Consider the following 144,179-nt stretch of genomic DNA (forward strand, 5'->3'; position numbering starts at 1 on the left):
GGGATTTAGCTCAGTGGTAGAGCTCTTGCCTAGCAAGCGCAAGGCCTTGGGTTCGATCCTCAGCTCAAAAAAAAAAAAAATTCCCAACTGTCTCACCAAATCTGCCAACATGATGATTCAGATGACAGTGAAGTGTGGGACTGACTGCTCTGTGTAGAATAGAAGCCTGAGCAGTTTTCAAGGTAGCTACCTAGTGTGGCAACAGCCTGAGGAGGGGGTTCAGAGAAAGCCCACAACCCACTGGGAGAAAAGCCAAGGAGCCTGCCATCTGCAAAGGGGAACATGTGAAAGCGGCTAACTCCTGTGGTTTTTGGAGTCCAAAGCCTATGGTGTTTGCTGCAGAGAGGCCGCAACTGAAAAATCCCAACTCACTCAGAGGCTTGAGGAAAACCTTAGCTGGAGGGGTAGTGACTCTGGCCTCGTGCAGCTCCAGCCTGTCCTGGTGGCTGCAAAGCCACAGGCAAGAGGGTTTTTTTTTTTGTGAATTCATGCCCAAAAAGTTGGACATCAGATGTAGCACTAATTGGTCTTAATAATAAAAACCCAGAGTCAGGGAGTTGGAGATCTAGCTCAGTGGTAGAGTGCTTGCCTAGCAAGCGCAAGGCCCTGGGTTCGGTCCTCAGCTCTGAAAAACAAAACAAAACAAAACAAAAACAAAAACAAAAAATAAACAAACAACCCGGAGTCAAATATCAGGGTAAATGCTGAAAGATCAGAGAAGTAAACTAGCCATTAGAGAGCCTCTACCAAATCCTCTGACTGACAAGGGTGAGCTCCTGCCTCCTCCCACCTTATATTCCCTCTCCACCCAGCCATATCACTTCCTGCCTCCACCTCCCTAGTGTTGGGATTAAACACATGCACCTCTAAAGTACTGGGATCAAAGGCATGAGATTATGGGCGGTGGTGGCACAAGCCTTTAATCCCAGCACTGGGAGGCAGAGGCAGGTGGATCTCTGTGAGTTCGAAGCCAGCCTGGGCTACAGAGTGAGTTCCAGGATAGGCTCCAAAACTACACAGAGAAACCCTGTCTCAAAAACAAAAAAAAACAAAACAAAACAACAACAACAACAAAAAGGCATGAGATTCCCAAGTGCTGGGATCAAAGGTGTGTGCCACCACTGACTGGCCTCTATGGTTAACTAGTGGCTGGGACTTCATTCTGATCTCCAGACAAGCTCTATCTGTTAGAGCACAAACAAAACTTCATACAACAATCGTCAGTCAGTGACAAGGCCCCACCTATCGGGTGCTCTGCTTTTGCTTGGCTTCTCTGCTGTTAGATAGCACTCTTTCTCCTAACTCTGTGTAGGTAGGAAACAGCAAATGCCTGTGGCAAACATTTTATTATCCTGTTCACAACTCTCTTTCTTTCTTTTTTTCTCTTTCTTTCTTTCTTCTTCTTTTTCTTTTTTTTTTTTTTTTTTTGAGCTGAGGACCAAACCCAGGGCCTTGCACTTGCTAGGCAAGCACTCTACCACTGAGCTAAATCCACAACCTGACAACTCACTTTCTTTAGGCTACTAAGCTCTTAGTAGTTCAATTCTTTAGTGTGTATTTATTTTTCCTATCCCAACTTTTTATTTTATTTTATTTTTTTATTTTGAGACTCAGTGGGTCTCACTAGGTAGCCCTGGTTGTCCTGAAAATCTGTACATAGGTCAAGCTGGCCTGGAACTCACAGAGGTATACCTGCCTATTTCCCAACTACTAGGATGAAGTGTGTGTGATCATGCCCAGCCCAATTTTTGTAATTGCTCTTAATAAAGTCTGTTTCAACTCAATCTACCCAGAGTTACAAGTAGAACTTAAATATATTATTTGTAATTTGTAAATTATTTTGTTTTCATATATAATCTTATCTGCAATTAAAAGATCTGTATCCATTTTTCAAAAAAAGTTATTTTATATGTAAGAGTATTTTGCCTGCATGTGTGTGCACTATGTGCATACTTGGTGTCCAGTGATATTAGGAGTGTGTCAGATCCCCAGGAACTGGAGTTAGGGATGGTCAACCATCATGTGGGTACTACGTACTGAACCTTGGTCCTCTCCAGGTTGGCTCTTAACCACTGAGCCAACTCCCAGCTCCTGGTATCTACATCTTATTTTCTGCAGAGATTTCTTGTCGCAGAGAAAAGTTCAGCTACTTCAGTGGTGGTTTGGTTTGGTTTTGGTGACAGGGTAGAAAGTGCTCCAGCTCCGCAGTTTTCGTCCGACAGGATTCGAAAGCATGCCTTTTGCTTGTCTTTCATCCCCAGTCGTCAAAAGGGTGCTTCTTGCTGGGCGGCGGTGGCGCATGCCTTTAATCCCAGCACTTGGGAGGCAGAGCCAGGTGGATCTCTGTGAGTTCTGTCTCAAAATGCACCCTCGATAAAATGTGCACCAATTTCAAGGTGTCTGGAGCTGTGCTTGCCTTTGTCTTCTCACAGTACTTCATGAGTTTTGGTTCTGAGCACACTGTCCAGATTTTGCACCGTGCATGACATCACACCACACAAAGGCAATGAAAGCTACCTGAAGCACCCAGCTCAGATTCCAGACTATGTTATAAAATTCAGTGCGTTAGCTGGGTGTGGTAGCCCTCACCTTGAATCCCAGTACTTGGGAGGCAGAGGCAGATGGATCTCTGTGAGTTTGAGGCTAGCCTGGGCTACAGAGTGAGTTCCAGGACAGGATCCAAAGCTACACAGAGAAACCCTGTCTCGAAAAGGAAAAAAAAAAAAAAAAAGTTGACGATGCTGTGTCAGTATCACATATTCAACTCAGATTCAGGTAAAAATAGACAGGTGTATTTATCTCATTAGCATGTAAGTGTTTTCATCTTTAATGGTAAAGTTATGTGTACCGAAGAATTAAAATAAATAAATTCTTTATGATTGACTATCACTGGATGCTTGCTTTGTATATCCACTCTTAATTCTTATATACCAGGGTTGTATAAAAATTCCTTGGGCTGCAAGTGAACACTGTCAACAGCTCTATGAGACCCTCAGACAGCAGCAGCCTTGTGTGTCTGGCAGTGACAGATCAACACTGAGTGGCACATCCATTTGCTGGCATCCCTGTCTTCCTTGCAGTTCGATTCCCAGCCTGGTGGCGCCACCGAGGGGGGAAGGGTAGAGGGGTATTAGCAAGGACATGCTGTGATGTTTATTTTTCTCATCTTGTTCAATTTTGATTCTGACATTCTCTACTTTCAAATTATATCAAGCATATGATTTCTGTATACATTTTATTTTTCTCTGAGACAGTTCTGGAATGAGACAGGCTGGCCTCAAACAACTAGTGGTCTTCCTTCTTTCTTGTCTCAGATTACTGAGATTTCAGGTGTGTGTCCTCATGCCTGCCCCTTTTCTGTTTGGCATTATTATGAAATGAAATGCTGGGAGACAGCCAGGCTGCTGACAGTGTTTCCAGCTATCTGCAAGTTCATCTTCATCCTTGAAGAATGTATTATATATTCTATGTTGGAAATCACTCAGGCGTCAGCCAGTACTTTGAAAGTAGACTTTCGGTCTATGTTAGTTTCTGTTGTTGGGAATGAGTCTCCCTTCCTTCCTTCCTTCCTTCCTTCCTTCCTTTCCTTCCTTTCCTTCCTTTCCTTCCTTTTCTCCTCTTTCCTTTCCTTCCTTTCTTCTCTCTCTCTCTCTCTCTCTCTCTCTCTCTCTCTCTCTCTCTCTCTCTCTCGATAGGGTTTCTTTGTATAGCCCTGACTGTCCTGGAACTCACTCATAGACTATGCAGGCCTCGAACTCAAGAGATTTGCCTGCCTCTGCCTCCAGAGTGCTGGGATTAAAGGTGTGCACCACCACCACTTAGTTCAAATTTCTTAAGACTCCTAAGAATATCCACAAGTCTATCTTCTGACCAAAACAACTCTCTAAATTTATTTTTCATATTTTTTGTTTACAGAAGTCTCTTATAGTTTCTTGTGATAGTCCCTGTTGACTGTCTTTTGTTTCTTGATTTACAGCATTTGATAATGCCAACACCTGAAACAAAGAGAAGCTTTTTGATTTGTTCCTGCAGTGGTGAAAAAGTTGTGAGGTCCCCTCTGCCTCTATGATGGAGACACCGTCCACAGAAACTGAGTTCTGTGTAGCTGGCCAGGCTCTAGGCATCCTCCTTCCTATGCCCGGCTCCTTCTCAAATGTACCCATTTCAGTCCTGTTAAAGAGAAAACAGTACACAGTCCTTCCCTGTATCCCCCTAACACCCACATGCTCCGCATTGAAACTCAGCAGTCAATTCTGCATTCTCTTTGCAACTTCATATATCTGAAACTCTCCTGAAGTTATTTTCCAAAAATCCAGCAATCCTCTAACTCTGTCATTACCATAACTGCCCACAGCTCACTCATTCCATACTGTCTTTAGGATTAATTTTAGGTTCCTTGTGTCTTTTCAGATCCTAAACCAAAAGCTTGTTTGACGCTGGGCTCTTCCAGAAACAATATGATCATCACAAGTGATAGTGTGTACAGATGCTGGAGTCATGGGAAATACTTGGAATTCTAACAGGTGGTGATGCTCAGGCAGAACCATAAACTCTGGGCCTTGCACATGGTAGGCAACTGCTTTATCACTGAGCTACCCCCCCAGCTCTAGCTCTAGCAGCGTAAACTTCCCTCACACCTCCTTCACTTTGGCTCAACCTCAGTAACAATCCTAGAATATCAACGATGTTATCAACAGTGTGTTTTTTCTGTACTGTTTCTAAATGTTCCACCTTACATTTATACAACTACCCGTCTTCTTTTCCACTGCAACTCTGACTGTCTTGGTCTCTTCATACTCTATTTGAATACATTATTTGTACTAAAGTTGAGGTATCCATTCTACACCTACCCCCGCCTTTGCAGATAAGAGGTCTGACTATATAAACCAGGTTGGCCTTGAACTCATAGAGTTCAGCCTGCCTCTGCTTCCTGCATGTTGGGATTGAAGGCGTGTGCTATGTCCAGCTATACTGTCACTTTTAATTACTACGATGCCTTCAACTATTCATGAAACCTGTACTCTTTTGTCTTGAGTCTTCTTCCAGGAGACTCAAGACTGCACCACTCTTCCATACTTCTCCATCTCTCTGTCCCACGGAGGCCAACCCGTCATTCTTGCTCATCTTATTACCCTTTGGTTACACACTACCAGAGAACCAAATTCCATTCGACCCTAGCCAAAAGTACTAAAGAAGTAGCATGCTTGCTTTAAACCTATTACTGGGTAATGCTGGTGGAAACTGTAATATTAAATGTCATGCTTTATCATTTAATATATTCCATTGCTTTTTAAGTTTTAGGTCACTAATGGCATAGTTATTTAACATTTATAATAAGTAATAGAGAATCAGTAGTAGAGGTGGATTTTAAATGCAAGTGAGAATGGGACATGCAGACCTACATGCTGGCTTTTATTCATAACTGAGAAGCATATGAGCAGTGACTACTGTATTCACAATGCTGGTGACAGCTCCTAGACATCTGAAAACTGAACACAATTGGTAAATCGTGTTTATAAAACCAACCAAAAGACTTCTGGATTCAGGCATGAAAAAAATGGTCAAACTCAGGACAGGATTTCAAACAGTTAAACAAGCTTTTACCAAAGAAGTGTAAATACAACCTAATCTCGCCTAAAGACAGTCTGAAGCATCTAGAAAGTTACAACTTCTGTCATACTTTAGACCACCTACTGACCCACATGGTAGAAGAAAGTTCCAGCAAATTTTCCTATCTAAACATGTCTTCTAAACTGAAAAGGTGACCTCTAAAAGACCTTTGTTCGTATTACTGGAAAAATACTTTCAAGTGGATCAGGAAACAGATGAAGGAAAATGGCACTGGTCACTCCAGGTATCCAGTTTTGAGCCAACTCCACCTCATCAACCCACACTGTCATTCTATTGAAGACTGTTCCTTAGCAGACATGAAAACGAGACTTTGAGCATGTTCTGAGATTCCTGAAATTCAAGGTCACATTGCATATGACATCAATCCCAGGCTGGGCTGGGCTGAAACCTCTCAGAACTTCCTCAGAAGACTTTCTACTGAGAGATGGCTAAATGCTACTGAAACATAGTTTATAGTCATTTCTGTTCCTCTAGTCCAGACTATGAGTGCCCTGTCAGCACAGCCCATGCTTGTTTATATAACTGTTTTCCCAACCTGTTAGAGCAGCAATAGCGAAGAACCTGTTAAATAATAAGGGGACACTAAATTTATCATAGCCATGCCTGACATCAGGGCAGGTTATTCTAAATGGGCTTCACCTGGAACAGGGACCATCCTTTTAACAAACAAGTTTGACATGGGTCTATAAACCTCTCGTGCTTTCCTGATCTGAAGGACGGCACACAGAATAGATGTGAAGTGGGCACAGTGTTAGAGCCTGGGTTGTTACTGTGTGTGGTGCTTCTATGGAGTGGCTGAACACATCATTCTAGCCAGCTACACAACTGTGGCTGCTGCAAGATGCCGTCACTTCTGAAACAAAACCTGTCTGTCAGTTCCTACAGAAAAGGAACATTTGATGGGTGACTCCCTGTTTTCTGACTTTGGCACTGTTTTCTACTTAAGTAGAAAAACTTAAAACTTTCAAAATTAGAGTAGTAACTTTCTCTGGTCTATTGTTTTTGAATAAAGATTATGAGACAACACACAAAGAAAGACAAACATCATAAAATAACTTTTATACAGGATTAGTAGATCTGTTTACATATAAAAAACAAAGGACCTCATTACAGTTAGATTTCACATAAATTACACAGATTAACTTTTTAAAACTACTATTCAATTCTTTTAAAGTTTCTTTAAAATTTCTCATTTTGAAGGCACAGTGCATGAAATAAAACAAAGAGCACTTAAGATGAATGGGTGTTAGGCATGTCACAGACATAGCTATGGACAGTTTTGGAGCTGGGGAGTATCATTTGGGAAAAAAAGCAGAGAGGTGAAAAGAACATAAAAAATTCCATGTCATACCTCCAAAAAATCTGCAGCACAGAATGTAGCTAGTACATTCATGTTATGCCACTTATAAACATCGTAATTGTCTATATTTACATAATTTTTATCCAATTGCCTCAAAATGAACCTACTTTCAACTTTCAAAATCAACCAGGAGAGTATTCTTGGAGTCAGTGGAACCATTAATGAATTTTTTGCCAAATATAAAAGAGAAGTGGGTGTTGGGAAGGTTTTCTTTAAGAACTAGAAATCCAAATTCAATTGACATTAATCAATACTTATCCTCTCCCTCAAAACCTGCTATAATTAAAATTAACCAGAAACCTAAAGTTATCAACAAGTTGCTATACAGAAAGATCATTGAATATTTAACTAGTAGTGGAATTTTAGTAATAATAAAGGAAAAAAATTGGGGAAAATACTGGGCTGCTACCGTAAAACAAACCTGCCAGAGACCCACACCACAGGACACCATGACAGATTCATAGCCAAGAAGCTTCTAAGAGAGCAGGGATAAAACCTGGCACAAGTGTGAGTGTGACAAGATAATAAACATATTTAATGCTGGGAATAAGTAGAAATCAGTGGATTAGCGAGTCTTGGTTTCTGGTAACCCGGGACTAGCTCAAAAACACAGCAAGTTCAGATATAAGCACTACCTTTTTATTTTTCCACTCATAATCAGTTTTAAATGTAATATTCACTAATTCAGCAAATCTCATTCAGATGAATCACCAAAGATTAACCAATCACACTGAGCCAAAAATACAATGTTTCCTTCCTCGAGGCTGACAGAGTCCCAAAGCCAGTTCCCTTCAGTGAGGACCGAAGTCCTCTTTGCTGGATCAGATCCCATCACCACCCAGAGTTCCACCAGATACACTTGGCAATCTTTGTCAGTGCAAGTGCATCCTCACAGGCAGACACTTTAAACATCACCTACCAATCATGTAGCTTTTATTAAGGAGCAGGGAGGGAAGGCTTATAAACTCATCACCAGGACAAAACACTGCCTGTGAGCAATGGAAAGGCACATCTCAGACTGGGGCAAAGTTCCTAATACTGTGACACTTGGGTCCATGTCTAGAGAAATGGAAAGTCTACAGGAGAAACACTGAAGGAATGCATTCCCCATCCTATATGGCTTCAGTGCCCTCTGCTGCCAAATCGGTCCAACTTTCCATTAGATCCACAAACAAAAGAAGGCAGGGCTAAGAACACAGTCTTAGTCATGGATCGTGTACATTCATGTTCATAGGTAACAGAGGGTGGGGAGGGCTGGCTTTCCAGCTCAATGCATTAGACTTTCATCAAAGACTTGAAACTTAGAGCCGAATTTGGGTTTCATTTCAGGAAAAACTATTCTGTATATTCATCTCTAAAAATTTCACACATACTTGAAAAGGCATGGCCTCCGACCACTGAGATGTACTGCTAAGGACACACTTAATTCCAGAGAACAAGTGGCAAGGTGTTCTTTAGTGAACACCAACGCTAGTAAAGCAAAGGCTGTCACATGAACTTGGTTTCTAGCTGTAATGTCCCAAGCAGGGTCCAGCCACAAGCCCCTTGTTGGTTTTCTGACTTGGCACTTTGAAAAATAAAGCTGAAAAAGAGCAATACACATCATTTAGAAAAACACAAAGTGTTATTAGAAGAAATGAAACCATGTGCCTTTCATTAGTTTTAACTTCTATAAACTGTTCAGTTCATATGGTAAAACAAGGATTCAGATCTGCTGATACCAGCACTGATTCCAGAATGGCTGAACCTAAGCCACCTACCTGACCACACCTAACAAATATCATGATCTCATCATTCTTTCCATGAACCAAGATCTGGATTTCACTCAGCCACTTGGATGCATTTCCAATGTGGCCAAGTGGCCTAGGTGAGCTGAGGTTTTGGGGTAACCGATACATTAATGGTATAAATACAGTTTGGAAAGGTAAGAGCTAGTTTTTGATCCCCTGATTTAGTATAAGTTCAGCAGCAACTTGGCCATTAAAACATTCAAAGATATTAAACTGTTACGTCATTGGTAAGACTCACACTTACAAAAAGCATCATTCTACTGAACAGCATTAAGAGACACAATAAAATGCAAATCTTTCAGGTCTTTGCCTGATTGGCAGTGAAGAGGACACCTTCACACCACTGTCCCATCACACGGCAGTCCTTTAGTTGACTTTTTTTAAATGGAGGGAGCCATATTTAAAATCTTTGAACTGAAATTTTTAACATAATCGCCTGATTAAAAAAAAAAAAAAAAAAGCTGTCAAAGGAATCATTAGGACTTGCAGAGGCCTGCACACACAAGGCCACAGTATTTCCATAACAATGTGCCATCACAGGGTGAAGGCTTGGGCTGGAGCATCAAGTGTAGCCATTATGGATCCAAGTATATTAAGAATATCCAAGGAGGTCTCTTCCACTTCTAGATATTTTCATCAGGAGAATTCAGGACCTTTAGGTGTGGGGTCATCTGGAAATGGGAGGTGCACAGCACAGAAAGGGGCTGATTGAGGAAACATTAAGGAATAGGCATTCCTAGGAGAATGAGTGCTTCACAGATAAAGCAGCAGCACCTGTGGGGTTTCCCAAGTTAAGACAGGCAAGTCCTCGCTTCTGCTCCATCTCCCTCTGACCTCTACTCATGGGGACTCCTGGCGCCTCCACAGCAAAGCCAGTGAGTGTTCCCCTTTAAGATGAGGATATTTAGAGCTTTGATAAACTTACAAGAGAGGTAGTGAAATCCTGCTTAGAGCACAGCCCACCAGTTCTGATCCAGCTTGGAAACAGGTAGAAAGATAAATACGGAAGCCCATTTATTCCATTTTCTAATGTCATATATGTTTAAGAATCATCCAGCCTCCATTACCTGAATAAGAGAAACCCCAGCTATTTGCTAACTGGAGAAGAGAACTCCTCAGTGGATGGAGAAATATCTCGAGTTTTTAAAGCTTTATGTCAGAGTCTGACTGGTGTCCCTGCCTTAATGTTTCTAGATTCTTTTGGCCTTTAAAGTAAAGAGAAACAAAACTAAAGCCACTAGTAAATACCTGATGTACAAAATACAACACTACTAGATGGCTTTATGCTGTCACTATATAAGCTCTGAACAGCCCATCTTAAATTAAAAAGGGAAAACAAAGTGGCTGTCCCATCTTCTGCTGCATAAATAAAAGTCAGATTTTTAGAAAAGGTTAAGAGTACTTTAAGGAAGGGAAGTTCAAAACTGCCTGTGATATTCAGAGAACAGGAGTTTAGCAGGATAACTTCCCGAAGCTCTTTGAAGAAGGAAGGAATCTTTCTTCTTACTACAGTCTCCCAAGAGGAGCTGTCACGTTGCTAGGTGCTTATGGAGGGAGATATGCCAAACGTGTATTTCAGTGTTTGCTAGAATACAGTGTCTCCTCTTCTGTGTCTGTTTCATCTTGGAACTCATGGCTTAGGAGGGACTTCTTGGAGCCAGTGGACATCATGCGAATTTCATCCTCATACTCATCATGATGCTGCCGTAGCCGATGGAAGCCATCTTTGTGTCTGTTAGACTTGATGGAGCAGATGCACCAAATGATGCAAGCAGTTAGGATCAATGCTGACATGGTGGCACCTGTCCGACAAGACCACATGGGGTGTTATGAGTAAGCAACGACCTCTGACAGCACTATAAATAGTATGTCATTTACTGTAATTTCATGCAACTAGGAGCAGTTTGCTTGGTCTGGAGATGTTCTTCTGTGGTAGACTGCTTGCCTGGCAAGCATGAGGCCTGGGCTTCAATCTCTAGGATCTCAACAAAATCCACCCCATTATCCTAGAAGCAGCACACGCACAGTGTGCAAGTTGAAAAATGATAAGCAAACCGTTACACTTCTACTACCTCAAGAGAACTTGTGATTACTTTAGTGTTATTTTCCTAGATCTCCTTCCATTCTTTATTTTCCTGTGCTGGGAATTACTCCCAGGTCCCCAGATTGTTCTCTCTCTCTCTCTCTTTCTTTCTCTTTCTCTCTCTCTTTCTTTCTTTTTTTCTTTCTTCCTTCCTTCCTTCCTTTCTTTCTTTCTTTAACTTAAAAAGTTACATTTTGTTTATTTATATTGTGTGTGTGCACGCATATATATGTGTGTGTACATATGTATGCATATAGAGGTCAGAGGACAGCTTGTAAACATTGGTTCTCTCCACTGTGAGCTTCAGGGAATGAACTCAGGTCATTGGCTTGTGCAGCAAGAGCTTCTACCATCTCACTGGCATTTATTTATTTGTTTGTTTGTTTGTCTGTCTGTTTGTTTAGGCTGGGTCTCACTGTATCTCAGGCTGAGACTTGCTATGTAGTCTTGACTGGTCTCTAACTTGCAGTGATCCTTCTGCCTTAAACTCTCCTTTTATTTTAAACTTGTATATACGGTTACCAAAACAACAGTCTTACAACAACAGAAAAATAATAGTCATGCAATAAAAATTGAGTTCATAATAGCTAATGGCTGGCAAAGCTAGATTTAGCCCATGGCTGAATCTAGTGCCTGTGCCTTTAACCACCAAGTTCTTTGTATTTTGCCAGGTTCATATGAGATTGTTAAGAACCCCACAAGGGGTTCTGTGGCCACATCATGTTCCCAAGATTCACCGGAGAACCCCACCCCTGCAACAGAGCTTGGGCTTTTGCTTTAAGTCCAAGTTGAACAAAGAAATGAATGGAAGATCACTGTGTCAAACAGATGCAGTGGAGTGGAAAACTGCTTTTTTCACGTGTTTCCCCTTAACCTTTCAGTAATTCAAACAATGGCACATTAATCCAGGGGGGAAATGTTTCCTATTTCCTGGACCTTGAAGAACATAAGTTCTAGCAGCCAATGTGATCTTGAACAGAGCAGCGTTTGCTTGTTTAACAATACCCAGTAAGAGCCACTGTGCCGACTATGACTCAAAGGTCTGGGGATGCAGATCAACTCTCTGTTGCCCAGAGCTTTGGTGTTGGTGGGGGACATTAAATGTAGACAGTACAGTGGACAGATATGTATGATATCAGTGATGACTATAATGGAAAAACCATAGGGTAGAGATAATAACAGGGCTACTGTGTTAGCTAGAGCAATGAGGGAAGGTCTCTTGGTGGAGGTGAATTTGAGTATGGGCCTGCATATAGGACAGGAGCTTGGGGAAAACAGGCTTAGATAAAGAGACTCTAGGGAAAAAGCAATCAGCTGGAGGTGTCTGTCAGGGCTAGCCACTCTCAAAGCATAACAGCAGAACTGGTTTCAACTTCAAGTACTAAAAACTGAAAATCCTTACCTGCCACAGTTACCACGAGTTCCCTTGGCAAACCAAATATCCGGTTATCTGTATCAAAGACTATTAGCACAGAACTAGGTGCATCATGATGCACAAAGACCTGCAAGGATAAAGTGTAAGAATCATAAAACAGTCATTATGGCCTGGAGAGATGGCTCTGCAGTGAAGGGAACTGGCTGCTCCTCCAGAGGGCTGGGTTTGGTTCCTAGCATCCACATGGCAGCTCACAACCATCCATAACTCCAGTTCTACAGAATCTAGGACTCCAAACCTTCTTCTGGCCTTCTTTTGGCCTCTGCTGGCAATGCATGTGCCTGGTTCACAAACATATATGCAAGCAAACATCCATAAACATCAATATTAAAATTTAAATTTAAAAAGTCACTTATGGTATACTATAGCCCTGCTTCACTAAATGCTTTTGGGCCTATAAAACAAACCAGGAAGGTAACTGAGTGTCATTTAAACTGTACAAAATGCTATGCAAGTTTTTCTTTTGTTGCAGAGGAACAGAAAACTTTTGGCAACAAAAAGATAATAGATGCTATAATCAAGAGGTGAACATATTTTTCATTTCTTTGTTCCTTTCAAGCTCTCTGACAAGAGTTTCAAAATAAGACACAAATGTTATTAACAATAAATACTTATATAATCTGACTTGGGTTTCTTACCTGTGAATGCTGCTGCTGGTATCCTTCAGCAATGGCATTGATGTTGTGGACACCAGGAGCTAAAAGCACATGGAAATAACCCCCCTCTTTTGTGTGTACTTTTATTCCTTCATTGAGTACAATGACTGCTTTAGAGATCGGTTTACCACTCTTGTCTTTAACCAACCCATGGACTCCTTTGTGGACCTGAAAAAAAAAAAAAAAGAGGTAACATAATTTATGTTTTCACAATGTCAGCAGATATTTTACAGTCAACAGTTTGAGGCTTCATTAAAATCAACCAAACACATGCGCGCGCGCACACACACACACACACACACACACACACACACACACACTCCCTACACAAAATAACAACAAAACCCTTGTAGTTACGAGTGGAGCACATCCTATAATCTTAGCTACTTAGGAGGCAGATGCAGGAAACAGAGTGTAAGGCTACCCTCTTCAAATTAGCAAACCTGTCTAAACAAAGTAGGGGTTTGATGGTGTATTATAGCTCAGTGGTAGAGTGCTTAATGAGCATGCAAAGGATTTTTGGTACTGTAAGATACTGCAAAAATCAAACCAAACCAAACATGACCCTGTCGGCCTGGCTTACCCTTCACCCCACTGACCCTGACCGCATTTGCTCATTAGTCAGTACTTCAGAGCCAGAGGTAAGAGAAAGAACTTGTCTCTGAAAGCCTAAAGCATGAGAAGCCAGTCTTCAAATGCCTTGAATTGTTTCCTTCCATGGTACAGTGACTGCAACTGTATGGTCCTCAGCTGGAAGAGCATGAAGCTCCCAACTACAGCAGATTCAAGATATATGCACGAACAGAATCTATTTTGGCAACAAAAAGACAAACAAAATTCAGCCTGGGGAGATGGATCAGAGGAGGAGAGTGCTTCCCACTCCAGTGTGAAGAGGGCTGGAGTTCAGATCCCCCACAACCCATGTAAAAGGCCAGGTGACAGAGATCCCTGGGTCAAGCTGGCTAGCTAGACTAGCTAGATTAATGAGCTCTGGACACATCAAGACATCCTGTCTCAGTATATACAGTGGAAAGTGAGCTCACCCTCTGGTCTCCATATGTGCATGTACACGTGTATGATGGCCCATGTGTTAACAGCATGCACACATACCCCAATAGCCCCATCCACACACCTTTTCACACACAGAACAAAATCTTTCTACATACGTTTAAAAAATGTTTTAATAAACGTTTTCATTGAACACATTCCTCTGATGAAGCCTAGCATGTCTGAGGCTTTGGGTTTGATCCCTAGTATCAGAGGGAAATGAACAACTCAAAACCAGCTCACCTCCACCAACATGCTAAGGAGAGACCTCTTGTTCTCTGCCCACAAGGCAGGGAGTTGAGCTGCACTAGGGAAGTAGCAGCAGCTTGTGTACACGGTGATTTCTGGGCAATGGCCATAGGTAACACTATAATCCTGAAACATAAAGTTCAGAATCAAATTAATACATGCAAAAATTAACTTTGTAAACAAATGAAATAAAAAGAAATGGGTGACAGAAGCAGCTTTTGTGATGCATCTTACAACAAATGTAAATAAGTCACCATGTATAATAATGGGTCACAGACAGGACAGTGATGATGTCTCAGTCCTTCTCATGTGGCAGTACTTCCCACAGTGCCTCTAAGTGTGGATGATGATTATTGGGGTTTGCTGAACAAGAGTCCACATGGACAGCCAGCTCAGCTCTCATGTCTAGAATCCACTGTTGCTCCCATGGCACTGGAGGTAGAGGACAGCACTTGTACCTGATCCCTGCTGTCTGAACCAGCTGTGACAATGGCCACGGCCACAGTCGAGCACTTAGTCCAGTGCAGGAACCACTTGTGCAGACAGATTTCAAACTTGACTTGCCATCTCTCCCCGTCAACTTGTTCTTTTTCTCATTTACCTAATGATACTAACTTTCTCACATTGTCATGAAACCTTCTCCTTTTTTGTTATAACATTTTTTCTCTTATTTTTTGAGATTACAGTGTAATTATGTCACTTCTCTCTATTCTCCTTCCAAAGCCTTCCATCTATCCCTCTGAGCTCTCTTTCAAATCCATGACCTCTTTTTTCATTGACTGTTGTTACACATATTATGTATATGTATATAGATTTCTAAACATAACCTGCTTAGTCTAGACAATGTTTTTAATATGTGTCTTTCCAGGGCCAACTATTTGGGATTATAACCAATTGGTGTGGTATTTGATAACCAATTGGTATGCTGCTGTTCCTTGGGGAATATTATATTTTATATTCTAAGCATTCCTAAGTTGCCTGCAGTTTTGTTTTGTTTGGTTTGGTTTTTGAGAAAGAGTTTCTCTGTTTAACAGCTCTGGTTGTCCTGGAATTCACGCTGTAGACCAGGCTGGCCTCGAACTCACAGAGATCCACCTTAAAGGTGTGTGCCACCACCACCCAGCATAGTGTCTGTAGTTCTTTGTATAGGGTTGAGGCCCTGTGGTTTTCCTCCACCCATTTTAGCATGTTTACTGTGTTGTTCTTGTTCAGCTCATGTTTAGGCAGTCATGCTGGTGAGGTTTTTATGGGTGTAGCTTCTGACATCACTGGGAGACACAATCTCACGGCAAGCTCCTTGATCGTCTGGCTCTTGAAATCTTGCCCTCTCTTCTGTAATGTTCACTAAGCCTATATGTGTTTGAGTTATTCTTATAGGTTTATATATTGGGATTGGGCTCTGCAGCTCTGCATTTTGATTGGTTGTGGTTTTCTGTAGTGGTCTCCATCTGTTACAAAGAGAGGTTTCCTTGATGAGGGTGAGGACTACACTTACCTGTGGGTGTAAAGACGAGTATTTAGAATGTAGTAAAGGTTTGTACTGGTGTAGTAAAGTGGTATTTGTAGGTTCTCCTCCAAGATCCTTGACTTCACAGGCCCTGAGAAGTTGGCTAGGTTTCTTTTGTTGAATGGGTCTTAAGTCCAACCAGAGAGCTGTTGGTTACTGCCAAGGTATTCATGCCACTACTGCGCCCTTAGGGTTATTGAGCCAGAAACTTCATCTCTGGCTCATTTCACTATCATCCATAATTTCCAAATCCTGTCAACTCTACTTCAATACAATGAAGGGTTTAAACTTTCTCACTTTTACAACTGAATTTAGGTTTCAGTTCTCGGAGAGGGGCGGACAGGTGTCTCTCCCAACAAAGGGCCATTTATCAACAAATTACATTCAGGGACGAGGGAGAGAGCGTGAACAAGGCCTGAGTCAGCTGCACAATGTCTCAAGGACCCTTGAAACGTAACCAAGTATGTCCAAAGATAAAACCTCAGCCAATGAAAAGTGTACAAAAATGTAACTGCTGCTTGCTTGACCAATTATGTTTGAGATGACCTAACCACTCCTGAAATTCCCTGGGCTGTGCTTAAGGGAGCCTGCCTGCTCCTCTCAGGGTCGCTGTCATTGTGTGCAGGTGTCAACCCGGCATTCTGGAATACTACATACTCGTTGTTCTTGCATACTATTTGAGCCAGGGTCTTCCTTCAGAGTCTCCTCGGACCCTACAACCAAAATTTCAACACTTGATTGCTAGTCTGGTATCACTACACCAATCAAAGCTTTCCTTGATGACTACTCCTTTAGACTATTCCAAACCAGTTTCTTCGCAGCCTCCCCTTCCAAAGTATCCACCCTACTATTATGAAATCAATTTCTCCTGAGCACAACTCAGATCATGTCACCATAGCCTTGCTCAAAACCTCCAGTGGCTTTCCATTCCTTACGAAAACACACTAATTCAAAGCTCTAAACGCTTCACTCTTGTCTCTATCTGGTAATGGCTCCTCAGTAAGCTGCTTGCTGGCCCCACTGTATGCCACTAAATCTTTCTGAACATCCTGCTTCACCCTCTGGATTGCAAACATATCTCCATATAAAGGGAAGGCTGTGGCTCTGACTAGGTATAATATTTTCTGTCTTTGAATTTTCATATATGTGGGAAGATACTCTCTTCTAAATCAAACCAATTAATTCTCTAACATCTACTTGTTCAGTAAGTCTTGAAAAATATTTTATTTATCATTAATATGGAAAAATCTTTCCCACACAGTAAATTCTTTAAGAAATCTTTAAAGGATTTATTTTATGTATATTAGTGTTTTGCCTGCATGTACATACATGCACCACATGTATGGAGTGTCCACAGAGGTCAGCAGGCATTGTCCTGGAACTGGATACAGGTGGCTGTGAGCCAGCATGTTCCCAGCATGTGGGTGCTGGGAACTGAACCTAGGTCCTCTGGAAGAATAGTCAGTGTTCTTTACTGATGAACTAGCTCTCCAGGCCCCACATGTAGTAAATTCTTAAAATATAAAGGAATAAAGAAATGGGAATGAAGTCAATTTGGTTCATGTATGCATGAACCAAAGACCAGTTAATCTCTTGTTGTCTAATTGTAAGAGCACAGATAAACTAATTAAATGCTGTCAGAAAGAAGATCTACAGGTTCAACACAACCCCTAAGTAAATCCAAATAGCCTTTTATGTAGAGAAAGAAAAGCCAATCTCAGGTTCAGTTGGAACTGCAAGGATCCTTGAACACCCTAAACAACCCTAAAAGAACAAAGTCAAAGGGCTTCTGAAACCTGGTTTGGAAAGATACCACAAAGCTGGAGCAAACAAGAGGACAGACTGCATGCAGACCCAGGGACAGCATGTCTGGGTAACTCACACATCTGTGTTCAAATGCTTTTGGAAAGGACATCAAGACCATTCAATGAGGAAACACTTGCATTTTTAACAAAAGACAATTAGATCCCTACCCTCCAATAGAACTGAGCTTACACCATATACAAAAGGAACTTGTGTCATATCAAGAACTAAAGCCATAAACTCTGACAAGAAAAACAGAGCCTTAATAACAAACAAATTGTGAGAAAGAAAAAGAATAAGATAAGTAAGATAAATTGGACATCATTAAAAAAAAACCTTTTCCTATCAAAAAGGCATGATCAAGAAAGTAAAAAAGGGCTGGGCAGTGGCTGTGCACACCTTTAATCCCAGCACTCAGGAGGCAGAGGCAGGTAGATCTCTGAGTTCGAGGCCAGCCTAGTCTACAGAGTGACTGAGTTCCAGGACAACCAGGGCTACACAGAGAACCCCTGTCTTAAACAAACAAACAAACAAACAAACAAACAAACAAAACCAGGCTCAGAGAAATGATTTCAGCAAGTAAATGGAGTTGTCACCAAGCCTGACAACCTGAACTCCATCCTAGGACCCACATGGTGGAAGGAGAGAGCCAACACTCAAAAGTTGCTCTCTGCTTCCACAAGTAGCACTTGCTTGCTTCCTTCTCCAGATAAATGTCATTTTTATTAAAGTTAAAAAGGCAGCCTATAGGATGGCAGTTGAAACTATCTATAAGTCATGTACATAATAAGGATTTACCATGTAGACTATATGGAAAACTAACAACTCAGTGAATAAAAATATTTTAACTTTATTTGTATTTCATGTGTATGGGTGCTATTCTGCCTGTATGCATGTCTGTGCATGTGTGTGCAGTACCCAAGAAATCCAGAAGAGGGCATTGAATCCCCTAGGACTGGAGTTACAGATGGTTGTTAGCCACCATGTGAGTACCAGGAACCAAACCTGGGTCCTTTGGAAGAGGTGTTCTTAACCACTAAGTCATCTCTCCAGCCCCCAATTGAATTTTTTTTAAAAGAATTTTTTTATTTATTATGTATACAGAAGAGGGCACCAGATCTCATTACAGATGGTTGTAAGTCACCATGTGGGTGCTGGGAATTGAACTCAGGACCTCTGAAAGAACAGTCGGTGCTCTTAACCTCTGAGCCATCTCTCCAGCTCTCAATTAAAATTTTAAAATTAACATTGTGTGTGCGTCCATCTCACGGTATGTGTGTGGAGGTCAGGAGACAAGTTGGTTCTTGCTTTCTACTATGTACATACTGGGGATTGAACTCAGGCAAGCTTGGCAGAAAGCACCTGTACCCTCCCTACTAGCCTAAACCTGATTGTAAAGTGGACAGAAGATTTGGATAGATACTTCTCCAAGGAAGTCATACAAATGGTCAGCAATCCCATAAAAGGTAGTCCAATATCATTTGCCATCAGAGGATAGGGGAGTTAAAATAACAAGCGTTGCTCAGGATATAGAGAGGATGAAGATGGAATCCTTGAACACTGCTGATAGGATGTAAGATGGCAGAGATGCATGGAAAAGGCTGGTGGTTCTTCCGAACATTAAAAAATGGAATCAAAACAATACCTAACAATGGCATTCCTAGCTTTCTACCTAAACAAAGTGAAAAGTCAGGCTTAAAGATACTATATAACACATAAACTGATAAACACAATATGCTATGTATAATAGAATTATATTTTGTTCTAAAGGTATGTGATATGTGCTATAAAATGGATAAACTTCAAAAATATGTTAATATAAGAAGTTAGACACAAAACGATTACCATGTAAGTCCTCTTATGAGATATTTAGAATGGGCAGATTCCTAGACATAGAAGTGGAGCTTACCAGGGGCTGTGGAAAGGGAGAACAGGGAGTCACTGTGTATGGAACTGGTACAGACGAAGTTTGAAGTAATGAAAAAAATTGCAAGTAGGCTTGGTAGTGGTTGTACAAGACTGTAGATATAACTAATGTTATTAAATTACACAGTTAAGAATGTTTACAATAGAAGATCACTGTCAGGTTAATTTAAGGCTTAAGCACGTCAAAGAAGTCACAAGGCCAATCACTTCCCTGTCTTAGAAAAAGGACCTGCTTTGTCACTCCGTGGCCATCCTCTGAACCGTACCTTCATGCTGCCCAGATGACTGTGCCACTCGGCTCCACGCATTACTCCTCCTGGGATGTTCTCATCTATGAAACCGTTGGGAGAGGTGTGATCAACAAGACCAAAAGACTCTTCTCCCCAAAGCAATCAACCAAAATGAGTAGCACAGGGTAGGGGAATGCCTACCTGACTTATTTGGGCAACTGGGCTGACCCATGTGCATCGATGGATGGTTATTTGCATAAAGAGATGCCAGATGCTTTAAAGTTTCTTTGTTTTCCACTACCAAAAAGAAAAATTTGAAAATCAGTGGAGAAATTGAAAAGATTTTTTTGTTCAAGTTCAGTACTGTGGATTCAAGTTCTCTTCCTCTCTTTCTAGTAAGTTCTGCACCCCACTGAAGTTTACTGAGGAGTTACCATAAATAACAACACTGTTTTGTTTAGTCCAAGATAATCATACTTAGGAGCAAACATCTTCCTCACATTAAAAAAATACTAATGGTGAATTTATACAACATACCACTACACTATGATACAATCTTTTGGCTTATTGTACCTCAGTTATGGACAACTGGGGCCTAATAACAATATCCCTTGTAACTGCATTGAAAATGACTCAGACTGCATATGCTGTGACCTGGTGGAGATTCAACAAGGCGCAGCCCAGTAGGCAAGATGTCATGCATGGGAGGGAGAGCTTAGACTGTTCCCCTGAGTATCTGACACTGTGCCATACTCCTTTTGGTATTCTTAAGATCTACAAACACTGTTTCCTCAAACCTGTCTGTAGACCACACTGAACAGTCAATGCTGTGACTCATAGAGCTTGGCCTTCATCAGGCCTTTCTTCTCCAACCTGCCATACTTCAAGTACAGGATGGACAATTATATTAGGGTGATTATATGAGTAGACAGCAAATCAAATGCTCACTCAAAAACGTTTAGAAGAGATGTTACTTAGTGACCTGGAATTTCCTACAAGGCTTAAATACTACATGTGTGGACTGATACTCAGCATACCTGTCTGGACTGGCTTGTCATAGGGATATGTGACCAGCACAGAACCACCGTCTAAAGCAATGGAAAGGCTGAAATCCTGCTTCTGAATCAAGTTTTCAATGATGGCTTTGGTCTCAGGTTGGGAAGCATTACCTAAAAAAAGAGAAAAGTTAAATATCAAGTTCTAAATTTTAGTGAAAGCATAAAGAAATACTCTATTTGAATTCCATTATAACTCTGGCTTACAAAACTTGTAGGTAATTATCTCTCCATGTGCTGCCTCAAGCAAAAACGACATGTTCTCACAGGGAGGTTATTCTGAGTTGCACATAGTTTGAGATAATGTGTGCACATTAGTATATATAGTAAATATATAACAACATGCAAATATCCTGTGTACATATACATATTCAGAAGGGTAGAGAGAGAGGGCCTTTGCTACCTCTATATATATTGGAACACCCCAATAATCCTAAGTTTCTTTAAAAAAATAAAACACAAAACTTCCATTACTTTTGCAAAGTGAAAGGAAAAAAGTTCAAAGCATTTTCTGGAAGTCTGTATTGATTTATACTTCACACTCATAACCTAGACAAGTACCACTCCGTTCCTCATCTACAAAATGGGGCTGATCAGTCTCCTAGTACAGAAAGTTATCCCCAAAGTCCTTTAACGTCCTCAAATATAGTCCTACTTGTGAAGTCCGTGTCCAGGTCTTTGCCACGGGCATTTGCTTGCCCAGTCTTTGAGGTACACTCTTTCTCCTGTGCGCGCTCTCGCCCATCTGGATTTAGAGAAGGCACAATCACAATTCTAGTCCTGTCAACCAACTAAAATGAAAAAGAAATCAAGAGTCCATTAGCTCTGTGTGGAACTGACATGGACTTCCCCCTCAACAGTCTTTATTGCTCACTTTAAATAGTGTTTTTAAAGGTCAGAACACTAAAAGAAACTAAAATGTAAAATACAATTCCCATTTGCTTCAAATAAATAAAAAAATGAGACAATACTGTATAATTAATATTCCTCATGGCCTCTTGGTGACAAATAGGGGTCACAGAAACACCCCAGGTGGGCAAAATTCAGTTTGCTGGCTACTTTTTACACAGTAAAATAACCAAGCCCATTCATTTCTGTTTAATTACTTTTGTATGTTATAATGATGGAGCTGAGTAGCTACAGGATGTCTGCTCCTACAAAGCTTAAATATATACTATCTGGCCCTCACAGAAAACAATTGTTGATTACTTACTTAATAATAATGGTGGGACTCTTTTCTGGATTAAAAGTGGGAATGTCAAATCTGAAAATATCAATGCCTTTTCAGACAAGGAGAGTTGAAAACAGCATGTCCAAAAACCCAAGCTAGGTTATCTGCCTTGCTATAATTTCTCCTCCAGATGCTCCATAGGCAGTAATACACATGTAACACCTATACATGTGACATGAAATAATTTCTGAGGTGCTTCATCCTACGTATTTCTAAAAGTTAAAAGTGCAACACTTAATCTTGACTGTCATTTTGACTAGATTTAGACTCACTCCAGGAACACACCTCTGGACATGCCTGTGGGGGTATTTTTAGAGAACTTTAGCTGTGGACCCACCTCAGTGTGGCACCATCCTATGGACCAGTGACTCAGACAGAATAAAAAGGAGGAAGCAAGCAGACCACTTCATGTCTGTGCTTCCTGACTTTGGACCTACTGTGACTGGCCACCTCCTGCTCCTGAACACTATAGGCCTTCACCATCATGATGGGCTCTTTTTTTTTTTCTTTTTCTTTTTTTTTTTTTTGGAGACAGGGTTTCTTTGTAGCTTTGGAGTCTGTCCTGGAACTGACTTTGTAGACCAGGCTGGCCTCGAATTCAGAGATCCACCTGCCTCTGCCTCTCGAGTGCTGGGATTACAGGCGTGCGCCATCACCACCCGGCTCCACGGTGGGCTCTTATGCCCTCAAAGCAAGAGGTACAATGAACCCTTTCTTCCTGAAAATTACACGTGACTCTTTAACTCACTGGCTTTTAAATCTCTGTCTTTGGGATATTCTAAGATAATTTACACTTCATCACAGACCTGCTCAATAGAATCTCTGGATCCTGTCACCTTGTTTCTCTTTTGGCAGATTCTACTGTATTCCAGACTGGCTTCAAAAGCTTTGTGATTCTTGTTAAGGTTTTTTTTACCTATGATATGGGCTCTCTCTCTCTCTCTCTCTCTCTCTCTCTCTCTTGATATGGTCTCTTATTACCATAAGACCAGTAGGTACAAGTTTAGCTATATATAAGAACAGCCTGGGCTGGGGTATAACTCAGTGGTAGAGCATTTGCCTAACATGTACAAGGTCCTGAGTTTGATCTGTAGTGTGTAAGTGTACATGCCTAAACCCTAGAGCTTCAGAATTGGAGGTGGGAGTGTTTTGAGTTTGAAGCCAACTTGGGCTATATAGCAAGTTCAAAGCCAACCTTGGCCAGATAGTAAAACTGTCTCAAACAAATAAACAAACAGCCTAAAGCTGTGACACGTTTTGTATGGCAGGAGGAAACGGAAGCATAAGGAGTTATAAAAAATATTGATTCCTTCTGAGGATGAAGCCCAAGCCCTGGTATTTTCAAAGGCTCTGAGGTATTCTAATATGCAGTCAGAGGTTTCTCTTATATTATCTTATTTTAAGAAAGAACAAACAGGTATCTGGGAGACACCTTTGCAACCTGTAAGAAGCTGTTGATGGAATTTCCTTTGCTGGAGATGCTAAAATAATTTTTTTTTTAATTAGGTCTGATCTCACATAGGCACACAAGTTGCTTCTAATCCTGATCAAGATACCAGTTCTTTCCCAGTCTCTTGTGGGAGGGTGGTACAGTATGGCAGTACTGCATGGGCTTTATAGCAAGATGCACTTGGTGTTTGTTTGTTTTTAATTACAAGAAAAAGAACACAAACAAGAGACTTTATATGTTGGTTTAATTACTGCCTTCCAGATGTTTTGTAAATTAACAAATACCTCTACCTTGGTCTCCACTTGTATGGAATAGAGAATCACATCCTTGAAAGGATGAGTACCGAATAACAATATATATAAAGTACTGGGCAACAGTGCTTGACACAGTCAGTATATGTTCAAAAGTCTTAGTTCTTTCCTCTTTCCCTAAATTCAATATAGGCAGTGCTAACGACGGAGTGTTCTTGCCCCTTTCCCTAAGACAACACAAAGCAAGACTTCTTACTCATAGATGCCTAAGCGCCTAGGACAAACTTCTTTTCTTTTCTACAGCCACAGATGGCTAAATTAGATAATGTTGTATTAGATTCCCAATGATGTTATATATTACATGAAAAGGTAAAAAGAATTATATCTTTCTCTCTATTTTTCAACAGAGTGGCTCATCTTTAGGTAATTGAGAACGGCAGTCCCTCAAGTTAGAACACACAGAACTGTGGGCATGGTTAAAAGGAGCCTCAGCTTTGAGGAATACAGGACTGAAGACAAACTTTTAGGACTTTTTCTTCTTTGCCTCTCAACATACACAAAGAAATATACTAGAAAGACACTATGTACAGTGAGGATATTCAAAGATTGTTCTTTTTCTTACAGTAACACAATGTACTAACACTGCTTCTGTGTAATCTAGTAAGAAATTTAAAATTTTTAAATGGTGCCCTGACATCAATGATCCCAGAGCCTTTGTCTTTAAAGTATGGCAAAACAGACTATTCTCTTACTTGGGTAACAACTGGGTTCTTTTTGTAATTCAGGCAAAGAAATTCTGCCAGAGCCAAAAGCAGTTCAGTTCCAACTGGAGCATTTCCATGGATACCAGCAACAAAACGAATCTTTGGTTCTTCAGGTTCTGATATGTTGGGTTTATTGGAGATTTCAAGGGACCAAATGTGACGATACTCAGCACTCTGTCCCAAACTTTTAGAGCCAGAAACAAAAAGTCAGCAAGTAATCAAATGTTATGTTAAACTTAACTTATGGACTTTAAAAACAGAAATAGATGAAGACAACAAAACACAGAACCCTTTAAGTATTTTAAAGAATGAGTCACTGTCAGGAAACCTTAGGAGGAATAGTTTTCCTTGAGCAAAGAAAGTGAAATCCAAGTCCTACATTGCCAGATCCGGAGCCCATGACCCTGCTGGGCAGCCCTGCAGACTCAAGTCCTCATGCCTCACCACATTGCTCTAGCTGGTGTCTGTCTTCTATATGGAGTCACTTCAGTTCTTATTATGGAAATATTTAACTATACTAAATGTAGGTGTATCCTTTTTAAAATCTAAATTAATCTATATGAATAACACAGTTAACACACTTTACAATAAATGCAACACTAGTTTGACAGAAAAAAGCTAAGACCATAAAGACAAAATAAATTATCAAGTTTCCACTTTCACAAGAGTTTTGAGCTCAAGGCTGGCTTTCTTTACTGTGACAGAAGGTTTACCAGGTCAGGAGTAATGTGTTAGCACTAAATTGAAAACCATTAATAGGATAAAAGTCATTGCTTTTTCATGATGCCATTCAATGACACTTAATGTCTGGTGATAGACCACCTAAAAAGTCTGTCCCTAACAATGGCAGATATGCTGTATTTTAAGGCAATATCTAATTTTCAAAAGCACCTTGAATTAGAAACCTTTGAATCAAAAACCCTTGAATTAAAAGGTTTTTTAAAAAATGAGCTAAGTTAGCTAGCAGAATACTGTTCAGTTTGGGTTTTATTTTAAATAGGAGACTAAACTGCAGGTGGTAGTATGGTAGATGACTTTATGCCCAACAAGGCAGAAATGCTCGAAAAAAATCAGTTCAATAAAGGAAGTTAGTTGGTTCTGCCCAATTAAATATTGCTCTACTTCTACACTGTAAATCAGAATTTAAGAAGCAAAAGTTTCTAGCAAAATTCAAAGAACCAATGCAATGAGACAAGTGAAAAAGTAAAAGGCTACATGATGCTCATTAGGTATGCAGAAGGTAGCTTATAAGCCTGGGGCAAAAGGTAAACATCCTCCCCACAGCAAAGCACAGTGAGCAACTCATCTGGACCTCTGGAGTACCTAACAAGGCACAAAGACTAGAATAATGACACAGGGAACCTGAGCAATCGTGGACCTCTGGAGTAACTGTAACAAGGCATGAAGCCTAGAATAATGACACAGGGAACCTGAGCGATCGTGGACCTCTGGAGTAACTGTAACAAGGCATGAAGCCTAGAATAATGACATAGGGAACCTGAGCAATCGTGGACCTCTGGAGTAACTGTAACAAGGCATGAAGCCTAGAATAATGACACAGGGAACCTGAGCAATCGTGGACCTCTGGAGTAACTGTAACAAGGCATGAAGCCTAGAATAATGACACAGGGAACCTGAGCGATCGTGGACCTCTGGAGGGAACCTGAGCAGAGAAGCCCCAGAACGGAAGGAAAAGCTGTCCCAATCACTAGTTTGACATGAGCTAGTACTGTGGCTTTTCCCAGGGTCTCAATCAAACATGTCTTTAAAATGTCAGCTGAGAGACTATGAACAGACCAGAGCAGCGACAGCAGCTAGGCCTCTTTTCTAGTAGAAAAGTCTTAGACATGATCCCTGGCGGATGAGCTCAGAGTTCCAAAATGTGCCCACTGCCCTCAGCAAAATAAGCTAAACAACATTTAGTCAGATATAAATCTGCAGCTGGAACGTGGCAAGTGTGTGAAATCAGTCAGAGGAAGCAGTAGGAAGAGAAACTTTACTTTCAGAAGACTCGGTCTATACAACTCTAACCCTAAGTAAGTCTAAGATCCATTTGGATGTGGCAAAGCATGAATGAACCGCTTAAGGAAAGTGAAAGAAAAACAAAATGATCCTCACGTGGTAAGATTTGTAATGTGTGGGTAGTTCATGACAAGTCCTCTCAGGAACTCGGATAAGTCTTTGTATGAATGGTATCGATAGAGAGCCAGGTCTGAGGACGAGCTTAGCATGAGGCCCTCCAAACCATTCTCAGCAGAAAGGTGTTTAATTAAGGCTTCGAACTCTTTAGTAGTTGGGTCACTGGCATCATCAGTGCTGGCACTAGCCCCCTTTCCTTTCTTCAATTCATTGTTTGCATCTGTCGAAGATCGAACGAGCGTGAAGTTGACCTGAATAGCACCTTCACTCCTGACAGTCACATTCTTGGTAACAGGGTTATACCTGTAATAAAGCAGACAGATCAGACCCATAGTTCCTCAATATCTAAGCACTGGGAAATAGAGATGTGTAGAGAATACATGAATCCAAGGAATAAATGTGATGCAGTTCCCAAAAGAGTAATTTTCAACTTTGAGGTAACTTATTATTAAAAACAAAAATTACCAAAGAACAAACCTAGGTCAAAGTATAATATGAATGTGTTTCTAAGATTTCAATTAGGATTTCATGTTGGGAGTGGTGGCACACAACTTTAATTTCAGCTGAGGGAGGCAGTTCTCTATGTTCGAGGACAACCTGGTGGCTATAGTGGGTTCCAGGACAGCCCCTGCTATGGAGAGAGACCCTGTCTCGAAACTAACAAACAAACATTTAAAAAAAAAAAAAAAAAAAGAGGATTTCAGTGGTTAAGAGCACTCACTCACTGACTACTCTTCCAGAGGACCTGGGTGCAAATCCCAGGACCCACATGGCAGCTCACAATCATCACTAACTCCAGTTCTAAGGGATCCAACACCCTCTTTTGGCTGCTGTGGGCAACAGACATATATGCAGGCAAAATATTCACACATTAAAATTAAAATATAATTTCAAATGAAAGTGTGAGCTTATTAAGATACCCAGTGGCTCCAGGGTCTGAATATACTCAAACAACCTTTAAAGTATGTGGGTGGAAAAGTCTGAGGTAGCAACTTAGGACATTCTCTTCCAAAGATGACTTTGCCTGCTTCTCAGACACACTGGTGCTCTAGTTTCTCTAGTATTTTGCCCAAGCAGAAGGAAACAGAATAACCTTGTAATGCAATAGTATGGGCTTCTGACCCTGTTTGTGAGCCACTAGATATTTAAAGGCTCTGTTCTTTGTGGGGGGCAAAAAGTACTAAATGTCTCCACATATTCAGCTTTCCTCCAATGGATGGTCAAACTAGCTTCACAAATATGTTGGCTAGAAAGGAGAGGGGAAGATTCTGTGAATATAGTGCCTAGTCTCATTAAATCAAGAACAAAGAATACTAGCTGAGTGTAGTGATAAGCCTTAGCACTCTAGGGGGAAAGGCAGGAGGACCAGAAATGCAAGGCCAGCCTCCACTACATAGGATGTTTAAAGCCCAACCTAGACTACACCAGCTCTTGCCTCAAAACAAGAAAAGAGTTGTAAGTGTTCACAATTCTAGGTCACTTGTAAAGGACTATAAAGAAATCAGGTTGTTTGAGTTTTCTACCATAGGCTCATTTTCTTTTTAATAAATAAATCTAGTAGGGGATGCACTTGAGAGGACTAGGAGTTTTGGGGTCAGCCTGAGCTACATGAGACCCTATCTTTCAGATAGAGAGACAGATAAAAAGACAAACAAGCCCTTAAGAGGAAAATGGCCTTACTCAGAGCTTACAATCAGCAGAAAATTTCAATGAAGCAATGATGTAAATGTATCACAGAAAAATGAATGCATGTGAGAGCTTGGACAAGCTATAAAAGGGGACAAATATAGAATTGTGTTCCCTGTGGGCAGCATGAACTAACTCAGCAGAACATGAGTATTTGCCTTTTCCCTGCTTCTTCCAACAAGTACACCCCAGAATTACTACTCACAGAGGGAAATCACAGGGAGAGGGCAGGTGAACAGAGCAGAGGCAGGCACATGACTTCAGAGACTATTTGATGGTGCAGGGCCATAGGCAGCAGGTACTCAGTAGTGAGACCAGCTCTAAAACTTCCACATTAAACTCCACTTTCTGGAAATAACCTTCCAGAAGGGAGCCATGCTTGTCTCATTCCCAAGGCCTGGATCTGAAAGCAGTCACTACTCACCCTCGAGCAGATGCAGTGATCTTGTAAGTCCCTGGGACCAAGAGGCGCCAGTAATCTCCAGCTTTGTAAGTAGTCACTGGGTGATTAATTTCAGCAACACTGAGGGTAGCATTTAATATGCCCCTACCATCTGTGGCATCAAGGACAAATCCTTTGACACCTTGATGAACCTGGAGAAAGAACAAGAATACCAGATTTTGAATGATCATCTAATTACTTTGGGAACACATATCCAAAATAACAGATTGCTAATTTGGGGTTCTGAGTAAAGCTAAATGTAAATATTCATTAAAACATATTTTGCTTCTGAAAGCAGACACCATGTAAAGAACATAACAACACTTTAAATTTTAGGACATTATGACTACTTCAGAATATAGGATGCTGCAAAAGAAAACATGCCAGGCCTGTTTGAAATAGATGGCTTTAAAAAGGATTAAAAAGATAAGGAGATACCACAATCAAATATACTATATCCTGCTTGTAGATATATCTATAAGATTACATGTAGGGCACATAGAAATTTGAATATAGACCAGATATTATGTAATATTAGAGAATTGGTATAATTTTCTTAAGTGAGAAAATAGCATTTAGAGATGCTATACAGGAGAATATTCATATTTTTAGGAAATAGATACCTATGGGCTAGACAGATGGCTCAGCAGTTAAAAGCACTGGTTACTCTTCCAGAGGACCTAGGTTCATGTCCCAGCACCCACATGGCAGCTCACAACTCTCTGTAACTCCAGTTCCAGAGGATCTGATGCCCTCTTCTGGCTTCTACAAGCACCAGACATATATATGCAAAATACCCATACATATAAAATTAAAATAAATAAATGAATAAATAAAAGTAAATAGATGTATAGGTGTTTAAAGGTAAAGTACCCGAACATCTCTAATTTCCACTGAAATAGTTAGCCAGAAACATGCATCTGTATATTTTTTATATAAATAAGGCAGAGCAAAATGTAAAAAAACCTGTTAAACCTAGGTATGGAGTAGTGTGTGTTTACTGCACCAGTCATATGCCTTCTCTATACATGTCAATGCATACATAACACATAGTGGTTTTAGTATTAGTATATAAACTCAGGAAAACTAAAGAAATGTAGTAGCATAACATATTAGGTTATTCTAATGAACCATTCACATATTTCTGAAGACTCTTTACCTGTTAGCCACTGTGCATATTCAAATAAAAGGAAACTGTTACACACTTGTGTATGTTACACATACACATAATTAGTGACAATAAGAAAAATAACCTAACAAATGCTGGTAAGTAGCTAACTCATGTCAGCTCTTCATAAAGACAGGATTAAAAAGTAATCACTAACCATTACAGCAAATGATACCTTGTTTAATCACTTTTTTCCTCTTCCCCAATTAAACTCAACTACACCCATGAATTTTCTAGGTAAATATACAAAACAAACTGGAATATAGAAACAGCAAATATACAAAAAAAAAATTAGAATTAGAAAAGGTATATACTGAGGCTGGAGAGATTGCTCTGTGGTTAAAGAACACTTGCATCAAGCCAGGTGGTGGTGGCGTGTGCCTTTAATCCCAGCACTGGGGAGGCAGAGCCAGGCGGATCTCTGTGAGCTCGAGGCCAGCCTGGACTACCAAGTGAGTTCCAGGAAAAGGCATAAAGCTTCACAGAGAAACCCTGTTTTGAAAAACCAAAAAAAAAAAAAAAAAAAAAAAAAAGAACACTTGCATCTCAGGCAGAGCACTTGGATTTGCTTGCCAGCACCCACAAAGCCTCCATGGACACTGTACACATGTGGTACACATACATATATGCAGACACTCATACACATACAAATGTTTTAAAGACATTCTCTAACTTCACTATAGAAGAGCTACATGTACATAAAGCTCATCTTGGTCTTGGACGGAATCATGTTTGTTCTTGAGTAGTTACCTGTTTCATAAACTGAATTAGAGATCTTCGATTTTGCTCCCAGTACTTTGGCAGTTCATTCTCAAATGGGTATTTTACACAACCTAGTTCGATAGTTACTTCAAAGCAATTTGTCTGTAAATAGTTCCAGTCCTGCATACCACCTAAAGACATGGAATTAAAATACATCACTGGGAATACATTTGAAATAGTTTAGACTCTACAAGGTAAGAATCATTCCTAGTAAAAAGCCAAATTATCTTGTCCCTGCAGTGACTGAAGAACAGTACTAACTCATGGGAGAGCTCTTTGATGCTGTGTTTTCATTAAGAACTCATTGTACTGCACAGCCTTCCCACTAGCACATGAAAGACCTATAATGGTTTGGAGGTAAAAATCTAGACCCTGGTCAGGCTGTAATGCAGTGTGTCTATGCAGAGCTCAAAGAGCACTAAATGCCAAACATTTGAAAAGGTTATTGTAGTGTCCTAAATCATTTGAGCATTTTATAAAAAACAACAGTTCTTTCTCAAAATTGAAGAAGATCATTAGCAAGCAGCACCAACCAGGGGAATAGAAAACCTAAGTTGTAAGGCCTTGATCTTTACCTGGGACGTTATACCAACTAGCTCCATTTGTTATCCCATGAGGAAAATACTCATTAAGGATACTCTTATCCTTGCAAGGTGTTCCTTGAAACATCTGAGAATTTTCCTGAAAAAGAAAAAAAAATGATTACTAGTATTTGTTTGCATCTATATTAAAAAAAAATGCTGGATGGATACAGCAAAAATTTTAAAAGGATACCAAAAGGGGTGTATAGAAGTTTGAGATTTTTCAATGTATAGTATTCTGTCAGTTGAATTTTGACTGTGTGAGTTTATTTTTTTAAATAAAAATCAAGGGCCGCTGAAGTGATTCAGTTGGTAAAGATATTTGCTGCACAAGCCTGGAGACCTGAGTTTGACCCCTGGAATCCACATTGACTACAGAGTTGTCCTCTGACCTGTACACATGCCATGGCAGGCAACCTCTTTCTCCTGCTGCACAACATACATTCACATACAGTAATAAGGAAAAATAATTAAAATGAAGACCTTGGTATGGCAACAGCTGTCTACACAAGACCAAACCAGTCAGTATGGAATGGGGAGACTGGTATTTTTTTTCTTATTTTTATTTATTTCTTGCCATTTCTCCAGCCATTTTCCTTCTTTTAGGACAACACTCCTGGAAACAATTTGTGTCTTGGTGTCTTTAGTATGTGTGCAATCATTTACAGTTCCATGGAGGCACAAATAAATGCTACAGGAATCCAGAGGAGAGAAGAGGGCTTTGACTGGGGAAGAAGTTTCCTGAAGAAATTCAACTACAAGATGGCCAAAGCTGCACCTCCCTCCTTGGCAATAGAAAAGAAGGACAAAAAAAGGTGAAATTTTCCTATCACCTTGAGAATTAGCCATTTAATTTTAAAATATATAAACAAGCTCCTAACAGAAACTTACTATGCCCATTAAAGGCATATGATCCCACCACACTCATATAAAAACCATTATTTTAGATCACTGTAATAACTGTACATATGTTTTTTTTTTTTTTTTTTTTTTTTTTAGTGTGGGTTTTACTAGATAGTCCTGACTGTCCTGGAACTCTCTGTGTAGACCCTGGAGATCCTGCTTCCTCCCAAGTGCTGGGATTAAAGGTGTGCATCCATCACCACACCCAGCCTTACTTTGCTTTCTGGTTTTCTGCTGAAGGTTGCCACCACGATCCGCTATCTTCTAACTCCAACCACATATATCCATGTCTACCTACTCATCAGATTATACTTTGGAAATGTACTGTTCTACTATTGGACCAATATGTACATTACAAACATTCATAAATGTTAAAGGATACTGTAAAGAAGTCGAAATAGATTTCTAGCATTCTTCCTGCATCTTCTCAGGTCATCTAGTATAAACCACACTCTGGACACCACTGTTCTAGGCAGTAACTGCCACCATATTGATTCACACTCAGAGCTGTTAGGAGCCAGTGAAGGTGGTATGTGATACCTGAATGGCTCTAGGAAGTGTATTCTGACCACTGATATTTTACAAGGGCACCAAAACACTTCAACAGGCAAGGAATAATCTTTCAAAGACAGCATGGAGACATTGAATATCCACATGCAAAAGACTGAATCCATAACCCTTCCGTACATCATACCTCCAACTAATTAAAAGAAGATCAAAATCTCAATATAGGAGCTAAAACTTAGGACAGAAAACTAGGAATAAATCCTTGTAACCTTTGTTTACGAGGTATGACACCGAAAGTATTAATGACAGAAGATAAGGAAACTGTATACCATGAGTCCTATTATTCCCTCCCCCTCACTCGTTTCCATAGTTTTCAACTGAAGATGTTGCTTTGCATTCTCAGCATACATCTGGGTTACACTTACTTTCTCTGGGGTGCCAACTTATGACTTTCTTCTGATGACTTCCGTTTGGAGTATAGGGTCTTCTTGTTTATATACGTGACAATTCAGTTCCTAACTTTTAGGAATTTCTCTGTGAATATCTCTCTGTTCATTTTTATATTATGGGGTTCTTTTACATGATTCCTAGCTTATTTGTTATTGTAACCTTTTCTGTCAGTCTAGCAAAGTCCAACACTTGAGTGAGGTGGCTTTATTTGTTCACCCTGCTGGGAAGCGTGAAGTTATGAGGCTTTGGGTTTTAGAAGTACTTTTCTGTCTCATACAACCCTACACTTTCCTCTTTTTCTTGCTCTTAAACGAACTGCCAGAAGGCACCTTTCATTTCTTTCTCCTCCAGAAGCTATGAGTTTTAAGACTCCCCTTTACCCAACCTGTCCTTTGAAAGTGTCTATCCCTTTAGATCATGTTGGAGCCAGGATATGCAAGCCAAATAAAGCTTTTCCTCCATAAGTTGCTTTTGGTCATGGGCCTTATCATAGCTACAGAAACCAAATGAAGACAGTGCTAACTACTGAGGACTAGATATTGAAAAAGCAGGTATGTCAAAAGGATGTGCAAGATCCTTAGGAATATCACTGAAAGATATGACTATAGGGCTAGGCTAGGGAGAAAGATAAACAAAAAAAGTTTAATAGTTTAAGGAAATAAAATTAAGGTAAAGAATTGTTGGGGCAGGCAATGGTGGCACACGCCTCTAATCCAAACACTAGGAAGGCAGAGGCAGGTGGATCTCTGTGAGTTTGAAGATAGCCTGGTCTACAAAGTGAGTTCCAAGACAGCCAGAGCTGTTACACAGAGAAACCCTGTCTCAAAACAACAACAAAAACAAAAAAATATTAAGTCATGGTGAATGAGTACAAAGTATGATGGGAATATGTGAAAAAATCTGATCAGTTAATTTTGATTTTTGATAGATGGTAAAATATACATTCTTCTTACTATATGCATGTCCCCCCAGATATGCCACACTCAAATAAAAGGTAACAATTCTTTAAGGTAAAATCAACAGCTGCATTCTTTTATTAGCAACTCTGAATATGAATCTCACAAGGTCCATTTGCAGAGAGGGAAGGAATATGAAGGTGGGATGATCAAAGGTTGAAATCAGAGAGCAGAGTTGCAGTAATAACCTTTATGATCCATAACCAATAAATCACAATCAGTAGACCAAAATTGGAAACTGCTGTACCTGCTACTCAAATCCCAACATAGTATTTTTTAGAACCATTTTTAAATTAAATTTCTCTCTCTCTCTCTCTCTCTCTCTCTCTCTCTCTCTCTCTCTCTCACTCACACACACACACACACACACACACACAAACACCCCTTGACACTTTTGAGTTTGGTGACAGTGAATACAGTTAAAAATGTCAGTGTAATTCATCATACCAGTGTGAGTGGAGAACAGAGATTGAGGAGTGTCTTCTCCAATCATTCTCTACCCTATTTTTTGAGCTTGGAGTTTGTGGACTCATTGAGACTAGCCAGGGAATCCCAGGAGTCTTCCTGTCTGCCTTCCTCAAGCTGGGGTTATAGATGTGCCTCTGCGCCCCACTTTTTATGTGGGCACCGGGGATCTGAACACAGGTCATCATGCTTGTTACTAACTGTGAAGCTTTCCCAGTCACTATCTTAGTATTTTTAATTGGAAAGGTAATTGTGCTCATTATAGGAAGTTTAGAAAACAGAATCTTCTGTTTACCTGTTTTACATTGTGGTAAAACTTTACCTTAAATGAGTCACTGGTGATTCTGTTTTGTCTTTTGAGCCAAGGACTCATAGCCAACACTGATTTGGAACCTGCTATCTACCCAGGGTGTCTTCTAATTCAATATCCTTCTGCCTCATCATCCACCTCCAAAGGGTTGGGATTCAGGTATCACGATGGCCAACTGGCAGTATTTACACAGGGAGCCAGAGAGTCAAACTGTAGACTTTACAGACCTAAAGGTCTGTGTTACCAGTATTCAACTCTTTTCATCTATTGAGATGGTTACAGGTTTTTCTTCTTTGTTAGTATGGTAATTAGACTGACCTGTTTTCAAATGTTCAAAGAGAAAGCAACCACAGCCTATTTGCAAAGTATGGTTCTGGCAATATGGCAATAAAATTTAACTTATGAAAACAAGGCTTAGTTGTAGAAATGAAACTCATCAATTCTCCTGCTTTAACCTACTTTACTGGGCTTATAAAATAAATATGTATAAAATGAAATAAGCTACTATCATTTGTGTTCCAGGTACTAAGTTAAAAACCATAGATGAATGAACAATTGCAAGAAAAGATATATGGATAAAAGGGTTTACTGCCATGACTCACTGTGTCACACTACAGCTTCCATGATGAGACTGAGCTCTTCCCTTTCTCCCTCCTCCCCCCCCTTCCTTTTCTCTTAAATTTTATTTTATTTTATTTTGGGGGGAAGTTTCAAGGGCAGAGAGTGGATATGAAGGGTCATGGAAATGAATGGGATGGAGAGGTATGTTGTGAAAGACACAAAGAATAAATAGAAGGAGAAAAAAACAAACAAAAAACCACAGATAAAAATACATGGCATGAGTTTAAAAGCTAATGGAGAAAGAGACATTGATGTTCAAAAATGAGATGAGAAATGGGAACAAGAGGAAAAGAAGAAAAAAAAGCAAAGAGCCATAGGTATCTTTAGCTATGAGAGTATCTGACCTGAATGTTTTATTTTTTTATATTTATTATTATTAATATTTTGGGTTTTCTCTGTGTAGCCCTGGTTGTCCCGGAACTCACTCTGTGGCCCAGGCTGTCCTGGAACTCAGAGAGATCCACCTGCCTCTGCCTCCCAAATGATGGCATTAAAGGTGTGCACCATCACCACCCGGCTACGAATGCTTTATTTTAAAGTAGTTTTTATTGAATTAACTTTCTAGCATGAGCTGTTCAAACACAAACCTACCTTGGAATAAGAAAGCGCTATTTGCTGAAACACAGCATCATCTGGTGATTTACTGTATATAGCCATTCCTTGCTCATTATCATCAAAAGGATAGTTAACCACCAAAGAACCTACAAGGGAAACAGGAAAAGGCACCATTAACTGTTCTAAAATAAATCAGTAACGCAAACAAGCTTTTCACAGTACAGTCAGAACTGGGTGGTGCTGATTGTGACCTTGACAGGATCTGGAACCAAGCATCGGCAAGCTTCTTCTACACCTGTGAAGCATTATTTAGACTAGGTTAGACTCTAGGAATACTTTAAGAATTATCTAGATTATGTTCATTATAAAGGAAGACCCACCCAAAAAGCAGCACCATTCTTTGGGCTCTGCTGCAGAGGAAGCTAGCTGAGCTCAAGCACTGACCATTCTCTGTTTCCTAAACGAGAAGATGCCTCAAATGCCTGCTATCAAGACTTCCCTGCCAGGACAGACTGGACCCTGGAACTGTGAGCTGAGATAAACCCCTTCTCCCTTAGGTAGAGTTTGTCAGGGTGCTTGATCACAGCAACAGAAAAGGTAAGACATAAGGGAGAGCCACCAAATTTGTCAAGGCCAATCATCTTCATATAAAAGAAAAATAAAGACTAGGGATGTAGCTCCATGACAGAGGGCTTGTCTAGCCTGCACAAGGGCTTGGCACCAATCCCCAAGCCTATCAAAAAGAAAACCACAAACAACAGCAACAACAAAAACCTCACACTTCCTCTAGTGAAAATCAAAGTGAGCAAGTGGGGAAATAATACCCATGCACAAAATCAAAAGGCTCTCTTAACTAAATAGGTCTCAAAGAACTTGCAATTAAAAAAATATCACACGGTGAAATTAAGCGGGCCCAAAGTCTACCCAGCTCAATGAACTTCTAGAATGGCCATAACAGCCATTCTGAAGCTGTGGAGCTTCACACTGTATTTTAGTGAATGTGTAAAGTACTTGGATGATATCTGAGATTATAAAAACTGAGTAAATTTTGATACTTTTTCAGTAACACATTTTAAAGGCCATGGAATTAAATAAGAACAGACCCTTAAGGTCCAACTAAGACATCCCTTATTTTGGACATGGAATCTAAAACAGGTTAAGCAACTTATGGATAGCAGGGCCAGCCTGATCCACACAGAAAAATTCTAAAACTCTTACAGTCTAATGATTGCACTGGAGTTGTACCATATGGCTCGAGGTGAAGACAGTGATGCTTTCAAGCACAAAGGGCTGCTGACGCCCTCATGCTTTACACTGGAGGAAAATAGTAAAGGGGGTCTGGGGAAAAGCTTTGAGCTACATGTGCCAAAGGACTGATGCTTTAGTTTCCGGCTTGTCATCCTGTCCTCATGTGTCCACTTATGCTTTCTACTGCATCAGCACGCATGTGTGGAAGTCAGAAAGCAATTTACTGGAGTAGGGTCTCACCTTCCACTGTGTGGGTTCAGGGGATGGAATCTGGCATGTGCCCATATCTGCTGGGCCATCTCTTTGGCCTGATACCTCACTCTCATTCACATAACTCTAGCTGGACATTGTGATGTTTTGTTTTGTTTGGAGACAAGTTCTCATGTATCCTAGGCTGCCTTAAACTAGCTATTTAGCAGAGGAGGATCTTGAATTCCTGACCTTCCTGCTTCTTTTTCCTGAGTGCTGGGATTATAGGCATATGCCACCATGCCAGGTTTATGGGGTTCTGTTCATGGATTCCAGGGCTTCATGATGCTAGGCAGGTTACTCTACCAGCTCAGATACAGACCTATGGTATTTTTCCTAATACTGACCTTTTCTGTTCAACTGACTCACTCCTGATGAATCACATTGACATATATAGTCCCAAACCCTCAATGAGAATGAAGTCATTATGCTGCAGTTAAGTAGCTATAGTATTTGTGTGTATATACATACGGAGAGAGAGGGACAGACAGACAGACACAGAGAGAGACAGAGTGCACAGTGGAAGACAGGAGAACATCAAAACCTATACTTATATAAAAGAGTTTATGAGACTTTAGGAGAGAGCAAGACTAAACATTTGGATCTGCTGGTGCTTGGTTTTTATGATGACAAAGTGCATGGTACCTAATTCACAGGATAATGAATAAACATGAAGCCCTTGAAGAACTATTAGAGAAAGGGAAGCAGGTGATAGAGGAAAAAGTAGAGCAAGAAAGGGGGGGGAAGGATGGTGGGAAGGGGGAAGAAGAAGGAGAGGGACGCAGAGATGGCTTAGTGGGAGACAAGCACTTGTGGGTAAATCCACAACCTGAATTAGATCCTCAAATCCAGTGAAAGGAGAGAACTGACTTCTGAAAGTTTGTCCTCTGACTTCCACACACATGCCATGGCATGCACACACACACACACACACACACACACCATACATACACAATAATAAATAGCATTAAAATGAAAGGTGAGAGAACAAAGTGGAATAAAGATGAGAAGAAGCTGAGCTTACTGTTTGCCTGCACTCCCAGCACCATGGAGGCCGAGGCAGGAGGAGGCTCGCTGTGAGAGGCCAACACAGTCTGCACAGTGAGCCCCAGGCCTGCCTGGGTACTTGGTGAGGACCTGTCTAAAATAACAACAACAACAAAAGGAAAGAAAGAAAGTGTGTGGGGAGGGAACAGTCAGCTCACTGACCTAAAGAGCAAGGAGGAAGGTTTTACCTGTCCTCTGTCACAGAAGCAGTGTAGAATACTCACTTGGAGCTAGCCTAGAACTAAAAGCAGATAGAATTTCAGCAGGATTTTCAAATGCTCTCAGCGAGAGCTGCTTAGTCCATACGGAGCTGCCATACCTCCATGCAGATTGGCCGACAGCACAAATGGATAGGCCTTCACCCAGCTCATTACTGCGATGGTCTCTGGCTGAGCAGGATCTGTGATTGGAACAAACTGGTCTGGGAAATTCCGGTTTAGGTCAAAGTTGTTGCTGTTGTTTCTGCCAACTACACTTATTGAGTCTCCTGCAGGACAGAGGATTAAAATTTAAGACATGTTTTATTACATTTTAATGCCACACACACAACTTCAGCCATCTTAAAGTGTAAGCACATCAGGCCCATTGCTACCAATCCCACTCTGAGCAAAATGTGTCTTTGTTTTTTTTACAGTGTATATATATAATTTTTAAATCTCTCTTCTAGATCTTTAAGGCAAAGAGGTAAAATCATTATTCTTGAGCATCTGTGCTCTGCTCATCCTTTGAAAGGAAAAAAAAATCCAAATTACACAAATGATACTAAGGCATTGCTCAAGTGTTAATAATAAACACATAGTAGCATAAGCAACCCCTTGAGTTGGTGGGGACTTCATCACAAAAAACAGACCAACATTAAAGTGGTCACAACTAACTGAGGGCTCTGAGTGGTACCCGGCTCTCCCTCCAGAAGGGTTGGAGGGGTGTGCGTGTGGATCTGTGATGCTGGCAACTGTGAGGAGCAAGAACCTTAAGAATGCTAAGATCAGGCGGAGCCTGTCTGTGAGAGCTGTGTCAGCGCAGTGGGAGCCATCCTCCCGTCTGCACATCCACACTGCGCTCCTGCTCCACTCACAGGACACGCTGCTAGAAGCAGCTGTGGAGAGTAAAGGATCACGCCCCAACAGATGGCTGGACACCCTTCAGGCTGGCTATGGAGAGACTACAGAGAAAGACTAGCTCTGCAAAGCTGTCCTTTTATACAAAAGCTTCCCTTCCTGACACCCCACTTTGTGCCTAGGAAGGCCATTCCCTAACATCGAAGAGCTGGCCAGAGATGACCACAGACAGTTGTCACCTGGCAGACTTCATCTGCCTGACAAAACAACTCTTGCTGCTGTGAACATTCTCTCCTCAACCTTCCATAGCCCATAACCACCTCCCACACTAACTTAGCAGGCATGGAACAGGGATGAGTGTGGGAGCTGCTGGTTTCAAATATTATCTCATTGATTTTCCAAGGATAAAGTATGGTTACAAATATAATAATTTAATAAGAATGGTTAAAATGAAACAATTTATAAAAGTCTTCCATTTTTTAAATAAATAATAGTTAATCTTGCTTGTCAACTTAACTGGATTGAGACACCTACAAGACTAGCAAAGCACACTGTGGGGTGTGCCTTCAAGGGTGTTTTACACACATGGGACAGTATGATGAATAGGACTGGCCCTGAACGTGTGTGGACCGTCCACTAGGCTGGGGGACCCAGAAAGAACAAAACCCATGAGGGAGTAAGCCAGCTAACAGCTGCCAGCTCTGTTCTTCCTGAGCAAGTGCATTCACCGCTGCTGCAGGGACCCATGGATCTGACTCTAGCTTTAAGACTTTCAACAGCGACTCGCATCAGGGACTCCAGGCAGCTGCCAGGGCTTCAGCCTTGGACTGAATCATTGGTTACTTGGTTTAAGGCTTCCAGCTTCTTGTTCTGAACAGCTACCAAGTTCTCTGGTTCTCCAATGTATACGATTATTGTTGAACTACTCAGCTTCTAATCATATAAGTCAATCTGACTAAGTCCTTTTTATGGTTTTACACACACACATACACACACACACTCATCTCTATCAGTTCTGTTCCTCTAGAGAACCTTGATGAAGACAAATAACCACTACAGAAATACAAAACCAAACAAGAACCCCACATCTTGATTAAGGGCTGGAATGAATACCTGTTAGGACCCTGGACACCCACATTAAAAAGCTAGGTACTCAGCTGGGTGGTGGTGGCACACACCTTTAATCCCAGCACTCAGGAGGCAGAGGCAGGTGGATCTCTGTGAGTTCGAGGCCAGCATGGGCTACAGAGTGAGTTCCAGGACAGGCTCCAAAGCTACACTGAGAAACCCTGTCTCAAAAAACCAAAAGAAAAAAAAAAAAAAGAAAAAGAAAAAGCTAGGTACTCAACGTGCATCTGCAACTCCAACGCTAGGGGGCGGGGTTAGGTAGATCCCTGGAGCTCACTGACTAACAAGTTGATCTGAATCAGATTCCAGGTTCTCGAAAATAAGGAGTAGAGCAATTGAATAAGAATCCAACATCAACCTCTGCCTTCACACATGTACTAGTGTACATATACCACACACACATTCTATACATATGCTTCATCAAATAATGAAAAGTCTGCCCTATTTTCTAAGTACATAAAAGCTAAAACCACTCACAAATCATAAACACAAAAAACTTCAATGTCTTCTCTATTCCTGAATAACCATGCTATACAACAGTCAACAGGTGAAGCTTTAATGGTCAGCTCTGCTTTACCTTCCTGGGACTTTTCATACCCATCAGGATTCATGGACGGCATAAGGTGAATTCTAGTGCTGCGAACCAAATCTGTTACTTCAGGGTCTGTTCCAAAGTTCTTGCAAAGGTATTCAATGAGGTTTAATAGTAGTTCTCTTCCAACCACTTCGTTTCCATGCATATTTCCAATATACTTAAATTCTGGTTCCCCTAAAAACAAATAATTACATGGAAGACTTTGTTTCTTCTTCAGTTAACATGAAGTCTGTTTTTTCCCTAATACATAAAAAAAACCATAAGCTAAAATATTAAGTAAACATGTATAGTCAACATCAAGAAAAATCTACATAAACATATTGTAGCTTCCTTACCAGAATATATATCTGAGCAGGCATATGTATATATATGAGAGAGAGAGAGAGATGTCTTTCTAATATGCATACATGTATATCCACATGCCAAACTGAACTCAGCTGAATGAATCCAATCTATGAACACACTAATATCATGCAAATGTAGATTACCAAATCGATTCTCTCTTCTGGGAACAGAATGGCTTTTTGTTATTTTTGACCTTGTGTTCTTAATTGAAGTTACACACTATAGATGGAATTTCTGGACAAAGCACTAGCTTTGACAGGAGCTACTGAAATCATGTGTAAGGCCAGCCATTACCTGGTTCATGGACACCTGGGTTATCAGATATCTCCATCACATACAGTTCTCTTGACTCCACTGATTTTCCCAGTGAGTAAAGACGAGTGATATTAGGATACTCGTTGGCAAATCTTCTCAAGAAGATTTCCATATCAGGGAAATGGTGGTGGTGGAAGTCTTTAGGCTGAATTGGCTGATGAGAGGATGATGTTCCAGAAGGAATATTAGGGACAACCACTGTGCCAGGAGTTGCTACAGCCTCAGTTGAGTCAGGAATTACTGAAGTCACAGTTGGTCGAAGGGAAAAATCCATCTCTGTGGCTGGTCCTTCTTTCACCATTATATTATTAATAGTCAATGGCATATAACTTTAAAAAATTAGAAATGGAGGTGGCATGGAGTTAAGACACACAATGCTTTAGCATTATAAAAACACAGTGACCTTTTTTCATACTCCTGCACTTAATGATCTATCAAAACTCAAAACTAAACTAAGACAACTGTATAATTTAGCCATCTTAGAATGTTATTTTACCGAAAATACTGGATTAAGTCTTTAAGAGTTATTTCTCTCACAAAGCTTCCCAGGTATCAAACACTGGAATGTTTGTCAAAAAAGCTGCTGTGATATTCAAAGGGACATACAAGCTAATTACCCCATGTAACTGCTGCCATGATGTTCAAAGGCAGGCGCTATCCATCTCTGCACTGCCTTGCCAGACTAGCATTCCCACTTCCCTTCCATTACAAAAGCTCAGAATTAAAGATTAGTAATAAAATCCCCATGAAGTGAAAAACCACTGCTTTAATGTATCAGAAAGCTTCGAGGACAGGCCTTCAAACTCCATCTACAGAGCCCTGGGCTGTTTCTCTCAGATTCAGTTAGAGGAATCTCTCGAAAAGCTTTTACAATGGTTCTGCCTCCCACTGTTACAATTATGCTCCACACTGTTGGACTATGTGACAAAACACTCCGTGATAGTACTTTCTCACTACTAAAGGACCAAAAAGCCAGAGAACAAGGAAAAACAGAAGCCACATTTGATGGGTAGCATTTAGATAATCCCTCTGTCTTGCAGCTAAAGAGAGGCTTGGCATATTAATTAAGAGTTTAGTTTAAAACTTTTACCCAGTTGAAACTGCTGTAAGATTGTAAATTCCAGGAATGAGTAATCTATGGAAATCACCAAATCTTCCAGTTGTGATATTGTGATTAATACCAGCCACTGAGATGGTTGCATTCTCTAACCCAGCTCCTGTTACTGAATCTTTAACAAATCCTTTAATTCCAATGTGGACCTAAAAGACAAAAATCAGAACTCAGAGGCAATCAGTTTGGTGCTAGAGTTTCTAAACAGTAAAACTATTATACTAGTTTCCAATTTTTCTTTTTTCTTTTTGGGACAGTCTTATTAATGTAGCTCTGGCTTGCCTGGAACTCTTTATAGAGACCAGGCTGGCCTCAGACTCACAGAGATCCACCTTCATCTGCCTCTGAAGTGCTGGGATTAAAGGTGTGCACTACCATGTCCAGGGGCTAAAGTATTTTTTAAACTCTTGAGGTTGAAACGAAACATAGACCAAGTACTCAAGTAAAAATTCTTTTTATCTTAAAGAATTTGTTTTATTTTGTGTATGTGTGTGTGACCTGCATGTATATGTGTGTACCATGTGTGTGCCTGATGCCCCACGGAGGCCAGAAAAGCATGTTAGATCCTCTGGAACTTGAATTAACTTGAATTACAGTTGGTTGTGAGCTATTGTGTGAGTGCTGGGAACTAAACCTAGATCCTCTGCAAGAATAGCCATTGCTCTTAACCACTGAGCTATCTATCCAGCCACATCACTCAATTCTTAAATTTAAATTATAAAAATCTCCATAGTCCTGAAGTGCTTTTGAAATTCCCTCTCTTTTGAAGCCAAGCTTCTAATTTTCTCAACAAACTAATTTGGAGAGAAATCTGGCATAGTCAATAGTTACATGAGCTTTTCTGATAATTACATTAAACTGATGTCCACAGTTCATATAGTGGTAAATGGTCTCTTGCAATGGATTGTCAAGGTGATAGTATGAATTTGTAGGGTTTTCTTGGTGCCAGGAATTGAACGTAGGGTTTCATTCATGCCAAACTACTCCTGAGCTATACCACAAACCCCCAGGACAAATTGGACAATTATTTTCATTTGTAAAAGTGTTCTAAGACTGCCAAAGGAAGCTTCCAGAGCAGAGCCAGGGTTGGACATGGAGATATAAAAGGTGGATCTTGATGTACTCTAATAGTTTATAAACTAATAATTTCTAGGGATAATCTACAACCTTAAAACACATAAGATAAAGAACACCCTATCTGGATTGTTATTCATGTGCATTCAAATTTCTCTCTCTTATTTAACCCATAATTTCTAAGCCCAACCTTCCAGGCAGCAATGTTTACCTTTTCAATCAATGTGATCAAAGACTCACGATTATTCTCCCATTCTTGTCGAAGCTGAGAAGCAGGTGGATACTTGCAACAAGACAATTCTAATGTGATCTCAAAACAGTTGGCCCACACATAATTGTAATCTTGCATACCACCTGCAATGTGAAGAGAAAACAAGTTTATTTGCAAAAGGAAAGGAATTCTAGTTTTTTTCCTTTGTAATTGAAAGAAGGCTCTTCAATTACATAAACTAAGAAGGAAGGTTTATATACACTGGGAAGGCATTCCTTCCATATATATACACATATGAGAAATACATTTAATTGATATGATGAGTAGCTATGAAAAGTATGATTAAATCAGCTAATAACAACTGTTTCAGTTGCTTACAATGTTAGACCAGTTCTGTTTTGTATTCACAGTATTTCTAGCAGTTGTATAAGGTAGGTATTACTATTTTTCCCATTTTACATATGTGAAAGATCAGGCACAAAAATGTTAATATTTAAAATAGAACGACACAGAGAAGAAAGAGATCACATTATCCTAAAGCTATGAAGGCCATTCCTTGCTAACATGTCATTAAGCATCTACTATTCTAGCTGTATTCCCTTTATCAAGAAGGTGGCAAGAGAAAAAGACTCCATTTAGGGTGGTACAGCTCCACAAATCAGGGAAAATGAACTCTTTAAAAAGGGAGGCAGAACTGGAAGGAGAATGAGTACCCACAGTCAACCGCCTTCCCCACTTCATACCTACACAAGCCCACACACTCCTGCACGAGCGAGTCAACTTATCATGCCTACCACTTGATTTTCTCACATCTTGTTTTAGGAGGATGAAATAAAGAGTGGCAAAGGAGGGTGGCATAACTCCCTATAAGCTCACCTTGCTCCTAAAATGTGGGTAGGCAAATACGCATAGAACCAGAAGCCTCCCACCCTTTTTTGCATGTGAAACAGGCCCTGACTTGAGTCATTTCCACTATCCCTGAGAAAGATACCCCAAAGCCCAAATTTGCTGAGTCAATACCTAGAACTCACCAAAATCCTTCTAGGTACCTGTTCCAGACAAAGAAGGCATCCTCTCTCAACTGTCCCTAGAGATCTTGGCTCTACCCCCTGACAATACAAAATACAAATGTGCATTTTGAGGGTTATCTTTCGCTAACTCTTGGTACATCTTAGACCTGGGTTGGATATCAGATACCCTGCATATCAGATACTTATTTATATTATGACTCATAACCATAACAAAATTAAAATCATGAAATGAAAGAAATAATTTTATGGTTGGGGTCACCACAACATGAGGAACTGCATTAAAGGGCCACAGCATAGGAAGGATGATTGAGAAATACTGTCTTAGATTATAAAACTCATAATAAAAGAAACTGAGCAAAGAACATTAAATAGAATCAGAGTTTTGTAACTCCAACAAAAGCCAGTTAGAAGAAGAAATACAAAGAATGAAACTGGACATATGCAATCTGCTCTCAAGACACATAAAGGAAGCTATCAATACACTCATGCCCATCCATGTTAATCAAATGCTTGTAAACAAGGGTGAGTTTTTAAAATTAATTTTAAGGCTAGCATACAAAGCATAGAGTTTCACATTTATTTTATTTTTAAATTATTTTGAGGTACTAGGGGATGAACCTACATGAATAGATAAGTACACCTCTGCTCAATTAGATCCCCAGCAGAGGCCAAGTCTTTGTTTATAATCTAGAGGTGACAACTATAGCCATAAAAAAGAAATATAAGCATGATTATACAGGTCACATGATGGCTACACAACAATGTGAATATACCTAATGCCAATAAGCTGCACACCTAAAATTATTAAAATGTGCTATGGAATACTCCCTTAGCACATTGTAAAGATTTGTCACTTGAATTGGCTTAATAAAATGCTGACTGGCCAGTAGCCAGGCAAAAAGTATAGGTGGGACAGCCAGCCAAACTGAAAATGCTGGAAGAAAGAAGGGCAGAGTCCAAGGAGCCGCCAGCAGATGCAGAGAAGCAAGATGGGTATGTTATACTGAGAAAGGTACCAAGCCACATGACAGCATAAATAAGAAATATGGGTTAACTTAAGTGTAAACGTTAGCTAGTAACAAGCCTGAGCTAACCATTGAGCATTTATAAATAATCTTAAATCTCCATGTTGATTATTTGGGAGCAGGTAGTCAGGACAGGGAAACAGCTGCCTACAAAAGTGGTTATTTTTATATTATGTACATATTTTGCCATAATTAAAAAAAAAAACAGCAATGGAGAGATTATGGGTCTATGCTGGTAGTTTCAATTTTAGTATTGAGGAGAGACCTAAAAGGCTTCTTGGGAGGTTTTTTGTTGTTGCAGTTTTTCTAGTTAGGTCTCAGAGAAAGATGGGTAACTGAGTCAGAAAAGGAATCTTGCAATATCAGAGGAATCAGTGAAAGTGGAATTATAAACTTCGGGGTAGGGTCTGGCGTATGTTGGTTAAGCAGTAGCTATTGACTAGTAAGCTACAAGATGAACAGGAACATGGGAATCCTGTGAGAGATCAGGCTGGAGAGGGAGCAGGTCTAAAGGACCTGGGGAATAGAGGCTGCACTACAAGACTGTTTTGCTTGTTTTGAACAGAAAAGTGGCATCAGAAATGGAAGGTCTGATGGTCCAGAAAAGAGGAATAGGGAGAGAAAAAGAGGAGAAGAAACACTAGAGAAGAAGGCAGGGAAGATGAACAGCCTATTTTGGCACTTTTAACAATGGTTCAAGTCAACGGTGATTTGACCTAAAGGTGGTGGCAACTGGATGGGAAGGATGTAAGATGAAATACTGACAGAGTCTGCTGAATAGTGGGAGGTGTTGGAGAGAAGAGAATCAGAAAGGACCTCAGGCCTGACAGTTGAACTACAGACAGAGCTTGGCAGAGTGGTTGGAGGGGTGTGACAACAAGTTTGGAGCAGGCTAAACCTGAGTTTGAAGTATCGGCAGGGCACTGAGATAGAAACATCCAGGAAAGCATTTTAAAATTCAAATTTAAGCTTTAGTAATGGAGTACAACTTTCTCAAGAAATGGTGGTCTGAAAGAAAATGGCCCCCAAAGGGAGTGGCACTATTAGGAGGTATGGCCTTGTTGGAGTAGGCGTGGTCTTGTTGGAGGTGTGTCACTGTGGAGGCAGGCTTTGAGGTCTTGTATATGCTCAAGATGCTGCCCAGTCTCTCAGACCACTTCCTGTTGCCTACAAGATTAGGACTCTCAGCTACTTCTCCAGCACCATGTCTGCCTACATGCTGCCATACTCCCTGCCATGATGATAATAGACTGTGCCTCTGAACTGTAAGTGAGCCCTCTCAATTAAATATCTTCTTTTATAAGAGATGCTGTGGTTATGGTGTCTCTTCACAGCAACAGAAACCCTAACTATGACATAGTCATTGAGGCCAGGTGGTGGCACACGCCTTTGATCCCAGAACTTGGGAGGCAGAGCCAGGCAGATCTCTGTGAGTTTGAGGCCTGGTCTACAGAGTGAGTTCTAGGACAGGCATCAAAACTACATGGAGAAACCCTCTCTTGAAAAACCAAAAAATTTTAAAAAAATTTAAAAAAGAGACATAGTCATTGAAGACTAGGAAGTTAACTCACTCATGGCAGGCCTTGTTCTAAGTACAGGGTAATATAGTTATGAAAAGACAAGGTCTACACCAAGATAACTTACATTTTTAGACAAATATGAAAAGTATCAAATAGTGAGGAGTGGTGTACAGAGTTCAAGTATGATGTGACTGTAGTGGGTAGCTATTCTATCTATGACCTTGAAGTGCCACCCCTAGAGATACAACAGGTAACTGTTCTACCTGCCTATGACCTTGAAGTACATGCCCCTGAGGTGTGGCCTCATGGCAACCCTTAGGACCTGAGATGCACATGGGTATCCTCTTTTTGCTCCCTCATGGATGTGGGACTGAGATAGGCGACTGGAACAGCGTTACAGAACCTACGACAATTTTGTTTTGTATAGTGAGTTTTTCTCCCTTAATGAATTCCTTTGCCATTTAAGCAGACTCTGTGGATTTCTCACTATATGTGACAGCCAGAGGCTGGTGACAGTGGATGCTGGGTGACCAGGAAAACACTGTTGTGAGGAGGGCCTTCATGATGGTTAATCTTCATTTGGAATCACATAGTAGACACCCTTTGGGCATGCCTGTGAGGGGCTTTCCAGGGAGGATTAACTGAGGTGGGTAAGACTCACCCTGAACATGAGCAGCAGCAGCTTCACCTCTCACTATTTCCTGACTACAGACAGTGTGACTAGCCCATGCCTTCTCTGCCATCATGGAGTGCATGAGAGAGTCCAAAGAAATCCTCCCTTTAAGTTGCTTCTGTCTATTACTTCATCACATCAACAAGAAAACTAACACACACTACTGAGCCAAAATAGGAAAACAAGATAGAACCAGCTAGGTAAAAGTCACAGAGAAGAGACTTGTCACTTTAGGGAAAGGGAAAAATGGCTGCCGTGGTTCTATACTGACAAAAGAGAAATGGTTCAAAATGAGGTTGAGCAATGTTAGCAATATAGGATTGCACAGAGCTTTGATAATGAGGACAATAAGTTTAGAATTTTATCTTAAGTACAATAGAAACTATTGAAAAGTTATCATCTTGGTCTTATTCTGTTAATATATTCATAAGATAAAATTAGTGCCATAATCATAATTAAGGGCATATTACAATAATGTTAAGTGCTGCCATTGTTTGGATATGGCTTGTCCCCCAGCTCATGTTCTGGAAGCTTAGTCTACAGTGTGGTGAGGTTATAGTGACTGAGCCTTCAAGAGATAAAGTCTCACAAAAAGTAATAAGGTCCCTGGGGCACTGTCCTTGGGAGGGACTAATAGAGTTCTGAAGGAGTCCCAGTCCATTCTCAAAAAGAGTCGTTACAAAGCAGGCCATCATCACCTTGCTCTCCTCTGCATGTGGCTGGTTCTCTTTTTATTTTTCTGCCTTATCACAATCTAGTCTAGAGGACCCTCACCAGAGGCCACTGATGGACCGGTCTGACTGGAGCTTTTGGCCTGTGTTAGTTACTTCTTCATAACAGTGACCACAGTGTCTGAGAACAGTCTAGTGGAGAATCATTTATTTGGCCTCACAGTTTCAAGTTCAGTTCAGGGTTGTGTGGGCTCAGGTGCTTGGACAGAAAGAACATCAGGGCGGTGGGAGTGGCAGAGTGAGCTCTTCACTTCATGGTGATCAGGAAATATTGATAGGGAGTACAAGAAGAGGACAGGGTGAGATGTAGTCCTGAAAGGCATTACCTCAAGGCCTGACCTCCTCCAACAAGACCCTTCCTCCTCCAACAAGACCCTACCTCGCCCAACAAGACCCTATCTCATCTAACAAGACCCCACATCCTCCCACAAGACCCTACCTCCTCTAACAAGACCCTATCTCCTCCAACAACACTCTATCTCCTCCAACAAGACCCAACCTCCTCCAACAAGACTCTACCTTCTCCAACAAGATCCTACCTCAACTAACAAGATCCTACCTCCTCCAACAAGGCCCTACCTCCAATTTCTTACCACCTTCTAATAATGTCACCAGATTACAAATCCATTCATTAGGTTAGAATTCTCCTACTATAATCAATACTGGAAATACATCCCAGATAGACCTAAAAGTGTGCTTTCCTAATCCTTTCCTAGGTATTTCTCAGTCCAAGCAGATTATAATTAAGATTATCCAGCAGAGTCTCTAAAAACATAAGCTAAATAATCCACTTTTCCTTGTTAAGCCTTGGCTATCTTGTAATAGCAATCAATCAGAGAATAACAATATCTGTGTTGCTGTGTGACAGATCTCTAGAACTTCATCTTACAAAACTGAAACTTTGAGCCCAGTGAACAACTCTCTTTTTTCTTCTCTCCTAGGCTCTTGGCAGCTACCATTCTATTTTCTAAGATTTTTTTTTTCAGCTACATCCTTATGACTGGCTTATTTCATTTAACATTACTGATGACAATACAATGGCAACTATGTATAAGAGATTAAATACATTATTATAAAAATAAATATACTACTAGCCAAAGGCTAGCCTGGTTGAAGAAGTAAAACAGAGAATACAAAAATAACAATGTGAGAGCAAAATTAATATGAATTTGTCCTTTGCATAGGTGAAATTTAATAACTATAATTCATTATAAATATGGCCAAAACCACACTTTTAAAAATTATTTATGTATGAGTGCTCTATCTGCATATATCCTTTTATGCCAGAAGAGGGCATCAGATCCCACAACAGATGGTTGTGAGCCACCATGTGGTTGCTGGGAACTGAACTCAGGACCTCTGGAAGAGCAGCCACTGCTCTCAACCACTGTGCCATCTCTCCAGCCCCAACCCACACTTTAATTACAGGAGAGGGCAGTGAAACACACTGTAAGATGACTTTTGGTTAAGAGGAGCACTCATTGCTCTTTCAGTGGACCTAGGTTCAGTTCCCAGCTCACTGGGCTGTAACTCCAGTTCCAAAGGGTCTGACAACCCCTTCTGCCTTCCACAGGCACTGCACAAACTGGGGTGCACTTACATCCAGGCAGGTAAAATACTCATATACATAAAATGAAGTTAAATGAAATCTTTAAAAAATTAAAAGTAAGAGCCAGGTGGTAGTGGCGCACACCTTTAAATCCAGCACTTGGGAAGCAGAGGCAGGAAGATTTCTGTGAGTTCGAAGACAGCCTGGTCTACAGAGCAAGTTCCAGGATAGCCAAGGCTACACACAGAAATCCTGTCTCAAAAAACCAAAAATAAATAAAAGATTAAAAATAAGTAAGTAAGTAAGTAAGTAAGAGGACAGATCTCGACAGCACCACACAGCCTTTGAAAACTGAACTGAGACTGGGGTCACACTCCACCTAAGGCAGGTCAGAACTTACAGTTGAATCTAATGAAGCCATTTCCTGCTAGAACAAGCAAACAACAATTTTACCATAAAAAGTTTAAGAACAAGAAGAAGGAAAGAAGGGAGAGAAGGAAGGAAGGAGGGAGGGCATTTTATGGACAATGATAAGGGGCTTAAGCACTGTTGCTTTGAGAAAGCAAAGAAAGGAAATTGAAGGAACAATGGCCAAACACTTCACAAACTTGACAAAGGTCAAAAAATAAAAATCTATTCTTAAACTTCTAAAAAACAAACACAAAATAATCCCTGAAAGTAGACAGACAGCAACAATGCAGGGAGAATTCTGGAATGATCAGGAAAGATAAGTTTAAATGACTGTGGCTTTCTCAAAAGAAACTACAGAGGCCAGGTGACATGAGGCAAACATTTTAAAGTGCTAAAAAAAGGCCAACAAAACCACCAATAACACCTGGCAACCCATAACCTGGGGTTTTATAGCCAATAAAAAAGATCCTCCAGGAAGAAAGATAGAACAGATAACCATTAAGAGAGAAGCAGAGAACCTACCACAACCAAACTGACCTTAATATAAATTAACCAGAAAGTTCCTCAGATAAAAGAGAAATAACACCTGGATGTAGAGAACAAATAAAAAGCAGTAGCTGTAACTATCTGGGTAACTATAGAAACTATTTTTAGCCAGGTGGAGTGGCATATACTGTAATTCCAGCACTCAGAAGGCCAGTCAGGGACTTCTAGTGACACCCTGTGTTTAAACACCAAGGGCTAGGCCTAGCAGGCACAAGGCCCTGGTTGGGTTCAGTTCCCAGTAGACATACACACAAAAAAAACTAGTTTGCTAAAGCAAACTAGGATGCTGAGGCAGGAGGATCATAAATTTAAAGCCATCCTGAGCTACATAAAAACATTCTATCTCAAAATATAGCTTTACCCCAAGCTCTCAAAACCAGAGGCATAATAGGAAAATTATTAAAATTTAACTCCAAACCTACCAGCCATTATACATTCAATGTAAATGTTACAAACAAAACAGAATAAAAGCAACAGTAACACCTGGCAACCCATAACCTAGGTTCATTCATTTAGTGTTGGAGATCAGATCACTTCATATATACAGCATAGATAAGTTAAAAGTAGAAACAAACAAAAAAAAAACCAAAACAAACAAACAAACAAACAAACAAAAAACCCTGGAAAAATAGATACCATGTAGACACATTTAAAAAGAGATGAAGGGCTTGGGATATTAGGTCACTAGAAGAGTGCTTGATTAGCATGTGCAGGGTCTTAGGATAAATTCCTAGCACCACAGGGATGAGCAGAAGGAGGGGGAGAAAGAAAGGGAGGGGAAGAGAAGAGGGGAGGAAGGGAGGGAGACAGGGGAGAAAGAAAACAAAAGAAATAAGAAAAAAATGAAGTCTGATATATTAACTCAGAGAAATAAAAACTGTGAGGAATAAGATTATATAATGACAAAAGGGCCACTTCACTAAGACATTATAGCCCTAACTGTACAAGTATTCAAAACAGGCCTTCAAAATCCAGGAAAGAAGAACTGGTAAACCCAGGAAGGGTTATAGTTGCAAACTGGCATTCTCTCAGTCATCAACACAAGCAAGGGACAGGGGCAGCAGAGGACAGAGCGCCACAGCACTGGGGACTAACCTGGTCTAAAGGCTCATTACACTGTCCCCACCTAACAGCAGCAGAGCACACATGCTTTTCAAACATGTATAATCGGTCATCAGATACACCACATCCTGGTCATGAAACAAACACAGGTTTAAGGAAGTGAAATCCTGCCCAGTATGTTCTCTGGCCATGATGGAAGTGTAGAAACCAGTAAGAGGTCTAAAAAAAGTATCTTTTTCTTGATTAAAAAAGTCTCATAAAAGTAAAGCACATTTCCCTTAAGAACTGACTGAACTACCTTCAGGAGGTAATTCATGGATTGGGTTACGTACTTTAATCTACATTTTTCTAAAACTGGTGATTTATCAAGCAAATTTATTTCACAAGGCAAAAACAACACAAAAGCTATCCTACCTTTAGAAAATCAAAAAGGTTTTTGTCACCAGCTTCAATTCATAATTTAGAACTTTTCTTCTAAAATTATCTAGAAACAAATGGAGATACTGTCTGACATGAATAATTTAAGAGTTTTTTGTGAGTTACCACAAGTAGGCATCAGTTGACATCTATATTAAATTTAACATTTGTTTTCTGATACTAAATGTCAAAGATCTCATAAGTAATTGTGAGAAACATAAGTAGTTGGCTTGGGTCTGTTGTCTTGATTTTCTTTTGTCAACACAATACTGATCCACACAATGCTAGCTTTCACTGTAACAGGAAGCAACCATTGATGTGTAAATAGATCTGACATTGCCACAGCAGCCACTGCCGAATTCAGTTGAGACATTTACTTATTTTTTTAGGCTAATATGTAATTTGGCTCAACATAAGGGAGAAATGTCAGACTTCACAATAACATCTTATACAGGCAAAGAAAAATTTAATTTGGAGAGTAAAATATTCAGCTATAAGCATACCTCAAGGCAATAAAACACCTTAATAATAGTAGAAGGATCTGCTATTTGTCTTATTAATAGTTGTAAATAAGCAAGCTTCTGTGATCAGTTAATCTCTTAGGGAGCTAGCCAAGCCAATGATCTTCAATTTGTTCACACTAAACTGAAAAAAAAAAAAAAAAAAAAAAAAAGCAACAGCTTACAATTTATGAATTTTTGTGGCACTGATGATCAAATCCACAGAGGGAAGAGGGGGTCAGATACCCTGGAACAGGAGTTATAGACAGGTGTGAGCCACCATGTGGCTGCTGGGAATGAAACTTGGATCTTCTGGAAGAGCAGCCAGTGCTCTTAAACTCTGAGCCGTCTACCAACCCCTTATTGCATTGATTTTCAACTATTTATTTTTGAAACTTAAATTTTTAAAAATTTATGTGGTATATGAGTGTCTGCTTATCTGTATGTGCATCACATGCATGCAAATGCTCACAGAGGACAGAGGAAGGTGTTCAATGCCCTGGAACTGAAGTTATAGGGACTTGAGAGCTGCCATGTGGGTGTTGGGAACCAAACCCAAGTCCTCTGGAAGAGCAGCCAGTCCTCTTAACCACTGAGCCATCTCTCCAGCCTCCAAAGTAATTATTAGAATCTGTCCAGTGCTACAACAAATACCATTATTAATGCTACAGTAGCTAAAGGTTCTGATCAGATTACCTACTCGTACCATTACTCTGTCTCACAACTCCCCTTCATGTGCTTTAAGATACTCATTTCACCTCTATGACAGAACGAGTCCCTGTTATTGATTTTAGCACAGAGATCTGGCTTTAAAGAGGAGAGAGAGACTTCAATACAGTCAACTTTTTATAAGACACTATCAATTTACTCTTCCACCTCAAGCAGAAAGCTAACGGAAAGAATACAGTAAAGTGTCCCTGTTAAAAAACAGCAACTGTCAAGCTGGGCATGGTGGCACCCACCTTTAATCCCAGCACTTGGAGAGGCAGGCAGATTGCTGAGTTCAACCTGGTCTATGTCCTGAGTTCCAGGACGGCCAAGACTACTCAGAGAAACCCTGCCTAGAAAAACCAGCTGGCCAACAACAACAACAACAACAAACCCAACAACAACAAAAAGCCGGAACAACTTTCCCCTCCTCCAAGGCTTAAGGAACATCCCAGAAGAGTGTGCTTGTTTTATTGTACCAGTTGTTGTTACTCCCTTACAGTACCTGTTGGATTTTAAGTTAGGTACTAGAAGAGGCTAACAACTGATAAACAAGTATAACAATATACCACACTGAAGGTCACAGGAATGCACTGTCTCCTCATGTCTTACTGGAACACACTCATTTCTCTCGTGAGGAGTGATGTGACGCCAGACAGTGCTGAGCTACTGTGTGAGCACTGCTTGACTGGAGCACTACAACATTTGAAAAGCCCTGTGAACAGCGAGACTACTGGGCAGGTAGCATACACACAGTGGATATTCTCATCAAAGGGATGAGTCATGTCCCAGGCAAGACACAAGCAGAATGATGTAAGATTCATCGTGCGATGCAGAGCAGTACATAATTTAAAGCTTGTGAATTGCTTATGTCTAAAATTTTCCATTTAAGACTTTCAGATTATGATTGATAGCCAGGAACTGAAGCTTGGGAAAGCATAACTTCAGATAAGGACAGACTTCTTAGTGTTTCAAAAGGCAGTAAGAAATTGCCACAATTTCAATTTCTGTTAATTTCTCTATGTACAATAAATGATAATTCTGCATTCCCCAAGACACTTTTAAAAAGTTCATAAACATGACATTCATTAAAAAGTTTAAGGGGAAACACGGAACCAAAAGAGTGGAAAGTACAAATTGGCGTTAAAAAAAAATCCCCCCAATTTTATTTTATTTTTTATTATTATTTTTTTTTTACTTTTGAGCTGGTAATGGAACCCAGGGCCTTGCGCTTGCTAGGCAAGTGCTCTACCACTGAGCTAAATCCCCAACCCCCCTCCTCCAATTTTAAATCTCTAAATTCAAGTTATCTAATTCCTATCTGAACTTGTTCTTTGTGCCCTGGTAACTTCCGTTTCCTCACCGCTCCCACTAGATATATATTTGCTAATGATTTAATTCTACAGAACAAAACTAATTACACAGTCCTGTCTGCCTGTTCTCGGTTCCCATTGGTCAACACTCTCACATCTCTGAATTGTATTTATCCTTCTAAAATTATTCCCGATCATCTGAATTACACAGAAAAGAGATCATGGACTGAAAACATCTACTTCGTAAACATGAACTCTGAAAACCTGGGACATGAACCTACCAGCATATCTGGCTCTCTCCTGAGCCCATCATCACGTTACAAAGTACACAAGCGTGCTGAGCCTAAAGGTCAGACTATAGACTAGGGTGAACTACAGCTCACAAAAGCAAACTCATAACTCAAGTAGAAGCAACTGTTCTGTTCAAATGTGGTTTCACCTTTTTCTTTCCTTTTACATTAGGTAGCACTCAGACTAAAGCGGAGAAAGAAAAAGGAGACAAATTCAACCAGGTCTTTAATGTACGAGATGAGGTCAGACCAAAAGCACTTTATAAGACACATCTCACTATCAATCGTACTTGTGAAACATGAACAGGCTCAGAATTCATGTCTGAATTGTCAGCATTCCTTCAAGAAAACTTCCGGTATAAAATACTACACATGTTTTCACTCAGGAGGTGAAAAGTTACCCATCTGTTCAACTATGTTCTAGTTGGATTTTGACTCTAATCAATTAAATTATGCTAGGAAACAGTATCAATTCAATTTTCAAAACCGTGGACTGACATATGGCTTTCACATGTCTCACAAGCCTGAGCCTCTTCACTTTGCTCCCACCCATGCTCTAGAAACTGTTTCTTAACAGTTCCATTGGCACATGGGACTGGATCACTAAGTACTACCTCTGCTGCCCCTCTTCTCCCACAGCAAGGTCGGGGTGGGGGTGTCTTTTCTGTGAGTTCTCCTTGACATGTAACCAGTGGCTAGTCTTTTGATTCTTCTCGCACAATTTCGTTTTTTTGTTTGTTTGTTTGTTTTGGTTTGGTTTGGTTTTTCAAGACAGGATTTCCCTGTGTAGCTTTGGAGCCTGTCCTGGAACTCACTCTGTAGACCAGGCTGGCTTCAAACTCACAGAGATCTACCTGCCTCTGCCTCCCGAGTGCTGGGATTAAAGGTGTGAGCCGCCGCCACCGCCACCACCGCCACCGCCACCACCTGGCTCATTCTCGTACAATTTCTTATGCCTCTCAAATTCCCTTTTCCTTTCCTCATATTCTTGTAGATAAAGCCCTTAGCGTCAAGAGATCACATTCCAAATAACAATAAAAACTCTCCCTAGGATCCTTTCCTCTAGACTCTGTCCCTTTCTGCATGTTAAACAAAGGTAACTCTGAAATGGGCAGTACCAACCTTCCTAACACAAGTGCACAAGATTTACATTCATGATTTAGAAAGAAGAAGGTGTTCTGGGAAGGCAGGAGAGTTGAGTTACTGCATGGGAGGCTTTCTAGAGGTGCAGTGACCTGGAAAGGTCCTTATTTGCCCAGGAAGGACAAGGAGTCTGGTGCACAGGAAAGGCAGGAGACGGCTGACTAAGTAGGTTCAGACCTGATCCTACTGAAATGTGAAACCAGCAGGGCCAGAAGAACCCTTTAAGATTGCCTTCATGTGTTGTTTGTTGACTACATAGTTTTAGAAAACAAGTAACACTTCCTAGACCCAGACCCAGACCCAGCTTTCCCAGCCCTACAGCTGTAGCTCATTAGTAAATGGAGGTCAGGAAACTAGCTGTGAAGCAGTTCTCTGCAGGCGCTGGCTCTTCAGGTTGCACTGGTCTGTCTATGCTCTCTAGATCCACTGGTCTGCATGATCTAACTGTTACCGGAACACAATTTAAACTCCCACCATCCTCAAGGACTTATCTTTTGTTGTTGTTGTTGGTGGTGGTGGTGGTTTTTTGAGACAGGGTTTCTACTGGTCTGCATGATCTAACCGTTACCGGAACACAATTTAAACTCCCACCATCCTCAAGGACTTATCTTTTGTTGTTGTTGGTGGTGGTGGTTTTTTGAGACAGAGTTTCTCTTTGTAACAGCTTTTGCTGTCCTGGATCTTGCTCTGTAGACCAGGCTGGCCTGGAACTCACAGAGCTCCTCCTGCCTCTGCCTCCTGAGCACTGGGATTACAGGTGCGCACCACCACTGCCTGGCTAAGGATTCATCTTTTATTAGTATCAAAACTGTGGGTTTTTTTTTTTCAATTATGCATTGCTTATTTAATTCCTTGCTTTAGATCCCAGTTTTCTGGTATATGCCCTATTTAATGAGATACAAAACTCTGTGTTCTTCTCTTCACAGCAGCAAGCTATTTCAAGCAAGTGCACTCCAGTATTTAGAGCACATGCTGCTCAACGTAATAGCCATTTTAGAGGAAGAATGATGTCCACATGATCAAAGGAGCTCACACTTACATAGGGCTGCTGTGGTTATGTGATGTGCTATATGCTCACATTTCATAACTCTGCGAAAATTATAAAAAGAGGGAAGAAGGTTAGATAAATCAACAGAATGTTTCCTTCTTCCAAATAATTGCCAGTTTGAAAAGGTTCAGCTCCATGTTAGCAACGGCTTAAGAAACAAGACAAAACCCCATAAATATAAAGCATTACAGCAGCTGTCCTAACTAGTAACAGTATTCATAGACTTGTGAACACATGAGGCTGGTGGCTATATTTCTGACTAATTTCCTGTCTCCATAATCATTCAAATTATGGAGAAAGCAACCCACAGTAAGTTGTAGCTCAGTCTTCACTATAAATGACTACAAGTGAAGTAAATAAACATGCCAGGACAAAAAGGAAAAAGAAGTTATCACATAAAAATTATAAGGTGTTTTGTTCCTGTTAGAAAAAATTGAGAGTATTTCAGTTCTATGGCAGCAGAGATCAAGAGCAGAGCTGTTTCAAATGCAGGCCATTGCCCATTACTGGATTGTAAGACATGTTACTAACCTTTTAAAATAAAATGAAACAGAACAGACTAGAGGAAATAATACCATATATATGACAATGGTAAATCAGTTATCAGTTCTCTGCAGTGATAGTTATGTTTTTTGCAGCAGAACCAAAGTCCTGCTGTGTGCTACATAAATGCTCTACCATTAAGCTATATCTCTAGCCCTACATTTAAGCATTGTTTCATAAAGGGTTTTTGTTTGTTTGTTGTTGGTTTTTTTTTGAGACAGGGTTTCTTTGTGTAGCCTTGGCTGTCCTGGAACCTGCTCTTTAGTCTAGGCTGGAACTCACAGAGATCCACCTGCCTCTACCTCCCAAGTGCTTGGATTAAATGTGTGCACCACCACCACTGTTTTATTAAGTTTAAAATAAAGGTTTTAACATGTATACCCACAGATGAAATGCATATAAGCAACCAAAAAGGGGACTGGAAAGATACTCAGTGGCTAACAGTAGATATTGCTCTTTGTAAGGACCCCAGTTTGGTTCCCAGCATCCATGCCAGGCAGCTCACAACCACCGATAACACCAGCTCAGGGGACTAGGGGGACTAGACACTCTCTGGCCTCCATGGGCAACAGCGCTTTTGTACATACAAATAGGCGTACACATAATATTTGAAAACTTAAACATATTTCATACTACAAGATATTAGTGAAAATTTAAAAACCACAGTAACCTACCATAAAGCAAACTTATTTTCTCAGGGGAGGAATAATATTTTTATGAATTTTCAGTACAAAGTTCATGTATCTAATATTTTAAACAACTATGTACCCATTTTTTGTGATAACAAGAATTTGTTTATTCAACAATTCACAAAAGATGTACTGTTTGCCTTCTATATATCAGGCATGATTTTAAGTCATGGGAATAGAAAGCCAAATAAAACAGAAGTCTTGCCTTGATGAAGTGGAAACTCTAGCAGAGATAAGTAGTTTCAGTGATTGATGATGCAAAGCTAAGTGCTTAAAAATAGTTCTCCGTCAAACCTCATATTCCTATGAAGTAGATTATATAGTTTTATCTTTATTTTATACATAGGAATTGAGGGTTAAAGAATCCCTTAACATGTTCAAGATCAACTAATCTCTCATACACATGCACACACAGAGCTAGAATGGCTGCCCCACCAGCCCTGAGAACCCTTCTGTCTCTGTCTTCCCACATACCACCACATCCAGCATTTCTACATAAAATCCAGGGGCTCACGTTATCTCCATAGTCCTTAAAGACAGAAAGTCTTTAAAAGGTGACCTAAACTACAGTCCAGTTTCATTAAATATGATTTGGAAAGTACAGACTAAACCATCAGCTAATTTTTATGTCTTTAAACACTCAGATGGCTGAGGCAGGAGGATCAAGTTCAATGCCAGCCTGGGCAATTTAGTGAAAGCCTGTTTCAAAATAAAATTTAGAGGCTAGAGAGGTGGCTAGAGGTGGTCAGGAGCATTTGCTGTTGAGTTCCCAGTACCTACAACTGTCTATAACTCTAGCTCCAGGAGATCCAACTCACTCTTTGGCCTCTTCAGGCACGAGGCATATATGTGGTGCACATATATACAAGCAAGCAAACACGTAAAATAAAAATAAATCTTAAAAAAATACAAAACTTCAAAAGAGGGCTTGGGATATAACTCAGTGGCAAAATGCTGCTAACAAACACTTAAGGGTTCAAAGGAAAAGTGAGAAAAGGTATGCACAAGGCATAGAACTCAGCACGATGCTGTCTAAAAGTGACTTCCTGGCTAGCCATCACCAGGCTTTGGCCGGTGAGTGTGACTATTCACAGGCTATTAGGACAGCCATTCCCTAACTGGATCCGGTGGGCTTGAGAGAAGCAAGGACTGCACATGGGCAGCTAGATATTTGAGTCAGCCTTAGCAAGGAAGGTGAAGGTGGGCAGTGGAAAAACCACTCCCTCCAACACTATCTGCTATCTGAGCCTCCCAGGTAGCAACTGTTTCTGCCCTGTTCTTACTGTGTCCCTAACACATAATGCAAGATATGAAACGTGGCAGGTAGTCAGAACCATTTGCTAAGTGAATAAGTAGACTGTAAGTTATTTCATCTCTTACTTCCTGAATTTCTATGAAGCAAAAAGAACTTGAACTATATCATTATATTCATTTTCAGCTCCAGACATCTACACTTCTTTGAGCAGGAATTCATAAATATATCACATGGAATATTAGCAAAATCATTCCAGGTCATCGGCTTTGAAAATATTCCCATTAACGGGTTTACAACATCTCCCTGCAGTCTTCCATGAGATAAACAAGATGGTTTTGCCCTGTTCAAGCTACTGGAGCCAGCACACCTTTCTCTTTAAGGAGCTGTTGCTCTGGCAGGAAGAGAAGCTAGCTACTGTGGAAACAACACAGCACATCTGACTGTTCAGCTCAAATAAGAATGAAGTGAATGCTCCCAAAACAATGAACAATGGCAGCAACAAAGCTCAGCTTCATCAGATGTAGGAAGAAACAGAAAAATTTAATAACCGGTTTAATCAAATAAACTGTGACTATGTAGCAAAGTACACTTCTTTTCTCTGAAGTCAGAATGGCTATTTATCAAAGTGTATGTTTTAGTATATTTTTCAATCAATTAGGTCAATTAGGAATTATTTTTTAACCTTTTAGATTAGAGTTATTTTTTTTCCCAAAAAGATACGGTAAATTATCTTTTATCCCATTGCACATTAAAGTATGCCCCTTATCAAAAGTTTCAGTGGTTTTCAAATCATGTCTAACTTTAATGAGAGCAAAGTTTACCTTCTAAATATTTCAAGCCTTTTTCTGGATGTTTATTACACATAAAATATGGATAAAAACTATGGGGGGCAGGGAGCAGGAAATTCAGCCCTCAAACTTATGACTCATTTTTCAGGATATGCACATGGATACACAAAGTAAAGAAGTAATTAACCAGGCATGATAGCAGCACACAACTTTGATCCCAGCACTTGGGAGGCAGAGACAGATAGATCTCTGAGAGTTTGAAGCCAGCCTGGGCTACATGGTGAGTTCCAGGACAGGCTTAAATAAAGGTGTGTTAACAGATATGTCATAGGATATTTTATAATGACAATGCTGGTAGGAAGGAAAAGAACACCAAACATCTCACCATGGGTTCAACTGTCCCTTCTGCTTACTATTTGAAGATTTTTTTTTAGATAGTCTGACTGTGTAGCTCATGCTAGCCTCAGACTTGTAATCCTGCTCTCTTGGTCTCTGAGTGCTGGGATTACATGTGTGCCACCATGCCCAGCTTCTTCTGCATGTTGCTTATGTTCGGGTATGATGTATGTCCCTGTATGTATGAAGAGAGGGTGTACACACCCATGGACATGAATGAGGAAGACAGAGGAGAATGTCAAGTACCTTCCTCTCTAGCTCTCCACAGTAGGTCTCTTCCTGAACCTGAAGTTCACCTTTTCAGTTATGTTTCCAGGATCTTCCTGCCTCTGTCTGTCAAGGATAGGTCACAGGCACACTTGGCCATGCAGGGCTTTTATGTGGGCGCTGAGGATTTGAACTCTGGTCCCCTTGCTGAGTCATCTTCCTAGACCCACTTCTGCATATTCTTAATCAAATATTCTATGTCTATGCTTTACTATATCAAAGTATACTGAAGATTTTAAGATAATAGCTACTTTCATGAGTTTTAATTTTGTTAATTTCCCTTTCATGAGTATAGGTATTTTGCCTGCATGTATGTCTGCACACCGTGAGTATCAGGTGCACATGGAGGTCAGAAGAGGACTACACATCCCCTGGAATGGGAGTTAGACAGGTGTGGAAAGTTGTGAGCTGCCACATGGGGACTAGAAATCAAACCTCTGGAGGAGCAAGCAGCAAGTGCTCTTACCTGGTGAGCCATCTCTCTAGCCCCACTTTCATGACTTTTACAGAAAGGCAAACAATTCAAGCTTCTTTAATAACTTTTTCAGAGACAGAGAAGGGGGTGTACATCCACATGTTTGCAGATGGACATGCATACGGGTACATATGATGGTGGGTGTACATGCATGCTTATGTGTGTGAAGACCAGAGATTGACATCGGTGTCCTCTTTAATCACTGACCAGTTTATTTACTGAGGCAGGGTCTCTTGTTGAACCCAATTCAACTAGCCTAGCGAGCCCGAGGGATCCCTTCTATGTCTCTGGAGCTCTGGGCCAAGGTGCCCTTATAGGTTTTTGTGGGTTCTGGATATCTGAACTCCAGTCCTCACATTTGTTCCATAAGCATTTTATCCACTGAGCCATCTACCCAGACCTTTATAATTCTGTTAAAATAATATCCTATGAAAAATAGGAGCCCTCATATATTTCTGCTAGGAAAATAAATGGTATGGCTACTATGGAAAATAGTCTGATGTCCCCTTAAAAACTAAAGAACTAATACATGACCCAGCAATCCCACTCCTAGTCATATACACCAAGAATTGAAAACTAGGATGCATACAATAGTGTTCACTACAGCATTACTCATAATGCTAAGTAGAAATGAGTCAGTGCCATTAAGAGAATGACTAGACAAAACCTATTACATATCTGTGCACACATGCATATATTCTATAGAGATAATATTCTTTAACTATAGAAAGAAATGATGTTCTGGTACATGCTACAGGATGGATGGATTCTGAGAACATTAAGTGAAGCGCACTAGATGCCAAGTACAAATAGTTTATGACTTCAGTCATGTGAAACATCTACAATAGGCAAATTCACAGAGATAGAAGAGATCAGCAGTTCCCTGCCACTAAGGAAAGGGAATAATGGGGATTATTACCGAGTCATTACAGAGTGTCTGCAGTGATGGAGTATTTGAAAATAGACAGTAAAGGTTGTATATAATACTGTGAATGTTGTTACTAACACTGGAGTCTTATACCTAGAAAACTGGCCAGACATCATGGTGTAACCTTGTAACTCAGTGCTTAGAAGGTGAGAGGTGAGACGATACAGCGTTCCAGGCCAGTCTGAGCCACATGAGACCGCCTCAAGCCCAACAACAATAGAAGCTGGGCAGCTTGGACTGACAAGCAGTTCCGTGCTGAAGTACTTGTCTAGGTTGCATGGGCTCCTGGAGTTTGATTCCCAGCACCACAAAAAATAACAAGAAAGCACACCCACATGCATGGAAAACAACCCAAAATGGCAAATTTTCTGAGATTTATATAAGATATTAAAGAGTAAGCAGGAATTCCATGATCACCCTACAACACCAAATGTATCTTTATGTAAAAGATGAGACTGGTGGTCACTGTACTAACTCAACAACTTAGACACATAACTTGACTTTCTATGTCTCCTGACATGTGATATGGTCTCTATAATGATTTTACTGGGAAACTGGAGTTGAATTATAATATGGAAAGTGACAAACCTGAAAACTGAAATGTTCTAGAGGACAGCAACTTGGACTTTTTCCCCTTTTCATTACCATTACATTTATTCCTCTGTGTGTGTGTGTGTGTGTGTGTGTGTGTGTGTGTGTGTAGATATATGCACACAACAGTGAATTTGGTGGAGTTGGTTTTCTCCTTCTACTATGTGGGTCCTAAGGACCTAACCCAAGGTGTTAGGCTTGTTGGCAGAAGCCTTTATCCACTGGGCACTGGGCCAACTTGCTAATCCCAGCCTGGACTCTTTACAAGATCAGATGCAATGGCTGAGCCTTAAGCAGATCTTGGAGGAAAAGGAGCTACAGAGGATGGTTGGAGACAAGAAGGGGAATGAGCTGCAAGCAGCCTGTGGATGAGAGTACTGGGTTACTAGTGATTGATTTCTCAGTCATGGTAATGGTGCATGACAGAACAAAGTCTGTGCTGGTAAAGCAGTGCTGAGGAACTGAGATACTTCGTCAGCAGCCTAGTTCTGGATGGTCTGGCAAAAGATTGCATGTGCGGGCATATGTAGGTGGGGAGGTAAAGCATATGGCAAAAGAGAACAATGGATGAATTTAAATGAAGGATGAATACATGTGTCTGTGGTCATCTTTTAATTTTACTGTAGTTTTGGAAATTTCAAAAATGCAAAGAAATAATATTTTCAAAATTGAAATGCCACACTTTTGTCTTGTATTCAGAATATACAAAAGAAAGCTAAGCCAACAGAGGGCAAATAGAGCAGTTTCAGTGCTTTGCATACCTTCCACATCATACCAGTGTGCACCGTTTGTGATGCCATCTTTGAAAGTCTCGTCTTCCTCTCCCGGACAGTGGGGTTCACCGGTTTTCATTATAGGGTGGTTAGAAGCATAAGCTTTGGCCAAGTATCTAAAGACTTCATCATCGGAGGTTTTGCTATAGATTCCAGTGGTCGTATGCTTGGGAGAATCATCAAAAGGATAGCTTGCTACCACTGAGCCACCATGCAGATTTCCAGAAAGCACAAACCTTTGAAAACACAATCAAATTACATATCACCTTTAAAAGATACAGAAAATACCAAGCATTTAAAAATTCCACATGATATTTCATAAATAAACTCATTTTTTCTTTCTTCATTCTTTTTTTTAAATTTATTCATTCATTCACTCAGTCCTGAAGATGAACCCAAGGCCTTGGCACATGCTAGGCATGTGGTTAACACTGACTCCATCCTCCACAAATGAATACTTATCTTGGGGCTGGCAAGATAACTCAGTGGGTGGCTGCCACCAAGCCTGGAGCCCTTCTTTTAATCCCTTGGGCCCACAATAGTAGAAGGAGAGAACTGAGTCCCACAAGTTGTCTTCTGACCTCCACATGCACATTTGGCATGTGCATCCCCCCCATAAATAAATACAAAAAGTTACTTAAAATTTCAGAACTAAAGATATAGCTTAGTGGCTGAGTACTTGCCTAGCATGCATAAGCAAGCCCTGGGTTTGATCTCCAGCAACCAATAAATAAATAAAGCTGCTTTAACATTTCAAGTACATTCCACTCCCCCCCCCCCCCCCCCCCCGAGACAGGGTTTCTTTGTGTAGCTTTGTGCCTTTCCTGGAACTCACTTAGTAGACCAGGCTGGCCTCAAACTCACAGAGATCCGCCTGGCTCTGCCTCCCGAGTGCTGGGATTAAAGGCGTGTGCCACCACCGCCCGGCACATTCCACTTTTATAGTAGAGTATTATTTTAAGGTGTGCTACTTTTGTTTGTGTTGCATTTGTTTAACACTGTGAAGCTGTGTTACTGTGCCTGTCTAAAACACCTGATGGTCTCATAAAGAACTGGCCAAAAGCAGTGCAGGAGAAAGGATAGGCAGGGCTGGCAGGCAGGGAGGATATATAGGAGAAATCTGGGAGGAGGACTCTAAGATCAAGGAGGAGACAGAGAAGGAGGAGGACTTCAGTGCCCAGCTACCCAGCCACACACACAGCAAGCCATGGAGAAAGAGTAAGATTTACAGAAGTTAGAGAACAGGAAAAGCCCAGAGGCAAAAGGTAGTCGGAATAAGTTAAGTAAAGCAAGCTAGAACAAGCTAAGGCTGGACATTGATAAGTAAGAATAAGCCTCCGTGTGCAATTTATTTGGGAGCTTTGTTGGCAGGCCCCCCAAAAGACCAAAAGAGCAAACACCTCCAACAACACACTTTGCACAGTACTTTACAGGGTTTTCCATCATTGAACATGCTCCTGAATAATACAGCATTAACTAAGTGTCTCACATGAGGAATTTCAAGTTCATTAATTAGATTGACCTTCAGGAACTTGCCAGAATTCAACCTTTTCTCCTCCTAAAAACAAAAGTGACAGTTTCATATAGTGTAATCTCGAACTTATGTTTCACAATGTGTCAGTTTTGTAGGAAAAGTGGCTAATATAATAAATGCTTGTTGAATACAGGAGATGAGTTAATAGCATTATGTTTTGTATACTTACTGCCCAAAGAAAAATTTTAGAATAAGGTATCTAATTTAAAACACAATGTATCTTATATGACTTCAGTTTCACAAAATCCTAAAACCAAATTATATTTTCAAAGCTGAAAAGAAAGAAAGAAGAAAAGAAGGAAGGAAAGAAAGAACGAAAGAAAGAGAGAAAGAAAGAAAGAGGAAAGAAAGGAAGGAAGGAAGGAAGGAAGGAAGAAACAAAGAAAGAAAGGAAGAGCAGCACATGATACAGTGAGCCTCCTTCAGAGAAAACGAATCCAGCACAGCAGAGCCACCCTCTGCTACAACAAGACTTCTGACTGAATGAGAAACTGACAGACATGCCGCTTCTGTTTAAAAAAAAAAAAAAAAAAAAAAAGTTTCTACTTGGGGTGGGAGTGGGTTCTGGGGATCAAACTCCATGTTCACATTAGCCACACATCCTAACACTGAGCTACAGCCCAGCCTCATTTCTATGTCTGAATGAACCACTTATGCAGTCAAATTTATAGATGCAGAAAAATCACAAGAGCTCCTTTAGTGGAGAAAACTAAAAATAAAGGCATACATTCTATTTGTACATCTTTCCCTTACGTAACAGTTTAAACCGTTACTACAAATAGAAATTAAATTCTTTCTCTTTGCATTTTAACTAGAATTTTCCTGCACCCACTTACTTGTAGTTGAAATAAACAGACCTTTAGAGAGTCTAAACATTTCTCTCTACATGCATGAAAGAAAACTAAAATTATCATATTGTAATCTGAAAGGCTACTTTAGGCATGATCGGTACCATCTCTGAGGTGAACAAACAATGAAAATTATAACAGGAGAAAGAACTTAGCCAGTAAGGATTAAGACAACAATTGAAAATAAAGGCAATTAGTTTAAAATGAATACAGTTCTTATTAGCTGCCTTCCAGACACCAGAGAACACTGTTTGCTGTAGTGGCATTAGATTAGTACAAACTTTGGAGCTGGGCCAATGTCTCCCTGAGCTGTTGTTCAATAGCAATATGATCAGAGTCATTGCCTCTAAATCCCAATTTCTATCTCATCTATAAAATGGGAATATTCTACCTACCTCTCAGAATTGTTTTAACTACTGGAGACAACACACATGGAACACTGAGGATAACTACTGCGTGCTAGCTTCTCAATAAACATGCTTTCTTGGACGCTATCTAGCATCCTGGTAAGAGAACAACTGCCATACAGATTTTCATTCTGCTCCACTTCCACTGCCATTTCTTGAGTGATAGAATAACAGAGAAACAACAATGAAGGTCACACTCCAGCTTTCAACCCTTTCCTAGCTGACCCGCCCCCTGCTAATGTATTAACTATTTACTGTCTGGTTGTATTTCTAAAACAACTCAAGTATTTTTCCCCCCTCTACTTACTTTGGGAAGACTATCAAAAGGTTCAGGCACTTCATTTAGCAACAAGCTTTTTTTTTTTTTTTAAGTATTAACTATGAGCTGAATACTATTGTAGGCACTAAGAATACATGATGAACAACAAAAAGGCTCTGAATATTCCGTGTAAGAGGGGTGTATTACTTCTTATATTTAAAGTTAAAACTCTACGAAATGAGAGATCATTTCGTTCAACATTTCTTGCAACACTTCTCAGAAAGATCACAAAGAGAACCTGACAATTCAACTACTTTTATAACAGGGAAACATTAGTAATCTCTGAGAGTGATTAAATTTGATTTTCTGAATTCTAATTACATAGCTTTAAGCTGCAATGTCACTCTTCTGAAGCCAATTTCAAAACAAAGCAATACCTCTCACAGTAGCTGTAAAACTACTCTTTAGTATCTTTGTCAAAGCAGCTTTGTATATCAATTCCAATCCGATTTGAAAGACTTCCATTCACATCCTAAGTGTTTCTCAAGCCTGGCTTCAGTATTATAAGATTCTTAAAAGTTACTAAATATATGATATTAAAAATAAGAATCTTGGGGTTGGGGATTTAGCTCAGTGGTAGAGCGCTTGCCTAGCAAGCACAAGGCCCTGGGTCTGCTGGGGGGGGGGGGGGAAATAAGAATCTTGCTAGGCAGTGGTGGCACAGGCCTTTAATCCCAGCACTCGGGAAGCAGAGGCAGGAGGATCTCTGTGAGTTCGAGGCCAGCCTGGTCTACAGTGACTTTCAGGACACCCAGGACTACACAGTGAAACCCTGTCTAAAAACCACAAAAATAAAAAAAAAGTAGTTTTCTCATATAGACTAATGTCTGTGTTTTTCTTTTTAATATCCTTCCCATCCATCAATCTCTAATTGTGTTTTTAATTTTATTTAATCAACATTCTTTGTTATTGATTAACCATTAATGAATATGTATTTGAGTTAATTTTTAAGACTGAGACTATGAATGAATTTTCCTTTTTGATTAGAGTGAGTTACATCTGAAAACAACAAAATCTGGGAGTGACTAGAGTATCCAAACCACTGCTACAGGCAAAGTGACTGTGTAATACCAATCAACTCCATGAACTTTAAAAACCTCACACGCTCCTTTCAATGACCTAACAAGACCATGACATAACTCATGATCATTAAATAATACTGCTCATTTGGAAGAGTTAACAGTGAATTTTTGGCTTGAGACTTTCAGTATAGCCTCAAGGTAACGTATCCCAAAGGAAATTCTGCATGTTGGCCACAGAACAACGGAAAACAAAAATCCCTGCAAGGGTACTGATGAGACACGTTAAACCCAAGCAATGGAAACAGCGCAGCAGACACAGTTTCTCAAAAAGGCCCAGGCTGGCAATGACAAGCACCCTTAATTCCAGCAGAGGCAAGAGTATCTCTGTGAGTCTGAGGTCAGCCTGGTCATGCTGTGAATTTCAGGCCAGCCAAAACTACATAGTGAGACCCTGTCTCAAAACAACAACAAAACATAAAATAAAAAGCCCTGCTCACTATAGCTTCTGACAGTAAGTATTATATCAAAATCAAATTTATATAGATGTTCAGAGACCTGACACGGTCAGGGAAAGGAAATCGTCCTAGAACATGTAAACAAATTAAGTATCTACAAGGGACCTTCTAACCACTAGTAAAGTGGAAAGTGGATGACCAAAACATTTGGAACCATCATAATGTCCACAGATTTTCTAGACCTCATAGCATATGACTGCAATCTTAAAAAAGATATCTCAGGAGGGTAGTATGTGGCTCAGTTGGTGCAGTGCTTGCTGGCATGCACGAAGCCTCAAGTTCAACCACAGGCATGGGGTAAACCAAGGGTGGTGGCACATGCCTGGAATCCCAGCCACAGCAGAAGCAGGAGCCAGTCCATGGCCATCCTGGGCTACATAAGAAAGGATTCCAAGTCTCACAGAGAAATGTCTTTGTTCATTTTTACCTTTACCTCATCCACCAGTCCAAAAAAAAAAAAAAACCTTTAACTCAAAACACAAAGGTCGTAACTACAGCCTTCAAAAGCCTTCTGAAGACATGATGTGGGAATATGCTGGCAACGCTGATGCTTGAGAAAGAGGCACGTTCTTCACTTCAGATTCCATCGGGGGTTAAGTACCATCTTCCTTTATTCCTCCTTTCTCTTCCTCTCTGCTACCTCTCCCACAAAAGACGGTCCTTACCATTGCAGCTCATGCACATTTTGTCAGGGGGAACAGTTTCTGTAAAGTTTTAACTGAGTAAATGCCTCATATATATGTTTATAATATGCTCTTGTTACATACTAATTTCTGAAGGTCCTTCTAGTTCTTAAGTTTTAAAATCCCACACAATGCTTAAATGTTGTCAATGTAAATGATTAGTTGGGCTGCCCCCAATAAGAAGGTGCACAACTGACATCAGAAACGAAGCAGTTCTTACCTGTGGGAGTTTCCCCTTATTCCATTCTCCCCTAAGCAGAATCAGAAATAAAGGCAGGAAAAAATCGGCTTCTGTCCAATGTCAGAGAAGTGCTGGGGGTGTCATTTGCTATTTCTGAGCGACATTCTGTCTCCCTGGCTTCGGAGCACTGAGCAACCAGGCTTAGAATACCCGAGTCTAGACACCCAGTTTGCCCCTCAATTTCCCCGTATGCAAAACAGGAGTATGAGTGGTGTCTAGAGGATGTGAGTGGTGTCTAGGTCGCCCGGTTGTGGTCAACATCAAGTGATATAATGCAGTCACAGAAAGTGCTTGCCACAGTGTTTCTAGTGATGACATCGACAGCTTAGCCTCATAATGACGGTGCTAACTTAAGAATCCTTAAAATCTTACCCAGCGCTCCTATACGATGATCCTTCAAAAATAGGGAATGACAGAAAGTCTCCCCCCAAGCTATGCCCTGCACAAATGACAGCCCCAGGCAGGCTTCTTGACAATTAGCAAGATTAGGATGCATTGCCCTTCGTTCCTGTTACAGGGTGTCACCCTCCAGCCTGACTGCCCCCCCCCCGCGACCCCCGATCCCTTAGGCTGGCAAGCATTGTTTGAGCGCCTACTGGGTGTCGGGATCAGCCTCCCTCCTGCCCTTGAAGACTTGGCGCGTGTGCGAGAGGAGGGTCAGGCAACACTCACTTGTTCTTGCGGATCCAGTCGATAAGGGCGCGCACCTCCGGCACCTCATCTAGGGAAGGGGGCTTGCCGGTGCTGAACTGGTCCGGGAAGCTGCGGTTGAGGTCGCGGCCTCGGCTGTTGTAGCGGCCACTGGTCCCGGGCGGGCCGCTGTCGCCGAGGCCGCAGTCGCCCTCCCGGGAGCGCTCAAAGCCATCAGGGTTCAGGCTGGGCAGCAAATACACGTCGGTGGTGTTGAGCAGGCGGACCAGGCGCGGGTCCCCACGGCGGTAGCCCGACGCCAGCTCACGGGCCAGGTAGACCAGCACCTGGCGCGACACCGTCTCGTCGCCGTGCATGTTGCCTACCAGCTTCACCTGCGGCCGGCCCGGCAGCAGCGGTCCTGCGGCGTCCAGCCCCGAGGCGGCGGCGGTGGGCGGCGGCCCCAGGCCGGCCGTGAGGCGCAGCACCCACAGCGGCCGGCCCTCCACCGAGCTGCCGATGCTGAAGAGACGCGCCAGGCCCGGCGGCCCCGCGGCCGCCGCCGCCTCCAGCGCCTCGCCCAGTGCCGCTTCGTGGTAGTAGTGGTCGAACTGGCCTTCGGCCGCCTCGGAGCCGGCGACGGTCGTCGTGGTCGCCTCAGCCTTCTTGATGTGCGCGGCCTGGGCCGAACTCCTCAGTAGCAGCAGCGGCAGCAGCAGCAGCAGCAGCGGCGGTGGCAACGGCAGCAGCTGCAGGCGACCCAGCCGCCAGGGCGGCCGCTCATCCCGGCCGCTCGCCATCTTCCAGCAGCGCGGCTAACACCGCTCCGCTCCAGCGGCTCCGCACTCCGGGCGGCCGCAGCCCGCCGGATCCCCTCCGCGCCTAGCAACTGCATCCCGCCCTCCGGCCTCAGCCAATCGTGGCCCGCAATGTCTGGACGTCACGCTAGGGGGCGGGGCCTTCCTTAAAGCGGTCGATTTCCCTCTGGGCGTGCCTTCTCCACTCCAGGCCCTAGGGACTTACATTGTCACTCTCTCTTCTTTCACCAAGGTTCTCTTCTCTGTCTTCCCCGCCTCCTTATTTCCTCTTCTACATCTGCTCTCCGGCTTCTCTTTTCGCCCAGTCTCTCCTTTGTAGCTTCTCCCCTGAAATTCTTACCCCTTTTCCTCTGAGAGCTTTTTACCCCTTCTTTGTTGCCGCGTTCCTCAGCTAGGCTTTAACGCTTTAGAGTCGACAATCGAAAGAAGTAAACGGTTCCAAGAATCCAGAGGACTCCTGAGCAAATCAGTAAGTTAGGAAGAATCTGCGTTGAAGAATCAAAGGCTTCCTTAGTCCCATCTCCTTTGCACATTTGCCCCCCTCCTGCCTAGGCTTGAGCCCACCTGCCGGCATGCAATGGAAGAGAATGAGACACCTGACGCACCTCATAAAGCCATCCATTCTATTTCTGATTTGCCACGTGGCTAGATGTCTCCTTTCTGAAACTGTAGTAGGCTCCCTCTGTGGTAATGCCGTCTGTTTCACTGGACACTCAGAAGTGTTGGACTGCAACTCGTCTGTGTGTGTGGTCTCAGCCCTCATTGGGGAGATACCATTTTATAGTATTCCTTCCCTCCTCTCACACTTCTTTTGAGTGAAAGCATGTAGGTCACCTCTGTACAGCTGTAACTGTAGTTTTGGAACGCTGTTTTTAAGAGATCGATTTAGCGTTTCTAGAAATAACTGCTCGGCAAGCATAATTCCCCAAGTCCAGTATTTGGGTAAGTCCAGAAAAACCTTACCTTCCAAGTAGGCTTTAATCACGTTAGCTTGAAGAAATTTGAAGTTTGGCAATCCCGTTACTAAGTGTGAAATTCTAACCCATCTAACAACATAATTGTGATAACCATTGATTATTATTACTATTATTATTCCCCGCTTTCGGTGCTGGCTATCTCTTTTCTGAACTATAACTGACTCCTCACCGGACCTGTGGAATTCACTAATTACCAAATATTTATTGAGTAACTAGTGTGTGTGTGTCTAAACTAGATGCTGGGAAGCAATGCATAGCTCTGCCTAGTTAGAGATTCAATGCAGTTTGTAATGAACACTGCAGTACATCTGTGGAGGCATTCCTGAGGAAAAACTCATTCAGCCTGAGGAGGAGGAAAACAGGAAGAAGCCCAGAGAGAAGTTAAGGATTCTGGGTAGGAGGAGGAGCAAGCACAGGAGGTTTCGAAGTTTGCCAGCAGAGACTATGTGTTCTAGAATTGTTTGTAGGTCCAGGTTACTAGTAAAGGGGATCACAGAAGTGGAGGTAACAAGAAACAAGATATGTTGGGCCAAAATGGAAGGACCCTGTGAACCAGAACCTGGGAACTACATTTGATTCAGAAATCCATAGAGTGCAAAGGATGAGTTTGAAGCTAACTTAGATGAATCCCCCTCTGACAGTAACTTGGAGAATGGACTAGGCAATCTTAAAGATGAGGCACATAATCCAAGAAGACGATGAGCCTTGAACAGGGAGGAGCTGGTGGGAGTGGGAAAGAGGAAATGGATGCAAATGACTTAGGAGTGAAATGGGACAGTTCCTGCCCACCCAGGGAGGGGATGCTAGGCTGGCTCCAGATTGAACTAGTACTTTGCCATGGTAACAAGCAGTGTTGTGTGACACTGTTCTACAGAGCCGTGAACAGGTGTCTGCCCACCCCAGCTAAGGAACCGGTGACAGACCAAAGCAAGGTGAGCTAATGAAGTTTATTGAGGTTATAGGACTATGGGTGAGGGTTCACTGACAGGAGCAGAAGTGACTCAAAGACAGCAGCTGCATCGCCAGAAGTCCACCCAGTATGGGTGATAGTTCATAAACGGGAAAACTGGAAGGCACTCTACAACCTGCAGACAATTCAGCAGGTTGACAGTGTCTGTTTTCAGTCAATTCGGTTGGTTTGCGCCTCCTCCAGGCAGCTCAGCTGGTCACTGTGTCTTCTAAGCAGCTCAGCTGGTCTGAGCCTTTTCTAGGCAGCTCAGCAGGTCTGAAGAGTGTCCTTCAGCACTCTTTATGGCTTATATGCTGAGGGAGGGAGGGGTCTAGTGAATCTGGTCGGTTTCAGGGACTTCCTGAAGCCACTGAAGTGTTTCCTTCTGGAACTTCGCAGCAGGATGGAAAGTTTCTCCTCTCCTTTTGACATTCTGCATCTTAATGAGATTTCCTCCAAGATGGAAGGTTTTAATCTTGGAGGAAATTGTTACACAATACACTGTCATTCTGGTTCTGTGAACACTCTACTCCATGTCCCCCTTACACTGCATCATACACAACAGCTGTAACCTACCAGAAATAAAGCCCCAACAGCATGCAGAGACCCTCTTCCCCTCTGGGAATGCGTAATCACTACACTGTGCATTTTTGTGATTGCCCAAATCCCAGGAGCCCAGGGAACACATTAACCTCTAATCGTATGTTTCCTTCTTGATCATGGCCACTCTTCTCTGACTGCCCTCACCCTGGCCCAGCAGCTTCCCCGAGGAGGAGTGGCTGCAATGCAAGTGTCAGCGAAATAGTGGTATGTAACTTGAGCCAGTGTTCTCCCTGGCATCCTTAGGCCTCCCACAGTGCACTCCTGGGCCCTGAAAGGGCTGGAGCTTTCTTCTTTTCAAGTACAACTTGGCCTGTCATGAAACCCAAAGCTACAGACCAGGTCACTGACTGCTCAGTGAAGGAGAATAGAAGGGTGGAGGGCTGGCTTTGTAGTTACCCGCAGCTGAATACCGCCTCTGTTCCAGAACTCTAGGAGCTTGTGATAGGTGTCCCTTTCCTAGTCCACCTCCCACAAAAGTATTGGCTCACAAATAAACAAACTTAGGGAAAGCTCAAAAAGGTTAAAAAAAAAATTACTGGCTTCCTGTTTACAGTAGCTGAGTAGCAATAATCTGGATTTAAAAAAAAAAAAAAAAAGGACAGAAGATAGTGGATAGATTGCCTTATTCAATAACCATTTTCTTCAAAAGATTTGTAGATAGGGGGCTGGAGAGATGGCTCATAGGTTAAGAGCACTGGCTGCTCTTCCAAAGGTCCTGAGTTCAATTCCCAGCAACCACATGGTGGCTCACAACTGTCTATAATGAGATCCAATGCCCTCTTCTGGTGTGCAGGCAAACTTGCAGACAGAACACTGTATACATAATAAATAAAATAAATCTTTAAAAAATGTAGATAATTACAACAGCATGATCATACACTTGTAAATGCCTTATTGTCTGGCATAACACCTATATATGTATAAACTTAATGTGACAGTCATTTATGAAACACACAAGCTAAGGGAAGTTCTGCTTTGTGGGCACAAGAGGATTGGAAGATGAATGGGGAAGATCTCTCTCAGAGGCAAAATCTACTGAGGGACCAGCACAGACATAACAAATGACAAGAACATGTCATCAGGGCCAGGCTATAACATGCACTTGTATAACCCTGATAACTCACAGTCCAAGGAGGTAGGTACTATTTCCATTTCAAAGATGAAGATATTGAGGTGCAAGATCACTCCAGGGACAAGCTCTAGAAATCTGGCTTTGAAAATCTGGGTGTTTGACCTCTGCTACAAATATTATCTCAATGTCATGAGCTTAAAAACAAACGCTTTGGGGACACTAAAGAAAAAGCATTCATGGAGGGTCGGAGAAAACCCCCATCAGGTTGTTAGCCCATTGGCTTTGATGTCAGTACTGAGTTCCTAGCCCCCATTAATCATTTTCTAGATTCTTCATCTTGAGCAAGTTACTTTATTTTTATAAAAATCAAATGAGATGATTTACATGTACAATATAGAACAAGTCATCCCTGCCTCTGTGTGTGTGTGTGTGTGTGTGTGTGTGTGTGTATGTACAAGTGCTCCTGGGATTGGACCCACAACTGTGTGCATACTAGGCAAATGCTATATCATTAAACTATACCTCCAGCCTTAGTTCTGTTTTAATAGTAATAAAAAAAATTCTCAAACAGAAAAAAAAGATAGGAAAGCACTCCAGGGAGAAGGGACAGCTGAAGTATGTGAACCGTGGCTAGAACAGAAGACACAGTGGGAGAGGCAGTACAAGGCAAAGCTATAAAGGCAGGACGGTCAAATGATGAGCGATTGAGAATGCCGTGCCTACAGGGGTCTGTGCTACTCCACATCAAATAGGAGAGTGCAGAGCTATGTGTGAGGGCGGTAGAGACAACACCCGTGCTTTAGCAAGAACGTGCCAAGTGTGTGGAGTAGGCTAAAAAGCTCCGTTTAGACAAGAGCTGATTCTGCCAAATCCAGAAAGACAAAAGGAATTGGGGCTGGAGAGATGGCTGCTCCTCCAGAGGACCCAGATGCAATTCCCAGCACCAACACAGTGGCTCACAACTGTCTGTAACTCCAGTTCCAGGGGATTGGACTCCCTCTTCAGGACTCCAATGGCACTGCATGCATATGGTGCACATAAATACATGCAGGTGAAACACCTATGCACATAAATTATTTTTAAAAAGAGTGGGCTGGAGAGATGGCTTAGCAATTAAGAGCACTTGCTGTTGTTGTAGAAGACCCAATTTTGTTCCCAGTACCAACATAATGACTCACAACCACCCATAACTTCAGTTCCAGAGAATTCAATGCCCTCTTCTGACCTCCCCAGACACACGTGCCCTTATACATACATGTAGGCAAAACACTCGTACACATAAAATGAACGAAACTTAAGGAGAGGAGGATTTGAAGTATGTTTAAGTTTTCGGGTTTACAGGGTTTAACTATTACATTGCCATTATCAGAAAGACTTCAGAAGAAAGGAAGCTAAGTGGGAGGAGTTTGGGGAGAGGAAAAGAGGTATTGGGCTGGAGGCCTTTCAGATCTGAGGTGCCTGTATGAAATCCAGAGTGGCCATGCCTGTTCATTTGTATGCTTTTCCCTTTGAGACAGAGTCTCCTGCTGTCTAGGCTGGCCTCCAACTCACTATGTGGCTGAGGATGGTCTTGAATTCCTATTCTTCTTGCCTCTAACTTCTGAGTTCCAGACCTGTGTGTGTGTGTGTGTGTGTGTGTGTGTGTGTGTCTGTGGTATGTGAGACCAGGTCTCAGAGGGGTGGGCATGTCTAGGAGGCAGTGGGAACAATTTTGGAAGCAGTGTCCCAGAAATATGTCTTCCAGTGAGTTGAACAAGCTGGATGATATCTGAGCTTGTGTAGCTAAGGTACTGAAGAGAGGCACTGAGGCCCATCTGAAGGCAAACAGCTCTCTTCACAGACTAAAGCTGCAACTCTAAGAATTCTCAATTTAAATGTGAGATACTATATTCATTTATTCAATAAATATTTATTATATGTATATCATATGCATAATATATACTATATACCAGACATCATTTGGACAGCAATGAAGAAAATACTTGGACAAGGGTTGTAGCTGATTGGCAGAGTGCTTACCTAGCATTTAATCACCATCACCACAAGAAGAGTTCCTTTCCTTTGGGAGAGCTTATATAATACAAGAGGCATGAATATGAACAGATGGAAAGGGAATATTCAAAATAAACGGGTTTCAGACAGTGTGTTAGTTATTCTCCTCCCTGATGCAACATATTTGACAGAAGCAGCTGAAGAAAAATAAATGGATTATTTGGGTTGATGTAAGAGGAATATGGTACGTCCTGGAGGGATGGCATGCTGACAAGTGTGTGAGCAAAGTGGTCATCACTGCAGTCAAAAAGCACAAATGAGTGCCAGGGCTTAGCTCACTTTCTCCTTTTCTTTTCTTTTCTTTTCTTTTCTCTCTTTTTTTTTTTTAATTCAGTGCAGGGTCCCTGCCATTGGATGGCTTGGAACAGGTCATGGTAGAATTCAAAGTGTTGAGACGTAGCCATATTCTAAATATATCTTGAAAGTAGAATGATAAAATTCACTGATGGATTAGTGTGACTAGAAGAGTTGATAACTCCAGGATCTAAGCTAATCTACTAACACGAAAGAGAGAATTACTATTTACTGGAGGAGGAAGGTTTGGAGAGAGGGCAGGTCTGTGGAGAAATAGCTGAAGCCGAATTTGTAGAGATGCCTATTAGACATGCAAGGGGTAAAATAGAAGTTGTATGTATATATATATATATATATATATATATATATGTATGTAAAAAAAAGGTCCTAGGAGAGGTCTGGGCTGAGGATCTCTGTTTGAGTCCAAGGCAGGGAGACATTTCAGCCTTAAGGCAGGACCACCACAGGAGTGAGAGAGAAGGAAGAGAGCCAGAAACAGAGATGTGAACCCTGGATCCTATCCCCTTGTGGCCCTTTGATGTGTGCAGGTGGGAAACAGGAATGAAAGAAGAAAAGCCTCTGGGTGGTCAGTGAGAGGGAGGAACTTCAAGAGAGAAGGAGTTCTTGGAAGCTGTGTGAGGGACGCCTTTCACTATCAGGTGTGGTTGTGGATGTCTGAGAGGTAAGGCAGGAGAATAGAGAGATCCAGGCCAGTCCGGGCTATGTGAAGAGTTCAAGGTCAGCTTGCCAGTCTCAGAAAAGGAAAAAACAAGACAAAAAACAAACAAACAAGGAAGGCAGAGGAAAGGAGGGAGGGAGAGGGATGGGGAAAACATATTTAAAGAAGAAAGAAAGGATTGTGTTCAATGTTACTCAGGGCCAAGTCTGACCAGGCCTAAACTAAACCATTGAGTTTAGTAATGCAGAGATTACTAGTGAATTTTCTTTTGTTTTTGTTTTGTTTTGTGAGATAAGGTTTCATGCATCCCAGGTTGGCCTCAAACTCTATAAGTAACTCAATAAGTAACATCAAACTCCTGATCCTCCTTTCTGAAAGCAAATTTGAAATAGGCAAGAATAATGTCATTATTTGGGTGGGAGCTTCACCTCAACCCCTGGCACCCTGGCATCCCTATACCCAAAGAGTCTGGAATGTCCTCAACTCAACTCCCCTATCTCTTTCCCCAAACCACCCCTTCAAAGTCCGCCAAACACAGCTGCTCCCCCAGAGAGGCCCAAGGCCGCTCCCACCGGGTATTTAAGCTGCATCCCAGAAAACAGACACCTGGTTCTTCCCGTTTCTGTTCCGGTCTCCTCTCTGAGGGGCTGGGAAATCACCTGGAACACTTTACCCATTAAACCTGGGCTTTGCTAATTCACTCTGATTTGGTTTAATTTGGATTACTGTGTCAGCGGAGAGGCCTTCAGGGTGCAAGACTTATCAATCATGTCAATGATTGTGTAATAACATACCTTTATGTTTATGTGTGCTTTTGTGTACATTATATCAAGCAATGCTCACAGCAACACTGCAGGCTGGCAAGGCACCCTGAAAGGGTCCTAGTTTTAAGTCGCCACTAGCTAGCTCAGGTAGGAATCCAGCAAGACACACAGCAGAGCCACAGACAACTGCCGCATCTGGGGAACCTCTCCAGAGGCCTGTTACCGAACCGTGGACTTTATTTGTTCCGCATGAAGTATATGCACATTATATACTTACATGACTCACAGGAGAAAAAGTGAAGGGCAGTCACAAGCAAGCCCGGAACAGAGACACGGGTCGGTGAGAGCTGCTGAAAGAATGTATGAATAATTTTAAGGTTCACTGATCACTAACAAAGAAATGCAATGCAGTATGCAGGTGAGCTTGTACGTGGTTAGTGCCTGTGGAGGAAAAAAATCTGAAGAATTAACTCGGGACTCCAGAGACCCATTAGCTTAAAGAATACTAGAGGAGCTGACAGAAAACATGAAGAAACCATGCAGCACAGCTAGAATTTTCACGTACTTGCTGGGACATCGCGTGGGAAAATAAAGTGAGTTTCACTCTTAAAGGGGAGTGTTAATGAAGGGAAATCTCACTGTGGACTCTGGCCCATCTGTTCTCCAGGCTGCTGTCATTACAACCTCCTGGTTCCGCCCAAGCCTGCCGTGGGAGGATTTCTCTTATCTTACAGGCCTGGCTTTTGCCTTCAACCCACTGTTTGCCAGGTTACAGTTCACCTCCTGGCCTCTGAACGGGACACCACTTTCTGTGGAATCAGACTGCAGTCTGAGCTCATTTTATCCTGCTTAGCTTCTTCCTTTAGCTTGTTTCCTTTAAACCTTCATAGGTTTCTCCTCAAAACACTCCCCCAGTAAACCCCTCCTACATGCTTCCTGTCTCAGGAAATGTTTCCAAGGAACCTGCCTTTAGACAGCCCTGTGTGGAGAGGGAGAGGTGGCTCAGAGGTTTAGAGCCCTGGCTGTTCTTGCAGAGGACCTGGCTTTGGTTCTTAGCACCCACATGTCCGCTCACAACTGCCTGTAACGCCAGTTCCAGAGGATCCAACACACTCTCTGGCCTCCACCAACACCAGGCATGTGCATGGACACATACATACATACATGCAGACAAAACACTTATATGTTTAAAAAATTAAAAGCTGGAATATCTTTTGCTTTCTTTTATATTTTGTTGATGTTATTATTTACTTCTGTGGCTTTTTTGTTTGTTTGTTTTACAGAATTCTTAATTCCCTTGAGTCTCTTCCTTCTATGCCAAAGGGAAATGAAATATGTGTATTGAAGTTTCAGATTTGGTTTTGGTTAAGCAGGCCTATTCTATTTCTTCATTTGTTTTGCTCTGTTTTGAGATGAGGTCTCACACTGTAGCCCAGGCTGGCCTTGAACCCACTAACATAGAACCATAGGTAGGACTATTCTATTTTAAAGGGAGTTTTTCTTCTTAAAGGTGGAGATGGAAGCCAAGGCCTTTAGTAGGCCAGGCAAATGCTCTGCCTAAGCGTCATCCCCATCCCTGTTTTAAATGGCATCAGGGCCAGTTTCTAGGGCATAGGTCACTGCTACTGAATCATGAAACCAGGTTAGTAATTTTGATCTATATTTCCAAAAGACTATGAGCCAACACCAGAGGGACTGTTCTGTTCCTGTGAGACAGGCAGGGAAGGGAGCAGGTTCCAGACACTTTCAGTTGTATACATTAGAAAACCTGACTCAGTCTTGCTTAAATAATAAAGGAATTTATTGGCTCATATAACTGAGAAGTCCAAAGCGAAATCTGGTTTCAGGCATTGCTTTATCCAAGTGCCTTGTTTATTTTTGCCTCTTGGCCCTGCCTTCTGCAATGTTTACTTTATTCTGAGGCTGGCTCTCCGTGTGATTCCAAGAAGGTTGCTGGTTGCCACGTGTTTTCTCATTCATACCTGGCAAGAAAAACTGATCACACCGTTGGGGTAGCCAAATATCTGGTTCCACTCAGATTGTAGAAACTTGGGTCTCATACCTACCTATGAACCGATCACTGTGGCCAGGGAGAAGACACCTGTGACCTTTGCTGGGGTCGGGGATGGCAGTCTAATTCCCACGAGTCACCTGGCCCCACAACGGAAACCAAAGTTATGGCAAAGAGACATCAGGGAACAGAATCTGAGGAGACCACCTGGAAACACCGACCTGCAGGACATCTTCTTCATGTAACATCTCCCAGGATGCCTTGCCTGGATTGGAGGGGGTGTGAGTGAGTGAAGGACAGAAGAGGAGCAGGGGCCTAAACTAAGCACCAGTAAGAACAAAGCACTAATAGCCTGGGCCTGCACGGCAATTTAGTTTGCAATATACATCTCATCCAGTTTATCTTGATAATCGCCAGTTTGAAAGGAAACATGTGTCCTGTCCTTGGCTGTTCATTATCTGAGCCCCTCCACCGCTGGAGCAACCCCCCCCCCAACCTCCCTTAAGGGTCTTAGGCAGCACCTTCTGCCTCTCCTCCTGCGCAGGGCCGAGCAGATGAACCTGTGACAGAGTTTACATTGGGAGCTGGTGACACAATGAAGCATAGGCTGTGGCTAATTCTAGCTGGGGTGGAATAGAAAAGGCAGACATGGTTTCTGGGGCAACACAGAAAACAGGGCACTTGGCTTCCAGAGCCAGAGGTGATGGCAGGACAAGCCACAGCAGATGGCACTCGGTGACTGTAGTTACTTTAGTACGGCCACTTACATTGTTCTTATCTGTGTATGATCTGCTGATTGTCCAACATTCTGGCAAATCTATGAATGAGTCAGTGTCTTTTTACTCTGCTTTGTGTTTATTTTAAGCTGACTATATTCATGTGCTGTCACGGTTTGGGTCATAAATAGCATCCCATGTGTTAAGGCTTGGTCACAAGACTGAAGCATTTCTGGGAACTGACGGGCCTTTAGGAGGGACTCGGTGGAAGAAAGTCAGGTTCCTGAGGCCTTGTCCTTGAAGGGGGTAGGGGACAGTGGTATCTTCTTCTCCTGATCCCTAGTAGCCAAGAGCTGAACAGATAGTCTCTGCCATATGCTCCCATTATTATGGACTGCACCACCACTGGTCCAGGGCCAGGGGCCAGTCAACCAGGGATGGAAGTCAGGAGTCCAAATAAGACATTCTTCCGTTTAGACAGGTTTCATCTCCGCTGTTCGTCACAGCAATGGGACACTAACTAACACACACGCCATGCCATAAGGGTTTGTTTCTTCTGGGATATCTTTTTTTTTTTCTCCTGTATAGCCTTCTCTTCAGGGATAATTTGGACCTCTAGATACGTGTGGGTTTTTTTTTTTTTAGCTGAGGATCAAGGATCGAACCCAGGGCCTTGCGCTTGTTAGGCAAGTGCTCTGCCACTAAGCTAAATCCCCAACCCATATGTGTGGTTTTGTGGGGTTTTCCAAGTCAAGTAAATAGTGAAGTATTCTTTGCAGATCATCTCAGACCACTTACAGAGAAACAAATCTTGCTTACTTATTATTTTTCTTTCGGGGAGTGCCAAACCTCATGCAAACCAGCCAAGTGCTCTGTCAGAGCCACGCCTCAGCTCGCCATTATCCTCGTACTGAATGCATTTTCCCCCAGAACTAGTTCTTAGGGCTGCACCTTATTGAAACACAACCCTTGGAGGGCTGGATTATTCTCATTTCCCAGGAGAGAGTACAGGTCCTAAGAGATTAAGCGGGGGCGCCTAGGATCAGGTTTGTCACCTTCTCTGGAAACTTCAAGCACCACCCCTTCTCTAAGCATGTGCATTACTTACTTAAGGCAAGGAGTAACCAGAACAGGATCCTTTGTTTCCCAAAAGCACCCTTTCCTCACCCCATCTGTCTAGTGCCTAAAACGCAGCCTTAGGAAAGGGTTCCAACATCCCAAAGCTTTTCTTCCATTAAAAAAAATAATAAAATAAAATAAAATAAAAAAGACAAATGAGAAGTCATTGAAGAGAACTCTTTAAAAGTGTGATAAGGGTGCTGAGGTATAGCTCTCCACAGCTGATGGCTGATGGTGAGGGTTGGGAAGGGAAGGACTCAGTTCTATTTAAGGGGCAGGCCACTGAGAGCTTGACTATGCTGCAGTGAGTACATGGATGATACAAATTGGACTTGTTAGTTGGGCGTGGTGACACACGCCTCTAATCCCAGCACTTGGGAGGCAGAGCCAGGCAGATCTCTGTGAGTTCAAGGCCAACCTGGGCTACAGAGTGAGATCCAGGACAGGCACCAAAACTACACAGAGAAACCCTGTCTCAAAAAACTATAAAACAAATTGGACTTGTTTTCTTCTTATTATTTTCCTATTCTGGGGGGATGGTCACAAGGGAGGGGGGATGGACACATGGAAAGACTGGGAAATGGGTGTGATGGGGTGCATGATATGAAATTCCCAAAGAATCAATAAAAATATTATTTTTGGGGAGAGAAGGAAATAAGCTGGAGAGATGGCTCAGCAGTCGGAGCACCTGCTACTCTTGAGGTTCAATTCCCAGCACCCACACGGCAGCTCCAAGGGGTTTGACATTCTCCTCTGACCTCTAAGGGCAACAAACAAGCACATTCTGCATATGCATGCAAGCAGGCAAAGCATGCACAAACATAAAATAAAATAAATAAATATTTTTTTAAAAAGCAGATACTACAAGGGGCTTGAGAATGTGACTGCTGATATCTAGGGATGGGGTGTTGTGTGTGACCTCTTCATGGGGCAGTTTGAACAAACAGCTACTGACCCCATACAGGGCACCAACAATAGATGGGAATAAAGAGCCCACCTAAGTCTAGCTTGATGAAACAGTAAGTTTGTTGGGCTTAATTACAGAGCATGGTGAGTAGTTACTGACAGAATCCGTGGTGACCTTAAAATAGTTATACTACTAAATCTCAGCCGGTGTGGATAATGACTTACTTCCCCAGAGCTGTATAGATGAAGTCCCTCTTTCTTTTTTTTTTTTTTTTTTTTTTTTCCTTTTTTTTTTTTTTGGAGCTGAGGATCAGACCCGGGGCCTTGCGCTTGCCAGGCAAGTGTTCTACCACTGAGCTAAGTTCCCCAACCCTGAAGTCCCTTTCAGGTAACCATCCATACTTAGAATACACGAGCCCCTCTGAGACCGTGAGACCACATGCAGCAGGGGCAGAATTACCTGCACCTAAGCAGGAGAAGCCGCAGGGAGTCCTGAATCTCGGGTGAGGATCTCAGGACCCTTCCCGCCCTCCTTCCATGCTTCCACGCCTGCACATCAACAGGCTGGATCTTTGCCGGGTGCTTACAAGTAGTTGCAGCTGATTCTGATGAAGAAATCTGGCTGTTTGCTTTGAAGACAGCATTCCTCAAAGTCCTCTGACCCCAGAGATGTAATGGACTGCGTAGGAGCTAGAGCCCTGAAAGCAAACTGCATGTAGAGAGCACAGAACAAGTAAGATACTAAAAGGAGAAGACTTTGGTTCCCAGGGGCTACTTACATGGCTGGGGCAAGCAGAACTTGTCCGACATTTCTAAAGTAGATCACTGGCTTGGCTGCCTATGGTCTAGAAAAAGAGTGGCGCTCTATGTAGGCAAGCTCCAGGGAAGACTAGATTACTTGGGGGGGGGGGGGGCAACAATTTGTGGTTTGAGGATTTAGCTCAGTGGTAGAGCACTTGCCTAGCAAGCGCCAAGTCCCTGAGTTTGGTCCTCAGCTCCGGGAGTGGGGGGGGGGGGGGGGGGCGGGACGGGACGACGAGATTACTCTGTCAAGTGATGGGTGCTCATCATAGTTATCCGTTAGAATTTAACCAATGTAATTACAAACAAAACCAGGTTCAGTGGGAGATTGACAGCTCAATGCTTTAGTAGTCCTCGTTCTTGAGAGAGAGATCCTAAGACTTCTGGTAGGTGCCTAGATCCATCAATAAGCTCCAGGGTCCCGGTCTCAGCTTCTTCCAACACTAGAGTTATAGATGTATGCTGCTGTACCCAGCTCTTACAAGGGTGCTGGGGATCTGAACTCAGGTTCTCTTGATTGCATGACAAGCTCTTTATCACTGAGCCATCTCCACAAACTAGCATTTGGATGGTTTTTTGTTTTTGTTTTTTTCTTCCCTCACTAAAGTATTTTGCCAGAGTCCCTACTCACATGCTCTGAGGCAAAATAAACAAAACAAAATAAAAGTTAATTGGACCCAAACACTGTAATACTGTAACAGTGGAGCAGATAACTCAGGTGGCCATCAACTGATTCATAATAGGGAAGCATATACAACTGGACAAAGGATAATTCATGTTCCACACTGGGCAGAGCAGGACAGTGTAGGATTCCATCATATTTCTCAGGATTGTATGCGATTTAAAACATTTGAATTGCTTATTTCTAGAATTTTCCATCTCATATTTTTGTATCTTGCTTCACTATGGTAACTGAAACTATTGAAAATGAAACCAGAGATAAAGGGACACTGCTAAGTAAGTTTTCCTTTCCAGATTATAAAACTTACAGAACTCAACAGAGCTAGTCATGAGTATACCAAATGCCATTGGAACATGCTCTTTAAAATGGCTGACATAGCGAGGTGTGGTGGCTTTATCCACTGAACCATCTCATAGGCCCTAGAGCTTCCTTCTTGATATCCCCAAGGTAACTGCAGTGAATATTTACCAATTAGTTTTTACAGTGTTTATAGGAGTGGATCTGCATTTCTTTTCTAGGTGGCTTTGCTGTTAGGACTCAGTGCAACTAGATTATAACTTCAGTTTTATCTTGTACTTATTTTATAGGTTTGCCAGAGACTGGCCCTAGAGTCTAGCAACAAATTCAAATGGTCCCAAGGGTTTGTTCTCTTGCCCAGTTATAAAATAAATCATACCCAGAGTCAAATACCTTTTCCAATTAATAAAAAATGACAAGAAATCAGAACTGTTCTGTTGCAGATAGAGCCCAGAATACAACTCACAACCCTTTAACCACACACACCAAAAAATAAAAATAAGTAAATAAAAAGTTCAGTTACTAGTGATATCCCGGCAGGCAACAATACCCGCCTCCAACTTTGATGCAAACGCTTGTTGAGGCTCAGTTGGCATAAAGCACATTCACACCCAGCCAGCTGGATTGGGTCTCAAGAGGACAAGCTGAAGCACCAGAAGGTGAAGAAATTGATGCTATTTCTGGGGACAGTCTGCATCCACCTCTCTGTCACAGGTCTGGGAGAAAAGTGATGCTTAGAAAAAGCAGCTACCCACATACCACAAGCCTGCACCAGAGAGCCAGAGCACCCGAGGAGCCCTGCTCACAGAACAGGGCAGAAGGCCTGCAAAGGTACCTCATAGGAAGGAGTTACTACCTCATTGCTCATTATGCATTGGAAATCCTCGGAGAGAGGAAAGAACAGATAATAAATCCAGATAAAAATTAGGGAAACTGGTGCAACCAAAGGTAGGACAAGATTGGTGGAAATTGTAGCAAATTTCCAAGGGCAGCTGATGTTCCAGCCAAGACTCCAATGTTGCTTCCTACCCTGGTCCCCAGATCTTGTCGTTATCATTTTCTTGCTCCTTAGTTATGCTCTACAAGCTCTTCCATCCACAGAGTAGCTCACCCAGCAGATCTGGATTAAGTACAGTCTCTTTGTGAGAATATGGAAGTAAAGAAAACACAGGGCAGATGCGTTAGAGCCTTGGAGGCTTTCACACTGTAAAGATGTGGGTGTCCCTTCTCCAGCAAAAGCATTCTAGATGAAGTGCTGTGTTCAGGATCACATGAACACTTACCTATATGCTAAAATTAAATAACTTCTCTTTATGCTATGAAATTGAGATTTTTATTAATTAAAGACGAACATTTCTGTCACTCGTTTTCTTCCTTAAATGACCAACAATAGACATTCAAAGCCACTAAGGGAAACTTTATGTAAATCTGAAGAACTCACAACTCAACGGTTTAGGTGGAATTCTGCTCTTTCAGAGAGGCTGAATAGCAAGTAGCTAACCTCCCTTTGCTGGCATCTTCCAAAAAACCCAGGGTCCTTCTTTCAGTCCCCACATAAAAACCCTTGCTACACATGGTTGCTCCTTACCACTTCCTGTCAGCTACTTGCTGACTCAGCCTTCTGCTCACAGGTTAATTTTATTTAATCAAACACATGTGTGAATTGTCAACAAAAGCAGTAGGAAAAAATGCAACACACTTTAAAATAATATTCCCCAACAGAATTCTTACCAGCAAATCCACTAGGTTGGTTTTTTGTTGTTGTTGTTTTTTGTTGTTGTTTTTTTTAATTGATTGGGGGAACAAATAAAAATTTGTACAGAAATAACCGCACACAGACACAAAACAGAAAGACGGACAGGCAGACAGACAGAGACAGACAGACAGACAGACAGACACACACACACACACACACACACACACACACACACGAATGGTTAAAATTCTAAAAACTGACAATACCAAATTGTGAACTGTGGGTAAAAAAAGAGACTTTCATGCATAGTTGGGAGAGAAGAAATAAAGGAAAAAAGCAAAAACCCTTTGGAGTGCTTAGGGATGTAGCTCAGTTGATGGAGTGGTTGGGGATGTAGCTCAGTTGATGGAGTGGTTGGGGATGTAGCTCAGTTGATGGAGTGGTTGGGGATGTAGCTCAGTTGATGGAGTGGTTGGGGATGTAGCTCAGTTGATGGAGTGGTTGGGGATGTAGCTCAGTTGACGAGTGCTTTGTAACAAAGGTAACATACATGAAACCCTGAATTTGAACCCCAATACTGCTTAAATCCAGGCACAGTGGTAAATGGTGGTAACCTTAGAATTTAGGGTGTAAAAGCAGGAGGATCAGAAGTTCAAGATCATCCTTGGCTACATAATGAGTTTAGGGCTAGCCTTGACTATCTGAGATCCTCTTTCTCAAAAAGAGAGGTGGCTGGAGAGAAGACCCCATGGTTGTAGTATGTACTACTTTGAACTTTGACTTTGAGAGTGTAGTGTTGTTGCAGAAGTCCTAAAGGCAGTTCCCAGCATCCATGTCAAGTGCCTCACAACTGCCTGTAACTCCAACTCCAGGGAATCCAAAGCCTTTGACTTCAAGGGCATGTACATGTATGTATGTGCACACACATAATTTAAAATTAATAAAATAAATATTATTTAAAAAATGCTTTAGGGGCTGGAGAGATGGCTTAGCAGTTAAGAGCACTGACTGCTCTTCCAGAGGACCCAGGTTCAATTCCCAGCACCCTCATTGGTAGAGCATGCACTTAGGTTCAATCAGCAGCAATACACACACACACACACACACACACACGCACAGAATTTGTATAGTTTATTCTTTGGTGGGGGTGGGGGAGTTGAGATAGGGTTTCTCTGAGTAGTTTTGGTGCCTGTCCTGGATCTTGCTCTGTAGACCAGGCTGACCTCGAACTCACAGAGATCCACCTGGCTCTGCCTCCTGAGTGCTGGGATTACAGGCATGTGCCACCACCACCCGGTGTATAGTTTATTCTTATCCTTAACCTAGAAGCCAACAAAATGAGTCTGAGTTTTAAAAATGATGTACCATGAAGAGGAATAAATTATAGCCATGTAGTTGAATCCAAAACACATTGAAGAGTCCAAGAAGCCAGATACAAGCAAGTACTTCCATGCTGTTGTATTTCCATTTGTATCAAGTCAACAGGATAACTAACCAATGGTGATAAAAGTCAGAACAGTGGTTGTTTGAGAGACAGTATTGATTTAAAGAGGCAAAAGGGAGCTTCCTAGAATAGTTTAGATATTTTGTATTGCAATCTGGGTGACAGTTAAACTGATCAAAATATGTGTGTTAAAGCTCATCAAACTGCTCATGTGTGTTTTAGTTGGGCATGGCAACACAGGCCTGTCATCTAAGTACTGGAAAAGTGGAGGCAGGAGGATTAGGAGTTCAAGTCCAGCCTTGGCCGTCTAAAACTTTGTCTCAAACAAATTAGAAACAAGAAGAAGTAAATCCATACATTTGACTGTGTATAAATTATCGTTCAGACTTAAAAAGAATATTCATGCATCTGTGTTTATAGCATGATTATTTTCAATGGTGGAAAGATGGAAATAATACAACTATCAACAGATGCATGGATAAACAAAATGTGTTAGATACAGACAGACACTGAGGTATTAGCCCTTAAAAAGATGGTAGTTCTAACATATGTCTCAACAGGGATGAACCTGGAGGGTGTTACTCTAAATAAAATAATCCAGGCATACCCCAAAACATGGCACACATTTGAAATAGTTAAATCCTTAGAGATGGAGAGTCAAATGAAGGTGGCAGGGGCTGGAGACATGGAGGAGTGGGTAGACATTTGGTAGGCAGAGACTTTGAATTTGGCAAGACCGTAAGAATTTGGGAGACAAGTGGTCAGAAAGCTTGTGCAACAATGTCCACATACTTAACATCACATATAGTTCAACATGGATGAAAAGGTAAATTCTAAATTGTGTGTATTTTTTTTTTTACCACACTGGAAAAAGTACTAAAAGGCAGTTGCACAGGACAAAGGTGAGGTTGCCTATTTCACATTTTGCTGAAACAGGACCCCCAGAAGCAACCATTCCAGTGCTACTACTTATATTTCATTGCATGAGGGATGTTTTTTATACTAATAACATACAGAGGACATAGTGCTGTAAGATGTCTTTCTGTACACTGCGAATATGGGTTGTTCTGATTGGTTGATAAATAAAGCTGTTTGGCCAATGGTGAGCAGAATCAGGTTAGGCGGTACAGTTGAGCTGGAGAAGGGAGAAGAAAGGAGCATGGGGCAGACACTGGAGCAACCTCCAAGAGAAGCAAGATGTGAAAGTCTCCATAAGCCATGGCTTTGCGTGATTAGCAGAAATGGGCTGATTTAAGTTGTAAGAGCTAGCTAGTGAAAAGCCTGAGCCATTAGGCCACACAGTTTGTAAGTAATATAAGCCTCTGTGTGTTTCTTGGGTCCAAGTGGCTGTGGGACTGAGCAGGACACAGGAAAACTTCTGACTACACTTTGGCACTCAATGTGGTAGCAAGAATTTCCACCCAAAACCCAAGAATGCTTTTTAAAAAAGATTCTAAAATGGAGCTAAAAACAGCTTCCTAGTTGTGTCTCTCAGGCAAGCCACGATACAGAGATGCCCAGGTGTGTGGTCTTGAGCTACAGTATGGTGGATTCCTGTCATGGTACACAGAGATATCTCCAAGCCATGCAGCACACTGCATGGTGGATTTAGCTTTTGCTAGTACAGACAAAAAATAATAATAAAAAGGTTTCTGGGCACATACATGCTACTGGATGAAGGCATAGACCCACTGCTTCCCAGAATCAGTGGTGTTCATGGCTCTCAGAGCAGGCAGTCAATGTACCTCCACCATGTTGGATAAATGAGGGGGGCAGAGTCAGCAGCTAGGGCTGCAGCTTTTATCCCAACCATGCAGCTTAACAGTTTAAAATCTCTCCTGGCCAGAAAAGGATTATAGATTCACAATAAGGCAGATTCAGAGGGAATAAAACTTTAAATGGTTTACAGTGTGTATAAAAATATACATAGGCTTGGAAGAGAGAGAAAAATGAATATAGACAGTTATATAAAGAAATAGTTTTAAAAAATAAAGTGTTTAAAGAGAAAATAAGAATATAAAAGTTCAGCCACATAAGGTTGGAAATTACACAAAGAATCTGGATACTGCATATTATTATATTGTTTTGGGGATTTTTAACTGGAGTGGGACATTTGATTGTAAAGGCTGCTGAGTTAAGCCAATACATAATATCCTGACTTCACAATTTGGGTCTAAGGATATGTTGCTTTGGAAAGGAGGCTCTGCTTTTGTTTCCACAGGAAGCAAGAGACTGTGGATTTGTTCCAGGTAAAGATGAATCAGATTTGATCAAGCGAGGCCTCCTGAACCTTGACAAGATGGTATCTATCAGCAAAGGTTATAGACAATCTTCCCAAGACTTGACCATTATCTTAAATTTTCTCAGAATCCCCATAAGATTAACAGCACCCCCAATCAGCAGGAGTAGCCTAGAGAACTATGCTCACATTCCTCTTGCCCCCAAAATGGATTATAGATGTTTGTCTTTGTTTAGGGGTTTGGCTACAAATTGTTATTGGTAGTAATCAATCTCTTTCTAAAAGAAGAAAGGGGGATACAATTGAGAAATGTAGGATATAGAAATGATAGGATAAAAGGGTAGATTATTAAATCTACGTTTTTTAAAAAAAGCAACAACTAGTTTGAAATATTTATGTTGCTATGGATTTTAGTTTATTGATACTAATTTAAAATTAATTTTGTTATACAGTATGTATATTTCTACTTTTGTTTAAGGGGTTATGTTTATGCAACTCATTTAAAATTATAATGTATAGTTAAGAAATACAGATTAATAATTAGTCATCTATGATAATCAAACTTATAGTCATGTTAGTTAAGTTTTCTAGGTATACATAGATATATTTCAATAAGGTAGGTAACTTTCAAACGCTTCAAAGACTTACAGAATATGGCATTTAAAATGTTTTAAAAACTTAGACTTTTCTGGACAGTGAGACATGTCTGCTCCTGGCAGCACCAATTTACTTCAAAGAGAAGGATGGGCATCAAAGATACTCTATATGGAGTGTATCTTCTTCTTGGCAAAACTGGCCATTTGGGCAAGAAACTTCTCTTGCCTGAACTGCTTGACAGTATGTTATATAGATTGGACATGCAGGACCCATGGGAAAGTGACCACTGAACTTCACCTAAACAGGGTGAGATGGTCCTTCAGGCTCCTACTTCACAGAGGAGACAGCCAGACATTGAGCAGGACACAAGGAAAAATGACTACTGAACTCTGCCAAGACAGGGTAAGATGGTCTTTCAAAATTCCTGCTTCTGAAAATGGTCTGTCAGATATTCTAGGCCTGCAGCCAGATTGGATGCCCCAACAATGCTAAGAAACTTTAGGTGATTGTCCAGGCTGCCGGGTGTCTCTCTATTCTTGCAATTTTTGGAAATTGTTTGCTTGCATTTTCATTTTCTCAAGTATTACTATTTTCCTTCTCAGGTCCTGATGGAGTTGAAGAGTAGATAGTTATAATTATAGTTTTCCTTAGTTATGATAAAAGATAAATTAGATATGAAACTTTAGACTCACAAAATAAGATAGATGATAGATTATTTTCTTTAATTTTGCTAAATACAAATAGACTAGATATTGTAACTATAATTCTTGTTTGATAACTGTTTTGATATATGTAATTTTACTATGTTAAAGTTAAAACCTTCCTTTTTGATTAGACAGAAAAGGGGAAGTGCTGTGGGATATCTTTCTGTACACTGTGAATATGATTGGTTGATAAATAAAGCTGGGTTGGGGATTTAGAGACCTGGGGTTCGATTCTCAGCTCAAAAAAGAATGATAAATAAAGCCGTTTGGCCAATGGTGAGCAGAATCAGGTTAGGCGGTACAGTTGAGCTGGAGAAGGGAGAAGAAAGGAGCATGGGGCAGACACTAGAGCAGCCTCCAGGAGAAGCAAGATGTGAAAGTCCCGGTAAGCCACGAAGCCACATGGTAATGCGTAATTAATAGAAATGGGCTGAGTTAAGTTGTAAGAGCTAGCTAGTGAGAAGCCTGAGCCATTAGGCCACACAGTTTGTAAGTAATATAAGCCTCTGTGTGTTTCTTGGGTCTGAGCAGCTGTGGGACTGAGCAGGACACAGGAAAACTTCTGACTACAATATAGCCTCACAATAAATACAGCTCCCTTCCTAACAATGACACCCAGTGTGACAGCTATTTTGGTTGTCAACTTGGCTACATCTGGAATTAACTAAAACTCAAAAATGGCTGAGCACACCTGTGAGGGATTTTGCTTAATTGGATCATTTGAAGTGGAAAGATTCACTTCTAATCGGGATCTTTGAGGTGAGAAGACATGCCTTTAATCCAGATCTTTTGAGGTAGGAAGACCCACCTCTATTCTGGGGCCCATCTTCTGCTAGCAGCCTGTATAAAGGAAATGGAAGAAGGAAGCTTCACTCTTTGCCTGCTTGCTCCTGCCCTCGCCATCAAGTCCATTCCTTGACTGGCATTAGAGCCTACTTCTTTGGGATTCCAGGGTATCCTGAAGACCAGCTAAGATACCCAGCCTCATGACTGAACAACTCCTGGATTCTTGGACCTTCCTCTCATAGATAGCCACTGTTGGATTGCCTGGATTGCTGCCTGTCATTAGTTCTAATAAATTCTCATCACATACATGCATATGTGAGTACACCTGGATATATTCTCCTACGTTATCACAGCTTGGGTTTTTTTTTGTTTGTTTGTTTCATCAGGTTATCAATTAAAAGCAAATCTTTCCAATCAGCTCCAGTTTGAATTAGAATTTGGAACCACTACAGAAACAAAGTGACTTGATGGTACTATCACTAATTAAAAACCCTGAGCCCATAGGACGTTATTTTGAAGCAATGTATCTTTTCTGCCCTGTCCTAGAAGCTGCTTCTTTCAAGTATAGTGGGAAAGTGTGTAGTGTAAAGCTGTCCTACAGACAGTTACTGGAAGACTGGAGGCCGGAGAGGCCTCCCTTCCAGAGGATGAATAAGAGCTGGAAAATAGGTCATCCTTGCCTAATACGGTTAGATGAGTGCACTTCTGGCTATCCTGCATCTAGACTCTAGTGTGTGTGCCTTTAATGTGGCACCAGCTTCCACAGCAATAGCTCTTGCAACTTTGGCTTCTCAGAAGACAGGAAATGAAGCAACCCAAAGCTCGATGCAGCCTCGAGGCTACATCTGTGTGGTGGTGGCAAGGTAGCATGAGAAGCTAACGTGGGGGCTGGGGATGTGGCTTAGTGGTAGAATGCTTGTCTAGCATATACAGGCCTTGGGTTTGATGCCTTCTACCACAAAAAGGAAAAGAAAAAAAAAGGTGTGAAATCAAATGAATTTAAAAGTTGGTTCCAACCTTCAACCATGAAATTCTGAAAGTCGGCACAGTGACTAAGCTCTGTGTGCCTATGAGTGGTGGAAAGGAACAAGGTGACTGGACATGGCAAGCTGAGGTGGTCTGACAGGTCTCGGGTTCTATATGTGCAGTCTGTCTTTCCATACCCTTGTAATAGTTTTTAAATACTTTTAACAAATCTCCACACTGGTACACCTAAAATTATGTATTAGGAAAGCAAGACATAGTTGAAAGGAATTAATGTAAATAATGTGATATAACTTGCATTTCTGTACATGTGTATCAAACAGTAGTTTAGGTATATATTTTAATGTTTTTTCCCCCCAGGAGTTATCTGTAATATCAAGGAGAAAAAATATCTGGTGAGTTAAGACTTTTTTTTTTATTTGAGAAAGAATATCATGTACCCCAGGCTGGCTTTGAACTTACTGTATAGTAGAGGATGACTTTGAACTTCTGATCCTCCAGCCTTGGGCTCTCTAGTGCTAGGAATGCAGGTCTGTGTCACCATACCTGGTTTATACAGGAAAGCACTCTACCAACTAAGATTCATCCCCAGCCAGCACTCTACCAACTAAGATACAACCCCAGCCCACGGTGTATTTTAAAAATCAGTCGCATAGTTTAAGAAAAATGGCAAGTAAATAGCACAAACTTAAAAAAAAAATGCAGTGCTAGAGATTGTACTCAGGGCCTCACAGTCTAGTCAAGTGCAATCCCTACCCCAGCCCATAAAAATGAAACAAAAAAACTCCTTATGGCCCTTTCCAAGGACTCCATCTTCTCTGTTGTCACTGTTCTCACACTGTGTTGCTCCAGGCCAGGATATGTTCCCATGGGGATGACTACCCTGCCTGGGGTCTGACAGCTTCGCCTTCATGTTTGGACACTTTCCTCATCTGGCTCAGACTCGGATACTACACTGAGCCACCACCCCACTTCACATCCCCTCACTGCACTTTTTGCACTGAAGCAGCCCTTCAACACGGGTGGGGGCAGACTCTGGTACCCATGCTGAGCTATTCCCTCGAAGGAATGTCTCCTTTTCTCTCCTTAGGTTCTAAGGCTCCATACCGGGCCACATCAACCACCTGGAAATCCACCTCAGTTTGCTCGGCAGATAATCTTCCTTGTTCAACTCTGTGGATCTTAATTTGTGTTCTCTTGATTGTTTTTGCCCTCACTTCTAGACTTCTGTGGTTTGAAATTTCATGGCAGGCTATATTTTCTGTATTCTTCAGTTTTTCCAGCTTAGGATTTCTTCAATGGCTGGACTTCATCAGGTAACTTGCAAAAAGTGTTTCAGTATAAATTTATAAATGTTTGAAACCGATTATTTTAAAAAGATGTGTGTGCAGTGAATATGCACATGTGTATAGACTCTAGAGGTCAATCCTAGATGTCTCCATCTTATTGTTTAATCTAGCATCTCTCATTGAACTTGGAGATCACTGATTTGGCTAGATTGGTTGGCCAGCAGGCCCCAAGGATCCTCCTGTCTCTGCCTCCCTAGTGCTGGGTATAGGCACATGTTGTTGTGCGTGTTTTTTGACATGGGTGTTGGGATCAAAACTCAAATCCTCATGCTTGCAATAGGAGCACTTTAATGTCTGAGCTATCTCCCCAGCCCTGATACTGTGTTCTGTTTGCCTTTATGCACAAGTGGAAATTTAGCTGGGTATAAAACTGTTGGGTCACCATGCAGTGGTGGCACATGCCTTTAATTCCAGCACTTGGGAGGCAGAGGCAGGTGGATCTTGGTGAGTTCGAGGCCAGCCTGGTCTACAGAGTGAGTTCCAGGACAGCCAGGACTACACAGAGAAACCCTGTCTTGAAAAACAAAAACAAAAAAGAAAAGAAAAGAAACTGTTGGGTCATAATAATTTCTCTTTTGAATCATAAACATCACTCTGTGATGCTCTTGCATGGATCATTACTGTGATTTAGGTTGGAACTCAGCCTTACCTGTTCCTATTACAAGTCACTGGTGTTTTCTACCTATAGCCCTATAGGATTAGTTACTTAGCTTGTGAAATTCAGTCACTTCATAGCTGGGACTGTCAAATTCTAATAGATGTAAGGATAATTATTATCACAGGAATGATCCAAGTGTGGAGATACGTATCCCCTTTGTCAGTTGAGGACTTGGATACTAAAAACCTGTGAGTAACTTATTTTGTAAGCATGTTTGATTGTGAGTATGTAGAACATAGTGAAGTAGGCCAGGATAAAAGATGGCTATTGTACGTGTTAAGCCCCAAGTGCTGCCCCCTTTGGGAGTTTGGCTGGATATTCCCACAAAATATCATCTCAGCTGAGCTTGTTGACTATTGACCTTCCCTCACTGGAGAGGTCAGTTCAGGTCATGGGGCCCTCACCTGGGTATCCAGCTGCCCCCATCAACCAGCGTATGCAATTATGCTCTAATTCTCTACACAGAATGGGGTCTTGGGGGAGGGGCTAGAAGATATAAATGGGGCAGGACTATAGGCAAGGGTTCCATCTAGTCAGCTATGGGAACACCATTTCCCCTGTCATATAAAGACATTCTAGTGTGGTCTTTTGGGGGCAGAGCACCCACAGTCCTGTAAGTAATGTCTCACTCATTGCTTTGTTAGTAAGCCCAATGAACTTTTTGGTTCCACAGAATAAACTTTGGTGATAGTGTGCCTGGGTTTGCCATTGGAAAGGCAAAGGAGTAGATGCAAAGGGGTACCTCAGGCAGAGGAATAATTTTTTTTTCTGTCTCCTCATGGGAAGGAAGTTGAGCAACACTTGACATGTAGCTGGTAGGATCCAACAAAACCAAAGATGAGCTTGGGAAGGACATTGGTGTCCCTAGTGTGGGAAATGAGACAACTGAAGTGACATTGGTAAAGGGGGCAGGGTTAATTTTGAAGAAGTGTTGACGTGGTGGTCTGTCTCTGTAGGGCTTGTGGGGGTAGTGGCAGAGGCATAAAAATTATAGGGGATAGTGAGACATGTAACTAATGTAAGGGTACCTGGGCGGCAGGGGATGAGGGTGTGGGGTGTGGGTGGATCTAGGGATGGTAGTCTGGGTGATATGGGGTGGCATGCGTGCTGGGTAGGGTCCAGGCTGGGAGTATGGAGGAAACTTTGAGAACAGCTAAAGATCTAGATCAGATGTGACAGGCCCTGGGAGTGGTTCATCAAAGATGGAGGTATCAGCAAGAACTGTAGAGGCAGCCTGGCTGCTGCTATGGACAGCAAGAGGTCTATCCCAGGCAGAGGTCTATCCCAGGCAGAGGTGACTTCCCAGAGGGAGACTGCAGATGTGAGGGATGAACTACAGTGAGAAGGGATGGAAGTGCTGTCTTCAGTATTGGCCTCAGACTTAGCAGGCAATTGGATGAAAGGTAAGGAGAAATGGAGATGCTGGCCTGCCATTCATGGTGCTAGGGGCCCAATAGGGGAAGGAGCCCAGATAAGACAAATAATATAGAGTCCCTTCTGGGACCACAAAACGTGGACATCTCAGGACAAGTCAGATAGCAATGAGGAAGAGTGGCCCACAAGTGATAGAAGATGCACCTTAGGTCTGACCTTTAATGTAGAGAGGGGAAAATCTGTGGTCCAGCACACCAATGGAGGTCTTAACAATAGTCTGGTGTGTGTGGGTCCAAATTACTCAGAGTCAGAGAATCTGAGCTTGATTTACCCAGCAGGGCTGCACAGTGAGATGATTTGGCCAAAGGTGTGTTTACCAGGTGTTTGGAAGGGTCTACATTTGCTGTATGTGTGCTTTGATCTTGCAAGGGGGAGTTCTTTTGAATAAACCTCTGGGCAGCTGGATATTGACCTAGGGCCCTCCTGAAGCTATCCTGTGTCTCTTTCTTATTGTCTCTTTCTATCTTTCTGCCTAATAGTTCCTCTTTCCTCTTTCCTCCACTCAAGAACCCTTTGAAAGGTGGGAGTAGGTCAGAGCTGGTCTTCCACAGACTCCCACACTGGTGCAGACCATGGTAACCAGAATATCTGGCATCAGAGCTCTTGGAGATAAGGAAGACTTTGAAACAAGTAATGAAGGAGTCCCTCATAACCTGGCTTTCAAGGCTGTGGGATATGGAAGCACGTGACTGGTTTGGTGCTGCAGAGGCAGAGAAGCTGAGCAATATGATCACACATCCCTCCTTGAGACAAAGGTTTCACAATCTAAGGCAATACTAGGTAAACTCTGATGTCAGGTCATGTGAGCCATTGGGGACATAAGGTTATCTCTAGCTGAAATGCCCGTGAATATTAGGAACTAGAAAGCAATAGACAGGCAGGCACTAGGGAGGAAACTGGGTAAGCAGGAATTGTTACCTGATACCCAGGCCACAGACCCAGACTGTGTTTATGAGAGACCTAAGAAAGAAACTGATTCAGCAAGGACCTGAGACTGGTACAGAGCATTGGTGGCTGAACACCTTAGTGGGGCAGGATCTTTATGAAACATTTCCTTCTTGTAGAAAGTGATACTAGAGCTGGAGATGGTTCGCCCAATCAGGGTCTCCCCTAGCATCCAGGTTATGGATGGAGAGTCAACAGCTGTGGCTGTAATCACGATGCCAACCCAGGACCCCTTGGACACCGGAAGCCAGTAGGTACCATGGGGGACAGTGGGGCCTACCTCTTCCTTGACCCTGGGAGGAGCCTAGCACATTGAGCCAGCCCCATTGAGTTCATCAGAGCAGGAGAAACACAGGAAGGTCCCCTGGAAGAGTTCCAGGACACAGAAGTGGATGTCTTGGAGAGAATGATGGAAGATTGTGGAGAGCTGACTAAGTTAGTGCTTGTGTTCCATGCAACTGTATCCAACCTTGATCTGTGGAGGAATCAATGAATATAAATGGATGGAATCTTTCTGTGCTTTATTAGACCTTACTGAGGTTTGACTTCATTAGCTTTTTAGTTTTAAATGTCTGCGATCACTTGACACCTGCTTAGAGCAACTGGTAATGGACTTTCAGAGTGCTTCCCCAAAGTTATCTTTATAACTCCACTATTCATGATGGAACAGTGGCTTGGGACTTTGCATCATTGTTCTGCCTACCCTCTGTGTAGATGTTTTTCTATATAGAGATAGCATGATGCTGACCTTTTGGTGGGCCTATTGACTATTTACCTTCCTTCATAGGAGGCAGTGGGGTGGAGCATCATGGAACCCTCAACTGAGTAACAATGGCATAGGAGCCCATTTATTTTCCAAGAATTATAATGAACAATCATTAGAATAAATATTTTTATTTGTTTGTTTTGAGACAGGGTTTATCTGTGTAGCCCTGGCTGTCCTGGAACTTACTCTGTAGACCAGGCAAGCTTCAAACTCAGAGAGAGATCTTCCTGCCTCTGCCTCCTAAGTGCTGGGATTAAAGGCATGTGCCACCATGCCCAGAGGAGTGCCCATGTTTTAAGAAGTCAAATTTGTTGTTTCCTATGATAGCATCTTGTACCAGGCTTTTTCTTTTGGATCGCCAAACAGCTCCCAAATCATGACATGGAGATTTATTAGTTATGAATGCTCAGCCTTATTTTAGCTCTTATTTAATCTGTTTCTCTTTATCTACATCTTGCCTCAGATCTTTTTACCTTTATATACATATACCCCTGACTCAGAACAGCTCTGAGTCCATGTATGAGAGATGAGAGAGGTCAGAACGCAGAGAACAAGGAGATAAGGAGCAGTCACTGTCTCAGCAAAGCAGTGTTCAGGTCCACGGTCAGAGGCAGCTGAGGTCAGGCAGCTGCTGAGAAGGAGCAAGTCCTGGGACTGCGGTGAAGAGCAGACAGCACCACTGACAACCAGGAGCACAGAGAGAGAGCTACGGAATGGTGCATCCCCTGGACTGAGAAGAAGAGAAAGTATCAGGGAAAAAAAGCAATGAATTCTTCTTTAACTCTGCTGAACCAAAGTGCCTCTCGGGACATCCAGTGAAAGGGCCTGCGATGTAGTTGAGAAAGAGAAACTGAGTGACAGCTGGCAAAAATGACTTTTTAAAGAAATTTCCATATCCATGTTTTACAGTTCTACAGTACCATACTGTAAAGATGCTGTTGTGAAATATTGCTTTAACTAGGCGAAGCTGTTACCTTTGTTTATGTTGCAGAATATTACTCTAACTGTGTAAAGGTGCGTTACATTTGTTTATGCTGCATTGGTTTAACCATGTAAGGATGTGTTGCATTTGTTTTGCCTTGCCTGCCTAAGGCACCTGATTGGTCTAATAGAAAGCTAAATGGCCAATAGCTAGGCAGAAGAGGGGTGGGTGTGGCTGGTGGGCAGAGAGAATAAGTAGGAGGAGGAATCTAGGCAAAGGGAGAAGAAAGCTGAAAAGGAGAGAACAAGGAAAAGAGAGGGACACACCCAGGGCCAGAAACAGTCAGACAGACAGACATGGAGACAGCAGGAAAGTAAAATATATTTTTGTGTTTTTAGAGGTCAAAACTGTTTTTTCTTCCTATAATTGAGAAACACCCGCTATTTTCAAAACATATTGGCTTACCAACGTGTGAGGTGATAATTCACATGCACACTTCTAATTTCAGTTCACTTTTAAAAATAGGTTTTCACTGCCATCAGAGCTGACAAGGATATTCTTAGTTACAAGCACCAAATGCATCCAAAGTCCATTACTAAATTCCAACCTTCATTCCCATGCAACAGTCATGAAAGGTCCTACTGAATTTAGCCAACAGGGAGGCCAGCATGTGTGCTTGTAATTCCAGAACAGCAGCCTGTTGTTCTCTGGTTGTGTTTGGCAGTGCCAGATTGGAACCTAGGAAAGCATTCACCCACTGAGCTACACCCTCAGCCCTTCCAACTTTGAATTCGCAGCATTTAAGAAGAAAAAGAGGACTAATGATGGTGTCCACTGGCAGTCGTGATGACAGAAACATCCATTCCCAGAGGCAACTTCAGTTTCTGCAGTATAATAGCCCAATGTCACTTTATAATAGCCCAATGTCACTGTATAATAGCCCAATGTCACTGTCACCTCTCTTCCAAGCAATAGAGATTGCAGAGCTTTCTGGCTGATTCCGGTTTATGGTGTTATTTAGACTGCTGCCTAGTTGCTGTAAGGGCCCTCTTGCTCTGCCCATTCTCAGAGCCTGCTACTCCATCAACAGTATCTCTTTTTGTGCATAAATATACTAGGGTCAGTTTCTGTTCCTTGTGACTAATAACCTTGGCTAAGTGAGGATAAACTTTGCATGTTCACTGAACACAGTGCACGCATGCCATAAAATTGAACAACAACAACAACAAAAACCCTTAAAAGAATCCATCCCTAGGTAGTGGTCTATTGCAACATCATAACTATATTAATATGGCACTTAATGGTGAAAGACTGAAGTCTTTTCCCTGGAATAAGGAACAAGTGTTCCCTTTGGCAGCATATACACTGAAATTGGAACAATACAGAAATTAGCATGGCCTCTTTGCAAGAATGACATGCACATTCATGAAGCGCTCCATATTTTAAAGCAGGATGTGGTGGCACACCCATCAGTCAGTGTAATTAAATGAGGAAAAAGAAATTAATGAAAGTCATCTAAAAAAGAAAAAAGGTATAAGTACCTTTATTTGTAGATGACATGACATGATCTCTAAATAGAAAGCCCAAGGTATCCACCAAAAGTCTGGAATAAGTTCAGCAAGCCTGCACAAAACAAGAGGAACCTGAGGTGTACTTTTTAATGTTTTGAGACAGGGTCTTGTTTAGTCCAGGCTGGCTTTGAACTCAGTCCTCCTGCTTTAGCCTCTAAAATGCTGGGATTATCGGCCTATGCCACCACACTTGGCTTTGATGTATTTCTGTGCTCTTGACATGTATGTATGATAAGAAAATAAGCCATCTTTTAATGGCACCAGGAAGAGTAAGATGTTTAGGAGTAAGTTTAACAAAAGAAGTATAAGATGTTTACATTGAAAGGCTATGAGAAGCAGCTTCCTCACTGAAAGAAATTGGGACCTCAATAAACAGAAAGGCTTCCCATGCTCATGATCAGATGACTAGATAGTGTTGAGATGGCACAGCTCTGGGAGCTGGGGAGATGGCTCAGCGGTTAAGTGCACTGACTGCTCTTCCACAGGACCTGGGTTCAATTCCAAGCACCCGCATGGCTGCTCACAACTGTTTGCAACTCCACTTCCAGGGGATCTGACATCCTCACACACATGCATGCAGGCAAAACACCAATGCACTTAAAGTAAAAATAAATTATTTTAAAAAAGACAAGATGGCACAACTCCAGACTTCTACATATCCAGTGCAATTTCTATCAAGATGCCAGCAGCAGCTGGGTGGTGGTGGCACACGCATGTAATCCCAGCACTCGGGAGGCAGAGGCAGGCTGATCTCTGTGAGTTCGAGGCCAGCCTAGTCTACAGAGCTAGTCCAGGACAGGCTCCAAAGCTACAGAGAACCCCTGTCTCAAAAAACCAAAATAAATAAATGAAGTTGCCAGCAGCAGCAGCAGCCGCAGCTCCATTTTCATCTTCTTACTCTTTCTTTTTCTCTCAGAAATTAGTGAGTTGCTTCTAACATTTATAGAGAGATGCAAGACTCAGAATAGTCAAAACCATCTGGAAATTGTAAAAACCTATCGAACCTATCAAAAAGTGGTAGGCATCTAAGAGTTCAATTCCCAGGTATTCCATAAACTGGCCATGGTGGTGCACATATCTAATTCCATCACTCAGGAGGTGGAGGCCAGAGAATCAGAAGTTTCAGGTCACCCTCAGCTACTTGGTGAGTTTGAGGTCAGCATGGGATAAATTAAATTCTGGAGGAAAGAATAGCAATCGCCTAGGGATAGTTATTAATGGAATGGAACCGGGTATCCAGAAAGCCTTCCCAGTTCTTGTCAACTGATTTCCAACAGGGGTATTAAAGCTACCAGGGGGAAACAATTGTCTTTTAAACAAATGGTGCTGGGTCAATTGGATGGTAGCTTGCAAAATAATGAATGTGAACCATCTCATGCTGTATACAGCTAAATGGATCATGGTTCTAAAACCATAAAACTCTCAGAAGAAAGCATAGGAATAAATCTTTGTGATGGTGAACAAGGGAATAGTCTTAGATATGTCATCAGAAACACAAGTAACAAAAAAGAGCCAGGCACAATCTCACATGTCAGTAGTCTCAGCCTTGAGAAGAGGAAGTAGAGGGATCAGGAGTTCAAGGTCATCTTCAACTACACAGCAAGTCAGCCTGGACTATGTGGAACCTTGTCTCAAAATGAAAAAAAACTAAAACACAGAATAGGAGTTGGGAGGGGTAGGGCTCAGTGATAAGAATGCTTGCGTGCAAGCATTAGGACCTCAGTTTGGAATCCCAGAATCCACATAAAATTCCGGGAATGGCCTTGTGCTTACAACCAGAGTGCTGTGAGGGTGGAGACAGCACACACCACACACAGCCAAATCCATGAAAGCAAACCAGTAGCTCACCTTTTAAAACATTTTCGTGTGTGTCTAAGGATGGACTCTCATGCTACCACCCATGTGCGAAGGTTGGAGACAATTACAGAAGTCCTTTCTCTCCTACTGTGTGGATCCTAGCAATCCAGCTTGGCTTGTTAGGCTCACAATTACCTTAACCCGCTGTGATATCTTGCCAGCCCTCAGTCTTTATTTTCTATTTTAAATTTTATGTACATATGTGTGGGGGTGGTGCATGAGTGCAGGTATTTGCAGAGAACAGAGGGCATCAGAGCCCTTGGGAACTGGAGTTACAGGTGGTTATGAACCACCTGACAAGGTACTGGGGGAGAATGTGGGTCCTTTGGAAGCTGTATGTATTCTTAACCGTTGAGCTATCTCTCCAGCTCCACTCCCCTTTAAAAAAGTCAGCTGCGTGTGGTGGTGCATGCCATTAATCCCAGTACTCAGGAGGCAGAGGCAGGTGAATCTGTGAGTTTGAGGTTAGCCTGGCCTGAAAGTTAATTCCAGAATAGCCAGAGCTACAAAGGAGACCCCCAAGTCTTCTGATGGATAGCTTTAACATCCTAGCCTTCAAGTGTCTCCGTTTCCCCAATAGACAAAGACTACAGGCATACACCACCCTCCTCTACTCAGCTTAGACTTCTTTAAAATTAAAAATGTTTATTCCATAAAGAACACTAGAAAGAAATTAAAAGGCAACCTACAAACTGATGGGAAATATTGGCACATCATATATATGATAAGGGGCTTATCATTTGAATATATAAAGATACTTATGACTCAATTTAAATGCCCAGTTAAAAAAAGGCACAGGATTTTAACAAACATTTTTCTCTAAAGAAAAATAATATACAAATGTCCAACAAGCCCATGAAAAGATGTTCAGTATTATTACCCACTAAAGAAAAGCAAATGAAAGCCACCTTGAGACTAGCAGTGTTAATACTGTAAAGCGGATTGTAGTGATTGCTGCTATGGCTTGTGAATGTAGAAAAAAAAATATCAACCAAAACCAAAAACTGAACTGTGAATGTTACGGGGTGAACTGTACATTTGTGAACTATAGCTCAGTAAAACTATTACAACTCCCTGTGCCCGCACACCACCACCACACAGACACTTACACTGAAATGTCACTTTTCAACTGTTAAGTTGGTGAAAAAATTGCAACTCTCAATGATTGACAATTCGATAAAATAGTTCCATTTTAGAAAACTGGGGTTTAGTTCTTAAAAATGTGAAACAGGGTTACCAACTGACTAGCAATTACACTCACAGATGCGTACCCCAGGGAAATGAAAGTGTGTGCACTTGAAACTTCCGTTGGGGCAGCGTGGTTCACAGTAGCTGGAAACAACCTAAAAGTCTGTGAATCGACAAGTGAATAAACCTATATAATGACATTTTACTATAACAAAGAATGAAGGCCCTGGTGTCTTATAGATACCATGCTGGGCTGTAAAGATGCCTCAGCAGTTAAGAGAACTTGCTTTTCTTTTATTATTAATATTTTTCATTCTAGTGCATGGGTGTTTTGCCTGAGTATATGTCTGTACCATGGTGCATGCCTGGTGGCTGGGGTCCTAGAAGAGAGCATCAGATGCCCTGGAACTGGAGTTACATATATTGTTAGCCACCATATGGGTGCTGGGAATTGAACTCAGGTCCTTTGGAAAAGCAGCCAGTGCCCTTAACTGCTGAGCCATCTCTCCAGTCATGAGAACTTGCTTTTCTTGCAGAAGACCTGAGCCTGAGTTGGGTTCCCAGCTCCTATGCTGGGTGACTCACAACTGCCTGTCACTCCAGCTCCAGGGGATCTGATGGCTTTTTCTGACCTCTGTGGATACTCACACTCACACACACAGAGGTTCATATACACCATAATTAATAATAAATCTAAAAACAACACTTACGATAAAGAAAGAGGTTAATTAAAAACTGAACACAAAGTCAGGCAGTGATGGCGCACACCTTTAATCCCAGCACTCTGGAGTCAGAGCCAGGTGGATCTCTGTGAGTTTGAGACCAGCCTGGAATACAGAGTGAGTGAGATCCAGGACAGGTGCCAAAGCTACACAAAGAAACCGTGTCTCAAAAAACCAAAACAAACAAACAAGCAAGCAAAACTAAAAACAAAACCCATCATATTATATGGTTATGCTCACCTAAAATGTTCAGGATAAGCAACTGCAGGGCCAGAAAGTCAAGTAGCAGCTTCCAGGGCTGGAAAACAGGGAGGAAATAGGAAGAGATTGCTGAGGATTTCTTTTGGAGTAGTGAAAATGTTCTGAAATTAGATAATAGCGACAGTTGTACAATTCTGTGAATATAGTAAACAGCACAGAATTGTAATTTCTAAAAATTTGTTATTTGTCTGCAAGCACACATGTGCACCTTGTATGTGTCTGGTACCCATGGAGGTCAGAAGAGGGCATCAGATTTCCTGGAACTGGATGGTTGTGACCTCAACATAGGTGCTGGGAACCAAACCCAGGTCCTCTGCAAGAGCAAGTGCTGTTAACCGCTAAGGCATCTCTACCCCCACAAAACTGTAATCTTAAAGGGAAAGTTTTATATGAATTGTATATCGAACCCATAATAACACAAAAATCACACATCAGAATAGCATTCTAGAGCCAAATAGTGAACAGGATGCTAGTTAAAATAAAATGTGACTCTATATAAATATCTGAAAATATCATCATTCCACAAAAGTAGGCAATAAAAAACATTTCAGATAACAGAAGGATGGCATGACTGCACTGTTGCATTTCACTGTGTGTTGCATCAGTGTTGTCGTATGTGCCAATGCCCACGGGGCTGGAAAAGCATTATTTGAGGGTATCCAGGAGATGCTCTTCTGGTAAAGTCTCAATCAGCAGATCAAGTAAAGAACGGCCATTGCCAGTCCCTACAGTCATCCAGGTGACCATCATCCCACCCACAGAGGGAACGAAAGGGCAGCAAAGGCGCACATCTCTGTTTGGGCTGTACCAAGGGCAGCGAAGGCGCACATCTTCTCTGTTTGGGCTGTACCAAGGGCAGCGAAGGCGCACATCTTCTCTGTTTGGGCTGTACCAAGGGCAGCGAAGGCGCACATCTTCTCTGTTTGGGCTGTACCATCTACCTTCTCCTTGCGTAATCCAGGCTCTCCTGTGTTTCAGGCCTCAGGACTCAGAACGGTTACAGCACCAGTTTTCTCCGGTTTCAGCTTGCAGGTGGCAGATGGTGGGACTCCTGGGCACCCGTGGTGCTAGGAGTCAGTCCCAGACGTCTCATCACAAACACATAAAGATAGACAGGTACACAGAGTGAGACTACTGGTTCTATATATCCCTGGAGAATCCTGGCAGATACACTGGGTTCGCAGTTTAGTCACCCCTATTTCTGAATACATTGTTAACTTTTCGTTTATATACCAGCAAAAAGCTACCCATCTTTCTCTTTTCCTTTGCTTTTGTGTGTGTGGCGGGGGGAGGGTTCAAGACAAGAGTTTCTCTGTGTAAGAGCCCTCGCTGTCCTGGAACTGAGGTTCCAGCTGAGCTGGCCTCGAACTCAGGTCCGCCTGCCTCTTCCTCCTGAGTGATTAAAGGCGTGCACCGCCACCACTGGGCTCTCCTTTGCTTCTTATTTATCTTTGTGCTGAAGACAGAGGCCAGGTCTCACACAGCTGAGCACTTGCTTTTCTACCAAGCTGTCCCCAAGATGCCACCATGGCTGTTTCGATTGGGTGGTCTGTTCTTATCTTACTGCCATTTCCAAACAAATCACAGTGACTTCTCTAGTGCGGAAATGGTTTTCCCTCCTAGAACAAGATCTTGCTTTCCAAATTGATGAGTTTTTATATCTAATGGACTTAGTAAACCCCAAAACTACTGGAACATCCCTGATGTCTATACGTATTGAGTCAAAACAAGGCTGTAAATCAGTCTATTGTTAAAATGACATAGGGAGCCGACAGGACTCATGTGTGATGGGAAAGCAACAGAAGTCTTTTATGACAGTCTAAGCTGTTGCATAAATTTGACAGCACACAGAGTGAAGGCATCAGAGAACATTCAGGAAAAAACAAACCCAGTTCCTCTACTCTTACTCAACAGCCAACAGAAGAAAGACTTGTGTGGTCAAATATTTGGGTTTTCTCTCACCGACACCAAACAAGTGATCCTTCCTGTAACAGACATTCTCTGATTCTGTTGTGTGCTGACCCTGGTTAGACCACATGGGCTCAGCACCCCCATTCTGCTACCCCCCCATTCTGCTACCCCCCCCCCAACATTCTTCTACCCTCTCCCATGTCAGCTCTGATCACCAGCCCCAGGCTGTTTTGTTTGTGCTTTTGACTTCAGACTTTACAGCCTCATTCTCCACTTTGGTTAGTCTTCTAGAGTAGCTTATAAAACTCAGGGAAACATTTAGGATTACTGGTTCGCCACAAAAGTACCTATCAGAGAACTTGACTTGTTGGCTCTTGTTCATAATCTCTGTAGCTAGAGTTTTCCTGCCTGGCCCACAGTCAGGACAAATCTCTCTCACCCACCAGGCCCATAGATGCTCAGAACCAACCAAGTAAACACACAGAAACTTACATTGTTTAGAATCTGTGTGGCCGTGGCAGGCTTCTTGTTATCTACTTCTTCTATCTTAAATATTAACCCATTTCTATTAATCTATACTTTGCCACGTGGTTTGTGGCTTACCATTACCTTACATCCTCCTTGTCATGGTGGTAGCTGGCAGCATCCCTGCCCCAGCCTTCCACCTCCCACAATTCTCTTCTCTCTCGTCCTGCCTATACTTCCTGCCTGGCCACTGGCCAAACAGCATTTTATTTATACAGAGCAATATCCACAGCACTTCCCCTTTTCTTTTTTTTTTAAAGGAAGGTTTTAACTTTTACAAAGTAAAATTACATATAACAAAACAATTATCAAGCAAGAATTATAGTTACAATATTAAAGAAGATATCCTATCTTATATTTGTGAGTCTAAGGTTTTATATCTAACTTATTTTTTATCATAATCGAGGAAATTATAACTATCTAGTCCTCAACCACATCAAAGACCTCAGAAGGATATAATAGGATATAATATTACCTGAGAACCAGGAGAAGGATGCAAGCAACTTTTGGGAGTCTTGTAGGGTAGACAGAGACAGCTGGCAGCCTGGACAGTCACCTAATGTTCCTTTGTAAAGTTGGGGCATTTGCCTTTAGCCCACAGGGCTAGAGTCTCTTGGTCACTTTTTTCAGTGTCCTTTAGAATGTCTGGCAGTTTCCTCTGCGAAGCAGGAACCTGAAGGATTATTTTGTCAAGCAAAGTTCAGTGGTCACCTTCCTATGGGTCCTGCATGTCCAGTTGATCAAGCAGTCCAGGCAAGAACAGTTTCTTGCCCAAATGGCTATTTTTGCCAAGGTGAAGATAAACTCTATATAGAGTGTCTTCAATGCCCATCCTCCTCTCTGAAGTAAATCTGGTGCTGCCAGGAGCAGACATGCCTCACTGTCCAGAAAGTCTAAATTTTAAAAATATTTTAAATGCTATATTCTGTAGGTCTTTGAAGTGTTTGAAGATTACCTGTCTATCTGAAATATATCTATGTATATCTAGAAAACTTAACATGACTATAAGTTTGACTATCACAGAAGACTAATTGATCTGTATTTCTTAATTATCCGTTACAAAATAAATGAGTTGCATAAACATAATACCTCAAACGAGAGTAGAAATATATATACAGGATAACAAAATTAACTTTAAGTTTGTATCAATAGACTAAAATCTATACCAATGTAAGACATTTTAAACAAGTTGTTGTTATTTAAAAGTTCATTAATCTACCCTTTCATCCTATATCTATGTCATATGCCCTTTTTTTCCTTAGAAAGAGATCACATTTATAATCAACCTGATTTAAATAAAAATTTGGAAGGCAGGAGCATTGCCATGAGTTGGAGTTGGCTTGAGCTACATAATGAGTTCCATGCCAGTCTGAGCTACACCTGTACTCACATGTACGTACTCATACACAGTTGCATACATATACACATAATTTAAAACTAATACAAATAAATACTTAGTAAAGCAAATAAATACATACAATTAAAATACATAAAATTAAAATGAAGGGGCCATTGAGGTGGCCCAGTTCAATCCCAAGGACCCACAGAATAGGAGAGGACCATCTCCAGCAAAGTGTCCTCTCTGAATGTTTAGGCACATACACAGACATGCGTACATATAAATAAATAATAACAATGACAGATATTAGGAAGGTTTCTGGTTGCACTCAGAGGTAGAGTGATTGCCTAGCATGACAAAGGTCTGGATTCAATCCCCAGCATCATGAAACAAAACAAAAATAAAAATCAAAGGCTCCTGATAAATAGCATCACATGAAGATGGAGGTTAAGTAAAGCTCAGAGGAAGGGATGCAGAGCCTCCATACCCTCTCCACCTCTCAGCATCTCTGTGTTGGTCAGCTACCTGGAAGTTCTCCAAACTGATTGCTGGGGGTTTTATGGAGACATCATTATACCAGGCTGATAGAGTCAAACACTGCCTACTGACTTAACTTTCAGCCAATCTCCTAGTCCCCTGCCGGGAGATTGAGAAGTAAGGCTCAAATCCCAACGCTCTAATCATGCCTTGGTCCAGACCAGCCATCATCCTGCAGGAATCCAGAGGCTGCCAGCCACTATAATCACATTAGCATGTATGAGGCTCATCACTTTGAAGATTCCAAGGATTTAGGAGTTGGTATACCAGGAGACAGAGGAAGACCTCATATATGCTGCATGACATCACAGAAAAGTAATTACTAGTGTGTATACATGCTAGAGACATTTCTTACCACAGAGGAAGGAAAGGGTTGACACTGAGCAGAGATCAGCCTCTAGCAAATGTGTGCAACCCACATGTGGGAAAGTGTGCCAGGGCATTTTTTTTTCATTCTATCATTGCAGACTTATACTCTGGGAGAAGGTATTTTTCATCTAAAATAATTGTTTTGTGAGAAATATATATGTTGGGTATAATACCTATGGAATCCTCACTATTTTTTAGTATTTTTAAAAATGTATATGTATGAGTGTTTTGCCTGCATGTATGTCTGTGAACCACATGTGTGCCTGGGGATGCCACAAGGCTTTGTAAAAAGAGGCCTGTTAGCTATCAAGGCATTTACTACAAATTCTTTTCAAATATAGGAAGTAAGTGAACCTGGCCTGTCAGCACATCCTCTCTGGGTGGCCGATGCAAGAGGATCACATGTAAAGGTCTTCCTGGGCTACAGTGTGAGCCTGTGCCAAAATAAAAGCTGAGACTGGATGTAGTGGTCTAGGCCTGTAATGTAATACTAAGGAGTTGGAGGCTGGATGATTAGGAGTTCAAATCCATCTTTGATTAGATAATTATGCTGAAGCTAGCCTGGGCTACCTAAGACTCTGTTTCAAAAGCCAATAAATAAATGAATATTAAAAAATATGTGTATGTGGGGGGGGGTGAGGGTATAGCTGAGTAGTAGAGCATTTGCCTAGCATGTAAAGCCCTAGGTTTAATCCCTAGGACCTCAAAATAACTTTAAAATTTAAAAGGCTGTGATTTTAATCATTGACTCTTTGTGTTTGTTTTTGTTTTTGCTTGAGACAGAGTCTCACTTTGTAGCCCTGGATGTCCTAGGACTAACTATGTTGAGCAGGCTGGTCTTGAACTCACAGAGATCCACTTGCTTTTGCCTCCTGAGTGCTGGGACTAATAGTGTACACCACCACACACAGCAATCATTGGTGTTCTTTTTTAAATTTTCATAATTATGAGTGCTTTACCTGCATGTATGTCTGTGCACCATGTGTGTGCAGTACCTGTGGAGACCAGAAGAGGGCACTGGATCCTCTGGAACTGGAGTTACAGATGGTTTTGAGTGGCCATGAGGGTGCTGGGAAAGGAACCTAAGTCCTCTAAAGGAGCAGTGGTTGCTCTTAGCCAATGAGCCATCTCTCTAGCCCCATCATTGACACTCTTAATGCCTATTTGTATTTCTCCACTCTCAAGTGGTTTGTCTCAAACTCTGTCTTCCCATCTGGCATGACCCGAAACTGTTACTTTCAGGACTGATGGGCACAACAAACTTTATGAGATGATGAGAATAAACAAAAGAATTTCTTAGGAATATCCAAACCTGTATTGCAAAATAGGTCATGTCAAAACTTATTGGGTACTAGTCCACTGTGGGCAGCACCATCCCTGGAAAGCTAGTTAAGCATGAGCCTATGAGTCACCCAGAGAGCTAGCCAGTAAGCCATACCCCTCTATGGTTTCTGCTTCAAGTTCCTGTCTGCTGTACCTTGATGGATGGTGGTCCGAGAATAAGCCAAATGAGTTCTTTCCTTCTCTAAATGGTGTTTTATCGCAGAAACAATGGCAAACTAGAACACGTGGTCTGGCTCTTTGACAGGTCAGACCTTAGCCTACTGTCCTTTCTTCCCATGGCAGGGACCAGGCTGCCATATCAGTCTTGGGCTATCTCTGGGCTTGTCAAGTATGCAATAGAAAATGAAGTTTCATTTCTAAAGCTACTTTTAGATTATTCTGTTATTCCCAGTGGAACATAATGTCAGTTAATTGGATGGTTTTCTTTGTTTAAGTCCAAATGCTAAATTTATTCTAATTAAATCTAGCTAGGTCATAGCCTGAGCCGCCCTACTACTTCCTATAGTGTTCTTCTAGAGGGTGTGTTGTCTCCCTGAGGTGAGCAAAAGGCACAGTAAACATTGACAGGGTCCCACTGGCAATGGGTAAAAACTCAAGCTGTGCAGGTGGCTGGCTGTGTGGGGAAACTGGCAGAGAGCTGGACGCCCCTCCTGAGCCACAGAGATGAGGCTGGGTAGAAGAAGGGCTAGTGCTTGGGGTTTCAACGTGTGGAGCCCCATGGGAAGCTTTGCTCCCCTGCTGTCTGTCCTATCTGCTGCCTGAGTCCAAAGGCCTGGGATTCACAGAGCCAGTGTGTACCTTTAAGAACAAAGAATGGGAGGGGCTGGAGAGGAGGAAGTACAGACAAGAGATGTTTTTCTACTTCTGGGGGTAGATAGAGAAAGGATACAGACAAGAAGTCTGTATTGAGGCATCAGGGTGGACAGTGTTTGCTTTGTGCGGACAGTGCTAACCGGGGCTCTTGGAAAACAAAGGCCCTGCCTGATTTCTTCTCTCCTCTGATCCACCGCTGTTAGAGTAACCCACACTCAGGCTTATGCCAGGGCTATGTTCACCTCCCACTTTCCTTTTCATGGCATGCCAAGGACACATAGATGGCATCTGCAGGATCCAACAATAGCAGAGATGAGCCCAAGGTGCCTACCAGTTTCTTAGGCCCAAAGAATTCTTATTGTATGAAGCAGGTTCTGTGCTGTAGAGAGGTCAGGAGTCCACTTTAGGTAATAGGAGACTGTTAGCAAAAATCTGAACATTTTCAAATTACATTTCAAAACTGTGTGTGTGTGTGTGTGTGTGTGTGTGCGCGTGCGCGCTGCACATGTGTTATGTGGGAATGTAGAGGTCAGAGGAGTTTGTCCTTAACTTCTACCATGTGGGTTCCAGGGACCAAAGTCAGGTCATCAGGCTTGGTGACAGGTATCCTCACTCTCTGATCCATCTCCTTGACCCTTAAAGAAAAGGGGGCTGTGCATGCCTGGCATGTGCTCTGCTGCTGAACTACACTCCCAGTCCTAGGGATGTAGACATATACTGATTTCCAAATGCCTCTGAACTATACTTAATGCAGTGCTGAGAACTGAACCCAGGCTCTCATGAATGCTAGGGAAACACTCTACCACTGAGCTATCTCCCCAGTCCTAACAGTTAACCTTACTCTAATAATCTAGGAAGGCTCCCCCATTATCTTCCACCTGTTCTTTCTTGGGATGCACTAGCCCCAAAATGCCTCTAGTCCAAAATCCATTTCCCACTGCCTATTATTGTAAATATGTTTCCCCTACTTATGCAGAGGAGGAGCTCTGGCCCAGAATTGATCAGTGAGATATTCAGTGTAGACTGGAAAGGCATGGCTCTCAAGTCAGGCCGATTGGCTCAGAAACCAAGATTCTTATGTAAGAGTCCAGAGATATCATCTGTAGTTCTGGAAGAAGAAACGAAGATAAAAAGGGCATCACAGAGAACCAATAAGCATTGGCAAAACCTTGAAGCAGTTGGGGACATAAAAAGGAAATGTGGTTAGTATATGAGCTAGTTAAAAAGTTACTAGGGTTGGAAATGTAGCTTAGGAGCACTGGGTTCAAACCCCAGCCCAGAGGGGAGGGACAGTGTGGTTTCAACAGGTATTTACCATGTGCCAAACACTGTTCTAGACATAAATACAACAAGAAAACGAAACAAAGTCACTATACTCATTAGTGCAGTAACAAACCTTGAGGGCAGTGGCTACCAGAGCAAATAGGAGTCTTGAGAAGAGATGCCTTTGGGAATAGGTTTGGAAGAGGGGAGTCATGGACAGAAGCACAGCCTGGGATTGATTTTCTTTGTAAGTCCTGCTGTGCACCTGTAGCAGGAATCTTAAATGGTCTTAATAATAAAATCGAACCTGAGGCCAGTAATTGTGGTGAATACTGGAAGATCAGGGAAGCAGAACAAGCCACAGCTACCTCACCTCGCCAGTTCCTCAGCTGATCCTGTTTCCTCAGACTGGAAGCCTCTGAGTCCTCATCCAGAATGAATCTCAGCTGAACTGTGCTGCTCAAAGCTTAAAAGCTTAACCAGTCAAATGCTTCTAGTTTCTGGCCCTCACGCCTTATATACCTTTCTGCTTTCTACCATCACTCCCTGGGATTAAAGGTGGGAGTCACCATGCTTGGTTGTACCCTTGAACAGGTGGATTTCTGCCTCTGGAATGCTAGGATTAAAGGCGTGTGCTACCACTCACTGCCTATCCTCATGTTTAATATTGTGGCTGTTCTGTCTCTGACCCCTGATAAGTTTATTAGGGTGCACAATATTTCAGGGAACACAATACCACCACATGCACCTTGATTTAAAGTCTTAAAAATTTTCAATTATTAACTATGAGCTGTATGGTGGGTTTTTTTTTTTTTTCTAGTTTTTTGAGATGGGATCTCACTTTGTTACTCAGGTTGACCTTGAGCATAAGGTCCTCTTGCCTAAGCCTCTCAAGTGTGGGGTTTACAAGGGTGTGCCATCACACTCAGACCCCCCCAAGAGGTATACCATCACACCCAGTGTCTCCCCACCCGTCTTGTGTGTGTGTGTGTGTGTTACTGATGACTGAATTTAAGGACTTGCATATACCTAGTCAAGTATTCTACCACAAAGTACCTCTAGCACCTCAAACTATTTATTATAAGAGTACTTGGTAGGAAGTGTCTCTTTTGTACATCTTCCCATGGTATGCCCTGAGATATCCATCATCTGGGTTGGCCTGAGCAGATCAGGCGACTTCTCTTTGCCTGTTTCTCTCTATGTGACACAAAGATACTCATATAAAATTTTCCTAGTGTCCTAGAGGGACAAGATGTTCATTGTAGGACCTCTGTAAGGACTTCAAGCTTGAAGAACACTGGTCAGGGCACAGAGTGGAGCTTGGTAGACAGCGTGTCAGTCAGGGATGGAGCCAGGTGGTGCAGTCTCTACCATCGCAAAGGCGCCCAGACAGACACCAAATCATGGCATAGCTTCCATCTGGATGGTACTGTGCCATTGTTGATGGCATCTGTACTGCTCACTCATGGAAAGACAGGGTAATTTGCTGTCCTGGCTGGATTATTGCCACAGAAGATTTCGCAAGAAAGCATTTTAATCCCTAAAGCAAGAAGGGCCTCCAAATGAGGTGCAAGAACAATTATGTATTATAAAAGAAAGAAAAGAGATAACTGTCTGGAATCAGGATGTAATTAATAGGAAAATACTTAAAATACCTGCATGACAAAACAAGGAAGATTGCCTGGGCAGGTGAACAGGTGCTCCTCTGTGAGTCCATGCAAGACAAATACAGAGGTTTCGGGCAGTTTGGGTGGTATACACGTGTGCTAGGGGGGCACAATGATGCTCTGGTAAACGTCTTGACAGCTCCGGAGAGGAGAGCCTGGCTTTGCAGTGGTTACCAATTTCAATTACGTAAATTCTTTCCCCTTGGCCAATTTCAAGCTGCTTGATTGAAGTCACTGGATGTGGAGCTGGAAGAGAAGCCCTCAGTTCTCAGTGGTGCCTGTTGGCTGCTAGGTCCAGCCAGGTTCTGGCACTGTGGCTCGATTAAAAACCAGAGAGCCCCTAGGTTCCTCAAGTCATCTGCCCCTAACCTTGTGGATATTGCTTGGACTTTTACCCCAGAACCCATCACATCTCCCAAACAGAACTGTCTGTCTTGTTATGGAACTGTACCAAGAGCCGTGGCTGGCTTCCCAGACGTGCTAGGTCTCTCCAGAGACAAATAAAGCCCAGAGACAAAGGAAGTAAAGATGCAGAGAGCTGAAGACAGGTGGTTATTGAAGCAGAAGCAGAGAGCACCCTGTCAGGAAGGGCGTGGTTTCCAGGGCTGGCAGAATGTTTGGAAGACTCTGGGCTGGCCTTTTACAAGGCCTCTGGACCCTCTTCTCCTCTGATCCTCTTTTTTCTCTCACCCCCTCCTATTACATCATCTCCTAAGCCAGTATGATCTTTGGCCCAGGGAAACACCAAAGGCAATGCAGCATCCCAGCTGTGGAGTAGTTCAGCTGTTACATAGGAATTTTAGCCCTTCCCCCTGGCCTCTCCACACCGCCCTCTTCCCACCCCACTGCCTCTTCCCTGAGAACTCACAGAACCAGGTCCAGGTCCGTTTGCCCACTACACAGTATACCAGATTCTGAAATGACAAGTTTTGCAAAAGGGGATTACTGGCAGGGTAGCCAAACTCTTGAACTCAGATTTCAAATCCGCTTCCGGGAGGGTGGGATTTGGGGCTGTTTATAACCTCAGGTGTGGGGTAAGGTGAGTGGATTCTAATCAAGAACTGATAAAACAGGTATTCCGGAACTGCGAGTGGGTGGTTTCCTGGTCGTTTATCCCTTTGCAAAGTTCACAGCACAGGAATTCTGGGACTGTCCTTTTGGTGTTGGGTTTTTTCCTTCCAAAATCCACACAATGGTTGGCAACAGCATTGTTTATTCAGAAAGTGGCTAACAGGATGCTGCAGGCAAACTGCTGCCAGCCACAGGAACCTTCAGGCGTTCAGGAGGAAGGGCTCCCTCACCTCTGACTGCCAGCCATCACCCCGTGGAAGTGAAGTGGCTGCCCGGGGTCTTTGGCCCTTGAATGAACCCTCGTTCGCCCACAGGAAGCCCTCCCTGGTTAGTCTTGGGGCGGGTGCTCTGAACTCCTGGCCTCCTTTTCCTCTCTTTAAATCCTCTGTGCTGGAGCCAGTGGGGCTAAAGCCAGGTCCCGTGGGGCTCGCTGCTTATATGGACAGGCCCCTTTAAGGAAAAGAGTACCAAATTACCAACATTCATTGACCGACCATCCGGGCCTTTAGAAAGGGCCTGTGCACATCACGGTGCCTGGAGCTGGAGCTCCATTAGCTTTTACCTGGCAGTTCTGTGAATGAAGGAAAGCGAATGTTTGCAGGTGACGCAGGTAGGCATCTCATCTGGAGGTACCGCCACTACCTCCTCTTCCTCTCCCGCTTTGGATAAGGAAGTCTCAGAACTCTCTTTCCATTTCAATCAAAACTGACACCTCCTTCTAAGGGACTCACTTTATTCTCCCTGGCTTGATCAGAATAGACCAGCCCTGCCAGTAACAGAGACCTTGAGGAAGAACCATTGTGGGTGAGAAGTGACCTCTAGTGGTCAGTCGCAAAGGTCACCTAGTTTGGCTCTAAACAGTGTCCCGCCTCCCCCAACCCCTCAAGTGGTGGAAGAATGTGGTGGCCAAAGCAGGTTTGGAGTTTGAGGCCAGCCTGAGCTACATAGTAAGATCCTATGTCAAAGATAAGATAAAGGGGCCAAGGAGATGCCGAAGTGGATACAGTGCTTGATATACAAGTGTGAGGACCTAAGTGTCGATCCCCAGTACCTAGGTCAAAACCAGATGTGAAGAATGCACCTGTCACCCAAGGGATGGGTAGGGTGGGGAGACAGGCGTATCTGGGGGCTCCTTAACTAGCTAATCTAGCCAAGATTGTGAGCTCCAGATTTAGTGAGAAATTCTGTCTCAAAAAATAGGGTGAAGCTTGGCGTAATGACATACACATTTGATCCCAGTATGGGGGAGGGGGTGAGAAGCAGGTGGGTCTCTATGAGTCTGAGGTCAGCCTGACTACACAGTGAGTTCTAGGCCAGCCATGGCTACATAGGGAGACTATAAATAAATAGATAAATAAATAAATACAGGTGAAGAGTGATAGAGGAATGTTGGATGTTAAAACCCGGCCTCCACACATGTGCGTACATATGCACTCACACACATATATTATACACACAGAGAGAAATCAGATTTTTGCAGTCACTACTGTGCTATCTACTTTGAGGTCAGGGCATATGTATCTTAGGAACATTTGCACTTGGGTTTCTGAGTTACTAGTATTTTTGTTTGTTGGTCTTGTTTGGTTTTGTTTTTATATTGCCAGTAAAACCCAGGACTTTACGCATGGTAGGTCACTGAGCCACCGCTGCCGCCCCATCTTAGTTTTATCATCTTTAACCCACGGTCCATTAAGCCTAGCATCCTTCCGTGGGAAATGGTAACTGTCATGGGTGCCTTCTAAATGGAGGGAAACGTTGACTGAAGGAGCAGGTGTCAGGTGTAAGGAAAGGGTCAGCACATGATTGGTGCTCTGTAAAACATCAGTTCTCGGTCCTTCCTTCAGATCCAAAATTTATAGAGGCTGAGGAAGGAAGAAAGGGGTAGGTCAGAGGGGAGGAACTGGTCTTGGTTTTTAGTACATACAGGTAGGCTGTGGAAGGCAAGAGCCCAGGATAAGAGACCATCTCCCTAGGAAAATGTACACACATAACACACAAATGCACACACATCCTCACAGATTTGGTAGTTTTCCCAATGCTCTAAGCTCATTTGTAGTAGTTTAAGAAGTCACATTAAGAAACAAGATGGCTCAGCATGTAAAGGAGCTTGCTACGAAGCCAGAAAACCTGAGTTCAATCCCCAGGACACACATGATACAAGAGAACACCTCACCTTCACACATGAGCTGTGGCACATACATGCCCAACCCCTAGAAAAATAAATGTAATTTTTTTTAATTAAAGAAAAACTAAATACATCTGGAAAAGCATGTGCAGAGGGCAATTTTCAATGGATTCTGATCCCCAGTTGGTCACTAAAGAGGTGTGTCCCCTTAGACAAGCCCCTTTCCTTACCTATACTCCCTCTTTACCTTTTAAAAGACAAGTGAGGAGCTAAGGACAGAGCTCAGCAGACAGAGTGCTTGCCTAACCCTGGGTTTGATCCCCAGCCCTGCATAAACCAGGCGTGGTATCCCACACCTGTAATGCCAGCACTTAGGAGCTGGAGGCAGGAGGATCAGAAGTTTATAATGGCACTCGCTTTGGCAGTCTGTGTACAAAAAACCAGAGTAGCTTGGCGCCTGTGCAAGGATGACGTATAGATTTGTGAAGCATTTCGAATATTTTTTAAAGGGGGAGTATCACAGCGGTACTTGGCTTCTTAGTGATCTAGAGGTCAGCCTAAGTCATGTGAGACTGGGTCTCAAAAGCACGCGTGAAGAAGTCCTGGAAAGATGGCTCAGCATTAACAGCACTGGCTGCTCTTCCGGAGGATTAGCATTCTGTACACAGAAGCCATGTGATGGCTTATAACTGAGTGTAGCTCCAGTCCCAGGGGATCCAACACCCTTTTCCAGCCTCCCTGGGCACTGTATGCATGTGCTGCATAGGTGTATATGCAGACAAAATACCCATACACATAAAATATAAAATAAAAACAAATTTTTAAAAAACAAATGAAGGTTAAACTGATGTAAAGTTGCCAGATATAGGATAAGATGCCTAACTACATTTGTATTTCAGAGAGACCATGACTTTTTTTTAAGTATTAGTGTATACCAAGTGTTGACTCTGTCATGAATTACCACATTAATCATTATACTGGACATACCAGCATTTTTAAAAGTATTATTTACCTAAAATTTAAATTCAATGGGGGTGTGTTCTATATTTTCACTTGCTAAATCTGGAAACCCTAGACATTTTTTTTTGGTCTTTTTTTTCCTTAAAGATTTATTTCTTTTTATTTTATGAGTATGAGTGTTTTGCCTGCATGTATGTATGTGTACTGTGTATATGCCTGGTACCCACAGAGGCCAAAAGAGGGCACTGGATCCATTAGAACTGGAGTTACAGACAATTATGAGCCACCACGTGGGTGGTGGGCGCTGAGTCTGGGTCTTCTGAAAAAGCAACAAATACTCTTAACAGCTGAGCCCTCTCTCTAGCCTCGAGTCTCTGTTTTATGCTTTTGGTGGTGGTGGTTATTGGTCCGAGGGCTAAATATTCTCTCTAACACTACTGAGCTACAGTTCTGTGACAATTCAGGTCTTGATTGAAGGGCTATAGTTTTTTATGATGAGGAATCCTAATAACAGGGAATGGGAAGTTGCTTAAGCTAGAAATTCTGGAGGCCCCATGCCTTTTTTTTTTTTTTTTTTTTTTTTTAAATACTGGGGATTGAAGCAGGGCCTATGCTAGGCAGGCACTCTGCCACTGACCTACATCCCCAGCCCTTCATTTTCATTTTCAGACAGGCTTTGTAAACTGCCCAAGCTGGCCTTGAACTCACCATGTCATCTAGGCTGGCATCAAACTTGTAGTTCTTCTGCCTTAGCCTCAAATAGCTGGGATGATAGAGGTGCATTGCGCTTATGAATAACTGAAGGCAGTTTAGTGGGCACTGTTGGATTCTGGGTAGAAAAGACAATAGCCTGGGTCCCTGTGCTGATCCAAAAGCTGCTCTGTGATCACTAGGGTATGACTGCTTTTCTGTCATTCAATAGCTTTCCGTGGCATTCCTAGTGACTTGTCTAGACAACCTCCTGACCTGTGACCCTGTTGCTGTGGGCCTACCATGCAGTCCCTTCCTGGGCCGGGAACCTAACACACACCTCTAACTTGTGCTGGAATGAACATCCTGTCGTCCCTTCCTTCCTTCAGCTCTTGCCTTTGAGAGGCCGCCATGAAGTGGATGCTGTGCTAGACTCTGCCCTTTGGTAAGGGTTTGTTTTTTTTTGTTTTTTGTTTTTTTTTTTTCTGAGACAGGATTTCTCTGTGTAGCTTTGTGCCTTTCCTGGGACTTGCTTTGGAGACCAGGCTGCCCTCGAACTCACAGAGATCTGCCTGGCTCTGCCTCCCGAGTGCTGGGATTAAAGGTGTGTACCACCACCGCCCAGCCAATTTTTTTTTTAATTAAAAAAATTTAAATTTATTTTATGTGCATTGGTGTGAAGGTGTTGGATCCCCTGGAACTAGAGTTACAGACAATTGTGAGCTGCTGTGTGTGTGTGTGTGTGGGCACTGGGAATTAAACCTGGGTCCTCTGGAAGAACAGCCAGTGCTCTTAACCACTGAGCCATCTCTCCAGCCCCTGGTAAGGGTTTTTACTTTACCATCCTTATCTAGACCTAGGTCTATAGTCCATGACTCTCAAGGAGACTCACAAGCCACTCTGTCAGAGCTGCTGGGGAGGCTTGTTCAAGTAAGACTCTGAGTCTCTTCAGAGCTGATGAAGGAAAGGTGCCTAGAGATGTTCCTGAGTGAGCATTTGTGATGTGTGAGTGTGGGTGTAAATGTGTGTATGGGATGGAGTATGTGTGAGGAATATATGTGTGTGTGTGTGTGTGTGTGTGTGTGTGTGTGTGTGTATGGGGGGTATGTGTGTGTGTATGGCGGTTATGTGTGTGTGTATGTGGATACTATATATGTGCGTGGGGTTATATGTGTGTGTGTGTGTGTGTGTGTGTGTGTGTGTGTGTAGGGGATGTGAGTGTGTGTGTGTGTGTGCACTGCTGGGGATAATCTGAGGGCCTCACATGTGCTAAGTGCATACTTTACTACTGATAAGGCACACTTTTGCCCACCCCAACCCCATAATTTTCATGCTCACCTAAATCAGAAAGCCACAACTTCCTGGTCCTTTACTCTTTCTCTGGCATCTTTCCAGAAAGGCCTGGGTCTGGGGAATGTGGAGCACATATGGGTCACTGTTCTTACAACTTTCAAAGTGAAAGCTGTGGAGTAATAAACTATATTTTTTTCAGTGCTTGTACTAGAATCCAGGATCCCATGCATGCAAAAGACGTGTTCTATTACTTGCTCCTACCCAAGCCCTGAACTCTACTAATAGACCCAGCCATACTGCTTAGACTTAGGTTAGCTTCTAGACTTAGTTGTTAGCAGAAAGATGATTTTCCTTTCCCTCTGTTCCAGGAGAGGGACTGTTCCAGGGTTTTATATGACTTTGGGCAATCACATCACTTCCCTGACTCTCTGAATAGGGTACCACCACACCACCATTTTCTTGTTGGAAATCCCTCCTCATCACCTGAAAGCCCTCTACAGGGTTCACAAGCTTCCTTATTAGTTTCTTTAGAATGACTAGAGCCATTTCCACCTTGGAGTTGGGAGAGTTGTCCCACTCATTAGAGCATCCTCCAGGGTACCCACTTAATGTTATAAAGATTGGGGAGGGCTAGGAGACATCAGAGCTTTGTAGAGTTACTTCAACAATTTTCCATAGAGGGCAGTAGAGGGACTTGAGAAGACACCTTTCAGGACAGAGCCATCATAATTGGGATGGATGGAATTGGCATTCCAAATACTTAGCAATCAATAGGTACTCAATAAATACTTGTTTAATGCACTGCTTCAACATTTTAGTATTAAAACTGTCAAAGCCAGGCGGTGGTGGCACACGCCTTTAATCCCAGCACTCGGGAGGCAGAGGCAGGCAGATCTCTGTGAGTTCGAGGGCAGCCTGGTCTCCAAAGCGAGTTCCAGGAAAGGTGCAAAGCTACACAGAGAAACCCTGTTTCAAAAAAAAAAAAAAAAAAAAAACAAAAACAAAAACAAAAAACAAACAAAAAACCCAACAATAACAAAAAACCCGTCAAACATACACAGAAGTTGAAAGGATAGCAGTTAAAAGAAAGATCTATCTAACCCCTAGCTGGATGCAGTGAATGTCAGTTAATTTACAGTGTTTATTCTGTTGATTGGCTGTTTATGTTGCTGAAGATCTCAACCAAAGCCTTGCACATGGCAAGCACCCACTCTCCCCCTGAGCCAGATCCCCAGTCCTGTTTTTGCTGACTGTAATTCTCATGACTCTTAATCCCTAATAGTTCGCAGGCATCTCTTGAGAATTAGGGCATTCTTCCACATAACTGCAGCATTGTTATCACACCCATGAATAATCAACTATTGTTTCCTAATATTATCTAATATCTAGGTACAGAAATTGCTGTGAGTGCCCTACCCATATCCTCATGGCCTACATAGAAGTTACCCACAAACAGTTCCCAGAGAGTGAGTAACTTCCTGTGTGTCTTGAAGCTGGCTCACCAAACAGGCTGGAAGTGCCGGAGAGTCATTGGCTCTCAGCCAAAGATGGAAAGACACTGACGGCTAATTCCTCAATCTCCTTGCCCTGCATGAATTGACTCTGGGCTTTACTGCACAGAACTCATTGAAGGCTCCACAGTGGTCACTCGGTCACCAGCACATCCTTTGGGAGTTCTCTCCTGTCCCTGTCTCACTTGTGATGCCTCCTGAGACACTTGTTAGATGAACTGTTTGTACTCAAAGCTTTATCCTAAGATCTGTTGTGGAGGGATCCAAACCCAAGGCATCAGACCTTTGCAAAATTCATCCTTAAAAGTTATTTGTGTCAGGCTGGAGAGATGGCTCAGAGATTAAGAGCACTGGCTGCTCTACCAGAGGACCCAGGTTCAATTCCCAGCACCCACATGGCAGCTCACAACTGTCTGTAACTCCAGTTCAGGGGATCTGACACCCATGGCAAAACACCAACACACGTAAAATAAGAATAAATAAATCGTTCAAGAATGTTGTTTTTTAATGTTATTTGTGCCAGTAAGTGGGTGTGTGCAGATACCTGTGGAGGCCAGAAGAGGGCATCGGATCCCTTGGAACTAGAGTTATAGGCAGTTGTGCACCGGATATAGGTGCTTGAAACCAAATTCAGGTCCTCTACAAGAACAAGCACTCTTAACCATGTCTCTAGCCCTGCTAAATTCATCTTTAAAAAAGAATAGTAGAACACGCTGCTCTTATATCCACTGAGAGTCATACTGCAAGCCTGCTTGGGGTGAGAGGATTTCACCAGCCAACAGGAACTCTTCTTGAGGATGATCTTTACTTGAACAATGCTGGAGCAAGGCCGGGCTGCGACCAGACTATCTTCATAACAATAATAATTACAGCTTGTGAAGAGCCTACTGTAAAGCAGCTTTACATGCTCCATTTCACTTAATCCTCACTGTGACTCCATAGGGAGGGTACTATTACCAATTCTATTGTGTTCATCAACAACTGAAGGCTCCAAGGGTTAGATAACTTTTCAGAGTCACACAGTCAGAAAGAAATAGATCTCCAGTATGGTTACCCAATGTGTTAAAATACATGGCAAGAGCCAAGGGTGGTAGTATACACCTGTAATCCTAACATTTGACAGTGGAGAGGCAGGAGGATCAGGGATAATAATAGCCATGGCTACATAGTGAGTTCGAAGCCAGCTTAGGCTATGTGAGATCTTGCCTAAAAATAATTAAGTAAATCAACACAAAACAGAAATGGAGAGAGTTGAGGGTGTAGAGTGTTTGCCCAGTATATATAAGACTGGGTTTGATTCCCAGCAACAGAAAAAAGGGTGTGTGTGTGGATAATCATAAACATTCTATTTTTTTCAATGAGTGGGAACAATATTACTTGGCAGATAAAATGTCCATTAGTAATACTACCATAAAATATGGGGGGTGGGGACTGTGCGCACACACATGCATGAGCATCCATGCATGTGTGGAAGTCAGAGGACAACTCTGGGTGTTGGTCCTCATCTTGCTCCTTGTTTGAGACAGGGTCTCTTATATATGGAGTTAACTGGCCAGTGGCCTTTTGGGGATCCTTCAGTCTCTTCCCCGCATCTCAACCTCCCATCTCACTGTAGTACTGGGATTACAGCTACTGTATCAGGCTTTTATGTAGGTGATAGGAGAAGTCCCCTAGAGCCAGCACCTAGCCTTAATCCACCTTTTCTTTCTCAGTTACCTTTGTCTCTCCTGTCACCCTCTATGTGAATCTTGCCTGAGTTTCCCAGGGGTCCAAGGCCCATGCAAAGCTCATTCGGGAACAATCCCTGGTGAGCTGTGATATTCCTTAATTGAGTGGTTGCCTTTGGCATTGTCCCTTTGGAGGCCTGGTCAGGTTGTTTTGTGGATATGGAAATCAACTTGCTTGAGTGTAAATTTGGAGAACAATAAAAATGCCCTTGGCTAAGGGATGGTGTCTCAGTCTTGAGAGAGGCTGAGTCTCCCTGCAGCTGGAAAGGCTAGAGACATGCTAAAGGTGCGCTGTGTCTTGTTTCCATAAACTCACAACACAACAACAACATGCGGACTCTGGAGATCTGCACTCAGGTCCTCGGGCTGGTACCTTAGCCACTGAGCCACTTCTTGAGTCTAACTTAAGTATTTTCACCAATAAAATCAGTTTAGCTCGTGCTTGAAGTATCAGGCGATGGTTCCTCAATCCAGAGAGAGCCTCGAGGAGCTAAAACTGTCTCATCGCTTGGTACAACTTCAGCACTGGGCTCAGGTTCCTGATGATAAAAAAGTTTCCAGAATTAAGTTATGTGAAACCTTCAAGTGTTACGGCGATTGTGAAAGTCAAACCTCTCCTTAGACTTGTCCGGTCACAGTCCCCAAGCTATCAGATCGTCAGGCTCAGTCATCTCAGTCGAGAGTGACAGTGTCGGGTGGGATGTGCTATAGGGTTTTTGCACAAGTCCAGGCTTTCCTGGAACAATACACCCCTGTTAGTAATATCTGGCCCCACCCAGTAACCTAGGCACACAGAAAGGCTTAGATCTTGTGAAGATGCCACCTCCAATTACTGTCTTCTCTAAGAATCCAGAAAGGGAAACAGACTTTGCACCCAGTTTATCTCGGTTCCTTGACCCCACTGTCATAAAATGTTCAAATTCAAGCATTATAAAGGACCATAACAGGGAAATAATTCAGGGTTCCTGGGCAGAGGAAGAGTTAGCTGAGGAGGTCAGCTGCTCAGAGCTCAGTAGGTAAGTGACAAGCTTGTTTTTTTCATAGAAAGTGAAGTCCGGTGAGGCAGGTGGGTTTCTGTGAGTTCAAGGACAGCCTAGTCTACATAGGGAGTTCCAGGACAGCCAAGGCTACAAAGAGAAGGCCCATCTTTAAAAAGGAAGGGAGGGAGGGAGGGAAGGAAGGAAGAAGAAAGGAAGGAAGAGTCTGTTTTAAAACAAAACAAGTAAGTAGTTGTAGGGCTTAGTTGTGATTGAACAAATAGATGTGAAGTGTTTAACAGTGTCTAGAAATCATTTCAGATGTATTTCTGCCATATGTGGAGTAGTACATTTTTCTTTTCTGTCTGTCCATCTGCTGCAGTTCTGGGCATCAAACCTGGGACTTTGCACACTTAAGGCAGATACTCTACGACTGAGCCATACTCCTTGCCCCTAGCTCTAAGGGAAATCATGTATACATGCTTTTCCCAGACAGACCTGAAATATCTTAGAAGGATGGAGCATCAATGTGCAGAAGATCGGAAAAGGAAGCCTTCCTCGACTGTCCATTCTTGATAGTTCACATGTGACCAAGGGGAAGAAATATTAAGACAAGAGGCCATGTTTACAACAAGTGGACAACTTTGAACCTGTAGTAATCTCAAGAACTCTCCATGAGGGGCTGGAGAGACGGCTTAGCGGTCAAGAGCACTTGCTGCTAATCTAGGTTCGTTCTCAGCACCGACATTGCAGCTAACAACCATATGTAACTCCAATCCAGGGGACCCAACACTTTCTCCCTGCCTCCTTGGATACCAAGCTCACACGTGGTGTACAGACATACATGCTGGCAAGATACCCAACACATAAGATAAAGGTTTTCTTTTGAAAGAGTTCTCTGATTGGAAAACAGTTTTCCAAATGTGACGCAATTTTAGAGTTTCCAAAAAGAATGACTTCGCTCAGTTTGGACCACCTGAGAACAGCGAATTCATTGTCTTTCTGTTAAAGTGACAGTTTTCTCATCGTTTCTAGGGCAGACGATTTCTTTCCCTCTTCAAGACCATCTGATTACTTGTCTGTATCATTGTAGTCTCCTTTCTGTTGCCATTTAAAAAAAAAAGTCTTAAAAGCGAAAAGAACTTAATCAGAATTGTTTAATTAAAAACTAGGAGTGTACGTTACAGCTGGGGTGACTCACTTGGGACTTTATTTTAAGGGCCTAATAGAAAGAAAGTTCATAAACTCATTGTCGATCAAAGTACAGAACCCACTGCATTCTTTGCCTCCAGGAGAGCCAACCTGCATTCATTAACGATGGTGTGGAAGATCATCTGGCCACTGCAAGCATGCAGACTTCTCCTAGTGATTTTATCTTTGCCACAAGGGAGGACAAGTAAGTTAAATATTCTCTATGACTTCTTTTTAGATTAAGAAAATTAGTTAAAATAATAATCTATGGACATCAGGAACAACCTTAAGTTCCATTTTGGAATTGCTACCCAATACAATAATTCAGGCTATAAGGATCAGAAAACTTTTTTTTTCTTTTTGGTTTTTCAAGACAGGGTTTCTCTGTGTAGTTTTGGTGCCTGTCCTGGAACTCACTCTGTAGACCAGGCTGGCCTTGAGTTTACAGAAATCTGCCTGGCTCTGCCTCCCGAGGGCTGGGATTAAAGTCGTGTGCCGCCGCCGCTGCCGCCGCCACCACCACCACCACCACCACCACCCAGCTCAGAAAACATTTTTAAAAGTGAAAAAAAAACAAAACTGTTTTATGGCTCTTATTGTATAAGAAAGAGGAGAAAGTGTGCTATTCTCTCTAGAACTGTAGTCAGAATTTTCTCACATTTTAATATGTTTTAGTACCATTTTCAAGAGCGATAATCTGTCGATTTGAACACATCACTTCTAGGAAAATATTGCCCACATCTTTGTCTCCATTTCTGCCTTAAAGTGGCTTCCCTCCTCTTTCAGATTTTAAAAATATTTATTCATGATAGAAACAAATCAGGCCAAAGGCTGTAGTTGTAGCTTGGTAGTAAACTGGATGCTTAATTTGCTGAAAGCCTCCAGGTTTGACGTGAAACACCAGAAACCCAAACAAGGGGGCTAGGTGGCTGGCTTAGCAGACACCTTCTGCACATGTTGTAAAAGCTGGGCAGGTCTCTGTGCACTTTGTAGCCTCAGCGTTGGAGAATGGAGACTGGTGGAGACTGAGAGCTTACTGGCCAGCAGAGAAAGGCTTCTGGCTTAGTGGGAGACTCTGCCTCAAGGCAGCAAGGTGCAGAGAATAGAGGGAGACACCTGGAGTCCTCTGGCCTTTGCTGAAGTGTATACAGTTGCAGGTACTGGCAGACTTTATAGTCAAGTTGAAGGCTATGTTAACACATATTTGGGGGGACTGCCTAGCAGAAGCCAGAGCTCTAACTTCTGATCCAGGAAAAGAAGAACTAAAATTCAGGTATATATTACTAGACAATAAAAAAAAAATTATAAAAATCAGATCAAAAAAGCAGAACCCAAAACCTACAGGGCACGGTGGTGGATGCTTTTAATTCCAGCATTTGGGAAGCAGAGGGGATCTCTGTGATTTTGAGGCCAGCCTGGTCTACATAGCAAATTGTAAGACAACCAGGGCTACATAGTGAGACCCTGCCTCAAAAAACAAACAACAAAAGAGACCTGCTGTCGATCCTGATTATGCGCCCCACAAAAATCTTCTCTACCTCAGAAATCATAGTCATTTAAACATTTTTTAATTTTACTGTACTGTCCAGTATTAAAACATGAGAAACGCAAGAACAAATTCATCCTATCCTCTAACAAGAAAAGGGTTTTTGTTGTTATTGTTGTTGTTGTTGCTTTTTGTTTTTGAGACAGGGTTTCTCTGTGTAGCTTTGTGCCTTTCCTGGATCTCCCTCTGTAGACCAGGCTGGACTTGAACTCACAGAGATCCGCCTGCCTCTGTCTCCCAAGTGCTGGGATTAAAGGCATGCGCCACCACCGCCCAGCCAAGAAAAGTATTTTTAAGTAAGTCTGTCAGTTTTGATGCTTGTGATAGTTATTAGAGATGGAATTTGTATTCTACCTTTGGACTTTTGTTTTAAATATTTTCCTTTCAAGTCCTTGCATTCCTGCTCTACCCACCCTCCTCAAAGAAAACACATCAAACCTGATATTTCTCCACTTTTTACCTCTGTTTACCAGTTCTAGTCTATAGAAATATATGCTATTTTCCTAAGACTTTTCTTAGTGAACATCCCATTTATTATTATTATTTTTTTCTATCAGATCACTCTGGAATTGTTTTGTACACACTGTTTCTAGCTTGGTTTGAACCACCTGGGGAGCTTTTAAACAGCCCCAATACCCAGGCTGTAACCCTGCCAATCAATCAGATGTCCAGCGTACTAGCCTAGCACCAGGATGTAAAGATCTCCGCGTGATTTCAATGTGCAGCAAAATATGGTGGCCGCAACTTTTCACATTTTTCTTCTTTTAGCTAATAGTCATGCTCTCACACAGGTAATCCTAGCACTTGGCCTAGGCAGGAGGATCTTCGATTTGAAAACAACTCATCAATCAACCAACCAGACAAAAAACATTGTGTCTATCTCCTTGTAAAATCACATAGATCTATATGATTGTTTTTAATTGTCGAGAGTATACTTTATTGCATTGATGTAACATAATTCATTTAACCAATCCTCTGTTGGTGGACATCTAGGTTAGACATTTGCCTATCTTAACAGTTTTTTTTTTTTTCCTTTTCCCCCCCTATATCCTCAGGTTCTGTTTTAACTGTGAATGGTAAAACTGAGAACTATGTCCTGGACACCACATCTGGTGGCCAAGCATCTCTGGAATGTGCTGTTCAAAACCACACCAGAGATGAAGAACTTCTCTGGTACCGAGAAGATGGAAGAGTGGATTTGAAAACTGAAAACAAAATCAACAGCAGCTCTGTCTGTGTCTCTTCCATCAGCGAAAAGGACGATGGAGTCCGCTTTACCTGCAGGCTGCAGAGTGATCAGCAGGTGTCGGTCTCCGTGGTGCTCAATGTTACTTGTGAGTGGTGGGAAAAGAATTAATGTGTCCAAAGGAGGGGTGGTTATGTTTGGTAGTTCTCTTCTCTATTCCAGCAGCTTCCTGTGTGTCTGAATACCACATAACACCCTTGTTGGATATGGATACAGAATTCAAGCTCATTCCAAAGAGCAACAAAATGTCATTCTCCTGAGAAAGTTATTAATAACACAACCCACTAATTATTCACTGTGCAGATGATACAAGCTCTTTTCCCTCCTTCTTCAGGTTTACCACCTTCCTTACTGCCCACCCTAACCATTTATTAATTTCTGCAATATCTACTAATAAACAAGGGGCATAGACAAGAAGGGAAAATCGGCTTGGCTGTTTCTCCTCCTGGATGTGGGTGAGGGCTGGAATCATCTGACGAAGATGAATGTGTCTGACTAATCACAGCTACAACTCTTGCTGTGGAGGACGAGAGAAGAGGCATGAGGATTTATTAGGCTTCAATAGAGGCAAGATTTACCATACTTAGAAGGCTTCCTGAAACAGGATGTTCTTTTTAGAGGGCCACTGAGCCAATGCAAATTTGAGGCTTGGGCAAACGTGATCAGACAAAATGCAAAACTTGAGGGTGTGGATAGCTTTCCAAAACACCACCACATTCGTAATAGTAGTTAGCATGAGATCAGCTTCTTTGCAGGGATTGTCTCAACTAATCTTCACAGCAACAGGAAGGTAATATCATCCAAGTTTTTTAAAAATTTTTTATGAGAAAACTGAAACTTGAAGAGTTGAGTAGCTGTCACAAATTCACAATAGAGGACATACATGGAATTAGTGCCAGCTACCATGTCTGTCTTTAGCATTGTGCTGTTTTAGCCAACCCTTGTATAAATCAGATTATTACATATGCTCAGAGAGCAAGGACTGGTTTTGAAACAGGGTTGCACTATGTTGCCCTGGCCAGCCTGAAATTTTCTGTGTAGACCAGGCTGGCCTCAAACTCACAGAGATCTGCCTGCCTCTGCCTCCCGAGTGCTGGGATTAAAGCCGTATGCTACCATGCTCAGCTATTATTATATATATTGTGTTCCTCATCATATACAGCTTTAGGTATATCTTTTTTAGGAAAAACCTCTACATTTAAATCATTTTATTTTATTATTATATGTGCATGAGTATTTTACCCGTATGCTTGTCTGTCTACTGGGTGTACCTAGTGCCCACAGAAGCTAGAAGATTCCTGGAATTGGAGTTAGAGACAGTTGTGAGCTGCCATGGAAGCAATGGGAATTGAATGTGGGACCTCAAGAAAAGCAGCTAGTACTCTTAACCACTGAGCATCTCTCTAGCTCTTCCCGGTCATCTTCCCAAACTTTGAAGTTCTATGAAGTTAGGAACTGGACGCTTGTCATTTACTCTCATGCCCCGGTTACTCGTCCACAATAGCTAGCCTGCACATTTTTTGCCTAAGGGGTGAATATACTCTGAGAAAGATGGAAGGGAGATCTCCAGTTGCTGGCAGAGAGCTAACTACTGCTTGTTTCTAACTAAACTTCCTTCGATGCTTGGATCTTACAGTTCCTCCTCTTCTAAGCGGAGATGCCTTCCAAACTGTAGGGGAAGGCAGTGATGTAAGGTTGGTTTGCAACGTGAAATCCAACCCCCCAGCGCAAATGGCATGGCATAAAAACAACAGCATCCTGATTTTAGAGAAAGGCCGTCACCAAATCCATGAGACAAGAGAATCTTTTCAGTTGTCCATCACCAAAGTCAAGAAATCTGACAACGGAATCTACAGCTGTATTGCTAGCTCATCTCTGAAAACGGAGACCTTGGACTTCCACCTGGTTGTTACAGGTAATTCCTCTTAAGTAATTGCTCAGCATGATGCATCACTCAGAAGACAGCTCAGGAAACATTATCAGTGACAACCGATGGTGGTGACCATTATGCTTTGTAGCTAAGATTTTCATTGGAAAATTATCCCCAGCCAGGAGAATTTCTTTAGGAATTCTAGTCTGAGTCAGAGCTGGGTGCCACAAGCCTATAATCTCAGCTATACAGAAGGCTAGGGGAGGAAGATTGTGAGTTCAAGTCTTGCCTGGGTAACGTAGTGAGACCGTGCTTGGAATAAAAAAGGGAAAAGGGCCGGAGGCTGGGGCTATAGCTCTGTGGGTAGGGTGTTTTCCTTGTGTGCGGAGGGTCTTGAGTTTGATCCTGGGCACTGCAAATGGCTGGGATAGCTCAGTGGTAAGAGTATTTGCTTTAAAAAAGAAAAAAAATTTCTAAGCCTGGTATAGTGGCCCATGCTTTTAATCCCAGCACCTGTGAGGCAGAGGCAGGAAGATCTCTGTGAGTTCAGGGCCAGCCTGGTCTACAAAGTGAGTTCTAAGACAGCCAGGCTTACATAGTGAAACCTTGTCTCAAAAAAAAAAATCTATTTTTAGAAGAATTATGCCCACTGCATATAGACCACTGGCTTTTGAGCAGAGATCTGGGATCAAGGTAGAAAGCAATTCTGGTGTGACTTTTTTGTCGGAGAGGCTTCTACAACTTTCCTCCAGCGTTGATGTGTGCAGGAACTAGCCTTTTGAGTTCACAGCCTATAACAGAAGAAAATTCAGAAATACACAAAAGAAAAACATGGGTTAGATTTTAAAAATAATTTCTGAAATCATTGCTAATTCTTAACTTCTAGCCTGTTGCCTGATCAGCAGAGGGAGCGGGGGAAACATGGTTAATCAGAGGGCATTCTGCTCCATTCACTCAAGCTTATCACCCTGTGCTCATGGAGAACCAGTGAGGTTTGGAAAGTAGTCTCCTTAGATTTTGTCTCCTTTTAAAAGATTTCTTCATTTTGTTTTATGTGTGAGTGTTTGCCTGATTGTATGTATGTGCACCATAGGCATATTTTCCTTGGGCTTCTTTCCAAAAGAGGAGATTCAAATGTCCGATGCCACAGTACACACCATTCCTCTGCACATGGTTGGTCTTGGCAGGTACTCAGGGAACAGGTCAACAAGCTGAGGCTCCTGCATCCTGTTAGAGCATTACTCACCAGACCTACTCATTGCCATTCTTGCTGTTTCCCGGGAAACAAACCAAGCTCCTTCCTGCTATCTGGACTGATATCACCAGAGCATAGCTTCTTCCTTCCCACACCGGGGAGCCTGGGATACAAACACAGTGGCATGGGAGCAAGAGTGGCTGTTAGTTGACTGCCCCATCACTGTGGTTACTGGGTTTTTCAATAATTTGTCCTGCAGAGCAGTGACAGTATGCCTCGGGGCTACTTAATTAAAACAACAACAAAACCTGCAAAGAAAAAGAAAAACCTGTGTCCAAAGGGCAGAAGCCAATGGAAGAGATACCACCTTGGAGCTTGTGACTTTTTTTTTTTTTAACCTTCCCCAGAACCTTTATAAAAATATGGTGGGGTGAGCCTCATGTGGTACTATCCTAATTTGATATAAGACCACACTTGGATACTGAGTGATTATAGCATCCTTCTTAGTTAGGAAGAAAGCATAATTGCTCCATAACCACAATTTTTTTAAAAAAATCACACGGCCTGTATGGCAATCAGCAAATTGCCTCTTTTAGGTGGGCAGAAACTTATTTTGGGTGGAGTTCTGCCAAACCAGCTTGTTTTCTTCTTTCTTTTTTGCTTTGTTACTTCCCAGGCTGTCAGTGTGGCTTTTATAGCACACATGGTCTGCTGCTGGTGCTCAGTGGGGCTTGAGGCCAAACTTTGCCCAGGCTTTCCCTGCTTCACAGTGGGGGTTGTTTCTAAAGGGCTGTGAGATGCTGGAAATGGCCTGAAGCTCTTTGTTTCTAACATGAGTTAACACACATGTTAGAAACTTTTTTACCAGCACGGTCTGAGGGAGAGGGACATCAAAGCAGGACAAGGGAGGAGTGCAGGCTGTCACACGTGTGTCAAAGTCACTTCAAACAGGAACTTGGAATGCAAAGTGAGCCAGTAGGTCAGTCATTTGGTTTCGGCTTGGCTTGTAGAAAGACACCTGTTACATGTGACTTCACGACTCTCAGTTTGGTGAAAGGTATTCCAATCTGTGACTGCTTTCTGATTTCTCCTTCTCACCTGATCGCCCCTTCCTCTCGGTTCTTGTTGGGTCTGGGGTCTCACGATAATGGGGGACAGACCACCAAAGTCTATTAAACCAGAAGCAAATTTTATTCCAGAAAATTAAAGAATAAAAAAATTATAAAACACCGCGGGGTTCAAAAGCTTATTGGCTAGCTGAGACCCCGGCCAATGTTGGAATTCTGGGGCTGTGGCAATGGAGGCGGGTGCTGGCCCCCTTTTATGGTATCAGGCATGGGATGCATGCTAGGAGTCATGTAGAAACAACTATTGAAAGTTAGCTTTGGTTTCAGTAATGAGTGGTAAGGGATTATCAAAGATTAGCTAACCCCGGGGCTGCAAAGGGCAATCTCCAGTAAAAGGAAACTAACATTTGGGTTGTTGACAGAGCTGCCCGTCATAAAACACAGAAGGGCCCAGTTAAAGGTGAATTCTTTTTTTTTTTCTTTGCTAGCCAAGCTGATGCCTGTCAGTTTTTATTCCTTAAGTTTATAATGTTGTATTTCTATATTCCTGGACCCTTCATTCTGATAGCCTTCCCTGGTGAGCAAGTAGAGGTCTCCAGTAAGGTGATAACCCCAGTATATCCTAGAGTTGATTAGTATAGAGCTAGAGTTTTCTAGAAGGCTCATCAGGCCAACCTCTCAGGAAGGATGGCACTACCCACACCATCATGAGAATAATTTGGAGGAGAAGAGCTAAGAAGGGGCAGAAGTGGAGGATACTCTGCCCTGGGGGTGTAGCTCAGTGGTAGAATTTCTGCTTGGCATGTGTTAGGCCCTGGGCTCTATCCCTAGTATTCCCATACACACAAAATGAGGGATATTTAATCCATTTACCGTTCCCCCCATTATCCTGAGCAGGAGCTGAAAGAAATAATTGCAACATAGCTCAGTGGGTATTCGCTGCCAAGCCTGACAACCTGAGTTCTCTCCCTGCTTCCCACATGGTAGCGGGAGAGGACTGACTCCCACAAGTTGTCCTCACACACCTACACACAAGTAAATAAATGTAATACAAATAAGCAAACTTTATGTGCGAGTGGGCTCCACTTCCAAAGCTGTCGCGGTTGCTGCACCCCCTCTCTGTCCTTGTCGTTTAGAGAGCCAGAGAAATCTTTGCCAAGGTTGGGAAGGCTGATGACTGAAATTCCACTTCCTTACAGACACCAGGCAGCCACTCTCTGCATGTCCTATCTGCCTGGGGCACTAACCCCACACGGACACACTGCTCCTTGGACCCATCCATGCCTCCTGTCTTTCTTGGTCTAGGGAGTCCTTTCCACCTCTGTCTTCTTGCTCTCCCAGCCTCCTTCCCTCTCTTTATCCTTCTGAGAGTCCTCCTAAAAACCTTTGTGCTTTTGAGAAGGCATTCACTTCAAATTTGCTTCTGCTTTCTGTGGCAAAAATAAATACAGAAAAATAAAGAAAGCACAAAATGGCCTGAGCGGTCATTTGGGGTGAGGTACTCATATTTCAGAAACTTCTTTCATAAAGGAATGGGTTCAAAACCTGTCTCTGCCATTTGTTAATTCTGTCATTTTGGATAAGTAACCTAGCCTGTGAAAGACCCTCATTCCTCATCTATTGGGGTTGTTAGGGGGGTTTATTTAAAAAGGTTGGTGTATGCAAAGTATAGGGGGCCATGCCTGGTTCATACTGCAAACACATAAGTTAAAAGTTGACTGTTCCTCCTGCCTTTGCTTCCCCAACAGACAAGGTTCCAGATTTACCGAAAGAAGCCATCATTGCTGCTTGTGTTGTGGTCGTCCTGACACTGGGTTTTGGACTGCTTGCTAGGAGAAAAAGAATAATGCAGGTACCTAAGTAGTCTGTTACTGGGGTAAAAAGTCGTCTGAGAGGCTGGGGCTACGGCTCAGTGGTAGACCGTGTCCTGCACATACAAGGCTCTAGCATCTATCCTGTGTATAGCTTTACAAGAAAAGAAGTACCCATGGACAAAGCCTGAGTGGAAATACCTATGGTGTCACAGGTGGGGGCTTTGAAGTTGGTTTTTCTTCCTTTCAAATTTCTCCTGACAGGTGTGGCAATGCACACCTGCTTCCCAGTGCTGGGGGAGGTAGAGGCAGGAAGATCTGGGATGTAAGTCCAACCAGGGCTGCATAGTCAAATCTTGTTTCAAAAACAAAAGCCCCAATCAATAATTTCCCCTTTTATTGTTGCTATGGTGCCCTTGGTACAATAAACAAACACAGGGAGGAACAGACTGCATGCTCTGCTCTTGAATACAGCCACATGCCCTACTGTCGTGGGCTGGAGTTTGAGTCGTCCAAGTGTTGACATCATTGTTTACTGTGATTCAGAATATGTGCGTGCTTAGGTTAATGCCATGCATTTGACTCTGCCAGATCTCTCAGGGCCAAAGAGGGCACATGTGGCAGGAAACCTCTAAAGAGAGACAGAATGCCCTAGGCTGAATTCATCAGTCAGCAAGTACCATTCTCTGTGCAACAGTAACTAGATCTGATTCAGGGCAACAGTGTTTCCCAAGAAGAAATTTGCCCCACCCTCCATTCCAGTCCAAAACATTTTTTCCAAACAAAGAAAGGAAAGGAGGGAGGGGGGAGGGAGGGAAAGAGAGGGGAGGGGAAGGGAGGGGGAGAGAGAGAGAGAGAGAGAGAGAGAGAAGGGAAAAGAAAAGAACAAATTAGATAGAGAAGATGGTTTAGTGTGTAAGGATACTTACAGCCAAGCTCAATGATCTGAGTTCAATTCCCAGAGCTCATATGAGGAAAAGAATGAAAAGAATGAACGTCTGCAAGTTGTCTTCTGTCCTCCATATATGCACTATGGCATGATACTCCCCCACCATGTATATGTACACACACACACACAGAGAGAGAGAGAGAGAGAGAGAGAGAGAGAGAAATATATATATATATATAAAACGAAGACCTAACTGTGAACCTTAGAAATGTTCTGATTGAGACCTACATCTTCTCAACATTCAATAAAATCTATCCATGTGATCAGAAAGACTTGTGCCTACACAGAGATGGCTGTCTTGTAGTTCCAAAGTACCGGTTGCCTTGCTGATGCATTCAAAATGTCCACTCCTGGCCTTCGAAAAGGAGGCAAACTCCTGAGTCTGTGCTTGCCTTTTAGCTCTGCATGAAGAAGAAACACCAGAATACAGACACAGCTCTGTAAGTACTCTGGCAGGGGTAGGGGGTGGGAGAGGGAGATGGCGGGGCAGCAGTGCCTTACATCATCAGCCCATTCCAGGCATCCTTCTCCAGAGACTGGAGGTGCTGGAAGGTGAAGGGGTCCAGAGGAGACTAGACAGTGAGGGGGAAACCTGCCTCCACTTTAGAGGAAGCATTGGGAAGGTTGCCTGAAGCAGGAACACCTTGGGGCTTCCTGCCTACTCTCTAAGCAGGTTTGGCCAAGTCTTGCACAATTGCATTGCCACACAAGCAACTCGGGGAGCTTGTCCCGGAAGGAGTCACTGCTGCCCTATTCTTCCTGCAAGGCCAGGGCACTTGGCCTCATCTTCCGTGCTGTGACCTCTGGGGACTGTTCTTTTTGTTCACACATGGCAAGTGGGCAGTGGGGAAGAAACAAAAGCATTCTGCCTTAGAGGATGGATTTTGTTTTGAAGTTCTTTTCTTATTACTACAATCATGGTTCGAATTAATTTCTTGATTCATTTCAGATGAGGAAGCTGAGCTGCCACCTAACACATGAAGAGTTTTGCATCAGGACCACCCCAGTTTGTGTAATGTCATCTGTATTTATTGCTACTTTTCAATTCACTCCAATCAAATTGTCAGAGGTGATGAAGAAGTATTTAATTGTTAATTACTAAACAGTGGTTGTTAATTAGTCATAACAAAATTCCATCTACTTATGGAACTATTTTATGCATGATGTTTTGGAATGAAAAAGATTCTGTTAAGTTCCTTGAAGTACATGTTAATTAATTGTGATTTATTCCTGATAGATTAGTAACCACTCACTATCTGACATATTTTTCTAGATAGGAGACTAACTAACATTGGGGTTTTTCAAATCAACACAGTGGCAAAAAAAAAAAAAAAGGAAATGAAAATCAAAGTAGAGAACATCATCAAATGATGATGATGTTCCTAAGTTGCCAGGGAGCACATAAAGATGTAAATTATCTCCTGCTTGCAGACTCATTAATGTCTTAGGACTAAATAAGGAAGGATCTAATCTCAGACTGTAAGACATTCCTTCAAATGGAATAAATTCAGTATCATGGAATTTTTAGCATATGTCCTTGTTTTTCTTATCTCAACACGGCCGGCATTGTCGTAAAACTGATGGGTGGCATGGAGTGTACAAAGGGCAGGGTGGCTGGATGGTGTCTCTTACAAGAATCCTTCACCTCTTCTCCCATCGCCATTTGAATAGACCTTTCTGTGTGCATTATGACTCAGCCTGTACTCCAGCCCTGTAGATCAACTTTAAATTGCAGCTCACTTAATCATTCATCATTGACACCCTCCACATCCGCTCTTTTCCTTCATGATTTTTTTCCTCATAAGAATTTATGCTCCTCTCCTGTACAACTGGAGTGAGCTGGGCAAAAGACAGCATTAGCCAGAACCGTCTTTAGTATGTTTACAGCAATCCCCTTCTAACGTGAATGAAATTTCTTTTCTGTTTTTTTTTTTTCCTTTGTGTTTTTAAGTACTTGGAGTTAAATCTAGTTCTCCTTACATCCTAGACAAGAGACTTAGCCTCTCTCCCCTCTTCAGAATGTGTTTAGTGTAATAAATATGCTGGAGAGGGGAGGGGAGAGAGGGGGTGGGTGGCTTCATGCAGGATTTCTCCAAGTAGACTCCGGAAGTTCTGGTAAGATGCTACAAGGGTAAATAAAGTAGGAGGGCTGTGGATAAGTTGGAATGCTTGCATGATTAGGTGGAAGCCTAGAACGTATAAAGACAAAGCAGATCTCAGGCAATGACAGCGTGCGGCCATTTGTTTTGAAAGGCAAAGGAAGTGAAAACGTACACAGAGAAACAGAGGTGGGAGCGGGAATCCTGGCCCTGGTCTTGGCTGCCTTGGGCAGTCATTTTCCTTGCCCTGGGCATTTGGAAGATGAGGAGGCTGGGTTAGGAGAGCTTAAAGCGTTTACATTGGCTTGGCAATCCTGACGCCCACATACTTTAGGTAAAGCGCTGACAAGGACCGAAAAGGTAATACCTCTGCCCCACCTAGCAAAATTATGAATCACAATATGTTCTAGCACATATAACAATCCTTGAGAATTGCAGGTCATCAGGAGAGAGTTTCTTCACCCATATACAGTACAGTGGCCTAGCACATATAACAATCCTTGAGAATTGCAGGTCATCAGGAGAGAGTTTCTTCACCCATATACAGTACAGTGGCCTTGTACATTGGCACAGACCGTGAACTACACACACACAGCAATATCATCAATGGACGCTGCATTTCATTTTGCTTTTCAGTTCAGAGAAAACAAGAGTCAGTATTAATGCTAGGTCTCCAATTAAAATCAAAGTGAGCCTGCTTAGAATATGAAATTACAGGCCTCAGAAACAGATCCCATTTGTTGCCTCTTCCCCAGGGTTTTCGCTACCTACTCTGAGATAACTGAAATCTTGACACTTGGACTTTTAGTTTTGACTTGAGATCACGTTCCAGCAGAAAGGACAAAGACTTTTTTTTTTTTTTTTGGTTTTTCGAGACAGGGTTTCTCTATAGCTTTGCGCCTTTTCTGGAACTCACTTTGGAGACCAGGCTGGCCTTGAACTCACAAAGATCCGCCTAGCTCTGCCTCCCGAGTACTGGGATTAAAGGCGTGTGCCACCACTGCCCGGTGACAGTTGGTTCTTTATCAGTCTTTCCATTAATGAGGACACCTTTTATTGTTGTTTTTCTTCTTTTTGAACTTTATTCTTTTTTTTTAAAGGATTTTATTTTTATTTTAATTTTGTGTGTGTGTGTGTGTGTGTGTGTGTGTGTGTGTGTGTGTGTGTGTGTACATGTAAGTGCAATGCCCATGAAGGCCAGAAGAGGGCATCTGATCCCCTGGAGCTGGTTGTGAGCCACCTGACTGTGGGTCTTGGGAACTGAACTTAGGTCCTCTGCAAGAATGGTTTGTGCCCCTAACTGACCAGCCATCTCTCCAGCCCCTCTTTTTTTTCCTTCTTTTCTTCCTCCCTAGTGCTGAGGATCAAACCCAGAACAAGTGTTCTACCACTAACCTTTACTCCATCATGTTTTTGCCAGAATTAATCTATCAAGTAGATTCTACTTATTGCAGTAATCTATCCTCCTAATTTTAGAAACACTTACCAATGATATTTACTTGTTAGGCTGAATTTGCATCAGGATAATCCAATTAACCTGTCAATATCATTCCACCTAAAAGCAAAGAAAACGGTACTTTATTTAAACGCTGCAGTCTTTTAGGGGTTAACAATATAGGTCAGGGTAGCAAATGCCTGTATTCCAGCCCTTGAGAGATGAAGGCAGGTCAACTTCAGCTACATAGTAAGTTTGAGGGTTAGACGAGATCCTGTGCCAAATAACAACTACCAAAACCCAAAAAGAATAGCGTTGGGGGTGGGGATGGGAAACACTATGACAAAAATATACTATATGAAATTCTCAAAGAATAAATAAATAAATAAATAAATAAATAAATAAATAAATAAATAAAAGGAGCATCGGGTTGGGGATTTAGCTCAGTGGTAGAGTGCTTGCCTAGTAAGTGCAAGGCCCTGGGTTCGATCCTCAGCTCAAAAAAAAAAAAGATAGTCTTAATTAGCTACAGATGAATGTAACTCCCACTTCCAGCATGCGTCTAAAAAGGAGCAGCAAAAACCCCCAATGTAATCAATAGTGTTTGGCTGAAGAGTTGAAGATGGCCTCCCCTCCCTGCCAGCTTTACCCCTTCCTTCACTCCTGTTATGGAGTGATAAGGATTGTTGGCATCCAGAGAGCTCATCTGTATGCTAGAAGCTAATTTTGACCACTGGTGACAGAATTGAGTCTTTAGAAGAAGTCAGAAATGTGTACTCATATGCCTAAGTCTCCTAATTGAATATTTTTGTTTGTTTGCTTTGATCTTTGATGTGTAGGAGTAGATGAGTCCTCTTGTGCTAACGAAAGCCATTTCTGGACAGATAGGTCCTAACCTGGTGTTCATTTGAACTATCACCAACTCAGTGAGTGAGGTTTCTGTGGCAAAGTTCTCACAACCAAACTCAGGAATGCTCATTAAAATGTATCCAAGGATAGATAGTTACACTATACTGTGCTGGAGACTTAATCTGAATTATTATTTTATTTTATTATTTTTGGTTTTTCGAGACAGGGTTTCTCTGTAGCTTTGGAGCCTGTCCTGGACTAGCTCTGTAGACCAGGCTGGCCTCGAACTCACAGAGATCCACCTGCCTCTGCCTCCCGAGTGCTGGGATTACAGGTATGGGCCACCACCGCCCGGCCTGAATTATTTTTTTAATCTTGTAGGAAACCCTGTGAAACAGTCATGACTGTCCCGATGTTAAGAAGCCTTGAATCAATCTTAACCCACCCCCCCCCCCCCCCCCCCGCCAAAAAAAAAGGACACTTGGGCTCAGAACACGTGCTAACTAAAGAGAGTGACTAAACTCGGATTCACACCCAGGCTGATCTAACGCTTGGGGTCTGGAGTGGGGGACGTATCACAGAAGGAAAAGGAAGTTACGCAATAGAAGGAAACCACACCTCCCATTATACCAAGAAAGGTGTCATCCTGCTTTGAATGACTTACAGAGAATTTATAAGCAAAGGTCATGATGCCTTTGGAAAATGTCACCATAGTCTTTGAGATAGTCTGTCATATCAGAACTGTTGTGCCCTCCCGGTGACAATTATAAAGTGTCTCTCGAACCTGTGAGAGGACATGGAATCTCCACTCGACAGGTGTAGAAATGGAGCACAGAATGACTTGCTCAGTCACACAAGTAGCCTGGGGCTGAGCTGGGAGTCTAAACCAGGGCGGCTTGCTCCATGGTGCAAGGATGAGGATAAAGGCGTGCGGGTCAGCCAGAGCCCTTGCCTCTTTGCGGGCCTGATGATTGTGGCCAAGACATACTTTCTGAGTGTCTTCTGTGCTCATCACGTTTCTCGTCTGCTTGACATCAGTGCATCTATATGACTTACAGTCAACGAATAGCGTCACTTCTGGGCAAAGCAAAGCAGAACAGGCTTTTTAGGTTTTTCCATTCCCAGATGTGGCAGCTGTGGACAGATGTCAGGTTCTTAATAACCCTGTGGACCAGAGCTTCCTGTTTATGTGTAAATGAGGGTTAGACCTCCATGTTAAACTGCCAGATTGGAAAGGTATGCGTTGTTGTTACTGCTACACAAATTAACTTCTGACTAATAGAGATATTTTCATCATAAGAACTCAAGAGAGTTAGTGTAGCTCTGTGGCAGAGCACTTCCTAGTATGTGTGAGAACCTGGGTCCAATATCCAGCAATGAAGCAAATCAAAACAGTTTATAAAATGAAAAAAAAGTTTAATAAAATGATGTTTAATGTCAAGGCAAGTTTCTTTTTAATTTTTAAAATTATATTTATTTATTTATTGTGTTGGAAGATAGCTTGCTTGCATCAGAGGACATCTTGCAGGAAACAATTCTCCTTTTTTTTTTACCATGCAGGTCCCAGGGATCAAACTCAGGTCATTAGGCTTGGTGGCAAGTGTCCTTAACCTCTGGGCTGTCTTGCCAACCCAAGGACAATTTTCTTAATAATCCCATTCCTCCCACCCCCTGTGGACTCATAGAAAATGCTGACTGACCTGCCAGAAAACCACGCTTATCTCTCTGAATAGGTTTATGTCTGTTGGGAACACATCTTTGAGGAGACAGGGGAGCAATGATGGGAGCCAAAATCAAATCAAGCCGCTTGTCTCATTTTATGAAAAACAAAAATCCAACTTTTACTTCACTCCATGCCAGGAACTGCAGAGAACACACACGCCCCATCAACCACAGATGTCTCAGCACTTAGGGAATCTTTTGGGGAGAATTTATCTTGGCAACATTAAGCACGTACATGTGGGCATGTAGCAAAGGACTTGTATCATGGGTTGTTGCACTTCCATAGTGCTGTAAAGCATGTAGTTCTCAGAGCATTTTCTACATGTATGTCTATGGCTCGGGTTGGGGGTGGAGGGGGGGGGGGCTGTGTAGAGATCTGAGCCAGTACCAACAGATTCCTAAAGTGTTGCTGTGGAAACTCATGGCTTACTATATACTACTGCCCTTTACTTCTTCCGATGTTCTCAGCAAATGTTAGCTCCTGTCTAAATAAATTGGGAAGGGCATTCTCTTATATTTTCTTGTTACCTTGTAATTTATAAAGCATTTTACACCTGGTTCTTCGGGGTTTGGTTCCGTTTTTGACTCACGTAGCCACTCTGGTAGGTAATGCTGGCATTATTTATGAATGGAGACACTAGAGTTCAGAAAGGTTAAGTAATCTGTCCAAGGCCACACAGCTAGGAAGGAAGGCCACTCTTTTCTATCAAGCCTTTGGCTGTAAGTACCACAATTATTCTTGGTTTTACAGGACACTCAGCTCTTTGGAAAGTTGACAGGAAGAACAGAGACAGGAGGTGGACATTTTGACTATGACACATAAGCACCAGCTGTTTCCATTTGGTGCCCTTAGGTTGTTAAGGGTCCATGGTAAGATTAAAAGAATTTTAGATCTCAACCTACAACATTCCCTCTGTCCACAAGCCAGCCAAGGGCAGTCTAGAGGCTT

The 144,179-nt window shown here is 42.2% G+C and overlaps 2 protein-coding genes and 1 non-coding gene across 3 annotated transcripts; 2 read left to right on the top strand and 1 right to left on the bottom strand.

Moving 5' to 3' along the window:
• Positions 1–6,671: 6,671 nt before the first annotated feature.
• On the bottom strand, positions 6,672–72,141 carry Cpd (carboxypeptidase D). Its single transcript, XM_036195399.1, has 21 exons — positions 71,308–72,141; positions 65,055–65,302; positions 44,395–44,537; positions 43,089–43,258; positions 41,978–42,327; positions 41,321–41,512; positions 38,877–39,044; positions 36,050–36,159; positions 31,241–31,346; positions 30,654–30,796; positions 28,718–28,887; positions 26,587–26,910; positions 24,457–24,652; positions 21,428–21,563; positions 20,755–20,886; positions 19,919–20,014; positions 19,754–19,818; positions 14,246–14,377; positions 12,938–13,123; positions 12,267–12,366; positions 6,672–10,583 (listed from the first exon to the last, which is right to left on the bottom strand). The coding sequence occupies exons 1-21, from the start codon at positions 72,063–72,065 to the stop codon at positions 10,357–10,359; spliced, it is 4,152 nt and encodes a 1,383-aa protein (XP_036051292.1). The 5' UTR covers positions 72,066–72,141; the 3' UTR covers positions 6,672–10,356.
• A 29,729-nt stretch (positions 72,142–101,870) lies between these two features.
• On the top strand, positions 101,871–101,974 carry LOC118590468. Its single transcript, XR_004945770.1, has one exon. It is a non-coding gene; the product is annotated as a U6 spliceosomal RNA (small nuclear RNA).
• A 24,263-nt stretch (positions 101,975–126,237) lies between these two features.
• Tmigd1 (transmembrane and immunoglobulin domain containing 1) lies at positions 126,238–137,569 on the top strand. Its single transcript, XM_036194577.1, has 6 exons — positions 126,238–126,289; positions 127,543–127,646; positions 130,043–130,321; positions 131,870–132,148; positions 136,114–136,217; positions 137,525–137,569. The coding sequence occupies exons 2-6, from the start codon at positions 127,568–127,570 to the stop codon at positions 137,567–137,569; spliced, it is 786 nt and encodes a 261-aa protein (XP_036050470.1). The 5' UTR covers positions 126,238–126,289; positions 127,543–127,567.
• The last annotated feature ends 6,610 nt before the right edge of the window (positions 137,570–144,179 follow it).

This window comes from Onychomys torridus, chromosome 8 (genome assembly GCF_903995425.1).
Source record: "Onychomys torridus chromosome 8, mOncTor1.1, whole genome shotgun sequence".
NCBI classification, from domain to species: domain Eukaryota; kingdom Metazoa; phylum Chordata; class Mammalia; order Rodentia; family Cricetidae; genus Onychomys; species Onychomys torridus.

Excerpts from the sequence above, each read along its gene's own strand:
- Cpd (XM_036195399.1), bottom strand. The coding sequence starts at position 72,065 with ATGGCGAGCGGCCGGGATGAGCGGCCGCCCTGGCGGCTGGGTCGCCTG. Across the intron at positions 20,887-21,427 it reads CCTGGACACGGACTTCACAA|GTAATGCTTCCCAACCTGAG; the intron begins GTAGGACTATAT and ends CTCTTTTTTTAG. Across the intron at positions 14,378-19,753 it reads GTCATCTGGGCAGCATGAAG|GATTATAGTGTTACCTATGG; the intron begins GTACGGTTCAGA and ends TTTATGTTTCAG.
- Tmigd1 (XM_036194577.1), top strand. The coding sequence starts at position 127,568 with ATGGTGTGGAAGATCATCTGGCCACTGCAAGCATGCAGACTTCTCCTA. Across the intron at positions 130,322-131,869 it reads CGTGGTGCTCAATGTTACTT|TTCCTCCTCTTCTAAGCGGA; the intron begins GTGAGTGGTGGG and ends TGGATCTTACAG. Across the intron at positions 132,149-136,113 it reads CTTCCACCTGGTTGTTACAG|ACAAGGTTCCAGATTTACCG; the intron begins GTAATTCCTCTT and ends CTTCCCCAACAG.